At 29.8% G+C, this 144,179-nt stretch overlaps 20 protein-coding genes across 23 annotated transcripts in view; 12 read left to right on the top strand and 8 right to left on the bottom strand.

The window, feature by feature from the left end:
• Positions 1 to 464, top strand: part of LOC101253426 (11S globulin seed storage protein Ana o 2.0101) — a 3,134-nt gene extending 2,670 nt beyond the window's left edge. Inside the window, exon 4 of the mRNA XM_004247687.4 lies at positions 1 to 464. This exon is cut by the window's left edge and continues 112 nt beyond it. Within this exon, the coding sequence (XP_004247735.1) occupies positions 1 to 323 (323 nt within the window). The 3' untranslated portion in view covers positions 324 to 464.
• A 1,586-nt stretch (positions 465 to 2,050) lies between these two features.
• On the top strand, positions 2,051 to 3,429 carry LOC104649396 (uncharacterized). The gene has a single exon (XM_010328459.4). It carries the CDS (start codon positions 2,344 to 2,346, stop codon positions 3,022 to 3,024), a length of 681 nt encoding a protein of 226 aa, XP_010326761.1. The 5' UTR covers positions 2,051 to 2,343; the 3' UTR covers positions 3,025 to 3,429.
• Positions 3,430 to 5,365: 1,936 nt separating this feature from the next.
• LOC101253131 (malate dehydrogenase) lies at positions 5,366 to 8,911 on the top strand. The gene is made up of 7 exons (XM_004247686.5): positions 5,366 to 5,689; positions 6,533 to 6,691; positions 6,772 to 6,947; positions 7,336 to 7,613; positions 7,708 to 7,843; positions 7,961 to 8,072; positions 8,542 to 8,911. The coding sequence occupies exons 1-7, from the start codon at positions 5,647 to 5,649 to the stop codon at positions 8,634 to 8,636; spliced, it is 999 nt and encodes a 332-aa protein (XP_004247734.1). The 5' UTR covers positions 5,366 to 5,646; the 3' UTR covers positions 8,637 to 8,911.
• Positions 8,912 to 14,654: 5,743 nt separating this feature from the next.
• On the bottom strand, positions 14,655 to 17,072 carry LOC101252819 (transcription factor MYB4). Its single transcript, XM_004247685.5, has 3 exons — positions 16,758 to 17,072; positions 16,362 to 16,491; positions 14,655 to 15,649 (listed from the first exon to the last, which is right to left on the bottom strand). The coding sequence occupies exons 1-3, from the start codon at positions 16,888 to 16,890 to the stop codon at positions 15,106 to 15,108; spliced, it is 807 nt and encodes a 268-aa protein (XP_004247733.1). The 5' UTR covers positions 16,891 to 17,072; the 3' UTR covers positions 14,655 to 15,105.
• Positions 17,073 to 33,379: 16,307 nt separating this feature from the next.
• Positions 33,380 to 38,479, bottom strand: LOC101252527 (uncharacterized). Of its 2 annotated transcripts, XM_069289072.1 has the most exons (8): positions 38,354 to 38,479; positions 38,189 to 38,236; positions 38,016 to 38,107; positions 37,355 to 37,455; positions 36,204 to 36,273; positions 34,145 to 34,172; positions 33,888 to 33,948; positions 33,380 to 33,701 (listed from the first exon to the last, which is right to left on the bottom strand). In XM_069289072.1, exons 2-8 carry the CDS (start codon positions 38,199 to 38,201, stop codon positions 33,593 to 33,595), a joined length of 474 nt encoding a protein of 157 aa, XP_069145173.1. In that variant the 5' UTR covers positions 38,202 to 38,236; positions 38,354 to 38,479; the 3' UTR covers positions 33,380 to 33,592. The 2 variants fall into 2 exon arrangements, with proteins under 2 accessions (XP_069145173.1, XP_004247732.1); XM_004247684.5 differs by lacking the exon at positions 38,354 to 38,479 and having other exon boundaries at positions 38,189 to 38,351.
• A 788-nt stretch (positions 38,480 to 39,267) lies between these two features.
• LOC101252224 (actin-depolymerizing factor) lies at positions 39,268 to 42,804 on the top strand. Its single transcript, XM_004247683.5, has 3 exons — positions 39,268 to 39,502; positions 40,486 to 40,751; positions 42,368 to 42,804. Exons 1-3 carry the CDS (start codon positions 39,482 to 39,484, stop codon positions 42,516 to 42,518), a joined length of 438 nt encoding a protein of 145 aa, XP_004247731.1. The 5' UTR covers positions 39,268 to 39,481; the 3' UTR covers positions 42,519 to 42,804.
• Positions 42,805 to 44,157: 1,353 nt separating this feature from the next.
• On the top strand, positions 44,158 to 48,703 carry CRY2 (cryptochrome 2). 2 transcript variants are annotated; one of them, XM_010328435.3, is made up of 5 exons: positions 44,158 to 45,488; positions 46,104 to 46,325; positions 46,441 to 47,147; positions 47,523 to 48,207; positions 48,345 to 48,703. In XM_010328435.3, the coding sequence occupies exons 1-4, from the start codon at positions 45,176 to 45,178 to the stop codon at positions 48,186 to 48,188; spliced, it is 1,908 nt and encodes a 635-aa protein (XP_010326737.1). In that variant the 5' UTR covers positions 44,158 to 45,175; the 3' UTR covers positions 48,189 to 48,207; positions 48,345 to 48,703. The 2 variants fall into 2 exon arrangements, with proteins under 2 accessions (XP_010326737.1, NP_001234245.1); NM_001247316.2 differs by having other exon boundaries at positions 45,044 to 45,488; positions 48,389 to 48,703.
• Positions 48,704 to 49,866: 1,163 nt separating this feature from the next.
• Positions 49,867 to 52,190, top strand: LOC101251924 (phosphoenolpyruvate carboxylase kinase 1). The gene is made up of 3 exons (XM_004247682.5): positions 49,867 to 50,246; positions 50,416 to 50,854; positions 51,774 to 52,190. Exons 1-3 carry the CDS (start codon positions 49,884 to 49,886, stop codon positions 51,827 to 51,829), a joined length of 858 nt encoding a protein of 285 aa, XP_004247730.1. The 5' UTR covers positions 49,867 to 49,883; the 3' UTR covers positions 51,830 to 52,190.
• A 4,114-nt stretch (positions 52,191 to 56,304) lies between these two features.
• PT3 (phosphate transporter 3) lies at positions 56,305 to 58,163 on the bottom strand. Its single transcript, NM_001331160.1, is given in 1 exon segment — positions 56,305 to 58,163. A coding segment is annotated over 1 exon segment (1,605 nt). The 5' UTR covers positions 58,120 to 58,163; the 3' UTR covers positions 56,305 to 56,514.
• A 5,678-nt stretch (positions 58,164 to 63,841) lies between these two features.
• On the bottom strand, positions 63,842 to 67,647 carry PT1 (Phosphate transporter 1). The gene is given in 2 exon segments (NM_001247432.2): positions 63,842 to 65,703; positions 67,508 to 67,647. A coding segment is annotated over 1 exon segment (1,617 nt). The 5' UTR covers positions 65,693 to 65,703; positions 67,508 to 67,647; the 3' UTR covers positions 63,842 to 64,075.
• A 10,522-nt stretch (positions 67,648 to 78,169) lies between these two features.
• Positions 78,170 to 83,482, bottom strand: LOC101251329 (serine/threonine-protein phosphatase PP1). Its single transcript, XM_004247680.5, has 4 exons — positions 83,084 to 83,482; positions 79,877 to 80,436; positions 79,546 to 79,761; positions 78,170 to 78,629 (listed from the first exon to the last, which is right to left on the bottom strand). The coding sequence occupies exons 1-4, from the start codon at positions 83,274 to 83,276 to the stop codon at positions 78,606 to 78,608; spliced, it is 993 nt and encodes a 330-aa protein (XP_004247728.1). The 5' UTR covers positions 83,277 to 83,482; the 3' UTR covers positions 78,170 to 78,605.
• Positions 83,483 to 86,852: 3,370 nt separating this feature from the next.
• On the top strand, positions 86,853 to 91,287 carry LOC101250839 (uncharacterized). Its single transcript, XM_004247678.3, has 6 exons — positions 86,853 to 87,145; positions 89,556 to 89,699; positions 90,309 to 90,376; positions 90,490 to 90,540; positions 90,629 to 90,688; positions 90,802 to 91,287. Exons 1-6 carry the CDS (start codon positions 87,016 to 87,018, stop codon positions 91,090 to 91,092), a joined length of 744 nt encoding a protein of 247 aa, XP_004247726.1. The 5' UTR covers positions 86,853 to 87,015; the 3' UTR covers positions 91,093 to 91,287.
• A 4,974-nt stretch (positions 91,288 to 96,261) lies between these two features.
• LOC109121167 (germin-like protein subfamily 1 member 7) lies at positions 96,262 to 97,864 on the top strand. The gene is made up of 2 exons (XM_019215778.2): positions 96,262 to 96,598; positions 97,253 to 97,864. The coding sequence occupies exons 1-2, from the start codon at positions 96,475 to 96,477 to the stop codon at positions 97,813 to 97,815; spliced, it is 687 nt and encodes a 228-aa protein (XP_019071323.1). The 5' UTR covers positions 96,262 to 96,474; the 3' UTR covers positions 97,816 to 97,864.
• A 150-nt stretch (positions 97,865 to 98,014) lies between these two features.
• LOC138337024 (histone-lysine N-methyltransferase ASHR2) lies at positions 98,015 to 102,893 on the top strand. Its single transcript, XM_069289070.1, has 2 exons — positions 98,015 to 99,890; positions 102,829 to 102,893. The coding sequence occupies exon 1, from the start codon at positions 98,728 to 98,730 to the stop codon at positions 99,865 to 99,867; it is 1,140 nt and encodes a 379-aa protein (XP_069145171.1). The 5' UTR covers positions 98,015 to 98,727; the 3' UTR covers positions 99,868 to 99,890; positions 102,829 to 102,893.
• Positions 101,364 to 103,557, top strand: LOC101250052 (germin-like protein). 2 transcript variants are annotated; one of them, NM_001365573.1, is made up of 2 exons: positions 101,364 to 101,714; positions 102,829 to 103,557. In NM_001365573.1, the coding sequence occupies exons 1-2, from the start codon at positions 101,591 to 101,593 to the stop codon at positions 103,377 to 103,379; spliced, it is 675 nt and encodes a 224-aa protein (NP_001352502.1). In that variant the 5' UTR covers positions 101,364 to 101,590; the 3' UTR covers positions 103,380 to 103,557. The 2 variants fall into 2 exon arrangements, with proteins under 2 accessions (NP_001352502.1, NP_001352503.1); NM_001365574.1 differs by lacking the exon at positions 101,364 to 101,714 and adding an exon at positions 102,295 to 102,557 and having other exon boundaries at positions 102,829 to 103,540.
• A 2,301-nt stretch (positions 103,558 to 105,858) lies between these two features.
• On the top strand, positions 105,859 to 107,648 carry LOC101249764 (germin-like protein subfamily 1 member 19). The gene is made up of 2 exons (XM_004247674.5): positions 105,859 to 106,070; positions 106,841 to 107,648. The coding sequence occupies exons 1-2, from the start codon at positions 105,950 to 105,952 to the stop codon at positions 107,392 to 107,394; spliced, it is 675 nt and encodes a 224-aa protein (XP_004247722.1). The 5' UTR covers positions 105,859 to 105,949; the 3' UTR covers positions 107,395 to 107,648.
• A 4,674-nt stretch (positions 107,649 to 112,322) lies between these two features.
• On the top strand, positions 112,323 to 113,716 carry LOC101249492 (germin-like protein subfamily 1 member 17). The gene is made up of 2 exons (XM_004247673.4): positions 112,323 to 112,512; positions 113,163 to 113,716. The coding sequence occupies exons 1-2, from the start codon at positions 112,389 to 112,391 to the stop codon at positions 113,711 to 113,713; spliced, it is 675 nt and encodes a 224-aa protein (XP_004247721.1). The 5' UTR covers positions 112,323 to 112,388; the 3' UTR covers positions 113,714 to 113,716.
• A 445-nt stretch (positions 113,717 to 114,161) lies between these two features.
• LOC138338282 (repetitive proline-rich cell wall protein 2-like) lies at positions 114,162 to 115,448 on the bottom strand. Its single transcript, XM_069289077.1, has one exon. The coding sequence runs from the start codon at positions 115,401 to 115,403 to the stop codon at positions 114,327 to 114,329; it is 1,077 nt and encodes a 358-aa protein (XP_069145178.1). The 5' UTR covers positions 115,404 to 115,448; the 3' UTR covers positions 114,162 to 114,326.
• Positions 115,449 to 122,117: 6,669 nt separating this feature from the next.
• On the bottom strand, positions 122,118 to 122,753 carry LOC104649420 (lysine-rich arabinogalactan protein 19-like). Its single transcript, XM_010328578.1, has one exon. It carries the CDS (start codon positions 122,751 to 122,753, stop codon positions 122,118 to 122,120), a length of 636 nt encoding a protein of 211 aa, XP_010326880.1.
• Positions 122,754 to 135,188: 12,435 nt separating this feature from the next.
• Positions 135,189 to 137,520, bottom strand: LOC101249209 (uncharacterized). The gene has a single exon (XM_004247672.5). It carries the CDS (start codon positions 137,408 to 137,410, stop codon positions 135,497 to 135,499), a length of 1,914 nt encoding a protein of 637 aa, XP_004247720.1. The 5' UTR covers positions 137,411 to 137,520; the 3' UTR covers positions 135,189 to 135,496.
• Positions 137,521 to 144,179: the final 6,659 nt, after the last annotated feature.

The following is a 144,179-nucleotide window of genomic DNA, read 5'->3' as shown; positions in this document are numbered from 1 at the left end:
ATGAGGTCAGGGAGAGACAAATGATAGTCGTGCCACAAAACTTTGCAATAATGAAGAAGGCAGGTGACCAAGGGCTCGAGTACATCGCGTTCAAAACCAACGATGAAGCCATAACAAGCGCGTTAGCCGGGCGTTTATCGGCTATTCGGGCCATGCCAGAGGAAGTGTTGATGAACTCTTATCAAATTTCCAGGCAAGAGGCTAGGAGCTTGAAGTATAATAGGGAAGAAACTTGTGTTTTTGCTGGAAGAAAGTCAACGGGATATTCAACTAGGGCAATGGAGTATGCGTTAACTGCTGTTGAGGCTTTTTTAAAAGTCTAATTAATTAAGTTTGTGTTTTAAATAATAATAATAAATAATAATAATGGTAGTCAAGAACGTAAAAGTTTATGCGAGTAAATGAGTTTTTGATGAAGTTGTTTTATGAGAATAAATGAGTTGAGTGGTGACTCTTTTTAATGAGCTATTGTTTCTTTCAAGTCTTTTTTAAGAAAAATCTATCAAGTACAGCTGAATTATTATTAGTTTCGTCTCTATTTAAAGTCTTTCTATTTTATTTAGCTAGAACATTTTAACTACTTATTTGTTTGAAATTACTTTTGGTAGCTAATTTCATATATTATAGTGTCTTAAGAACAAAGAAAATTGGGGACCATTTGTATTGATGGCCAAGTTAGGGTAATAACGCAAATTTTTTTCTTAATGGGGAAGTAAGGTATATTATTTATCGTTTGATCTATACATGTATAAAAGACTTCTTATATTATCGATGGGCTTCTTACCAAGGAAAACGAAATGCAGTATAAAAGACTTCTTATATTATCGATGGGCTTAGGAAAACGAAATGCAGTTCATTCGAATAAGATCAATTAACATAGGTCAAACAAGACCAAGTTAACATAGGTCATAGATAGAGAGGATTAATCGTAACTTTTTGTATTGACTCCTATTTTATTGGGATTAGTACCGACTAAAATTATTTGCACACATATAGACTATTCGATTTTTAGTGAAGTCCCTCCTTCTCATCCTCTTATAATATAATGTCCATTTCTTAAAAGAAGATTGAAGCATATATAGAGATATTAGATCACCCCTTTTATATTGGGGTGACAGAAAGGATCGTACCATTCGAGTCGTTTGTTTGGTCTCCTATAATGTAATGTCCATTTCTTAAAAGAAGATTGAAGCATATATAGAAATATTAAATCTGAAGAAAGCATATGATCACATATCTCAAAATCTTCGAAAAAAAAGAACGAAGTGGATAAAGAGAGGTTAGATGAGTTAAGGGCCACACTAGACCAGACTTGCACATTGTACGATTTTCATCTTTACAGATAGGATTCGAACTAATTTGTCACATGCATCTTGTACACAAATTTAATTACTAAGATGCGGACACATAACAAAATATCAATCATCTCTATTTTTTTAATATTCAAGACTCAAACATAAATACGATATCTTTAATTGGTATATATATTCAAGAGGTATTTTGTTGGGGGCAAAAAGTGCCCAACTCATTGGCCCTGCCACCAAAGAAATCCACTATAACCTTCAATTTACACTTTATCTTTCTCTTTTTCTTAATATCTTTTAATTTTTCTAAATAAATTAAAGCATAAACTTAACACTAAAGATTTCTCCAGCCATGAACTTCAAAGACAAAACCGAAAGTTATTAGATAAACCTATACATACTTCTTTTTTTTTTTTAAAAAAAAGGACATCTTTTGCGCTTTCTCTTCGTGGTGTGTTTTGGTACAATAGAAAATATTTTTTATGAAAAAATAATCTCTTGAAAACAAATTAATTTTTTTACTTACTTTCTAGTATATTCGATAAGTAAATAGAAAAAAACTTTAATATATCATAAAATTTTTATATGTGATCTAACAAAATACTATAAGTTCTCCTCAAGGATGGCAATAGTAGGGGTAAGGGGGGCAAAGATACAATAAACATTAATAGAACTTATTTTTCCTACTTCTATTATGACAGACATATTCCTAATTCTTAAGGAACTTATTTTTTCTAGAGAAAATATTTTTCAAAAATTTCGTCGACCAAAAACATACCCAATATATTAGGTTTCTAGTCTATAGTGTGTGATCCTTTTCTTAGAAAAAACACCAAAAAGATGACAAAAGAAATCATGTGAAGAAAAGAATGAGATATGACCAAAAGGTTCAAGGAACCATCCAGCCTAACATTTTATGTCATACATTTACACACACAATCACTCCAAAATAAAATCCAAATCTTCAACTTCTCTTCCTCTCAATCAATCCATCTTCTTCTTCTCAAACCATTTAATTCCACTCAAAATCCTTAATTGAATGTCAAATTTCAACTTAGGAAAAAAGCTTATTCTACCAACTAAAAAAACATGGAAAAGCTTCACGAACAAATTACAATCAAAGTTACACAAACTCAAACTTTCAAAAGCTATCAAAAGTTCCAAAAACCTTTGCATTAGAGCTTACAACTACATTTCTCCTATTATTACTCGAAAATTCTACTCGTTTATCCATCGTTCTTCATCACCACCACCACGTACTCATCGCAAATTTTACAATAATTACTACCAATATCAACAATGTCATAAAAGTACTTCACCTATATATGTGGACCATCTCTTCCCCGAACCTATACTGAAAAAACCAGCATGTCAAAATAAGATATCCGCACCTCAGACTGAAGAATTTGTCGCTTCAAGTAGTGGTGGTGATGTTAAATGTAGAAACAAGTTGGATCAAAAGGAGCAAGAGATTATTATGAAGGGTATTGAGGTAAATAATGCATTGAAAAAAGGTAAGACAATTATTGAGAGTAGTGGAATTAATAATTATAGAACATGTAATAATATTATTGATGAATGGAGAACTCCTTCAATGCCACATATAAATGGAGTGGATAAAAGAGCTGAAGAATTTATATCTAAGGTTCGTGAAGATATGGAGCTTGAAAGACAAAAATCAATTCTTGATTTTCAAGAAATGTTGGCTAGAGGTGTTTAAAAATATGAGTAATTTTTTTGGTCCAAATTATTATTGGAATATTTCAAAAATAGAATTTGATTCTTTGTTCAATTCCTTATTTCCCTATTTTTAAGGGGGAAAAAGAAATTGAATTGATTTTCTCTCTTTTTTTTTTTATGTTACATTTCTGGAGGATCAATAGTGTTCTTACTTACTCTTTAACGTGTCTTGAAGCCTGATGATGAAGGTGTTTAGTCACTTAAGCAAGTCGAACTTGTTAAAGATTTTCTGTTCGATTTGGTGTGATAGAGTAAATAAAGTGTGGATAAGAAATTTAAATTGTGTGTTATTGTTTTTTATGTTATATTTTTAATTTCAAAGAATTGTATTGTAGTAGACATTGATTATTTTTATTGGTTGTTATGAATAAATGACTTGAAACTAGAGTTGGTACTAATTGGTATAATTGCAGGGGAAATATATGATCCCCTTAACCTATAGTTGTACTAATTAGTATAATTAGGATCATGTATAGTTTTAAGAGGGATTTGAATAAAACGCGCTGAGTTTAGGGTAGTCTTTAGGCATTTTGATGCGAGATTGTTGTCTGAATACTTTGTAATATACCGACAATAAATAGAAACGAGAAATATCTAGATAGGAGATTTAAATTATTTCTTGTCAAGCTTCGAGCCAGAACAAGACTGGCTAGATCCTCTAACTCTGCTTTGGATGCCATCATGATTCATGACCTCTAATTCTTCAGGTAGTTGTGATCATTAACTCGGATGAAGAAATTTGTAAATATTTAACTTAGATGTTGACGTCGAGTAAGGAAGCTAAAACAAGACTCCGACTCAACTTGTGAGATAAATTACACTGTTGTTGTTAAATACTTCTTGACTAAGACTACCATCAGGTGCAATAGTTACATTTATCCACTTTAGTGGAACATATATGCAAAAGTATTTAGTTGGGCAAGAGGAACGAATTCATATTCACTAGTTGAATTTAAAATCTTTAATTAAAAATAGACGGACTCGCAATAATCCAACACAAAATTATTGTTATCCTTCACTTTTTTGATTGCTTTATTTATGTTCTGTTCCAAACATTTTAATAGGACCATTTTATTCTTTTATTCAAATAGGACCATCTTATATCTTTTTCATATAGCTACAAAAATAAAAATCAACTTTCGGCTATAGATGTGAGTTTGAGCAATTAACTAGTTTGAGTTTAAAACATGATCTAACAAATTGATGAAATTTATAAATTATATTCTTTCAAACGACTATAGAATCGATATGATATTTATAATGAATTCAATATTTCTGATGATTGGATATCAATTCAAACATTTTTTGCTTGTGTTATTGCTCAGAATTGTTGTTAAAATAAATAAATAATTGATGCACTTAGAGATTCCTTTCTAAATTTATAATATTAAGTTTATTTCTCTAAATATATATATATATATATATATATATATATTTTTTTTTTTTTAAAATATATATTTCTAAAGGTCATCCTCTCTTTCGTTCTTGAAAAGTCACTTAAAAAAACATTTTGACTTGTTTGATAACACGTAGGCCTCAAGGCATGGACCAGCCCTTTCGTTAGATTAGAAAAAAAAAAAAAACAGTTACTTTCTTCCTACACCACAATTTCAAATAATGCCGTATATTGCGCGTCCCACTCTTAACTACAAAAATCTCACAACCCAAGGCTATCTTCATCACAATAATTAGAATTCCAAAAATATCCTTTATATTTGACGGAAAATTCATCGCACGGCGAAAAATCAACGCTTCTATGTAATAATTCGTAAATCATATAGGAGAAGTAACTTTGCCCAATACGACGAGCTCGACCAGAAAATAAATCCCTTGCTTTCGCTTCTATGCAATAACTCGCAAATCACATAACTCTGTCCAGTGCGACAACCACATAGGAGAGGTAACCCTGCCCAGTGCGACGAGCTCGATCCAGAAGACAAATTTCTTATTTTCGTTGGCAGGGTTACAAACTTGAGACCTCCAACATAAAAGTCTCAAGTCGAAATCATTGGATCACCCGAAGGGTTCGAATGAATAATTTCTTATTATAAAAAAAAAAGAGGAAAAGAAACGTTAAAAATGAAACTTTAATCAAATATGAGTAGTATACTCTTGATCTGAATTAATGTGAAATAATTTAATTTGATACAAAGTTTAAGAATATGAAAGATTTTAAATTAATTTTTTAAAAAATACATTTTTCGTTAAATAAGCGAAATTAAACATCAACAAATCTTGATAATATTATCGTATATTATTCAAATAAGCAAATGTATTAATATTTTTCGACGAACTAAAATGAAAAGTTTTGTCAAATATAGCAAAATCTAAATGCTCATTTTTAATGAAATTAATTAATAAACTATTTGTAAGGAAGGAATCATGTAAAATATACCCTAAAGATAAGTGACCATTATTGTCATTTCATCTTCCAGAAACAAACGCTGACGAATCCAACAGTCACAACGGCGTCGTACTGACCACTAGTTTTGAGCCAATAAATATCGCTTCAGTCTTCTCGTTTTCCTATCTCACTCTCATTTTCACTTCTTCCGATCATAGTTTTCATCGCCTCTCGTTAACTTCTAGATCTTCAACAAAAATGGCCAAAGATCCAGTTCGCGTTCTCGTTACTGGTGCTGCAGGTAATCGATCTGTTCTATGAACTTCAAATTACTTATTTTTTGTGATTTTTTTGATATTTTTTTTGACTTTGGATGACTTAGATCTGTTGTTTAGTTCATTTTGACTTGAACTTTGAGTTGCTTATCGCTTTAGCCTTAGATCTAGTTATTAACTGTTAGTTTTATGATTTAGTGGCTGATCCTTGTTAATGAGATTTGTAGAGTTCTGATTTCCTTATAAAATGTTGTTTTGAGTATTTAGATGAATAAAAAGTAGTTTAAGCTACAACTATTAAGAGAGTATTACTTTGTTCGCGGTAGTTGATGTTGCTGATTCATCTGCTTGATGTATTTGTTGTTATTTTACCATTTAGTATTAACTGTATTAGCTTGCAAGGTTGAGATTTGGATCTTTGTTGCTCCGATTTGTAACTTGAAACAATTAAAATGATGACCGTGTTCTTTTCTGTTGTTGTTTGCTTTGATTTATATTTCTAATTTGATTTATTGATTGGAAAGAGAAGATGAACTAATTTAAGATTGAGATTTAGTTGTTATTAGCATGATTGAATTGATGCCTCTTTTTTTTTTTGAGAACGGACGTGTGGTACTTACAACTGTGATGTAATGATTTAGATTTGTGGATTTGTGGTTTGGACTTTGGCTGAACTTCTCATGTGTTAGTTAAGCTAGATAGTTATGAAGATATGCTTGTCAGTGTCTTTGGAATCTGTTTTGAGGTTTTATAATTTCTTTTCGATAGTTGGAAAATGTAATTGTGAGATAATAAATATTTTATTGGTTTCAAAATCATGAATTGGTTGGAATGTTATGTTAACATGGTAATGTTGATTTGTTTTTCAGGACAAATTGGATATGCCTTGGTGCCTATGATTGCCAGGGGAGTGATGTTGGGCGCAGATCAGCCTGTAATTCTCCACATGTTGGATATTCCACCTGCTGCTGAGGCACTGAATGGAGTGAAGATGGAATTAGTAGATGCTGCCTTCCCTCTTCTTAAGGGTTGGTGCAGTTGCTTATTATCTTACACTTTTTGTAAATGAAATTGGTTTAAATGGTGTGTTCTTCTATGTATGTGTTAGGTGTCGTTGCCACAACTGATGCTGTTGAGGCATGCACCGGTGTCAACGTTGCGGTCATGGTTGGAGGTTTCCCCAGGAAAGAAGGCATGGAAAGGAAAGATGTGATGTCAAAGAATGTGTCTATTTACAAGTCCCAGGCATCTGCACTTGAGAAGCATGCAGCTCCCAACTGCAAGGTCAGGCTATGATTATACACCTTTGTTCATTCCTTGCAATTTTTAAGTTTCGCACCTCGTATATTGCACAATGTCCAACACTGCAGGTTATACTTCTAGGTTTTCATTAGATTATTCATTTATTTTGATTGTGGAGGTAATTGATTACTTGACTGTTGAATATATTACCCAAGTCTGTGAGAATAGTTATGAGATGTTTATTGCCAACTCTAATGTCTCGTGTCTTACTTGGATAAGTCTCTGCCACAAATTCTAATGTCTTTGTTATTATGGCCTTCTATTTGTGTTAATGAAAACATCATTGATCTGTATTCTGGATTTTGATGGAACATGTTCTGTGCCTTCATTTTATATTTGGTATTAAAGTTTTGCCTTGTGCCTCGTCCAGGTGTTGGTTGTTGCTAACCCTGCTAATACAAATGCATTGATCTTGAAAGAATTTGCACCATCCATTCCTGAGAAGAATATTACCTGTCTCACAAGGTTGGACCATAACAGGGCCCTCGGCCAAATCTCAGAGAGACTGAGTGTCCAAGTTAGTGATGTTAAAAATGTCATTATTTGGGGAAACCACTCATCATCACAGTATCCTGATGTCAACCATGCAACAGTTTCAACACCAGCTGGTGATAAGCCAGTCCGTGAACTTGTTGCTGATGATGCATGGTATAATGAATTAGAGACGTTGTAAATTGATTGTCTATCTTTTTTTGTCTTTAATTTTGCTGATTGACTGATAAATTATATTCTCTGTATTTAGGTTGAACGGTGAGTTCATTTCTACTGTACAGCAGAGGGGTGCTGCCATTATCAAGGCTAGAAAGCTTTCTAGTGCCCTTTCCGCTGCTAGTTCTGCTTGTGATCACATTCGTGACTGGGTCCTTGGAACTCCAGAGGTAGATCTCTTAACTTGGGGCCTTTTTGTATTAATATATATAAGAAAGTTATTATTTATATCATGTTGCTGTCTACAAAGTAGTTCTTCTCAATTTTTTTCAAACCAAATGTTGCAGGGAACTTTTGTTTCTATGGGTGTTTACTCTGATGGGTCATACAATGTCCCAGCTGGGCTTATTTATTCCTTCCCAGTTACATGCAAAAATGGAGAATGGTCCATTGTTCAAGGTTAGAAAATACATTTTATTAGCATTCAGATACTGTCCTTCAATTTAATCGACTATTATACTGTTCAATGTTAGGCTCGTCTTATGTTATGGGCTTCAGGCTGTTCATCTCTTTAAATACAGTTGGACAAATTAAATTGGTGGTTTGGGATGATGGGTGGAATGGATTAATCTGAGTTGTAAATCATATGCTGTACGGTTATGGGATTCAGATTCCTTGAATTAGCCATCTTTAGCCCCAAAGATTGTCGTAGCATACACATGGAAAAGAGCATTTGACGAAAATATTTATAAATCGGATGTTTATTTACCTGACGGATTTTCATTAGAAAAAAAAAGGCATCCCAACCCTTTACGGAGGTTTTTTAGAGATGTTAACTAATGATTTCTCTGGAAGTTCCCATAAATATTAGTATGAGTTGTTTGTCAACATGGTCATTGAGTATTTTGCCTGTTGTTCGTGTTCCCAGGTCTTCCAATTGACGAGTTCTCAAGAAAGAAGTTGGACTTGACAGCCGAGGAACTATCAGAGGAAAAAGCATTGGCTTACTCCTGCCTTGCTTAAATTGCCCGAATATCCTAAACTGCCTTTTAACCATATGAGGAGTGTATGTGGTAATAGAAGAAGTGGCTTCAGTTTTGAATAAGGCCATTGTTGATTCTTGAGGGAAGTGATGATGGGGGAATACTGCTTTCTCAGTTGTTTACTCTTATTGTACTCTATTTTATGCCAAAATTTCGAGATAGAACAGATGTCTTTTGCGAATAATTAGAGCATCTTTTGTTCGCCCTTGGATGATGATTTTCCTTAATGAGCAAGTTTTTGTTCTTGCCCACCAATATTACTTACTACTTGTTTCATCGAACTTACCTTAAATTGCATAAAACTTCTTGATGTCTGGTGTGCTCTATATTGTGCTTCAAACAAAGCACAAAACTGGTTAGTCGTGGACAACATAGAATTGTGGGACTAAATTTTAACTTGTGTCGTGGTATTTGATGTAATCTCACAAGTAGGCTTTGTGGAGGGATTGTAGGGGGTAAAGTTATATGGCTAATGTGATGGAAAATCAAACTTATTATATGGCTATAATTGCCGCCACGCCCTTCTGTTTTTGGGGTGAGTACTTTATAGTGAATACTTTATGCAAATCAGATAAATTCTCACTGTGTAATAGTCCACAAATCACACAAAAAATATAAACTGCATTAGACAAGCCTTATAGTGACAAAGTCGACTCAAAAACGTTGATATGACACAATACAAAAAATCTAAGGACAAAATTAATCCATTGAATTTTATTATTTACAGTAATTTCTATGATATTTTCTCTGCGAATGACTCCTGATGATTTTTTTTTATCCATTATGTGAAAGAATAAGAAAAATACTAGTATTTCCTTCTTTTCATCCTATCTTTGATATTCTTATTGAAGTCAAATTGCCATTTCTGTTCGTCAAAGTTAAAAATCTTATATCTAATTCACTCACTTTTTTCTTTAAATGAGCCTTATCGTATTTTGCTAATAATGAATTGATTTTTGAATTTTGCTTGATCACTCTAGGCATTAATAATTTCATCAAGGTTTCTCGATTGTCTACTAATGATTTATGAGAGTCCCTTTTGTATCAATTTTAAAAGATGTTAGTTTTACCTTTTTTAAAAAAAAAAAAATTAAACGATAATTTACTAAAAGTTTTCTCGAGACATAGTCCTTTCGCCCTAATTTATATGATGATATCCAACGGTGAGAGTAAGAAATTTACTAACTACATCACTACTACCAAGAAATTCTACCTTATATTATAAAAAATTATGAAAGTTTGTAAATTATATATTGTTGCTTTTTGACTAATGCTAAAAGAAAATTTGAATTACTTTTCCTAGTCTTTTGATTCCATTAAATGTGGAAGTGAGTGAAAAGAGTAGTCGAAATCATCACATTAAAGGGAGAGATGAAGAATTCAAGACAAATTAAATAAAAGTCTAAGAACAAATATTATTCAATATTTTGGCCTTTTAAGTTAGATAAAGATTTTTCGTTTATGAAAATCAGATCGTTATCTGTTAGGTATACATAGAATAAATTTTATGTTAGTATAATAGTCCATAAATCATGCTAGAGAGGTAAATTGTATTAGGCAGTTTTATGCGACCAAGGGCGAGGGTCTTTATCTAAATACACTTGGCAAAAGATAATATTGTATTTATATGTATATAGAAGGTGTTTTTTTTTTTAAAAAAAAAAAAACAATCTAGCAATAATAGTAGTTTAGGGGATTTTAAATTTATTTTGACGTTCCAAGCTTAAATTTCAGACACTATACTTTTATTTTTTCGAACCTTTTCAGACCCTCTTAGAAAAATTCTAAATCTGTTTAAATTTTAGGTCTTCAAAACCTAACGTTATAGGTTCACATTTTTTATCTTTCTTCTTCAATTAAATTAGAATGAAACAGATTCATTAAGTAACTTTCACAACAATCAAACTTGACCATCTTGTGCATGCGAAATAAAGAAAGGGTATTCAACAAGCTCAATTGAAAAATATGCAGAAATTTCAAACCTAAAATATATCTTATTTAAAATATTTCATGGTAAACCAACTCGGACATTTTTTTTTGGGAAAAAGGATAAATATATCTCCGAAATATTATAAATGATATATGTAGATATTCTTTGTTATGTTTTTGGGACATTGATGCTCTTGTCATTCAAAAACTAGAGCATATATACCCTTTAAACTAACGGACGTATACACATGTCATAATCATTATCAAACCGATCCGGCATTTATTAAATATCAGATCGATGGATAAAATTGTGTCACGTGTTCCTATTTAGTCTTCCGTTAGAATGAAGAGTATATATGACCTAGTTTTTAGACGGCAAAGACATCAATGTCTCAAAAATTTGACGAAGAATATCTATATATCATTTACGATAGTTCGAAAGTATATATTTAACCCCTTTTTTAATCCAAGATTCAACATATTACTGATTAATTCCATGTTGACTAGTTAGGAAGACCACCAAAGGTCTATGTGTGAAAGGATATTTTCTGGATAATAACAAAATCATGTCATTTTCCGTAGAAATTTTCACCTGATTTAAGGTATTTAGTTGTGTTTTTCTTCTTTTGTTATGATTAAATTATAATCACAAGTAAATGCTCTTTTTTCCACATCCATAATTTTCTTTGTTCCTACCATATAAGTCCCTCTCATTATTTTTTTCAACGTGTTAAATCATTTTTCGACACTAAATATTAAAAAAAAAAAATGAAAATAGGTGAACGCATGCATGATGTATCATGTTTATATTTGTTGATTAGATGCGAATATCACGTGCGAATAAATATGTACGTTTTATATTAAATCATTAGAAAATTCTGTTATGTACATAACTAGCATGTTATTTTTCATATTAGAGATGAAATAAGGATTTGAGTTTTAAATTTTAAAACAATTTTAAATTTTAGCAGTTAAGTGAATTACGAATTCAACTTTTATACATATTTGATGAAGTTTTAATATAAATACAAAATTAAAATTACGTATCCTACCTCTATTAATACTATTCTCGAATAACTTGGAGCTAAATATTCTATTCAAACTATTATAAATAGTTCAAATCGAATTGAATTATCAACTGTTCCATGAAAATCGACTATTCCCCTTTCCATTTCTTTTAATATATTTGCACATTAGGTATTTTTAGCATGCAATTATAGAAAAGTACTTTAAATTTGACAATTATAACTAAGAAAAATAATATTTGACTATCGAAATAGTGACATTTCATTTGTTATAGACTAGAAAATGGAATTATCAAGCTATTATTGTTAGCATGTGCATTTTAATTAGAGATCAATCTCATAAATATAAGGTTATAATAATTTTTTATAGTTTAATCTTTTTTCCGAATAATGCACATATATAGGAGGAGCTTAGTGCGCCTACACTTTTAAAAATCATAATCTCTAAGTACTAATGTATGGACACATATACGGAGTCAAAATTTTTAATAAGGGGTTCAAAATCTGTAGAAATAGATACATGACGTAGTCGAAGAGGATTCAACGTCTACTATGTAGACATATAAAATTATTTTAACCATACATAAATAATATATTTTTCGATTCAAACCCCTTCGTACAGGATGGCTCCGCCCATGTATGGACATATATATCAATAGAAGTAGATTTAGAACTTATTATTTTATGTGTTTAAATTTAAAATATATTTTTATATAAATTTTCAGTAAAAATTATCTAATTTAAATGAGTTAATATATTAAATCCGCCTTTAAAAGATTATCTTTCACACGTAGGTTAACGTTATGCAATGATTATTATAGATGAATTAGGTCTAAAGTAAATATAATTTTGACGTTGAAATTTGTTAGAAAATAATGTACACCGTGTTTTTGAATAATATTATTATTTAAATATACCTTGTTTTTCTCATGCAATTTTTTTTCACAAAGTATATGTATATGCATTTGACTTGATGTTTGAATAATAGAGGTAACTTTTATAAATCTCAATCAACTCAAATTAAATATTTATTCATTTTTATTAAAGATTAAAATTCGAGTCTTAGGAATTCCATCATTTTCAATCGAAAACATTTTTTAACTTTGGAGTTGAATTTTCAACACGAATCAAAATTAATTAAATGTCAAAATAAATATGAAATATCAGGTGAATTTCTAAATTCTATGATCAATTTTCACACGCATTTTTCCTGTGATTTTTAAATTGTCTAAAAGTTCATTTGGGTGTGTTGGTGCGGAGGAAAATATTTTTTAAGTTTTTCATGTTGATCGATTAAAAATTTTTTAAATAAATTCTCTCGAAAAACAAATTCAGTTTTTTTGGGGAAAAGGCTCAAATATGACATCAAACTTTTAGAAAAGACTCATTTATGCCATTAGTTAAAAATTTAGCTCATTTATGTCATTATCGTTAAAGAAAAGACTCATTCATTCGATTAATTTTTAACGGTAATTTTGTAAAATCATTTTAACACATAATCAATTATAATTCGATCATATCATTTTTTTAAAAAAATAAAATTAAAAATAAATAAATTTACTAAGTGATACTTATTTTCCTATACTAGGAAAATAATTTTCTGAAAAAAGTTTATTTTATGAAATATAATAATTCTTGATACCGAACCCACCAAAACAGTGGTTGATTTATTATAGCGGCCACATTTTTAAAAAAATACATAAAATGCTTTTTAATATTTAAGAAGTGATGTATCGTAATACAATAGTGGAACTATTTCATCATTTAATCATAATATTCAATTTTGAGTTTTAGATACGAAAAAAGTATTGTCAGGAGTGACACTTTCAAATGAACTTTTTCGTGTGTAATTCAAACGCCATCTTTAAATAAATATTACGGTGTGTAATTTGAATTTAATCGAAGCTTCAAAATAATTAATAATATAATAAAAGAAAGGATAGATTTTGCTTTCAATGGATTGACATGCAATCTATTTGAACTTTCATGATAAAAATTAATTTACACGTCAAAATTATTTTGATTTATCATTTGTACCTGCACATCAATGTTTAAAACCAAACAGCAATCAATATTTTCTCCTCTTTTAAAAAATAAAAAAATGTTTCTTTAGCCGACAGAATATTTTAAGCAATTATTGATATAATATATTACTTATTATATATTTGATTGTTATTTTTTAACCTAAAAATTTATTTATTAGATAGTTAGTTCAAATTTCGTCAATTCTTTAATTATATACATTATAATGTAGATAATCAAAGCCAGATAGTTAGAGAATGTAATATAATTTTTTGGTACATTTATCTCCAACCAATTGCTAAAAAATCAAAATGTAGAGGCAACGATGCCATAAAATATACTATTAAAGCCTTTACATATTTTTTAAAATCACTACTAATAATAACAATAATATACGTCTCGATCTATCTCAATATATGTCTCAATTTGATTTCATAAGTGAAATTTAATTTGGAGAAAATATATAACTTTAATACTATATATCGTTTTATTTTGTCAGTGCGCCATTTTTATTTTTTATCATAATATATTTATTAATTTAATGTATGACATTTTTTTTATTTGACCCCACCCCCTACCCCTGCCTGTCCATGTTAAGTGTCAACAATCAATAGATAATTTATTGAAATTAAAAGGAGATAATTTTTTATAATAGCATGGTGAAATATTTCAATTATAGAATAAGAAATATGGTGAAGCTCAAATTAAAAATCTTAAGAGAATATAGTGTCTCGTGTTGATAGAAAAAAAAAACGATGACCTAATAAATCCTAGGTAAATTACGAGCGAATTGAATAAATTTCAAAATGTAACTGAATAAATTAAACTCAGAAAATTCGAGCAAGAAATATATATCCTCTTTCATTAGAATATTTGACGCGATATAAATCTATTATAATATTTAACGCGATAAAAATTTCATTTAGTCGTATTATTAAATATCAAATACCAGATACGATGATAGAAAAAAAGGTGAACTGGTAAATCAAGAGTATATAACAATTCATCCAATGAAAAGAGGATAAGAAGAATAACAAAATCCTTTTATTTATTTATTTTTTTACTTTTTTTGGTAATGTCATGTTACAATGAAATGAAGGATATACTTCACATATAATTAATCTAAATTAAGTTAGAAGGATACAAATAGAGTTTCTTGAATAATTTTTTTTCTTCCCAATATCTCCAATAATTTCCCCTTTTTCACATCACCATCCACTATACTTTTTTTTCCCAATTAAACTAAACTAAAAAGTTTCAAAATAAAAATAGGAAAAAAATTATCCTAGTAAAAAAAAAAAAAAGGATCAACTTGTATTTTTTTTTTTGTTGGTCCTCTCAAGAACTTTAAAGTCAATAAACAAACAAGAATTTTCAAACTTGTCGACTCCCAAAAGATCCCAAAAAAAAAAACACCACTAAATTAGTTGGCATTCCACTACTTCAAGTTTTGAAAACAACCAAATTAACCCCTCAAAATTCTGGTAACTCTAATAAGTCCCCAGACTTTATGAAAACACTGTACCAAAAGTCCATATCATCCTCTAATTTTGCTCCAACATCCTTCTCTACATTTTCTTGTTTCATGTCATGAAATGGAAATTGAACTTGTAATTCTTCACCACCACCACTCGTGGACAAACCGTCCGTCCAGAAACTCTCATCGATCTCTGGAATAAAATTTTCAGATGAGTCTATTTGGTCGTTACTGTTCGAGATGTCCATTGTCACGGCTAGTGAATCGGCCGTGACAGTCGACATCTCGCTAGATGACAATTGTGGCGAGTTCGGGCCGGACCCAAGCCCGGGCCCGTCTTCTTTGATGTTGCTAAAATTGTTTGAACTTTTCAAGGCAATTTGAGAAGTACAAGGAGCTTTGGAATCCTTGTTTTTTGAGTGTCTTTTGGAGCTTTGAGGAGGCTGATAATTTTTAAGCCTTTTTTTCAAGTGAGTGTGCCATACATTTTTTATTTCATTATCTGTTCGTCCCGGTAATCTAGCTGCTATCGCAGACCATCTGAAAGAACAAAAATAAGGAAAATTTAATCAATACAAATCTAAAACATTTTTTTTTTGCAATTTAATTAATAATTAATAGAAGTGGACAAGCATTATTGTAGTGCTTAAAACTTTAATTATTGTGTCACAAGAACCTATGGAGATATGCACCACATGACTTGATTTGTTTAATTTTATAATTAAATGCAACTAGATTTGCAAATGAGATTTAATTAATGTAACTAGAAACATGTCTAAACGAATCTTTTTCATAATCTTTGGATTATTCCTAGATACAAACAAAATAAAAAGATAAATGATTAAAATAACAAAAATAATATATATTTAATGCAATTTCATTGAATGTTTGGTAATATTGGCTTTAGAAAAGGAAAATAAATTTAAATAAAACTATAAAGTTTGATTAATTATTTTTGTGAATAATGATTATCAGCATGCAAGACATTACTGAATGTGATAAAGACAATACTCTTTTTTTTAAAAAAAAAAGTTAAAATAAATCAGCTTTTTTAGAACTATGATCATTATTATTCTTCTTGCCGTTTCACTCTTTTTAAAAGTCCTTTAATTTATTTCTTCTTTTTGTTTTGTTTAAATAAGAAAAAAAAACTATATTATATGAATGTGATAGATCTAAAAGAAAAGAATATTCGAGAAACCCAATTTTACTAAAATTAGTAAATAATAATTTTTGAAAATTATAAACTCACCTATTGCCAAGCATTTCATGTAATTGAATAATACTATCTTCTTCTTCTCTTGTGAAATTTCCTCTTTTAATATCTGGACGTAAATAATTCGTCCATCTAAGTCTGCAACTTTTTCCACATCGCAATAATCCTGATAATTAATAAAAAAAAATATTATTATTCATAAAAAATGCCTACATTAAGTTCTAATAAATAATTTTTTACTATAAAAAAAATTAGAAAAAGCCCATTTGTTGTTAAAAGCCCGAAACTAACTTATCCGGCCGACAAATGAAAACAAAATGATTGTTCAAAGAAGCGAAAAAGCTTCTGACAGAAAGCCCGTTTTTTCCTTCAACGGGCTTTGAAGGCCCGAATTAATCAGAGACAGATTCAAAATTTGAAACGATTAATTACCGGCTAATTTAGGGAGGGCTCTCCAATTGCCATGACCATTTGATTGAATGTAAGAGATGAGAATTTGATCTTCTTCGGGAGTCCATGGCCCTTTCTTTAACCCCATCTTCTCACAACAAGGAGCTCTAACCATTTTTTTAAAAAAACTTTGATGAATTTTTTTATTTTTTTTATGTTTAATGAATTGAATATTGGTGTTCTTTAGAAGTAGTAGTGTTTTTTTTTTTTTGGTTTGTGAGAAATGTTTAAAGGCTCACAATATGAGTGGGGAGCAAATGGTTTGGATGTGTGAGGTATTTATGGGGGGTTTGAGTTATACTCTATAGTTTTTTAAAAAGGAAAAATAATAAAGAAAAAGTCCATTTTTGCGATTTCCTCGAAGTTGGATTAGTTTCTCTCTCTAAGAAAATAATAATAATATAAAAGGAAAAATAATTACACTATGGTTTTAGTGGAATTTTTTTTTTACTACGTGTAGGACAAGTGTGTATGACACTAGTTTTACTAAATCAATTATTTGGCTCATTTTCCAACATGAATGCTATGATATTTAATCGATTTTTGTTCGATAGTAAATTTTAAAGTTGTGATTTTTAGTTTTTTTTAAATTTAAAATGGTATTTCAATATTGGGAAAAAAATAAAAAAATTGTGGTCAAACAAATATTTTAACAAATAAAGTTAAATTTTTATAGTCAAACAATTATTTAAGGATAATTTTTTAAAATATGATTCTTAATTTATGATTAAACGTCAAAATTCATGGTCAAATGAATATTTAAAGATAGTTTTTAATATATATTCATAATTTATGATCACGCGCTAAATTTCATGATCAAACATATATTTTAATGATAATTTTTTAACATATGATTTATAATTTATGGTCAAACACTAATTAATCAAGAAAAAACAATAATGAGTTATTCAGATTTTTTTCATTTACGTGACACATTTTTCTTATAATATGTCTAAGAAAAGAAAACTTTTATTGACTCAATTTATATGACACATTTTTCATTTTTGTCTGCTTAAAAAAGAATAAAATTTTTTTTTAGATAATAAATATTTAATGACATTATCAATATTTTACCAATATTGTATTATACTAATTTGGCAACAGGTCTACTGAAATGTACATTTTTTAAAGATTAAATCTAAGATATTGCAAAATCTTCTCATATTTCTTAAATTTCGTACAGAATTAAACTATCATCTTAAATAGAGGGAGAAATATATTTTCATTAGAAAAACTATTTAACTTTAACATCTTTTCCCTCAATAACATGTCTTATTTGACTCTAGTACTTGAAATAATATTAGTTCATACTTTTTAATTTTTTTTTATTTTCTTAAAAATTAATGACGTGATCAAATTATAATTGGTCACATGTTACAAAAAATTTTGTAAAATTATCCTTAAAAAATAATGGCATGAATAAGCCTTTTCTTTAACGAGCCAAACTTTTAACTGATGACGTAAATGAGCTTTTTATTAAAGTTCAATGATATATTTAAACCTTTTTCCTTTTATATATTGTAGTCTTAATAAATAGAGTTACTTAGTATATTTTATTGGTGAAAAATAATAAATATCTTATAAAAATGATGAAACGTGTCGTAAATCATCAAAAAAATATTTAATTAATACATATAATCATCAATCTTTCAACCCACAAAAGTTTTTTTTAAAAAAAAAAATTAAACATAGCAATAACATACTCAACATCACAAGTAAATTAAAAAAAAATAAGATGTACACAAATTTTATTTCTATTTCATACGAGATAAAAGCTTCGATAGACCGTAACTTTTCCTAAAATAGTTTAGATAAAGATTTGAATAAATCATGTTTAATTATTTTACGTTAAGTGTGTGGACTTTGTTAAAAGTGGTTATTTATCTTTGAAATTAGTATGTAAATTAAATTGACATAAGAATTTGTCATGAAGTGATTTGGTAAAACAACACGAGAGATGACTTATGCAGGGTCCTAATAAATGCATGGGGACAAATTATTATATTGCATGAAAAATTCATGAATTTTTATTCATATTTTTTTTTATTAATCAAAGTTGAAAATTTTGTCATTATATTTTATTTATTGAGACAAAAAATTAAACAAAACTTGTCGTCATCACATGACATTAAGACAAGTTGGATTTAGTTATTACTCCTCCGCTAATTTTTATTTATCCATTGTAATAAAATATAAATAAGCAACCTGAAAATTTTAAAATAGTTATTATTTAATTTTTTTATCAAATATTTTTCTTTTTAAAGATTGAATAATTTATAATAATTAAAAATAATATAGTGAAAATTCTTATTTTATTTATTATTTAGGAAAAAAGTCTGAAATATATTCCAACTTTGATCGAAATTGCTGAAGATATAAAACTTTGGAAAAGACCTTTTAATCCACGTGCTATTTAATACTGTATTTTAAAGGACATAAAATATAATTACATAATTTTAAATAATAATATGTTCACGTTGGCAGATATATACCTTTAACTTATACTATTAAATAGTTATGGAGACAAAAAGTACTCCATAAAGTTTGGTATCGTAACAATAATTTTAATTAAAGTTATAATATTTTTCAAATCTTTTTTTCTTTTATTTATTAAGAAACGTGTCAAGTCGAAACTAATAATAAAGATTAATGCTTTGAAATTAGTACACAAGGGTGTCCTAATTTGTTTTTTTTTTGTTTCCACAGGGACTTAAAAATAATTAATTGTAAAGTTATAGGAAGGTGAGTTGTAGTTTCTCAAGTTTACAAAAAGTGCAAGTTGGTCCCCTAATTTTTTAATTTTATTTTATTTTATACTATATGAGGTTTGAGTGAGCCAAATCTGGTATGCTAGTGTACTTTTATTCCAACTGAATTAGTTATTGGTTTTATTGTATATTTTATTAAAAATCTTTTATGGACAAACCAACATAATTGGTCAGTCTTTTCAAATTGTATACTTTTGATTCATAATATAAATATGATTATTTTTATTAGTATAGTATTCATTTGATTGTAGGGTTATCAACATTGAAATTAGTGTTAAAGTTAGAGGGATGTTAATTTTCAATAGGGAAGATTCATTCATATATGGAAAAAATCTAGATTATTGAGAGCGTTGTATAATTTAATTTTGATAGTTACATTTTATTTTAATATGATAATGTAGGACACTGTAAGTGTTCTGAGATTAGTAACTCATATCAGAAGAGGAATATTTAGATTATATCTCAATATAAATATAACATATCGAACAAGATATGCTACATTATAATTGAAAATCACATTTGAAGTATTTTTTAAAAAAAACTTTCGTATTTTAATTTTCAGAAAAATGTATGTTTTAGAGAGAAATAAAAATAAAATAAATGAATTTTCATAATTAAATTAAATAAGACTAATTCCAAGAAAAGTTATGATTGGATGAGACTTGTCTATTCAAACATTATTACAACTATTTTGCTTTAATTAGCCGCCTTATCTGTATAAGATTAAGACCTTTCTTTTGATTGGCCTCTTAATTAGCTGTAGATATATAGTCTTAACTTTTCACACAAATTAATATTTTTTTATGATAAACTTTATTAAACATTAAAAATTCAATTCAACCATTATATATATGTATATAGTATGTTACTCTCTTTATTTCATATTAAATTAACTTTTAAGATGTTTCACAGCCCTTAAAAATAGATTATGACATAAGTTAAACCTAGTGTTTCATTTTTACTCTTATTAATTATCGTTAAATTTATTATTAAAAAAACTTAATAATAATAAAATTGGAAAAAAATTCTAAAAATAGTTTGGAAATTGAACAATTAAATTAACTTAAAAAATAAAAAAATACCTAAAAAATTAACTTAATATGGAATGGAGGGAGTATCAATTTAGAGTCAATCTGTTTGAATTGATTTATTATTAGTGATTTTAAGTTAAAATAATTTTTGAATATTTTTTCATTTTTGACTAAATATTAAAAGTTTTTTAAAATATTTATTTTAAGCCAAAACAATAAAAATAAATCAAAAATTATAAATTAGAATTAATAATTTATATGCTTGTTGTTTATAAGTCATAAGCTATAAGTCATTTACATGATGTTGTATTTAGTTTCTTACTTTGTAAAAATAAATATATTTGTGACGGCTTGATATTAATTTTGGTCTCCCAATTATTAGAAACTTTCAATCCTCGTGATAACTCGTTAAATATCTTTTATATTGTTTTTAGGTTCAAACTCTGCTCCTTATTTTGGAAAGGTCACATGTCAATGTTTTTAGGATAAAAAGTTCTACTTTTCTTAATTAGAGTTTGAGCTTCGACTAAAAAATATAAATTGATCGATCGAATGAAAAAACACCTTATGCTTTCACTTTCTCTTCACTCTTTTTCCTGTGAACACATTTTTTATATTCGATAACTTGAAAATATTAGTGAACTTAAAAATTATTTATTTATTTATTTTGTGAGTGGGCGAAAGATCTTAATTCCTTGGTAAAATGTTTGCTAATGTGGAGGGACCACAAAAGCAAATTGCAAAACTAATACTGTTTGAAAGTAACAATAGATAGACTTTAGTGGCTACAAGTTGCAAATTACACACTTAAAATAATAGTGCACGTGATGGTCTTATCAGAGTCAATCCACGTGCTTTGCTCACTTCTATCGATAAAAAATTTTTTTGTATTATTTTTATTTTACTATATGCTTTTTTTGAATTGTGTTTGGTTCATATTTTGAATTAAGTAACATGATTTTTGTAGTTGGACTATAGAAAATAAGTTACCGAGGTGATATTTTAAAGTTTATCTATTTTTAAGGTTGAGTCAGGTAGGTTTGAGTCTTTTTTGACATAATGTATATATAGCGGATATTAAATTTCTGTTCAATTTTAGTGTACTTTTATTGTTTATATTTGAATTTTCTTATTAAAAATCTTAAATTCACTATTATCCGTCGCCAACCCTCTCGCCAGTTGTTATCGAATCCCCACTCTCATTTTTATAGTGTTTTGTTAAATCACATATAAAAATTTTTTGAATAATTTTTTATCTGGCAATCGCTAAAAGTAAATAAGAAAGTAACTTATTTGTCAATAAAATATTTACTTATAAAAAGTATTTTCAAGAAAAAATTATTCTTCATAGAGGAAGAAAAAACAAGGGAGGAAATTACAAGATCGAAAAATCGATCCTCACCAACAAAATAAAAGAAACAAGACCACATTTGTATAAAATAGGATAAGTATATACAAATTTTGTATTCATATAATGAATTTTTCATTACTCCATATATATATGTTTTGCTTACAAATATACAAACATGATAATTCCTTGTGATTTTTTCATAAATCGTACACAAATAGCTAGGGTAATTAAGCATATACAAAATTTAAATTTATACAATCAATAATCGAATTATACAAATTCTGAAATATACAAATCAGGCGAATTATATAAATAAAACAAGTTATACAAATTAACGAATAGTAAGAAATAGAATAAATGTAACCGTAAATTATAATTTTTTTCATTATAGTTATAATACCTAATATAAACTATCGTTTGTTATTCTCCATAATTTTCCGTAAAATTAAATAATACTAACTGAGCTGCTAAAATTTCTCGCCTTTAGTTTATCCTCCTTTCTTATTTATGGCTAATCGAGGTTTAATAATATGAATATACATAATAAAAGTTGATTACTAAAATATATTTTTTCAGTCACGCGTATCTATCGCTAGATATATATACCCCACTGTGTTAGGGGTATTAGAGTAATTAAAAAAAAATCTTTAAGCCATATATAATATCACTTCCTCATACAAAATTCAAATAATTATAATCTTTTACCCATAAGTTTGTGCAAGATTAATTACTTATTTACTTGAGAAATGTTACCACTTGAGTTAAAGTAAAGTGGATGGTTGAGCATCGAAATGAATTGTGGTGCATTGGTGGGAGTGTTTTACCTTTAATCAGAGGTCTCGAGTTCTAACATTGAGTATGAAAAAAATCTTATTAGAAGCATCATTCTTAAATGGATCCTGTAAAGCACGATTCAAATTGAGCTCAATGAAAACTCTGAACATCGAAAGAAAAATCAAAAAATTGAATTGTTAAGCACATTTTAAATTTATCATGGTGCGATAAATTATATTATAGTTTAGAGTGAAGAAGCAATTTCACTCTTTATCGTATTAATTGTGATATTTTTATATTCATTTTTTAGTGAAAAAGAAAGTTAAAGATATTTAAAATACATATATAGACTATTTATAAAATAACGTCTCAATTTCTTTTACTGCGATGCACTGCCCTTTGAAAAGACATATTTATTGTTCTCTTCGTCTCAATTTATATTATGTTATTTGATTTGATGTATCTGTGTTTAAGAATTTTTTTTTAAAAATAAAATTATCGTATAAAATAAGTAGTAGATATTGCGTGACAATAAAACATTTCGTTAAGGATAAAACGAATCTTAGAAGAAATGTATCATTTTTTTATACGAATAATTTATTAAAAAATAAATCATATAAATTGTGACAAAACAAAATAACATATTTACATCTGATCCAATCACGTATTGATAAACCATGTTGAGTTTAGTCATCACTCTTAAAAAACATTTAATTCAATATATTATATCATATTTGTTCAGATTAATCGTACTTCAACCTAAATATCAAATATGATTACGTCGAAAAAAAGAAAGAAGTAAGAATCACATTTGTTGTCTAAATTTGGATGTTGCTTTATTTTTTTGTTCAACTTGAGTATATTATAATATATAGAATAAGGTAAAAATAATATGAATTAAATTCAAAGGATACATAAAGATAAAAAGTATAGTAAAAAAGTAGTGCCTATTGAAAAAAACAATAGTCAAATGACAACCAAATTAAGTTTAAAAAGACCAAAATGGGTCTGTATTTTTAGAAAACAAATCAACAGTCAATATTGGAAATTATTATATTTTAAGTAAATTTGAACCAAAAGTGAAATGATTACGAATCAAATTGAAATAGGAATAAATAAATAGACGGAAAAGGTGTCTACATTCTTTTTATCACGTTTTATAGTTCTAATTTTTTAATCTCCGTTCGATATTATTTATCATGATTTTTATTTTTATAATTAAATTATAATTTTTTTAATAAATATGTTAATATGTTTTTTCATCATATTAATATATAAAAATTGTAATTTATCATACTTTTTATATAGAATTTTAGAATATCTAATTTTTTTGTTTAAAATATCGAATAAATGTGATCTAATTTACCTTTGAAAATTAGTCAAATTGACTTTCGATAAGCGCAACATGACAAATAATTTTGAACGGAGGGAGTAGTTTAATATGTGTACATGTATTATGTATACGTTATTTTTGGAAAGAAAAAAGAAGTATATCCAAGTTCATTTCAATTGTGGTACTTATTAAATATAGTCGGTTTAAAATAATTATTATTCAAAAAAATACAATTAGTTAATAGTTTTTGTAAAATTTTTATTAATATGATTAAAAAATATAATATTCGTATAAAGTTTGAATAATAAATTTCTATAATTCAGTTAAATTATTTTTAAAAAAAGTATAACAAGTAAAATAACCAAATAAGAATAGTACAAATGATAGAAAAAGCTTTGTTCACATTGGTTGACATATTGAAATATTTTTTGGATTTAATGGAAAAATTGTCAAATAAAGTTTATATCTGCAGCCAAAAAAAAATTTGTAAAAAACTAAAGTTTGTCCCTCAAAAAAGGAAGAAATTAAATAAATAGATATATTGACATACGTTAATTAAATAAAAAAAAATCCCATTTCTGCCCCCAAAAATGTGATTAACCCATAATGCGCGGATTTAGATTTAGTTAAACACAAGTATAAATATTAGATATTAGGTGAAAAATAAAAAAATTGGCATGATAGATATAAGCCTTACGTCATCATTCTACGATTTTTATATTCGTTTTGTTGAATCATTACTATAATATTATTATTGAATTAAATTATTTTACAAAAAAATATTCTTAACATAATATGATATATTAATGCTTTGAACTAAGTTCGATACGACTTTCCTCGAAAAGTCTCATTCTATTTATAGAAAATTCAACTACTATATTCTATATCTAACTTTTCAATTCTTTTATAACTATCTAATATGAGATTTTATTTTCACACTCAATATAAAATTTTTGAAAGAAATTAAAAACGAAAAGATATATCACGAAAAGGAATTTTGGTCTTTAATGATAAATGTTATATTTTGGTGATTTATTTATAAATCTAGTCTATAAATGCAAAAGTTGAAATATTCAAAATATTTGCAACATTAGGCCTCATTGCTTGACTTAGCTATTATTATTTTTTATTATTTAGTCTTTCTCCAAGTTATATGTAATAATTGACTTCTAATTATTGTGTTACTACTGCCACATAGATGCATGGGGTTATTCCATAAGCTGAATCAATATTTTCAATAAGAGGGTTTAAAATTTCGATATCTATTATATATACATATAAAATTATTTTAAGAATGTATTAATACTATAATTTTTTATCGAAGAAGGTTCGGATGAACTCTATTTATACAAAATGACTCAGCCCCTGGATTTTCTGATACGATATTAGGCAGAAAGTAAGTTATTCACGTACAATAATTAGTATAATAGTTATATATCTTATGATGTTTTAGTTGTTACATATAAATTTTAGTATATTAATTAAACTCGATATTTGATTGTAGTTTATTATTCCACTTAAGTGATATAAGTATAAATTATGAGAAAGTTTATAATATTATTTTATGCATAATAGAAGATAGATAACTGAATTTTGCTTAGTTAATTTCTCTTGATTCTACATTTCTACTCTTCTTTTTTTTTTTTTATCATTTTTATTGATTCACTAATGGCAACTTAGAAAAAGAATCCAATTGGATTCACTAATGGCAACTAATAATCTTGAATGATAATCATGTATCAATCAGAACATTAAATATGGTAATATTGTTGACAAGGAAAATTGACTTTGCATTTGATACATCCATAAATATTAATATGAGATAAGAATTGTCTAAATTATATAAGAAGATAAATTGGCATATCTATTATTTATATAGCCAAGATCAAATAATTTTCTATCCCTTTTCTATTCCTTTTCGATCTACGTGAAACTATTTTGTAGGATTAATGCGTATTGACATTTTTATTCAAGCTAGTGCCACGTAGGTCGAAAAGGGGTAGAAAATTATTTATAAAAAAAGTTCCGAAAGTAATAGGACCTTATTATAGTATAAATGTATCTTTGAAATTTTGGACATAGATTAAGGACGTACTTATGCATTTTTCGAAAATAATATAATAAAAATGACACATCTACCACCAAGGTAGGATACCAACATCTTTTGCAACACTCACAACTAGAGCGTGGACAACATTTATAATATGGTGATACACATTGTATAATTAACAATTGAAATATCGTACTTGATCATTTAGGTACCGTAATAAGAAAATCGATCTTGAAATTAACTCAATCTTAAAAATTAACGTAAGAATCGAGAATTGCCCTCAAAACTATACGAGAGGACAAAATTATCACCAGATTATTGTGGGAGTACTAACCACTCCAGCACAATCACAAACATAAATAACATAATATGATAGTCCACGATTGGTAATTAAACAATCGGAATGAATTCGATCATTTTAATATCGGAATAAGAAAATTATTTAATCTAAAAAATTAACTCATAAGATCTGAATCTACCAAAACGATATAAGGAGAGAAATTTTCGCATTTTCAGTACATGATAAGATATATTACCAACAAAAAGTAGCTATATGCAATGTTATAAGATGTATTTAAGGTTGTGAAATTTTAAGAGCTTAGTCAATGATAATGATACCTCTTAACAGTGTATAAAAGTGGTAAAATAAATCAAATGTTATAAAGTTTGAAAAATAATTGGATGTCCACTATGCTCTTTAATTTATTATTTTGAGTGAAGCACTTGGAATAAAAGAGGACCCAACTTTTTTTTTTAATTGTCTGCTATTCAATTCCATGAAGCCTCCTAAAATTCAATAATTATTGGGTCAAAATCTAATTATATCCACATCAAAATTTAAAATAAATGATCAAAAAAGATCTAATATAACTTTCCAGCTGTATTTGATAGTATTTCTCTTATTTGTCCAATAATTCCCTTTCAATGTTTTTTTTAATAACACCAAAAATAATATTTTAGTCCACTAGTTTTTCTTCATTATCATGTTATACTCATGATCTTTTGATGTTTTGTCTATTGTGTTATACTGTATTATTTTGTTCAATTTTAAGAATATATTATACAGTTTTTTATGTGACATCATATAACTATAATTTTTAAAAATAAATTTACGAGAAAAATAAGTTAAGGAGTGGAGTAAGTTATAAAAAGAAATATGATGAAGTAGAATTAATTAATTGACGATAAACTTGTCAATATATTAGTAATAATAATTATATAATTTTAAAAAGTAATAATATAATCATGACAAATCGAACATTATATAAAATAAGGCTTTTCAATCATTTAATAACGACGAATTTAACAATGCAATATAAACAAAAATTTAACCACCGATCAAACCAAGTGGTAAATCTCATTTCCTAATTCCTATAGTGTATGACGTACCATTATTTACTTCTTTACGTATTTGTTTATTTATTATTATTCTCATTTTTGAAAATTTTGTAATTTTTTCTTTATTTATTTTTTTCTTATGTAGTATTATAATCGGGTACGGAATTAGAAAAGTCGTAGAACGTTCATCCGAATTTTCTTTAACGGAAAATCATAGACTATGAACTTCGTTGCTGACTTCGCTACTATTAGATACACCTATTACATTTTTTTTTATTTTCCCCAACGCAATTTAAATAAATTAAAAATACTAAGAAAAGGTTGACGAATATTCCTAAATTTAGTGTAACAACAAAAATTGTTGCACTTTTTGGTAAGACGTTGAATAAATTAGTCAAAGTCAACATTTTAGGCTATTATTTTTTATATAAAATATATATAGCACACGTGTGGGTAGCATACATACATTTTTTTTGTATTTTATTAATCGACATGCCGTATATGTTCTTATAAAAAATAATAAGCCATATTCACATTGTATACTTTTCTCTTTTAAAAGAAAAAAAAATGAAGTGCATGCATGTGATCCAATTATTTCATTATTGTTTTTTTTCTCAACTATAATTAAATTATTTAAAAAATCGCATTAGTGTTCGTTAGTCACTTAATCTATATCATAATCAGGATTTTACAATATGAAATATGATCCATATATATCCATTGCTTTACATCTTGATTGTGGTGAATTTGCTTTCGATCATTAAATAATGTCACACTTCTGATTAAATAGTGTACATAAATGATGATGAAAGAATATTTGAATTTCGAGTGTGATGAGGTTCTTAATGAATGAAATGGAATCCTTCGTCGAACCAGAACGAGATTACTCTCCTCCTTATAAATCTTAGACAATCATCTTCTCTTAATAAAGTTAAACTTTTAAACGGTGAGTTATAACTTGGGCCCAGGTCTGACATTTGATCTAAAGAGACAATATTTCTATTGGTAGGGAATATACATATTTTCTTTTGCGTCCAATCAACTAAAAAAACTCAGTGTAATTCACAAGTGAAGTCTGAGAAGGATAAAAATGTATATAATCTTACCCCTATCATTATGGGGTAGAAAAGTTATTTTTAATTGAGACAACCTTTTCTTTTTATTCGGATTTGGAATTAACAATGTAAATGATCGATCACACACAAACATATATACATTGCGTGTTTGCGTCCAATCAATAAAAAAAAATTAATTTAATAATACATTTTACATCCGTACAAACTTAGTTTCAAAAAGGAATAGTAAGAATATTTATTAGACTTCTACATAATAATAAAATAAAATAAATGTCAACCTTCTCCATTTTTTCTTTATATGTGACCTAAAAATTTAACTATTCTAACAATGTATCTAACACTATATATCACCATCACATTTTTTCTAGTGGAGGTACGTGTGACCCCAATTAGTCTCAAATTATATCATGTCATCATGATGATTAAGTTACAAATGTTTCAAAACTACTGTGCTAGTGTTTTCTAACTTTTGGGAAAATAAAATGGTACATATCAAAATTTTGTAGGACTCTGCTAGACGAATTCTATTTCAGTTAGGCATCTTGAATATTCTGTAAATTTATGGAATATTAATTCAAATCATTCGAGTTTGATAAATGAATATTAAGAGAGATGAAATAAAGAAAGAAACTATATTGTTTGTCGATAATATTCTTTTATGATTACTTTATTTTTCATACATTTAAAATTTGTTGCAAACAAAAATATCGATAAATAATAGTATGATTTTCTCTATTTCAGCAGAAATATAAGACTTTAGGAACTCCAAATTTGAGACGTAATTAGACAAAAATAGGGTAAGGTTTGTGGTCAAAAATCAGTTAAGATTCAACTTCTAGCTAAGTTCAGCACAAATAAATAGGTGCTTAAAGATTCTCATAATTATTTGATGGGAAATAATTAGAATATAAAATTAGGTCATTTCTCTTTGAATTAATTAATTAATTAAAGTAAAGAAACAATTGTCTTATCAAAAAAGACCCTTTCAAAGAAAATATGTAAGTAGGGTCTTTATTTCTCAGTTCACAAGTGGTTCATGAAATGACATTTAAATTTTATTATAACAGTTTAATTTCTACGGTAATCAGAAGCTAGTCTAAGTGTGATTTATATATTTTTATAACTTACAAGATATTATACATTGAGAAATTTATTTAATACATATAAAATGCTTATCACAGAACGTTTTTGTGATATAAATTTGTAATGGTTACAAATTATCTGGCGTTAAAAAAATATGTATAACTTAAATCTAACCTTATATATGTGTGCCTGCCAACATCATGTTATCCTTTTGCAAAATATATATGAATATATTAACTAACAAGTAATATTGGAAGTTACAAAGCTTCATATATATATATATATATATATATATATATATATATATATAGAGAGAGAGAGAGAGAGAGAGAGAGATGTGATTGATGTTTAATTTAGGTCAAAAAGTTTACTCTATTTAATGGATAAAAAGACAAGAAAAAATTACGTGTAATAGGTCAACTAGCTGAAATGACACAATACATTATTTATTAATGAAATTATGGTTAACGTTGAAAATAATTGCTATATAATCTTTAAAGTAAGACTGGCGTCTACCTTTAAATAATAAATAAACGAGATTGGCATTTCTCATTCTTATTTTATTTTAAATCTTCCGACTTTTGTGTTCTGATATAGTATTACAAGTGATTGGTAGATATAGATCAAAGAAGTATTAAAAAAATGATGATCGAACAAGATCCAAGACATTTGAAGTTTACTGAAGACATGATTCTGTATAAAAAAAAAATATGCATACTTTTTTTCTTTTTATTATTAGTTGTTTTCTTGCTTCGATTATCATATTATTTGTTGATTAGTATTCTCTATCGCGTACTATATGTAATTTCTTTTTCTTCTTATTTGTTATGATGTTCTTGAGACGAGCGCTATCAAAAATAACATATCGATCCATTAGGTGTAAGACTGTGTATACATTACTATTTTCAAACGTCACTTGACCGGGAATTTTACTAGATATATTATTGTTATTGTAGATATATTATTGTTATTTTTTCACAAATAACATTTGGATAAGGTGAGGTATACGTACACAAATTTTACTCCGACCTTTATGAGTTAAGTAAATTATTTCCAATATACCACCACTTATTAAAATATTATTAAATTTTTTTGTAAAAGTGGATAAAATATATTAGAAATCAAAGATAATTACCAATAATAAAAATACTAGGGATAATTATTATTGGTAAAAAGAAGTAATAAAATAAAATGTCGACTATTTACTTTAATTAATTAATATTATCTAATGCATCACGTTGCTAAATTCATCCCCTCTCCAAGTCATATTCCACTATATCATAAATTTTAGAACTCCATTAATCATGATTAATCATTAAAAATACTTTGTAAAATTTTGGTTGAAAAAAGTAGCAGTCGTAAAAAAGTAGCTAAAATTGCACGAATTGTTTTTTTTTTTCTTGTTAATTATTATACTTGAATTTTGCAACTTGTACTATAAAGTAGATGAATTTTCTTTGTTTCAACTAACTCCAATTTTCAATTGTAATGTTCACATTTAATTAATTTATATAAATAGCCAACCAATGAAATACTTCTCTCCTCCGATCAAAATTAGTTGTCATGTTTCGTCTTTTTTGGAGAGAAATTATTTTGACTAATTTTTTTAAAATTTAATGAAATAATTATATTAATTTAATATTTCAAAATTATAATTAAGAGATTTAAAAGCTATACGAAAAATACTGCAAGTTATGTTACAAATCTTTCTGTATTAATATGACGATAAAATATATTTTTAAAATATTGATTAAAATTCACGTAATTCAACTATCGATACACTTGATTCATATAAATTTGCACGAATTAACAAATCGACTATAGGTTATATAATAAGAAGACTTTTTCCAACCAAAATATTTAATATCATGAAGTATGGCTATATTTTATTTAAAAAAAAAAAGAGATGAAAGTGACAAGTAAATGATATTTAGTTTCTATAATTTTTATATGGTGCAAATCATACGGAAAAAAAAAAATATCATATTATACAGAATTCGAATAAAAAATCGTGGTTTATCATCCAAAATATAAATCGAAGACGAAAATAAAAAATTATTATTTTCATATTGTACATTATGATTTTATCAATAAATGTCATAATCATTTTGAAATAGTCTCATTAGGCAAATTTTTTGGCTTATGTATATCTTGTTACTGTTAATTTATATACTTATCAAAGAGATCTTGATAAAATGTCACATTATTTCGTAAATATGTTACCTAATCTCGTTGACAAGGTTAATGAATTTTTCTTTACAATGACTTAATTCCCTTTTAATTTGTTCAAGTATTAGTAAGTGATATAAAAAATTACTTATAATTAACTATTAATTATTAGATAACAATATTATTAATTATTTATGTGGTTATCGTTTTTGTTAATAATATTTCATAGCTTAGTTAGCACGTTTTGACATTCTGATACTACATTTAATCAAACTATACGTTGAACTCATCGTTCAATTATTATCTATATTTTAGGATTTATATAGTCGATTCGAACTTGTTGAGTATGAAGTATACTTAGTTGTGTTATACCTTATGTACGACTTATAAGTGAATTCATAATTCAGATTTTGCATTCTCGAGTTTAGAGTTCTACTTCCACTTAATTATTTGGTGTTCAGATCAAAACTACTGAATTCAGATAAACATAATTGTTACGCTCTAAATTGGATCGGCCCCTACGTACTTAACATGGAGGTGCATTAGATTTTATTTTATTTTACTTTATTTACCTTTTGAAATGGTCAACCAATAGAAAATTAGCTGTATGATATAACCTTCTTTAAATTTATATTAGAAATTTAAATATACATAAATAAAAGGCAGATAATATATGTAGCTTAAAGTTTAAGTTTATCAAGTATAATGCTAATAAAATACTGTCATTAGGTAGAGTGACACTTTTCCTAATTAATTGATATGAATTTTGAATAAATCAACATATAAGGTAAATCCTGCTAGACTTCATAATTAATAAAAATATGCAATAATTAATTTATTATTTTGGTGATTCCAAAAATTTACTAACCCCACAAATTCAACTATTGGTTTTAATGGTTTAATTTAGCGCTGAATAATTCAATGCGTAGACACATTCCAAGTGAATTTTACTACTAATAAATCAAAAAAATTAATGTTTTTGACCCGATATTTAGTATACTCTTTTGAGCCCTGACTAATCCGAAATCACTCCGTGCAAGGTCCATTAAAGGAAGAAATGCTCAACAACATACTGAGTAAAATCTTATAAAGTGAGATTTGCGAAGAATAAAATGTACGAAAACGCTACCTTACCACTAAATTTAATAAATATTTAAAATGTCATTATTGATAACTTAAAAGAGTAAATTTGATTTCACCTGCTATACTCAGTCACCTCATCTATATATGGAAAGTCTTACAGGGCAGGTTACATGACTGATTCCAATGACCTCATTTATCAACTTTGTGTAATGGTGATAATTGTGCTAGCTTGCTCACACGTCGACTAATTCATAGGGCACCTGCTACTTCTCACTAGTAGAAGTACAAAAGTATCAGATAACTCAGTCCACCGAAGCATTTCAAACAACATACTTTCAAGCACAAACTATCACCAAATAAAAAAAATTGAAAAAACTAAAGGAATCAATCCAACTACATTACTCAGTATAAGGAGAGTGGAGTATAGGTAATATGATGTATGCAAAGTCGCGAACCTTACCTCTACATTAGTGGGATAGAGAGGTTGTTTCCGATACACAAATACAACATCTCATAATTATATTGTGAATGGCGAAATCCAAAGAATATGAACACTTGAAACCCTTTGTTCTTTGTCAAATTATGTTACTGTACAACAAAACTCAAAGCATGTACTTTGTCAAGGGAAGTTTTTGGAACCAAATAACTTAGTGAGCTCGAAATTAATCAGCTGCATACATAGTTGTTATATACGATTTTATTGAATCGACTATGGTACAACAGACAACAACACACAGTTCTTGATATAAAGTTAGAGATAGCTATCTCAAGATTGAGTCTGGATCATCTTCATCGTCAAGATCCAAGTCATTTGATATTCGGAACTTCTTTCCATCTCGTGGTCCTGTTCTTCCCTTCTTTGGTTTACCCCTACAGTAGTCATTGCATAAGGCTCACTCAGAAACATCGCAGAAGCAAAAGAACAAATATAAAGAAGTTGCAAGTTTATTTTGAGAATTCCATCCTCAATCCAAGTATCTTAGCAAATAGTAGGCTTAAACATTAAAACAATTTCAAATAAATGCAAGATATCTCTTCATAAAAAGCAGAACATACTGTCCATTATTTGCAAAAGCTCCACCCCTCATTCGACCTTGAGTAGGATCTGGTCTTCCATCTGCGAAGAAAAACAAAAATAAATGATCAAAGGTTTCTCTAATAGCAATTCAATATCTGTTATAACCTATATGGTTTGTCTATGTTTGGTTTGGTGGCTTGATATTCCCCAGAAACAGCTTGAGTTTAGTTCCTCGCCCCAAAAGAAACCTGCAAGAGTTTATGCATTACAAAGTGTGCAGAACAAAAAGACTAACCTTCACGTCCAAGTCCAAGCTCTTCCGCCTAAATATAAATGAATTTAACAGCCGCATCAGGCATCTATTAAGATCAAACGTGCTACATTTTAAGTATATACACTCGGTTAATGTATCAAATCAGTTGAAATTATAGTTAGTGCAAGGTGATTCACATAAAAATAACAAGATAGAATCGATCTACGAATTTGTACATGCATGACACTTGGACTTTCAACATTTGTTCCCTAAATCTATGTGTGCGCAAGAACGTTGAAAGTGAAGGAAGCTTCTGTTTGATAAGTGAAAAAGTAAGGAAGCTCTGAGACATCAGCACAGAAAAATAGGTGTTGGGATAAGCACAGGTAGTTCAAATTTGTTCAAGGTAAGTGGTGTGGAAGTGGTATTGCAATTAAATTAATAACAAAGATTAGACCCTGGAACTGTTAAAAAGTAATTACGACTGAATGCATATGTTAGTATCCATCAATAAACAATCATCAAAATCTGTTGATCCAAGACGAATGCCCCTATATGGAGTTGTCTGAATTCCCACTTAATCATTCATGCAGTAGTATGGAGAAGCTTAAAAACCTGGTGAACGTTTCGGTTTCAAATTAAAGAAATTACAATCCAAATTCAAAATAAATGAACTCTGTTTGGTTTGACCTTTTAGAGTTCATTTCAGAAGCGACTTGAGGCATTAAGTATTGCTTAAGCAAAGAAATGCGAGACTTAAGGAAATTGAATTGACATAAGGATTAACTTTAGGTCTAGTTGAAAAACAATTGCAAGAGCGACTTGCATCTTCTTCCTGCTGCTGCTATTCGAAGTTGCCGTTCTTCTCCTCCAATACTAATGGAGGCTTGCACATCATCTTCTTGTTGCTGCTAGTTCTAGTATTTATTATTTACTTTTTCATTTTAGAATTGAAAGATTTGCTTAATATGTTATTTCCATTGAGTTCTTACAATTTACAACAACAACAAATACCCGGTGTAATCCCACAAGTGGGGTTTGGGGAGGTTGATGTGTACGCAACCTTACCTCTACCTTGTGAAGGTACAAAATGGTTATTTATTGGTGGAAATTAATGTTTTTATTTATTTTCTATTAAATTGAGCTTCAGTTAAAAAAAGTGTGCACTTCACCTCACGCTTCTCGCTTCGGTGAAGCGACCCTCAATGCTATTTTTTTTCTTTCCGCCTCTTTCTATCCAAAACACTACATAATTCTCATAAACACAACTTATTTGAACCCATCACAGGGATTTGGATTGCAAGAACAACTATCATTTCCTAGTCCTTCTATGGGAATCCTATTTTAGCCTTTAAAGCAAAATTTTCTTGCTTCCCCTTTGCATTTTTTTTTTTGACAACAAGGGAAACCCGCAGCCGCTACCCTTTCGGGTGCGCACAGAGTAAAACCCCGCTCCTATGCAATAGCTCGCAAACCACATAGGAGAGATAACCTGCCTGGTGTGACGAGCTCGACCCAGAAGGCAAACCCCTTGCTTTCGCTGACAAGGGGTTTCGAACTTGAGACCTCCAACATGGAAGTCCCAAGCTCAAACCACTGCATATTTTAAAGTATCAATACTTCAAAAATTTATTCATAACATAGCTAATGGGATCGATATTATTATCATCATCCTAGCAGTGCTCAAATTATTGAACCTAGAGCTTATCTTAAAAGGCATGGTTTAGATAACTTGTAAAAAAAATCATAATATCACAATGTGGAAAAAAGTCTCGTTTAGGGGGAGATCATTCTCTCGATAGTTTACTTGTTTTTTTATTAATTTTCTCATATATAGGTCATCTGGCTAAACCATCTTAAATTTATCATGCATATGATTATGAGATTCAGCAGATATTCTTTGAATTTTCTTTTTAGGGGGTAGGGGACAGAATGGTTTGCAGTACCAGTTAATGCTAAACGCTCAAGTATAAGCAGCGCAAAACACGGCTTGAAGACTCATTTTTATCAAATTGAAACAACATAAACATCAATAGTAAAGAAGTTAGCAAATATCAGAAATTCCAAGAACAAGTAAGCTCTAAAGAACCTAAATACATACCGCCGGTGAAGTGACTGAAGACAATGAGAATAACCTATCTTCAAGCTGGAATTTTCTTGACCTTTTGAGGCTGCCAGATGACATAAAAGTGACATTCTTATAAGTAAATCATTGGGAAACGTATTATGACTAGATAATGAAACAATCGCTTCTGGAAAAGGAAACAACCTTCTAATTCATGAAAGCAAAGTCAAATGCTGATCACAAGTACAATTAAATCAGCCCAAATATTTCAGTAATATGAACCAAAATAATGCACCAATATTATTCACAAAATTCAATTATAGTATAGATATGGATCAAAAATATTCACCGAGTTTTCTTAACATATTAATCAGGTCATTGAATATTTATTCATTCAGGACAGTGCTTATGGTGTTCCATGTACGAAAGAAGCTTCAAGGTTATAAGAATCTGAAATCAGCTTCCAAATGCTAGTGCATTGGATGTCATCGATCATATCCCTAACTGGTGGCTCGTTAAGCTTACTGAACAATTATTCAGATCTCCAAAACTTTTGCTTTCTGCTTGCAGGAAATTTCATCAAATTTGCACACTCTTTAACGGACAAACTCAGGGAAGAGTTACTGTAGACAGAAACCTTAAATTTGTCTACAGATATGATTTTCTTCTCTCATATAGTAGCTAGAGATATGGATTGTAACTCAGAGGATAGTAAAGTCTCATGGAACCCGTATATTACTTTAATTCATGTGATTTTTTTTTTTTTGTAAAGTCAGATGCAGTGATTGGCCTTTTTCACCTAGCCAACGATTATTGGCTTTGGTGAGAGTACATCTTCTTCCTGATCTATCTTAACCGAATCCCATACAGTTCAGAACCTCAACACTGATTTCACTATCTTATTACTAGGCGGAAACTAAGTAGTTATTGAGAAACGACAATTAGCACAAAAACACTAGTAATGCTGATTCATAATACGAAGCTTAAATGACCAATTCCATCAACTATCATAACCTTAATGGTTATTGCTAAACCTTAATAACCATCATTGTGCCTAAGCATGCCAAGATCATGTTTTGGTGTAAAAATGAGACGCTCTGCAACAAAAAGTAATCATTTACAATAACTAGCACTTCTATTAACCAACTACAAAAACACAAGCAGATAAATACTGGAAAGGTGTGTACTTCGAATTCTTATTCGATGTTGATAGAAATCCTTCAAAGCCTTTTAACGCATTCCCAAATGTGCCCGATTCTTGCAAATAACTCGTCTCTAGCTCATAAACCTACACCAAACCATTACCCACATTTGAACAACAAAACAGGATAATGCGAATAGCACAACATCTCACATGACATAAGTTGTAAATACTCAAAATTACAGCAAAAACTCATTACCATAACATATCAAACTAATAATACAATATTTTAAAAAATCAGTGAAGCACCACGAAATATACTACTCCTGTTTCAATTTTTGTCTGGTTTTCACACAACACGTAGTTTAGGAAAGTAAAAAAATCACTAAAGCAGCACGAAATATACTACTCCCTCAATTTCAATTTACTATCTGATTTTCACTCGACACGAAATTTTAAGTTGACCAAACTTTTCAATCTTTTGGACTTGTTGTGGTTACACAATATATACCTTATTAATATATGATTTTAAACATGTCACCAAGCTTGCCAAAATCGGAAAAAATCATTCTTTTTTAGAACGAACTTAATAAAAAGAATAAGACAAACAAATTGAATTGGAACCAGTAATATCCAACTAAAGAGCTTCTACAACAAACTTCATAATCAAAATAATAGAATAATTCAACAAAAATAAGTCTTTTTACTTGTTTTTCAACATTTCGTAGTTCTTCTTGAAGCTTTTCTCTTTTGTTCAACAGGGATGCAAGAACAACCTTAGGATTTGAACCTCTGTGCCCTAATGAAAAAAAAATCCAAATTATAAAAAAAATCCCAAATTTTCACAAGAAAAATTGAAATTAGGGTTTGAAGGGGTTACCATGGAGCTCCATTTTCCCGGCAATTTTTTTTTTTTTTGAAGATAAAGCTGTAATTCAAAAAAAAAGATTTCAGCAGCTACAAGGATGAGTTTTATCAGTGAGATTCATGAGTGTTAGCTTTTGGACAAAATAAAATGTATTTTAATCTTTAAACATTAACTTACAAAATCGAGAAATGATTTAAATAAAATGGGCCTTTAGAGAAAATCACTTTTTGAGTAATTGGGCTGATTCAATATTTTATGAACAATAAAAGAAGGCTTTGATGTTCAAGAAGTTTCTATTTGGGTTCAGCGAGTTTAGAAAATATATTTTTCGAAAAATAAGTGATCTTTTTTTTGATGATGATGTGTTTTGGGTTAGCTTTCGTATATTTTAATTAGTTTTGTGAGATATCTGTCATTTTTTTACTAGCAATATGTACTAGAAAAATTGTATAAAATAATGAACTATCAATTTAAAATAGATGTTATAAATTCATAACAAATATTTTAACATTTGCCTCTCTCCCCTCAATCTCGCTTGCCACTCTTCATGAATCACGCTCGCCACTCTCCCTTGAATCTCTCACAAATGTATAAATTGAGTTTGTGCTTGTATAAAATGAGAGAGAACTGAATACACAAATATATATATATATATATTTTCGTCCTATACACTTGTTATTGTACAAATACCAATAATCATCTGCCCAGTTTTCTTTTGTCTTTCTCGCTTTATGCAAACACAAATATATTATGTGTTTGCATAAAGCGAGATAGATTTGATTTACAAATACTACCATTATAACTCGATTCAATTGTATATGAATTCAAATTTTCCGCAGATATATAAACACAAATAACATATAAACATAGATAAAGACACTCAATTTATACAAATTAGATGCTTGCGATTTTATACAATTAGATGCCACCTACGATTTTAAACAAATTTAATGTTCCATAACGAAGTTTGCTATAGAACACAAATAGCAAAACTATAATTATAAAATGTTAATATACTTTTTATATTTGCTAAATCTAAAATTTATTTTTTCTTTACTTCTATTAGTGAAATTATTTTCTTTTAATTTCACAAATCTTTTTTTTTTTTAGAAAAATACTTTTCAAAAGTATTTAACTCAATAGGCTTTAGCTAGCAAATTGAATTTTCATTAGATTGTTGTACGTAGTGCTTTATTTTCTTGTACACTATCGTTTATTTCTCCTTCGGTGGCTGCCTTTGATTCAACTTCAAACAATTCTCTTTCTCTAGAGTCTCTCTCTAGGTCTCTGTTGATCGCTTTAACCATGTCTTTCAGAATCAGAGGGGTAAGTTTTTTTAGTTTTTTTTTTGTATTGTAATTTGATCTGTTTGATAGATCTGATTTTGCTTTGCATGGTTGAATTACTTATCTGTTTGTTTCTGAATTGTTGCTTTGTAGTACAAAATTTGCTTAATTTGATATGGGGAAATCTGAGTTTTATGTTGTTGTGAAGTTATATCGAACTGATTCGTATACTGGCTGTGCTGATCTGTTTTTGAGTCATAATGCTCGGGGATTCGAGTTGAAACAAAATTAGTGGTGGTAATGCTTGAATTTTTGTCTGAGCTCCAAGATTGAGGCTTTATCACAAATAATTTGAAGTTGAGAAAATTACTTGAGCCGACGGTTTATTGGAAACAACAGCTCTACCCACCCTCCCTAGACCATGTTTGTGGAATTATACTCAGTATGTTATTGTTGTAATTTTGAAGTTGAAAAATTATTGAGGATTTCATTTTTGAATAGGTTGAACAAACTTGTTTTATTTGAGGTTTTTGCGTTTTTATCTTGGTGGGTTTGGGAGAGGTGGTGATTAGAGATCTATTTAGTTGCGAGGAGTTGGTGTTGGTGTTGGAAGTCCATAGTTCATAATGGAAACCAGTTGATGACCGTGGTGTCCTGACCATCCAAGGGATACCTTTATACCTACCACCGGCAACAAGTACTAGGTAACTCCGTCCACCAAGGCTAGGATAGATAGGAAGAATCACCTAGTGTTTTTTTTTTGTTTGAACTTGAGATCTGTGGGCTCTCAACCACTTCATTGACCTTTGGGTGCGATTCTTCCGTATTTAGAGACTTCATTCTTTAATTTTCTTCATTTGACTTCTGGAGGGATTTGATGAAACGAAATTCAGTAGAGGGCCAGTGTGTTATATATATGTGTTTCATCTTTCTAACCGTACAAACTACTCAGTACAATTTTTGTTCCATTATGCCTGTGGTTCTCTTTAGAGCAAATTTATTGAACATGTGTTATGCTTCTAGACAAATGCATCCTCTGGCATGGGGGTTGCTGATCAAAGCAAAGCTACTTATATGGAACTGCAAAGGAAGAAGGTGCATCGATATGTGATATTTATGATTGATGAGAAGAAAAATGAGGTTGTGGTTGAGAAAACTGGAGGTCCAGCTGAGAGCTATGATGATTTCACTGCAGCTCTTCCTGAGAATGACTGCCGATATGCAGTATACGATTATGACTTCGTGACATCTGACAACTGCCAAAAGAGCAAAATTTTCTTCTTTGCCTGGTAAGTTATAATTCCATCTTGAACTTGCATAACTGGATTTTTATCAAAGAGATGCGTGCACCTTATATTCTAGATAGTTAAGACTCTTTATGATTTCATATGCTTAAACTGTCCTCTGTGAATGATGCTGCATTATTCAGCAGTCTAGAACAGGGACTCCATTTTCCAAAAGAAAACACGGGAGGAGTATTGGCTAGCTGTTTTATCATAACTTCAGTCTATATGTGCGGGGGGAATTTTTGCTCTCATTTATGAATGTTGGTTCTAAATTATTTACAATGCTGTCAAGTCACCACATTAATGAATTTCATAGAGCAGGCACATTCGGATTTACAAGTATCAAGCTTTAGTGTCAAACCAATTGAGTGAGTGATATGCGAGTAATGTGGAATAGTGGATGGATAGTTTTTCTCCTTTATGGAATATAACTAGCCAATGACGATGTCAATTGCAATTATTATGGTAGCATTCTCAGGGAGTGTCTGTGATGGCTGAAACAATTGAGTTAATCGTAGAGAGAGTAAGAGGTCAGGAGACCATTTGTGTTATTATGTATGTGGCTTAGGTTTGCAAGAAGGACACTTTTGTGAAGTAAAGTCGACAGCTGTTGTGGTCAGATACCTGAGGTACTCGTGAAGTGAACGTCAATGTCTTGAGAAAATGTTATAGTACTGAGAAAGCGAGAATAGCCATATGAGTAGAACTTGCATGCACATATTGTGAAAAGGTGGAAAACTGACCAGCAAAGGAATTGCTGATGCTACGAGTAACCATATCTTTTTAGAGAATACTTTGCAGTCGAGACAAATCGAGGTGAAGAATAGTTGGGTTCAGGGTCTTTAAGAATTCATTTTTCCTATAACTAGAGTGTGTTGTTTTGTGCCTAGCATATCATTGTAAGAAATTTTTTTCTAGAGGTTTGTTAGGTATGCATCACTCTTTCTGCAGTGAACTTTAAGACCCTGCATAATTATATTTAGAAGTTTTAGGAGGATGAAGAAATTCCCCATGTATTGGGTAGACTATACGGCAGTGTTTTGAGTTAATGATAATTTTGTGACAAAAGTTCTTGTGATAAGGTCTGAAGATTTATGGAAATTATCCTTCGCGTTATGGGGATTGCGGAGTGATTATATTTCCGTCAGTAGAAGAGACTAATTCTTTGGCTAATTTTGGATTTTCATTCGAGTCTTGGCATGTGTCTAAGGATTGTTCTATATTGGTTTTGGGTTAGACCAAGTTCCATTTGAAGTTATTTATTTATCTACTTTAGTTCTTTTAATATCCCGTCTGTTGTGTACTCGCAATACATCCTTTCGAGAATATGAAATTTTCTCCCTTCTTAGATCCGTGAAGCAGTGTTGTATCTAAAATAATAAATTCTTATCTTCTTATTGCATATTAAAGTCCTTGGCCCTTCTTCTCCTCGACAAGACAAACTAAAACATAACAAGAAAACACGACGGAAATGAAGGGATGTCTTCAGTAGGAAAATGTTGTTCAAAAGTAGTGCATTTTTGGAGAGTTCGAACAACATTGAATTTTTACTTTGGGAAATCATTTCATCGGATTAGTTTAATTATGAAAGAAGTGATATTCTAATCCATCCTTTTCAGGTCTCCATCTGTTTCCCGAATCCGATCGAAGATGCTGTATGCGACATCTAAGGACAGGTTCAGGAGGGAGCTGCAAGGCATACACTATGAGATTCAAGCTACTGACCCTACTGAAGTAGAACTTGAAGTGCTCAAAGAACGCGCTTACTGATTGATCAAACATCCTACTATGAAACAACCATTCATAATATTTCTGTGTAATCGCGTCTTACAAGACTCGATCTACTTAACTATGACATAAATAACTCGATGCTTGGGTTGCTGATTACCGGACGACTCATGATAGTTAGTATATCATGTTTTCTGGTTATGAGCTCGCTCATTCTCATGATGCTTCCTAGTCGAGAAACGAGTATGGTGTTCTGTATGTGAATGGTTATCAACTTCTCTATGTCTACGCAATGAATATTATGTGTTATTAGTATCTGACTGATAAATTTCTGTTGTTCTTTTCCTGTCTATCTGTTTGGGAGATGGTTAAATAGATCTTTAGTTGAACCTACAGCGCGTTTTTTGGTCGCTTATACAAGCCATGTACTGCGAAGATTCACCATAAATTGACTAGTTTATGCTTTATTTATCAAGATATTAGATTGTCGTTAACATAAATTTTTAAATCGTAGTTTAAAAGGTCTATATGTTATATTGTTGCGAGAGAAATATAAGGAGGGCACTCATACAACAATTATTGTAACAAAATCAACAGGCAAAAATCTGAACTACATAAAGCAAAATAAATTGGTAAGATTATGTACAACATGTCTGGAAATTAATTGTGTAATGATGGCAACAGTATTGTTTTCTCTAAATATAAAAAAACTACTGTTTTGCTATTATTAGAGGGACTTGGTTTTAGTGAAAATATTATAAATTAAGGGGCTAACTTCCAAAAGAAAATTATGTTAGCATTTGACTTTCATTTTCCCATGTGTAAATAGCTCAATCTTATCTACTTAGATTATCATAAAATCATAATTTTCTGTGATATAATTATATGAAAAAGTCGAAGTTGATCCTGATATGATTAGTGATTACTGATTTATCGTATGGTAAGATATCAAAAAATTATTTTAAAACATTGAGTTGATTTGATATTATAATAATATTATATTTTAAAAATTAAAAATAAATTTATTTATCGTATCATATCTATCTCTAGATTCTTCGAAACACATCTGATATGAAATTGGATGGAAAATATTTTCAATCATGCACTTACGTACACATCACAATGTTGTCATTTAGAATACTTATGTCATAAGACAATAATTATATTAAAAAAAAGAATGTCATAGTAGAAAAGCAAAAGAATTGACTTTTAAATGAACTTATTTCTATATGAATTTGAACACAAATTGTATCTAGATATAAATTAAATAAACTTGTAAAACACCAAATTTTGCATAAATTTGATTTTCTACAACTTCAAATTATTCCTTCAAACATAAAAAGATGCAAAGTAGTACTCTCAAATATGTATTCTCATGTAGTATGCAAAAATGCATAGGAGTTTAAGGTATAATTTCTCATGAGCAAAATCATGAGAATATAATAAACAGAACTTTTTTAAGATTCTTTTATTAGGATTTAGAGAATACCATACTTTAAAAGATGTGATATACATAATATATCTTTATAATCAATAGTATATATTTTTATGATTCGAATCAGTAACATTTATGTGACACGAAAATAACTCTACCATTACTTCAAAGACTTCCTAAAAAAAAGTAGGCATAAATCTTGATGGTAGATACTATAATTAGTATGAAATCAAATCTTAAAAGTTTTGTATAAAGTTGAATATTTTACTAAGCTATTAATCATATGATATTTTATTTTATTTTTCATTTTGCTGTTATTGGTCTTGTGGTGGTCCTGCAGATTACATTTTTTAGGATTATTATTCTTCTAAAGAGCTGCTGCCTTTGGACTCTTGTCTTTGAGGCCATTCCACTTGATCACATGAAGTCTAATCTTTTACTACTTACTATCTTTTTCCCTTTTTTGCATCTCACAAGATTTTAATACTCCATGTGGGATGTTCCCTAATGTTGTTCTTGGATTTTGTCTTATCTGATCTATACTATCTTGGTTAAACACAATCTTGATACTAAATTTCAGTAGTAAATCTCTTATTGGTTCTCTTATGACATTTTCTGGTGGAATTATTGGTATGGGTGAGATTGATCTTTGATTTCTTGAGTATTAGTGGTGGTTTTCTTTACTTGGGGTTTTAAAAAAGTATGATTTTTCACTAAGTTTGATGGTTTTCTTGGGAATATGATGAGAAATTGGAGTGAGTTTTGAGTAAAGATTGGATTTTTATGATGTTATGAGATTTGGAGTGAAGATATTTGTTGGGGTTTGAAAATTTTTTGTGAAATTGATCTTGGTTTTTGGCAAAATATGATTTTTAACTAAGTATGCTAGTTTTCTTGGGGATATGATGAAAAGTTGGACTGAATTTTGAGTAAAGATTGGATTTTTATGATGTTTTGAGCTTTGGGGTGAGCTGAAGTGAAGTTGTTTCTTGGGGATTGTTTGGATTTGTCCAACTTTGTGAGAATCTTGGTTTCTTGAGTATTAGTATTGGTTGGTTTTAGTTGGGGTTTGATAAGATAGGATTTTAAACTTAAGTATGCTAGTTTTTTTGGGAATATGATGAGAATTTGGACTAAGTTTTGAGCAAAGATTGAATTTTTATCATATTTTGAGATTTGGAGTGAAGAGTTGAAGTGAAGTATTTGTTGGGGGTTGTTTGGTTTTGTCCATTTTGTGGGATCTGTGGAAACTGACTAGTTGGAAATGGAGAGCAATTACAAGACAATTGTGTGGTTTAGGAGGGATTTGAGGATTGAGGATAATCCAGCTTTAGCTGCTGCTGCTAGAAATGGAAGTGTTTTACCGGTGTTTATTTGGTGTCCGAAGGAAGAAGGGCAATTTTATCCCGGTAGAGTTTCAAGATGGTGGCTGAAGCAATCTCTGATTCACTTGAAACAGTCTTTGAAATCTCTTGGGGCTGAACTTGTGTTGATGAAAGCTCAGAGTACACTTTCTGCTCTCACGGAGTGTGTCGATGCTGTTGGAGCAACAAAAGTTGTGTATAATCATCTATATGGTTTGTAATAACTTTCCTTTGGCCTTCACTGTTTGAGTTACTGTTCTATATCTCTGGAGAAAGTGTCGTGTTATTGCTAATATGTGTTGTCAGCTAATGTTATGGATCTAACTGTCCTAATAAACAAGCTCCAATTAGCTTTATTTCTTGTTCTTGTTAGCGTGGTAGAATATACAACAACACACCTAATGTAATCCCACAAGGGAGGTCTGGTAGCGTGATATAATATGGAAGACTATAAATAGAGGGTCAATACACCGCTTATATGTTCATACAAACATATACGTATGTATGTGTGTGTTTGTGTGAAATTTGAAGTATATATGGCTATAGATATTCGGTATTGATCTGATGTTCTGGTATCAATAGTGATACGTCTTATCTTTGCTATAACACATGCTGCACCGTTTAGTTTTAATAGAATTGTATAGAGTTCACTTGGTATATTTTCAACCAAACAAACATAAGATCATTCGAAGTTTATTGCATAACTCATAGAACCTTTCTAAAATGAATTCCTAGTAGGCCAAATGGTACTTGAATATTTGAGTTCCATGTGCCCGGTATCTGATTTTGAGGAAGTACTTACATGATCAATTTTCGGGTTTGATTTAGATCCTGTTTCACTTGTTCGTGACCACAATATCAAGCAAAAGTTGGGGGATCTTGGCATATCTGTTCAGAGCTACAACGGGGACTTACTGAATGAACCATGGGAAGTTTACGATGATGATGGCAAAGTTTTTACAACTTTTGATGCATACTGGGAGAAGTCATTAAGTATACAGAACGAACCTGTTTCACAACTTCCTCCTTGGAGATTAACTCAAGCTGCAGGTACGTTTGAGACCCCGTAACCTCCTGGTCAAATGACAACAATTTTACTAGTTACGCCAATGATCCCATTCTTGTTTTACATTAACTTGATGATTTTCATTTCTCTCATTGACAGGATCAGTTAAAATGTGTTCAGTTGAGGAGTTGGGACTGGAAAACGAGTCAGAAAAATCTAGTAATGCATTACTAGGGAAAGGATGGGCACCAGGTTGGAGCAATGCAGACAAGGCCTTAACCGAATTTGTAGAGAGCAATCTACTCGCGTACTCAAAGGATAGGTTGAGAGTCGGGGGAAATTCTACATCCCTTTTGTCTCCTTATCTCCACTTTGGAGAAGTAAGTGTGAGGAAAGTTTTCAATAGTGTACGCTTGAAGCAGATACTTTGGACCAAAGAAGGGAACTCTGTTGGAAAAGACAGTGCTACTATTTACCTTAGAGCTATTGGACTGCGAGAGTATTCTCGTTATATCTGTTTTAATTTCCCATTTACTCATGAAAGGTCGTTACTGAACAACCTGAGGTTTTTCCCTTGGAATGCTGATCAAGCCCATTTTAAGGCTTGGCGACAGGGACGGACTGGTTATCCATTAGTCGATGCAGGAATGAGGGAGCTTTGGGCAACGGGATGGGTTCATAATAAAATAAGAGTGATTGTGTCAAGTTTCTTTGTCAAGTTTTTACTTCTGCCATGGCAATGGGGGATGAAATACTTCTGGGACACACTCTTGGACGCGGATTTAGAAAGTGACATAATTGGTTGGCAATACATCTCTGGTAGCTTGCCCGATGGTCATGAACTTGAGCGCCTCGATAACCCAGAGGTATGTTATGTTGCTGATGTAAATGTCATAGTAGATGATGTTTCTTGCCATGGCTTTGTTTTTTCTATTATTTTTATGGCACAACCACAATAGAAGTTACGAGTTCAGCAGAATCCAATAGCTTTGACTAAACTCTATGTTCAATTGTTCATAAACTTTAAATCCTGGATCCGCCTCTATCAAGAGACTGCATAATCATGCCAAACTTAAGAAAACATACTTTTCTACTAGACATTTTCGACTCTATTTATGAAGGACTTTTATCGATATGGAGAAAGAAAACTCTTGCATACCTAGTAAAAAGCATGATGTATTCTCGGGACATTTAGTTGATGAGTCGCGAGCTTATTTAAGTTTCATCAACTCTTCATGCAGGTTCAAGGATTCAATTATGATCCGGAGGGCGAATATGTGAGACATTGGCTACCTGAGCTAGCAAGAATGCCGGCTGAGTGGATCCATCATCCTTGGGATGCACCACTTAATGTGCTCAAAGCTGCAGGGGTGGAACTCGGAATGAATTATCCGAACCCCATAATTGATGTAGATGTTGCGAGGGATCGTTTAATGCAAGCTATAATTATCATGAGAGAAAAAGAAGCAGCTGTGAATACTTCACATGCAAATGGAACTGTTGAAGTTGTGTTTGATAACTCGGAAAATGTTGGAGATTCAGCCAGTATTCCAAAGGACGACGTTGTAAAGGGAAAGGAGCCTTGCCCGAGCAGTTCATCTTATGATCAAAGGGTGCCATCAATGCAAAATGTAGGCACTTATAGAAAGAGACCAAAGCCCGAAGAGGAAACAAAGAAGCTCAATGATAACAAGCTTAGCTACAAGAACGAAAGGATCAAAATGTCAAACGTGGACGGTGACTTGTGCTCTACTGCAGAATCCTCTTCTATGAAAAAACAGATGACCGTCAGCAGAAACTCATTCTCTGTACCTCGAACAATTACCATGTCTCACGACAGAAAATCCTTTGATGACGAAGCATCATCACATGTGAAGCTACAAAAGGAAGAAGAGATTGACACATAAATCAACTCGTGCAAAAATGGTAAGACGCAAACACCCTAAGCTTGAGTTTTCGTTGTCTAATTTATGTTTCCATTCAAAACAGGAGAGCGTAGCTACATAAATATACTTGCATTTTTTCAAAATTCACTTCAATCACTCGTCTCGTCTCTGTTCCAGTTTCAATCATCATGACCGGACCCTGTCTTCTTCTCTATTTGCAGAAGCTACAACGCGATGATTCCCTCACCATCTCCAAACATCTGATAGTTGAATCAACATATGCAGTGGAATGACGATATCCTGTTGAACATTTCTTCGTGTATATATAACTTTTTCTTAATCGTAGCAAGGTTTGTAGTTTGTTTAACATAGTACGCGATAGAACTCATCGTGAAGCAGCTCAGATTCATGGTTTAATCTCTGCTTTGTTTAGTTACATATATAGACCATGCATATGTAATCTTGAATATGATTTGCTTTTTCTTGTATTTTCATAGTAATAAAAGATGAAAATAGGTCATCTAGTTTTGAGAAAATGATAACATATCCTACATTTTGGGTATAAATCGTTGGATTCGGAGCCTAAATGGTACAAAATATTAACAAAAATTCTAAAATGGTATATAAAATTTTATATTAATCAAAACGGTAAAATCGCTGGAACAACAGCGATTTACTCTACCGAAAACCTAACAACTATTTTAGACCCCAAATATAGTTCTTAACATGGACTTGTTTTCTCCAAATATGTTTTGTTTCTTTATTTTGGAAAGAAAGTTGTTTTATGCATTCCATAATTTTTGTTTCTTAATGATTCAAAGAAGAATTTGAAGTAATACTTTTGGTTTGTGATTGTACTTTGTTTATTACTTACAATTACTTCCTTTATCTTATTACAATTACTTGCTTTTATTTTGAAATAATTACATGTATTTTGCTTTTAAAAAGTTTCATTTGATTGTTTTTTATTTCTCAAGAAAATTAAAAATAAAAAACATTGTACTATGTTTATGCTTTTGTTCGAGAATTTGTTATTTTCTCTCCTCACTTTTACTTGTTTTGGACGTTACACACTATTTAAGAAATAATTATATACTCTTCTTAGTTATAGTAAAACTGGTCAAATTTTGACTTAACACATTTATCAAGAAAATAATATTATTGATATAACGAATTTACTATTTTATCTCTATTAATTACTCCCTCCGTCCTATATTGTTTGTCATGATTTTTATTTTTAGAGTCAAACTATAAAAACTTCGACTAACATTTTAAGATGTATTTTTTCATCATATTAATATGCAAAAAATTGTAATTTACAGTAATTTTCATATAGTTTTAGAACATTTAATTTTTTTTGTTTAAAATATCGAATCAATATGATCTAATTTACCTTTGAAAATTAATCAAATTGACTTTTGATAAGCGCAATATGACAAACAATTTCGAACGGAGGAAGTAATGGAATTCTAAATATATCTATTCAATTCATTTTCTTAAAAAGATTAACAACTCAATATTAATAAACTAGGAAAAATTATGAAATATTTGCTATTCATTATGTGTACAAATAATAATGGAAAAAAGTATATAAAAAAAAAAGGCAGATGGCTAATTTTGATTGGTCAGAAAAGATTCCAAAAGAATATTCCACTCTCAGTACTGGGGTACTATATAAGTCCATCAGAAACAGAAATTTGAGTGTTTACGCAAACGATGAAGACAGAAAACGTTATGAGCGAGGAACTGAGGCGAGATTATCGTGTGTGTGAGGAAATAGGGAGAGGACGATTCGGCGTCGTTTTCAAGTGTTACTCGCCGGAAACCGGCCAGAATTTCGCCGTGAAATCTATCAACAAGCTTCTCATCGCCGATGACTCAATCGACCGTCAATGCCTCTACAACGAAGCTAAGATCATGCATTTGGTTTCCCCTAATCCTCACATCGTTAGTATCGCCGATGTCTGTGAAGACGATACGTACCTCGATATCGTTCTCGAGCTCTGCAACTCCTCAGATCTCTTCCAACGACTCTCTACTCAACGACTGTTGTCCGAGTCTGATGCCATTGCAGTCATGGTACTCGTACTCTTTCAGTAGGGGAAAATGATCTGTGAATTTTAGTGCATTTGTGTTTTTGTAGATTCAAATTAAATGATTTTTACTAATATTTCTAAAATGTAGTACTAATTTGTCTAATTGATGATTATAGCAAATTGATAATTTTTGGATCAACTGTTTGTTTTAGGTTCCATTGATGGAGGCAATAGCGCATTGTCACCGGCTTGGCGTAGCGCACCGGGATATCAAGCCGGAGAACATTCTGTTTAACGAATGGAACGATCTGAAATTAGCTGATTTTGGCTCGGCTCAGTGTTTCCGTGAAGGCGAGCTGATGAGCGGAGTGGTAGGGACGCCGTATTACGTGGCGCCGGAGGTTTTAGCTGGAAGAGATTACAATGAGAAGGTAGATATTTGGAGTGCTGGTGTGATTCTGTATATAATGTTGGCCGGAATGCCGCCATTTTACGGTGACTCGACAGAGGAGATATTCGAGGCTGTTCTCAGAGCGAACCTTAGGTTTCCGACGAGGACTTTCCGGTCTGTGTCACCGGCGGCAAAGGATTTGCTACGGAGAATGCTATGTAAAGATGTTTCTAGAAGATTCTCAGCTGAACAAGTCCTTCGTAAGTATCACCGCTCTTATCATTCTTCTAGCCTTTTTCTAGATTACAACATTCTTTTATTGGCCTAATACATAAACATACATAAATATTAACGTTTAATTTAGTTTCAAACGAATAATTATATCGTTCAATTTTAAATGTGCATAATAGACAAACTTGTATAAAATTAAATGACATAATACAGAAGAAAATTTTGTACAAATTTAAATGTTTACTTGTATATCCAAAGTTTAAATAGTTACTCACTGTGATCATGTGTTATGTCTTTATTTATTTGACCAAATTTTTTAATCACAAACCTTAAAATAATTAAATTAGGATCAAATGATTCAAATTGAAGTCTAGCTTGGACTTGAAACTCTTTTTGGTTTTTAGATTCTATCTTTGTGCATTCAACCTGTTTGTGCATTCAACCTGCTTAAACTTAGGCGTATTGGATAAATCATATTTTTATGTATTAATTTTAGCTTTACTATATAAAGCTTTTAAAATGCGTGATCACTATGTATTTATTTATTTGATCAAATCTTTTAATCACAACTTTAAAATAATTAAATTAAGGCATATCTATGTACTTAATAATAATTATTCCCTTAATATAGGATCAAATGATTCAAAATGAAGTCTAGTTTGGACTTGGAACACTTATATAGGATTTAGGATTCTATCTTTGTGCATTTAAAAACGGAATTTGATTTTAAAAGAGGAGGAAGATGAGATTTCTTTGCCTCTACAATTTAAAAAAAGAAAAATGGCATTTTAATCATATGATTCTTAATTCATATAAAACTTTTAAAATGTGTGATCACTATAAAAATTTTTGTTTTTGACTGGTTCAATGCATATAACTTGAAAAACTTCAAATATTAATTTACTTATTTTCTTGGTTAATAAGATGATATATTATAATAATACACAGGGCATCCATGGATCACTAGCAATGATGGGACGAAAGAAGATGGTGTCGTAGCTTGAGAATTTCGACCCCTTATTTGGAACTCTAATCCAACATTATCAATAGATCTGTAGATTACTCATACTTCTTAGTAGTAAAGGAAGTATGATGTTTCTTTTTTTCGATTTTCCACCCAGGGTTTAGTGTTTCAATAAAATTTGAATCGCACACTGTAGGGCCTATTTGGGGTGAAGGATCCAACATGATTTTCTCCATATCCAGAACTCGAATCTGAGACATCTGGTTAAGGGTGGAACAGTATCACTCACTGCACCACATGCCATGTTGGTAAAATTAATGTAATAAAGTACTATTAATCAATTAAGAGACTTGTCTTATATGTGAAATTGTAAATCATCAAACTAGTGTTTCCTTTTGTTATATTTTGATCTAACTTTTCATACAGAGATCGTGAGCACTAAAAAAAAGATTATCATGCATGAATTAATTCTCTTTTACTATCAACCACAATAAGTTGACAGATTCTCAACTGTATTATGAGATAAAGGCACACACATGATTTTCTCCTACTTTAACAAGTTTATTGGTATTACTATACGTTATTGGATGTAATACATACCCTTTTGTTTTGATTGTATTTGAATGAAGTATCTTTGTTGATTGTTAAGTACTAATATGAAAATATATTTTTATAACAAGAATATTAATGACTCGAAAACACAATGAGATGTGATTTTATTGTTTCCGATAGAATAAAGTTTATGGACATTTTCCTAGGTATAGAATTACTCACATTTGTCATATTATTTTATTGATAATAATATACAAATCCCAACAATTAGAAGTCAAAAACATATTTTTAAAATTAGCGTACAAAAACCCTAGAGAAAATTGGGTCTAGTTGGATAGAGCATGACTATAACCATTTTTTATCTTATTCTTAGAATAAGAAAATTATATAAAATAGCAAAATTATTAATTCAAATTGAATGTTATAATCATAGTTTGATTTAATCTTAACTCGTAGTAAACTATTGTCATTCGCCTCTCATTGAAATTCTAGTTCGCCACTTTAGCTTTTTCGCTGGCAATCTCTCCCTCGTCTCTCTCACTTTTTATACAAACACAAATGTATAAAATGTGTCTGTGTTTGTATAAAGTGAGAGAAAACTGTGTACATACATATGTTTTCTTTTGTCTCTCTCCAGAGAATCTCGCTTGCCGCTCTCCTAGATTTCGCACGACGCTCTCATTCGCCTCTCTCACTTTATAGAAACACATGTATAATTTGTGTTTGTATAAAGTGATAGAAAATTGTATATACAAATACAAATAGATATTTCTTCGTCCTATACACTTATAATTATACAAATACAGATCTTTTCCTGCCCAGTTTTCTTTCGTCTTTCTCTCTTTCTCGGTTTATACAAACACAAATTATATGATTGATTCTTTTGTATGTGTATATTGAAACAGATTATACAATTGATCTTTTATATATGTATACCGAAATATACATACTAATAGTCATAGCATACATAAAGTTTGCTATGGAGCATAATTATACAAACTATACGTATAACATACAAATATAATTTTTATGTTTGCCAAACTTAAAATTTACTTTATTTCAATCCATCTCATTTAGTTCCAGCTAATTTTGGGCCAATTTTTACTCCAATTTATTTATTTACTTCTGTCTATCCCCGTCCATTTGACATCCCTACTCATTTATTTTCTCCCCAAAAAAGTTGAACACTAAATGGAATATACGTTAGATCAAAATTTCGTGAAATACATCACGATCATCTTTACAAATACAAGTCCTTAACTCGAATTTTATGTATGTATGTATGTAAGATTCATATTATCTTTCGTTTCGAATGTATTTTTTTATATGTAAAGATTAAATTCTGAGTTGTTCAATTACAACAAATTTAAAAAAAACAAACAAATAACTTGACTCTCCATTGAGAATATTCTAACAATCTATTCATAAAAACACACAAATTATTATAAAAAGGTAACACTACATCTTAAATTTGAAATTGGGAAAATGAAGAGAGAGCTATAATGAAAAAAAAAAGATGGATGCAATTACAATAACTTGAAAAAAACATTTATATTATTTTGGACATTTGGAGGGGCTATTATAGTAGCATACACAAATAGATTTGTTTTGTTCTACGTCATGACACTCTGAATTAAGATAGAATGCTCCATAATCTGAGACACAATTTGTTTGACAAATTGTAAGTTCTTGAGAACAAGGTAGAGAAGCATTTGATTGTGATGAACATACTAATTGAGCATTAGTTGTAGATAGAACTTGAATCATCACAAACATGGCTGCAAAATCAAGTAATAGAATTAGTGTACTTGTTATGAAATAGTATTCTTATAAATAACAACAATGTTTGACTCAACTTATATATATATATAAAGACATCCAAATAGACTCAAGTTTACTTGTTATGAAAAAAGTTTAATGTCTTCAATGTAATGAGGAAGGATTTTAAAATTAGGTTTGGTTCACAAGTTTGAATTGTTGGTATCGTCAATATGAATCACATTTTTCTGAATCGTCTATCTGACACTATAAATCACATTCTTCTGTGATTTAGATTTCAGCTCATTGACCACTAGACGATTTTTTTAAAAAAATGAAGTGATTTGAATATTGATTTTGAGTTGTCTTCTTTTTTTCTTACTTTTTGAAAAATATATGTCTCTCTATATATATTACAAAAATGAAAGCATAAAGATGATATACATACCACAAATGTAAGCAATGAAAAAATTGAAGCTAGGGAAAGATACACCAAAGTTCTCCATTGCAGAAATTAAGTAAATAAAATAATCATTTCACTTATCTTTTATACTAGAACTACAATTTAAGAGATCATAAAAATAAGATATAATGCATCCTAATATAGAAATTTCTTGATGAAGACAAACTTAGAAATGCCATAATAATTTTGATAAATGTACTATTAAAAGGGGGATTTCCTTGCAAAAGTAAATATGGGATACTATTAATTGTACAAAATCAATCTTATACTATGTTATAATGTAAAATTTTAATTTTTCAAAAAGGAGTTAGTAATTATATTTGAATAATACTATATTTGTTTTTCAATAATTGTACAACATTGAATCAGTAGTATCAAATGAATAATTGGTTTTGTGAGCTTTCGATGTGTTAATTTTTGTTGAATCATCTAATTAGTTATAACCAATCTATATACGCTCCACACAAAGTTTAATTAATTTGACTTACCCCTAATTTATAATACTCCTTCGCCTCAATTTATGTAAATTGTAATGTAGTTTGACTTGATACGAAATTTTAAAAAAAAAATATTTTGAAATTTGTGATCTAAAAGATAACCAATAATAGATGTTTGTCGGACTATAAATCATTTTTTAAAAAAGTTTATAAAATATTTTTTTAAGGGTAAAATCATTAATATTGATTAGTATTAGTCAAAATAATCATGAATTATCCGATTTCTTCAAAAAATCTCCTATAATGATGACTTATTTATTTTATTTTCTTACATTTTCTTAAGTTATTGCTATGTATAAAAATGATAAGTTAGAAGAATACTTTATAAGAACAAAAATTTCAGAATTTTTGAAGCAAAGTATGAGAGATTTTATGTTACTTCACAAATTGTCCCTCATTGGATTAAAAATAGAAATGCCAATAGTCTATCATCACTCCAAAAAACAAACTTCATCAAGTATAGTCATTTAATTCATATTTTTATGTTAATACATTAGTTATATATTTTTTATGTTTAGTAAAATTATCATACGAATCATGCTATTAGGCAGGCCAAGCAAGCAACAAGGGGCATGTGGAGAGTTTAGTTGCCTTCTCTTAAAATTCTAATCATGTTGATGTAAAAAGTCTTTGTAGCTTTTATACAAGACAATAAACTTGGTATATTTTTCCAAAGGAATGGCCCATATATATATATATATATAAGTATTGAGTCTAGCTAGTTTTAAAAAAGACAAATTATGGTATTTAAATTGTCAATGATTGAAATAAAAGGCAATTTTTTTTTTTGTTTGTGTAGGGAACTTGATATCGATCTTTTTCAAGTTGGGCTTTGAAGGATGACTTTTTTTTCATATTTACTTAAAGTCAACAAAATATAAAAAAAAATTATAAGATATTGATGATGGTAATTGAGGGACCTGATTAATGGGGTGATTAGTGGTAGTGTTTGACTTATTATAGTTATTGTAGAGAGGTAACAGTTAGTGGTTGTGGTGACTAACAGTAATGATTGATAATTTGACCGAAATGGTTATTATAAATTTGTATTGCATGTGAAATCAATTATGGATATTGCATCATATGATCGATTTGTCTATATTAAATCCTTTTGAGCTACGATGCGTGAACTCAAAATAATTAGATAGAATTACATAGTCTTCAATGATTACCTTGCATTATCATTTCTTATTGTGACATACGCTAAAGAATAAAATCCATAAAATAAAAGGGTTGATTTAACTATACTGAATTTATTTTTATTATAACATAAAGAAAATCAAAAGCTCCTGCATCAAAGATTAGCAGAATTACACAAGAAGGAAGAAAAAAAAAACCACAAACCAAAAAAGAATAGATGATTATTTCATCGTAACATACAAAAACAAAGAACATAAAGCTTTACTAAAGAGCCTCAAAAGCTCTTTGCACGATCTTAAATGACGTATTTATGTATTAAACGGAAACTGGAATAGTTTGTGCATTTTCCCCTTTAGTTATTTCTTCTTCTCCTTCATTTTCCTTTGACATTTCTTCCAATGATCTTCCTTTTGATTCTGGCACTAATAATGTGAACAACATTCCAAGAAAATTCACACAACCTAACACAATAAGTGCATTTTTCACACCAATTCCAGTAGGATAACCCGTATCGACTTTAGATGGATCAGTAGATTGAGCAGCATACAGAAAACCAAATGCACCAACAATAGCACCAGCTTTCCCAGCTGCAGCTGATATCCCGTGGCACGTTGATCTCAACCTAGCTGGAAAAATCTCCGCGGGCACAACAAACGTTGTAGCATTTGGACCAAAATTCGCGAAGAAAAAGGTTAGTGAATACATGATAACAAAACCAATTCTATTTTCCTTTTTAGTCCAATGATTGTATGGTATGGCTAACGCGAACATAAACACTGTCATGAAGAAAAACCCCATCAATTGAATCGCAAATCTACCCATTCTATCGATAAATGCAACTGTAAACCAGTAACCAGGTACTGTACTACAAAGAGCAATAAGAGTCTGTGCCTTTGCAATTTTGAATACCTCATCCAACGCGTTCATCGTCTCTGGATGAGGTATCCATCCAATTTTACTAAATATATCCTTCTGAAATAGATTCTGACTATAAAACGCGATATCTAGTAAAAACCATGTACTAGTTGTTCCAAGCAAATGCAGTCCATGACGATGAAGAAACTCCTTAGTAAACAGCCCGAAACTATTCCCCTGTGTCTCAACAATCTTCTCTTTCTCTGCTTCAATTTCAACATTCAACACTTTACTCATATCGGAAGCAGCTTTTGTAGCATTCTTAGCTACCAAAGCTGTGTAACGTGCTGTCTCAGGCATCTTCATACGCCAATAGTAAGTAAGCAAAGCCGGTATAGCACCAAACATAAGTATAATTCTCCATACGAAATCAGCCTCAGGAGGGGTTGAACCTTCATTATTAACAGAATAAATTGGAGCAGGGTACGCGTTTTTAAACGAGCCACTAACAACAAGTGCAACAATCCCTCCTGTCAAAATCCCAAATCCTTGCATCGCGAATACTGCAGATATAAAAGCTCCACGAGTCTTTTTATTAGCGTATTCAGACATGATCGTTGCTGATAAAGGGTAATCGCCACCAATACCAAAACCAAGCCAAAATCGAAAGAAACATAACGTAGCAATCACACCACTAGAGGTCTTACCAAAAGACAGCCCTGATGCAATCGAACAAATAACCATGATCATGAGAGTCATTCCATATACTCTTTTCCTTCCCATTTTATCACCTAACCACCCGAAGAACAATTGACCCGATAGTGTCCCAACAAACGCGACTCCATTCACTGCAGCTGAGATACCTGGAGGGAGAATCCCTGGCTTATTATCACCCTCATGATGATAGTAAATTCGACCGAGTAATTTAGTCACAAGTGAAATGCAGAAAAGGTCATATGCATCAGTGAAAAATCCCATTCCTGCTATTACAATTGCTGTAAAATGATACAATTGTGTTTTAGCAACATCAAGAGCATTTAGTACTTGTAATTGATCTTTAGCCATAGTTAATAATAGTAATATTTCTCAAACTACTACAGTTTTTAATGCTAAGATATATAATGTAGACAAGGGGTTATTAATACAATGAGTTGATACAACAAGACAAAAAGACCAACATTACAACAAGCTAAGTTCAATTTTGAGAAATCCTTAATATTATCAACAACAACATATCTAGTGTTATGCTACAAATTTAGAGATAGAGACAATTTTCGATAAGGATTCAAAATTTGAAGAAATAGACACACAAAATATGTAGCCGAAGGAGGTTCGACATCTATATATATTATTTTAACCATGATATAATTTTTTGAACGAACCCCCTAAAGATATGATGGCTCCGCCACCGGCTATAATGGGATTTAGGAAGGATAAAATGTATACAAATGGGATAGAGATTAGAGAGGTTGCTTCTGATAGACTCGAAGATAAGATTACAAGAAGTTCGATTTTGGAGTTTTTTTAATATTAAGAAAAATGAAAAAGGTCAAAAATATCCTTGAACTATCAGAAATAGCTCAAATATACCCTTGAGTATATTTCGGCTCAAATATACCCTTACCGTCAAACTATAGGGTCAAAAATACCCTTCTTATTAACAGAATCGGTTAAATGCAACTTAAATGTCATGTGGATGTTACATGGCATGCCACATAAGCCAATAGAGTTCCACTCATGCCACGTAGACAAATAAACTTTCCCCTAATTTCTCCCAATTTTCTCCATTTTCCGTAGAATTTAGAAACGATTTCACTGAAGAACATAGAACCCCTTTTCCTCATTCTCCATTTCGTTAGAACGATTTCACAAAATACATAAGTTCTAAAGGGAAAGGGATTCTATGTTCTTCGGTGAAACCGTTTCTAAATTCTAAGGAAAATAGAGAAAATTGGGGGAAATTAGGGGTAAGTTTATTTTTAACGTGGCACGAGTGAAACTCTATTGACTTATGTGGCATGTCATGTGGTATCCACATGGCATCCAAGTGGCGTTTAACAGATCTTGTTAATGAAAAGGGTATTTTTGACCCTATAATTTGAGGGGAAGGATATATTTGAGCCGAAATATAATTTAAAGATATATATGAGCTATTTCAAATAGTGTAAGAATATATTTGACCCTTTTCCGTAAGAAAAAAAAATATATAGTATGAAAGGTGTGTGGTGTCATAGAAAGGGGTATATTCGGCCGACTTTGCATAAATTAGAACAAGAAGGATAGTTGTTAGATACTTCCAATAGAATGCAACTACGTTTTCTAAGTTTTTTTTTTCTATTTTAAATTTATAAACATCTTAAGGAACAGCCTGTTTCTTCGTGGCATAACACATAAGTATGTTCTTTTAATTTGATTTCAACTTGAAATGATATTTATGTTTGGGTGTATATCTGTAGATACTTAAATTTGTATAAAGTTAAACAGGTAGATATAAACATCCGACATGATAATTCGAGTGAGATACAATCGAACATATTTGTTTTTCTAAAACAACTTTTCTACCTCTACAAGGAATTGATAAGGTCTTCATACACTCTAATACCTTCTCCAAACTCCACTCGTGGGATTTCACTAGATATATTATCGTTTTTGCATATAGGATATACGTGTCTACTTATTTAATTTTATTCAAATTCAAGTAATTATTTTGTACAAACTCAAAGTTAAACAATATAAAATGTTAATTGAGATAAAGTTAAAAAATATTTACATATTATGATTTATTTTTTGCCTAAACTATATGCACATTAAATTATGGTGTTCTTTAGTAAGTATCTTTTTCATTATTATTCATACATGACAAAGTTCAATTCAGATAAAAGATCCTCGTTGCTACCTAAGCACTATTAAAAAGTGTACTCTCTCGGTCTCAAATTATCTGTTATGGTCTTTGAAAATAATTAACTCAAATTATTTGTAAGGTAATTAAAATACTTATAATATTCTTTCTAATTAATAATTCTTAAAAGACGTATAAAAGAGAATCACGATAAATATTTTGAGATAACAGGAATATACCGTTTTGAGTATACTTAAAAGTATAGTTTTAATACTATTTTTAGTTAAGTGTACACAAGCAAATTTCTTGTAACAATGATAAAATTATAGACAAATCATTATTGTAAACACATAACTAATTATTGAATCATACAAAAATTGGGTTATTTAACCCTATAATTAATCAAGTTTAACAATTGTCTAGACTTCACAAGTTAAACACGTAGAGTCCAACTTTTTAACTCTTTAATCTAAGTTTAAAAATAGAATAAAGTTCACTTTATAATAAGACTAAGATTAATCTAACACTAGTATGGTGAAGTTCTTTTTTTTCTTGATAATCAATAGAATCAATCTTTTTCGGTAAAACGTGGCATATTTAAATTATAATTTATTTTTATGCAAGAAATTATATTTATTCATAAGCTTAATTATTTTTCAAAAATCGATTGCGTACGAATACCGCAGGAGTAATATGTTATATAAGTCAACATTTGTGGCCTTTTAATTGACATTTTTGTTCTTAACGATAGTATATGTTCTATGTGAAATAGACATACTAGAAAGGGAAATATTGTCTCAATCAATCAATCACGAGTCTCATAAATTATTTTATTGACTATAGTATAAAGATATTTACAGTGACTGATTCAGGATTTAAAAATTGTGGGTGCTTATTTCCTTTAACATAAACCTTTTAGCAATCACATAGTATAAAATATACTAACTGAAACTCTTAAATAAAAAAAATTAATAAAAAAAACCTTAATTAGGAAAGGAAAAAGTGTAAGAAAAAAAGGGTGCAAAATTCGCTGCAAAAAGAAAAGAAAAAAAGGGGCGGGTGGGATTCAAACTCTGCCAATGTGCTTTGCGTGCCTCTTGTTTCCATGCGTAAACCAGCGCGTCCATAACTGCTTTCATATTATGAGTGCTCATTTAATTTTTAATATATATATATATATATATATATATATATATATATATCGAAGTCAATGGTGCTCGAGCACCCGAACTCACTTACTGGGTCCGCCCCTGGATATTTACCTAATTTTCATAATTTATTGACTATAGTATAAAGATATTTACTTAATTTTCAAGATAGTTACTTCTTCTGTATTCATTTTTATTTGTCATTTTACGTTTTTCAAAAGTCAATTTGATTGATTTTCAAAGTTAAATTGAATTACATTAATTCGATATTATAAACAAAAAATTTAGATATTAAAAAATCATATAAAAAATATGATAGATTCCATTTTGACATATCAATTATGATAAAAAATATATAGTAAAATATTAGACAATTTTTTTTTTAGTTTAAATCATAAAAGAAGATTATAACAATTAAAAGTGAAACGGAGGTAGTAACATCTTGTGTGTAAGAGAATGTATGATTAACTACTTTTTTAATAATAAATAAAATAAATAAAAAGAAGAAAATGAGAAATTTCTTGGTATTTAATTATTGACAGATAAACAGTAAACACGGCAAAAAAAGGTTTTGCCTGATATCACAAAACAGGATATTTATCAGCTAGGTTTCTTTCTTTCTTTTACTTTTCGATATTTATATTAAAATTTTGATTAAATTTAAATTATATTTTGTATGATCTATTTAAAATTACTACTCTCAATAAGATTAAGATTCCTTTTACGTATAAGGCTCGGATATGATATTTCTGATTAAGGATACACAAGAATTTTATGGACTTAGAAATTATTTTATTTTATTTTATTAAAATAAATTTTTAAATTTCCTAATTTATTGTTTTGAACAAAGAACAGACCAACAAATAATAGACCATTCCCCACCTAAAGAAGAATATTCAATTAGGAGGAAAAAACATGGAAATTTCTATGTAGAAATTAATAATAGTCACTACTATATATGCCCAAGGAACAAATTAGTAATGAATTTGAACATTAATATAATAACCAGGGAAAAAAAAATCAAATTTGTCTATATTATCTGAAATTGCATAATTTTATTTTTCCGTTACATTTTTGATTTATTAATATCTTGTTATTTATAAATCGTCTCGTATTTATCTTTGCTATTAACAGAATTAATTCTACGATGAAAACGTTGATTACCACCTAGTCAAATTAGACAATTTTCTCATCTCGCAATAATTAAAATTAAAGAACATATATATAAATTTATAACAGGCGAGATTAGTATCGAAATCAGAATATTTATTAAGGAGTTCAAAGTATAAAAAGGTATATATATACACATAGAAACTAAAGATATTCAATTTCTACTAATTTACTATATATACTTACAAAATAATTTTGACTTTTAATATACAGTATAATTTTTCAATAAACCCTTCATGATATTTTGACTCCGCGCCCTTTGGCAAGAATATTCAACGAAACTACGAGGAGAAACAAATTAATTATATTTCTAGTACATTATGTTCTTCATTTCCTTTGGTTTAACGTAGAGATTAAGGAATTTTTTTTTTTGTTTTTTGTAGATACAACGTAACGTAAGCTGTTCACCCAATATTTTATTTTTAGGCCAAGCTCATATTTAGTTAATATTACTGTCACTATTAAAATTTGATCATTATATGAATTGTCAACATATGTAGACGAATTAGAGTCCACCGTCTTAGTGATTGGATTATGTGGTATTCTTCTATGGTTTTGTACTATTTTTTTTATCGCGATTTAACTTTTGAATTTGATTATATTGATCAAGATTGTTTTTTTAATCGGACGTTGAGGTGATCATAATGTTTGTGAATTACCTTGTTGTAACCCTTATTGATTGATGAAATGATTAATAGCATGAAAGTGGACTTCTTGAATTGCATGAATTGTTGTCTCTTTCATATGTTGTGATATTGCTTGTGTGCATCGTTTGTCAAACATTGTGATGAGACATGATATAGTCTTGATGTCGAGATCATTGTCGAGGAGTGTTATAATGTTGAGGTCTTTGCCAATGAGCGTTATGATGTCGAGGTCTTTATCGGTGAGTGTTATGATGTCGAGGTCTTCACCGGCGATTATTATAATGTCGAGGACTCTCCGATGATTGCTATTATGCCGAGGTCAAATCCGGCTAGTATTATTATATAAGACCAATGAAAAATGATTCCGACTAGTGATTTGATATAAAGTCGATGGAAAATGATTTTGCCTAGTGATATTGTGCCAATGGAAAATGATGGTAAGAAATTGATTATTGTGATTTGATGTATTTCTATGTTAATGTGTGGCTTACTTGCTACTTGTGATTGATGTATTTGTTTCGTGTGATTAATCTTCTTGATATTGAGATGGATTTACTTGATTTGTTTTGTTGTTTCGTGTGATTGAACTATGAACATTGAGCCTTTTGAGCCGTGTATTATAAAACTAGTAGGTTGAGCTTCTGTGTCAGTTGTAGTTTGAGGAGGTTCTGTTGGTATGTGAAGAATTGATGTATACATCCATTGCGAATAAATTTTACCCCTTCTACCACCATCAATGTTGGGATCATATTATAGCTATTGATATGCTTAACATGTCCGGTACCCCCAAGCCTGACTAAATTTAAACTCACACCAAAATAACCTCACATTAGAGGTATAAAGTGTTTCATAACATTGATGATTCTATATCCAGAAACTCGAACTCGAAATCTCTGATTACACGTTGTTTATACATAAAAAGGGAAGATTAAAAAAAAACAAGTTGTTTACACATAAAAAATAGAGTCAAGAAATGTTTTATAAAAAGAGATAGACAACCAAAGAACCTCCTTTGGTTACTTTATATAATCTCAGAATTTCTGAGATTTGCAGAAGTAAGGTAATAATGTTTAATTACCCAAACAAACAAACAAAAAGATAAGAGCTTATTCCATCTTCTTATAACAAACCAACAAACAATCTCTTTCTAATCCCAAATACCACAAATTAACTCAAACTGCATTGTAGTGTATACTAACTGATAACTTGTCTAAAACTCACACAGGAACTGTCCTTCCACTTGTTGCTCTTATTTCAGCTACAGTTTCCTCTTCCCCTTCGTTTTCCCTCGACAAATCTTCCAATGACTTCCCATTGGATTCTGGAACCAAGAATGTGAACAGCATACCGAGGAAGTTAACACAACCAAGGACGATCAACGAGTTCCTCACACCAATGCCAGGAGGGTAACCGGCGTCAGTCTTTGTTGGATCCGTGGGCTGAGCAGCGTATAAGAATCCAAATGCACCAACCATAGCTCCTGCTTTACCTGCTGCTGCTGATATTCCATGGCATGTGGACCTAAGCCTGGCTGGGAAAATCTCAGCAGGGACGACGAATGTTGTGGCGTTTGGACCAAAATTGGCGAAGAAAAAGGTGAATGAGTACATGACCACGAAGCCAATTCTGTGATCCTTGAGAGTCCAGTGATGGTATGGAATGGCTAAGGCAAACATGAAGACTGTCATGAAGAAGAATCCCATCAACTGAATTGCAAATCGACCAATCTTATCGATGAATGCAACTGTGAACCAGTAACCAGGAACAGTACTACAAAGAGCAATAAGTGTTTGTGCCCTTGCAATCTTGTAAACTTCTTCCAACGCGTTCATGGTTTGTGCTGGTGGAATCCATCCAATTGCACTGAAAATGTCCTTCTGGAAAAGGTTTTGACTGTAGAAAGCAATGTCCAACAAGAACCATGTGCTAGCAGTTCCAAGCAAGTGAAGTCCATGGCGACGGAGGAACTCCTTAGTGAACAAACCAAAGTCATTGGCTCCTTTTGCTTCAGAAATAGCTGTAACTTTCTCTGGCTCTGCTTCAATTTCGACTTGCAACACCTTGGACATGTCGTTAGCTGCCTGTTTCAAGTTCTTGGCGACCAAGGCAGTGTAACGGGCAGTTTCAGGCATCTTCATACGCCAGTAATAAGTAAGTCCAGCAGGGATTGCACCAAACATGAGAATTATACGCCACACGAAATCAGCCTGAGGGACTGTTGAACCAATAGCATCAACCTCATATGCTGGTGCAGGGAATGCGCCCTTGAATGCTGCAGAAACAATGATTGCCACCATTCCACCAGCCAGAATTCCGAAACCTTGCATAGCAAACACAGCAGCAATGAACGCTCCACGGGTCTTTTTGTTAGCATACTCAGACATGATGGTGGCAGAAAGGGGATAATCACCACCAATGCCAAATCCTAGCCAGAATCTGAAGAAACAAAGCGTAGTCATAACACCTTTTGGTGTATGGCCAAATGAAAGCCCCGAGGCAATTGAACAAATGACCATAATCATAAGGGTCATTCCATAGACTTTCTTCCTTCCCATTTTATCTCCAAGCCACCCGAAGAACAACTGTCCAGCAAGGGTGCCACAGAAGGCGACTCCATTAACAGCTGCTGAAACATTAGGGGGCAGAGAGCCAGGTTTCAATGCACCGTCATGATGGTAGTAAAGACGACCAAGCAATTTAGTGACCATAGAAATGCAGAAAAGGTCATAAGCATCAGTAAAAAAACCCATGCCAGCAATCACAATCGCTGTGAAGTGATACAGTTGTGTCTTCGCGACATCTAGTGCATTTAGCACTTGCAAATCGTTCGCCATGACTAAACTTCCTGCAAAAAACAGAACAAGAGGGTGTAAATTATAACAATTCAACTTACATCACTAACATAGTAAACATTCTTTACAAGAATATATAATTTAGCCTGTTATAACAAGGAACATACTTAGTGTTCAAGGTTACTACTCCCGCGTTACACTATCAGTATACACAAGTTAAACTCAAATAACAGAACAAACCAAAAAGGTAGTTTAGGATTGCATAAATCAAATCTGATCAAACAAGAGGTTATGTAAATTATAAGGACTTAACTTACATCACTTATAACATTAGTATACTTGGTTCACAAGAACATATATTTTAACCTGTTGTAACAAGTAACATACTTATTGTTCAAGGTTACTAATCCCACTTTTTACTATTGCTTTACATTGTCACTGTCAGTACACACAAGTTAAACTCAAATAACATTACAAAAATAAGAAGATATTTGGGAATTGCATTAATCAAACCTTATCTGAATAATTAATACTAATAAATTTGTAAGTTGTCCTGTAGGGGGGTAGAAAATTGACTTCTTGATAAAGACAAAGCAAGGGGGGCCACAAAAAGTCTTGTTTTCTGTCTATTATTTTATTAGTTTTAATATGACACATGCTAAGCATGTGTGCTACTTTTCAAAGCTGGTAACCTAAAGTTGTGACATAGTATTATAAAACTATAGTGTATATGTGAAATCAATAAACAACCTCAGCTTTAAATAGTCAAAATTGAGAAAAAAAGTGGTTTAAAATCACATCAGCTATACAGTGCTTACTACTAACAACAGTTATTTCCAGATAGAGATACACAGATTCCTTGAGATTCTGGCTGATGATATCATCACAAACCGAACGTAATCTCAAAAGTAAAGTCTAAAAAGATGATAAGGACCTAGTCGTTCAATCATAACTCAATTCCGAAATCATCAACGCAGCCTTGCCTCTACCTTGTAGTAAATAGTAAATAGAGAGACAGTTTCATTCAAAAAATTTGTGGCATGATTGCATCACAAAGATACATAATTTACTTAAAAAGTATAAACAAGTGATATTATTTTTTTAACATATGGAGTGGTTGATATTAGTAAATATTAGGTTTAAAGTTGCTACCAAAGACCAATAATTAAAAGAAAACAAGTAAACTCCTGTTTTACTTATATATAGTCCATACTATGAAGTCATGCAGAGCTATATAAATATTAAAAGATAGTATTTATTTATTTTTTCTTAGAAAAAAAAGTGAAGACTTTTCAAAAAAATATAAAGGAAACAGCCTAACATTTACATGTGATCCATAAATCTAGAAGACAGGTTAGTACTTTTCACAACCAGTGTATACCGAACAGAACTATACATATAGGACCATACAAGTTCCCATTTTCAACACCAGAAGAAACAAACCTTACTCTTTAAGTTGGATCGAAAATTTATATATGAAATTTTTAATTTTTTATATGAAATTTATGTGTATGTTACGTAAAAAGTACTATTAAGCCACAGTAATAAGAACGAAATCTTTTTCATTTGGGGGTGTTTAGAGAGGGGGAAATCAGTTTCTTTGATCCTGAAACAAACCATATAAAATGAAATCTTGAAAAAATCATCAATATGCTAAAAAGTTCATATTTTTATAATAAATCAGTATATGGGTATGAACAAAAACAGATACCCATTGATCAAAACCTCCATTTCCACCATAATAAACAATCAAGAACTCATTTTTATCACTACTTCTCCATAAAAAACACAAATGCATGGAGTAAAAACACAAGAAAATTAACAAAATTTTAAAAAAGATTAGATCTTTACACTAACCTTAAAGAGTAAATCTTCAATTTCCACCAAAAAAAAAACCAAATTTCAAGATTTGGTCTATTTTTTACGTTCAAGAACTCCAACAAAAATACCCAAAATTAAAAATCAAAACTTTGGATTATTTTGCATTTTTATTTTTAATTCACTGAATCTGAAATCTCTTAAAAGAAAGTATTAATGAAGAGAAATATGGAGAATTAGTGCCGTATTTAAAGGGAGTTCGAAAAAGGCATCTTTTTATCGTATATTCTTCTATTAACCTTCTTTATAGGATTTGAACCACTATGATCTTGCCACGTGTCTAATTGGGTCCAAAAGATGATTTTTAGTACACGTGTCATGATCAAGAAGGTTTTGAATATTGTTTTTTTTATTAAGCAAGTCAAAAGACTCCTATAGACACGTATTTCACCGGATCACCCTATTTCCATCTATTTTTAGTGTTGACCATATTATTTTTATTCTTTTTTAATTTTCATATTAATATATTATTTTAATTGTGAAATTATACTGAATATGTTGTAATTGTTGTTTTTGGGTCAAGGTAGAATTAAGGTATGAGTTTATATATTTTAAGGTTTACCAAATTTAGTTATAGAATTATACTGAATATGTTGTAACGGTTGTTGATGCTGTTATTGGTGTTTTGATTGGTTGAGTATTTATTAAGTGAATTACTTAAAAAGTGATATGGTTTGATTTGGATGATTGTAATTAAAGTTATTAATTGTTTTTTGTAAACAAATCTTGGAAAAGCTTGAAATATGAGTACAAGATAAGAGATAGATGAGGTAGCTTTAACTATTATTACTATAAGAGATCATTATAATCCAAAAGTTATAATAGGGTAATTATTTAGAGTTTCCATATTCATATTTCCCTAAAAAATAGTAGGGTTCCAAAATATTAAATGTAAGTTTATTAATAGACAAATTTTATTTTTTCGCAACTTGTACTTATTGATTACATTAATCTTGGTACATGCATATTATTTTAGAATAGTACTATGGTAAAAGAGAGATAATCAACATTATTGTAGTATAAATACACTTAAAAGATCATAATTAAATTATTATTATGTATGTTATAGTGATCTTGATATGTTTCTTTACGATACTTTTACTCTAATTAAAATCAAAAAGACGGAATTTTATAGCATAATATGATATAAATAGTATATCAAAATATATACGTAAACTATATATTTTCTAAAAACAGCAAAATATCAATTCATTCTCAATGTAACGATGGATTTACCTAACAATATCTAATTTAACGTAATCATGTAATAAAAAGTCCAATAAATATTAGTGTAAAAATCCTTATATATATATATATATATATATATATAAACTTAAATCTCAACTAACAGTCCTAATATTTTGTTAGAAAAGTTCCAATTTCCAACTTAGATCATATATTTCGAATCTCTGTTTACATTTTTCTCTTTTTAAAAAATATTTCCTTAGTCACTCATTTTTTATTTTTTATTTTCAAATGGATATGTTAAGTGTGGCTGAAAATAAAAAAATATGTATATTATATGATAGTCTTCGTTTACTTCAATATTTTTATTATTTTACATAAGCCTATATATATTGAGTTTTTGAAGTCAAAATTTGATATGATGAGTAGATAAATTATTTTGATGGAGACAAAAATATATTTTTTAGAGGGAGGGGTTGAGGCTATCATGCTTGCCAATCTTTTGTTAATATCTTAAGTCAAAATATAATGTATTTACAAGTAATATAGTAGTATAGTAGTAGACATGTTGTGATTCTTGACGGTCGAAATTTAATTATTAATCAGAGTCTTGAGTTTGATTTTTGAAAATAGAAAAGAATCTTGTTAAGAGATAATTGACTTCAAAAATATGAGTTATGTAAAGCGCAAAATCTGATATAGTAAAAACCCTAATACAAATATCCGAAACGAAGAATAAAATTTTAGAAAAATTATCATATATAAGTATTTAGAATATTTGAAAGCTAGGTAAAACTATGTGGGCGTTTCAACTTACTTTGTTTGGTGCTTGCGTTTGCAGATTGTTTTTTATTTATGATTTATATATGGTATGAAAAGGTGCTAAAAATAGGAGGAAGAAAAAGAAGAACAAAATTTTCTTATATAATTGAACTTTTGAAAATGAAATATGGCATATTTTGAAATGATACAATGCTGAAGAAATTTGTTTTACTTTATTATTATTATTATTATTATTATTATTATTATTATTATTATTATTAGAGTTAATAATCGAAAATATGATTTAAACCAGCTTAATTTTGAGCGTTTCATATTTAAATGGAAAAATACACTAGTATCCCCTTAACCTATGCCCGAAATCTCAAATACACATTTATACTATACTAAGGTCCTATTATCCCCTGAACTTATTTTATAAATAATTTCCTATGCCCACAAATAGTGTCACGTAGGCTGAAAAAGAGTAGAAAATTATTAATAAAATAAGTTCAACGAGGTAATAGGACCTTAGTATAGTATAAGTGTGTCTCTGAGATTTCGGGCATAGTTTGCTAATAATTTGTTGTTATTATTAGCATTTGATTAATAAGAAATAGATTACCTTTAATTACAAATACATATTTACCTTCATTTTTTAAAAAAAAAATCACCTTTCTTTCTTTATTATTATATTTTTAATATTAGTTCAATGACGTGAGAAATGTATATTCATTTATTAGATTAATTAATCTTTAATCACATACACTTTCACACTCAATCTTTTTAAATTACTGATAACCCCTTAAATTAAGCCCATTGTTAGCCGTTAATCCATTCTCCCGGTTGCATACAATAACTGCAAAAATAATTTTAATTATTTTTCAATTAAAATGAGATAAGATCAATAGATACATTTTTCTATAACTAAACTAGTTGAGAAATAATTAGTCGACTTAGAGTCTGTTTGGCTCAGCTTAAAAGCTGGTCAAACTGACTTAAAAGCTGGTTTTTGACTTATTTAACTGTTTGGCAATACTCAAAATAGCTTATTTTAAGTTAAAAAAAAACTTATTTTAAGCCAAAAGTTAAAAGCCTGAGGTAGGGGTGCTTTTTTTTTTTAGCTTATAAGCTGTTTTAAGTTGATCATATTTTTATGTTTTTTCCCTTAATATTTTTATACAATCTCCAAATTACCCATATAACCCTAACATCTCTTTCTTCTATTTTTCCCTTTTCACGTTTGGCATAACAACTTCAGCACTTTTATCCAAACGCATAACTGTTTATTTCAAAAGTACTTTTTTAAAGCTGTTTTTATTAAGCCCAAAACGGGCCCTTAATATATTTTAAAACAATTTAACATTTTCGTGTCGCCGATTAATGAACATGACAAGTTTAATTATTTGAATTCTATTATAGGGGAAAAAAATATTGTTTTATATTAGAAAGAGCATGAATAATTCATCTTGCATACAAGGGTGATTAATTAATTAATTATGTAATTTAAATAACATTAATTTAAGCTTACTAGTACATTAAGTGGGCCACTTGATGATGATGGGTGGGGACTATTATTGTTGTGAAAATATAGATATTTTTTTTTATTGTCGTAGAAATATTTAAAGAAAATTTTATTAATGTCATTATATTCAGAGCCAATAAAGTGTTAGCATCATTTATACAAAATGTTGGTTATCAATATGCATATTTATTGTCATAGCTAAATATATTATAACAACAAAACATATTATTACTGCTAATTTTATTTATTTATTGGGGTGTATGAACGTTTTAGACTATAATCAAACGTTTTAATTCAAAAAAATTAAAAAATTTATAAATAAACTCATAGATTATCATTTAAAATTTTATGAGAAAATATTAAACTATTATTTAAATTTTGATAACTCTTTACAAACATTAAACGATAAGCTAATATTCTGTTAGTAATGTTATAATAATGAGTATATATTAAACTTAAATCGAACATTATTTGAAAAATCATTTTTTCAAGGACGAATATATTTATATTAAAAATCTAAAAAGTGTTTTATTATTGTGAAATTATAAAGTCTCAAGTCAACGGGCTATGCTAGTTGTTACAAGTATAAAGAATTTTTTATAATTTGTCCTTTTCTAATGTCAGACTTATCATGTTATTTTCAATTATTAAAAGAACTTCTTTTATAAATATTTTATTTGTCATATGACAGTTTTATGTCAACTATATTATAATATAATGATCATAAAAAAGTTTTTCTAAAAATCTTTAAAAGCTTGTTCACATTCTATAACTTAAGCGGCATTTGTTCGTATATTTGTTTCTTATTGATTTGGTTACATATTATCTGAGTCGGAAATTTATTGAAAATAATTTTTATATCGTTATATATTATTTATTTTTATCTGTTCAGTATTAATTTGGCAAGTAAAATGGAATTTTATTTTTTTTAATTATATTTATAGTTAAATATAATAAATTTTATGTTTTGGAAAATGACTATATCTTATGAGAACTAAATAAACAAAAAGTTATCTCTTGATTTTCTTTATTAAACGAGTAAAAATGAACGAAACAAAAAAATAATTATCTTTTTTATTAAATGAGTAAAAATGAATGAAACGAAAAAATAATTATCATCCCATTTGTTGGAGTTTACGATAAAATATTATAATTAGGAAAATAAGAAAGGGGACAATTTTAGAGTATAATTTCTAATTATAGTGAGTGATAATTCCGTGGTGTGTTTCTAATTCCTGTATCGAATTTAATATCCATTTTATATTGTTTGACTTTCTAACTATAATTATTTTTCGAATGTTTTATACACTTATTAATTAATTGATCCCAACAATATGGATTCCACTATCTTTTTTTGTTTTTGTTTAATTAGTATGCCAGTGTTGATATTTGGACGAGTTATTTCAAATTGATAAATAGTTTGTAGAAACTTAGAAGATTGATTAATTTAAATTTATATATTGTAGTTCTGTTTTTCTTATTATATTGGAAAATAATTTTTTTTTTATATTTGGTTACTTTTTTCTTAGAAAAAAAAAGTTTGGAGATCTATAATTCATATTCTCATAATAGAACACAATATAATTTACGACGTAGTCATTAAAGAGTTTTATTTGAACAGATATTTATTCTCTCAGCAATTTTAATATTTTCATTTTATATTAATTTTTATATAATAATATTATGTTTTTAGTATAAATTTTTGTTATCTAATTTTTCACCGTCTTGATTAAAAAAATCGTTGTGATCTGCAATTTTAAACTTCCGCATAAAGCCTCAATCACTATCGAACTCAACATGTACGTGATAGATCGAATTCCAGCTTCTTGTGAATTGTGATAATCGATATCACTAGTAAATTTTGAATATAACATTTAGAGTTAGATTAAAAGATGTTCAATTTATGTGTGCATGTATTCGAAATCATTTATATAAATTTGGAAACACTTAATTAAGAAAACAAATGGAAGTTAGTTTGTAGGGCAAAGGTAATAAATTATGCTAATAGATTAACTAAAACAAATTATCTTCAAAAGTTCAAACTAGTAATAAAATACTTAACTAAAATCTTCTAAAAAATGCTAAACATAAGTTAGAAAAAAGTTATTGCCATTTTAATTTTGAAACAAATTCATGCAATATAGTCATAATTACCCTTCTAATTATGACAAAAAAAAACGTGTAATAATTAAAATTGGTTTGTTTCTTGTTATAATCCTTAGCTAAGTGTTGTAAGTTGTTGCTTGTTATGGACAAATTTCCACTTGATTATATTTGATGTTTTATTATGATATAAACATTATTAAATAGAAAAATTGATTTAACCTACATTATAATATATTATAGCCGAATAATTACGTTTATTGTAAAAAAAAATGGATTTTTATAAGCATAATTCAACCCAGAAAACTAACTCGAAAAATAAGAATTGAGTCTTCAAACCTTACCTTATATCTGGTGCGTATGCAATTTTGTATGAGATCCAACATGGATTTTAAGAATTAGGATGATTCTTGTTTAACCATGTAAGAAAGATGGATTAACTCAAAAAGAAAAATGAGATTTTTGAAATTTGTGATCTAAAATTCTAATTGACTATTTCTATATTGTTTGGTTACATATAATTTTACTAAGGATAAAAATAAAATTTTGATAAATTGTTTCTCATAATAGAAAAATATCATTCTTTTTAATTCGAGATAGATTTTAAAAATATATATATCATATAAATTGAATTAAATAAATAAAGTATTAAAAAGAACAAAATTCCTTAAAAAATCGATCTTCACATGCCAAATTATCCTAAAAACAATTACCGTTAATGTGGAAACCTAACTATAGCTTAGCTTCCAGCCATGATGTCATTATAGGCACAATTAGTATCCATAATTAATTAAATTTTTTGTAATTATTTTGTACCAAAAAAATTCTCCTATTGGGAAAAGTAGTTGCCATTAAATTTATATGGTTTATAATAGCTAGAATATGTTTAAGTTGAATTAGACTTACCATTAAACCGTGTTAAGTATTTGAATATATTTGAGATTTACTGGATCGATTAATTTAACTTACATAAGAAATTTATTATGTAGGGGTTTTAGCATTTCTTATCGGAAAAAAATTCATTATTAATTAGTCTTCGAACCTGATGAAATCTCTTATTAAAGAAGAATAAAATTTGTGTTGTTCTATACCCCACAGTTTAAATGGCTTGGTGAAGTAAGAAATGATTATTGATAAAACCTTTTGTATTGGTGTATATATATAGGTTGACACTAACATAGGGTTTTCTTTTGGTGATGAAAACTTATAGGATTTCTATTAGTGTGCGAACAATATCACATATTGATTGTAAAAATGTTTAAACAAATCTAGATAGCTTGAAGTAAGATATAAAGACGATGTTTTAAAGGCGTGAAGTATGTTGGGAAAAATTGTACAAGTCTGATCTAGAATAGAACAATAGCTCACACCATATTATAATTAAGAATATCTTTAGACTAATTTAGTCCAACAATTGATCATATTAATTAAAGTCAAACTTTAACGAGATGCGTATGAAGATGACAGTATGATGTTGGGATGTCGATTTACCATGCCAAAGATAAGGCAATTTGAGACTTGCAAGGGCGCACAAACATGAAAAAACTGGTTCTTGTGATCGTAAATAATGTTCAACAGTCATTTGAATATGTGACACACTATAAATTTAAAAAAATAGATCTATAAATTGAGGTGATGGATCACATGGAACCTAATTTGAGGGGGAGATATAGTTGAATGTGCAAATAAACTTTCACATTGATACTTAAAAAGACCGAGAAACTACATATAAAAATACTCTTAATAGTGTGACATACCTAATAAGAAAAATCATGCAAGCTCGGGCTTAAACAAATAATATCACACCGTATTAAAAATATCTTTGAAAAGTTTAAAAGGTGGCAAAAGCAGAAAATTAATCAAACTATATGCATATGTATTCAATTTGGTAGTTACATGTTAGGTAAAGATATATAGCAAACGTATATAATGAACTCATATAAAGATTCCTTGTCAATTTTATCGAAACATATAATATAAAACGTAGTAGACTTTTTTTAGAAAAAAATTAAAAAATTGTTGGAATCATGAACATAATCGGAAAAACTACACGCAAGTAATGGGGAATAATTGAAATATGTTAGGTATAGAATATTTTGGTAATTAATTTAAAAAAATAAAATGGAAATTGTAATATGGCTAATTATATATAAAAGCCTACCCAACACAAATCATTGATTCTGGATAGAAAAAACGTTTGTATTGTATGTCGATATATACTGCATATTTAATATCTGTATTGAATTTTAGATAAATTTAAATACGTATATTATAGGGTTTAACTCTAAAGGCGACGGTCTAGATACCTTTTTTCTCTATTTCTCACCGTATTCAATTTTTTAAATTAAAAATAAAATAAAAATCTCAATCATCATATTACGATCGATTTTATGACCTCTCATCCATAAAATAGTGTGGAAAATCAAAAGATTCCTTTGTCATTTGTTTCTTGAAAATGAACCAAAAAAAAAAAACTAAGGTCAAATATATAAGCAGATCTCTAAATTTGTTGGATTTTTTTCCTCAGGTACTTTAACTACATCATTTTTCTATTGAATCATTGAATCCCCATAATTTGTTCTGTTTAAACAAACACCGTCGTCTGATGTGGAACCGAATTTATGAAAGGTATTGATAGAGGATACATATGTTGTTCCACAACTCATTAGTCCAATTGATAGTGAAAATGTTCGAGAATAATTGTTTTACTTAAGTCATTTGAATACATTAGAAAACAAATGAGACTAACACGGTTTGTCTTCATTCCTTCAATTAAAATTATTACTATTCGAACACAGTTGAAGACATTTATAATAGAAAAGCCGATCATAATCAACCAACAATGTTTTAAAGGAACAAATTATGGGTGGTGACATAGTTGAGATATCCGAGGAAAGAAATCCAACAAATTTACAGATTTGTTTATATATTTGGCCGAAAACTAATATTCTTTTTCCATTGTCAACTTATAACCAAAAGCTCAATTTTTCTTGACAAGTTGGATGAAACGGTTCAAAACCCATTATCTCATGAAGTAAAAAAGGGGAAATAATCGACAAGAAAGACTAGCCTATTACACGGGTTACTAACTCTGTCTTAGATATAAATATTTATAATTTATCGAATAATTTTTTTAAGAAAAACACACATATTTTTTCCTTCTAAGAAACTATAATAGATATTGCCGCTAGGGTTAGAGTCGGTTTCGCCAATTGGCTAAAAAAAAAATCCTTAAATTTTTATAAGAACTTTATTAAAATAATTTTTTCGAAAAACAAAATTGCTAGAATTGTGAAGAAATATAAAGTAACATACTAACAATAATGACCATGAAAATTAGTGTTACATCCAAATTGGGATCCAACTGTTAGAGACAATTTATTTACCACATAGGTCGAATATAAAAAACAATATCTTAAATAGTTATATATATAATTACATGCAAGTACAACTAAAGTAGGATAATGCTGGAAATTTGGAAATAAATACATGGAACTTAAGTTGAAAATATTAATGAAATAAATGGAATAGTGCTATAAAAGGCGGATGCGTGAAACGAGATATTTTATGCAGTATGAGATAAGAGCATAAGCTTCGAGACATAGGGTGAGTCTTATGAATTTTCGGAGCGTAGTCTCATCTCATGCATATTCAATTTTATAATTTTTATTACTAAAAAATGTATAAGTAAAACTTTCAATTATTTTACAAATTGATTTCATTAAATAAGCTATAATATATTTTTCAAAAATATTTATTTTTATTTGAAAAAGATATTAATTACTAATAATAAAGAAACATATATTAGAAGTACTATTTGAGAAATATCATTACAACAATAGTAAAAATATGATTTAAAGCAAAAAGGTTCAAAAATAATAACAACAATAAAAACACCCAGACGTATATTTTTACGCCCAGTACTTACATTTTTATGGTTAGAGCTTATGTCCCAAATTCTAAAACTTACGCCTTGTAAATCTACGTCTTACATTTGTACTTCAATTTTTTTTTAATGCATCCTGCTTTAAAACTCGTTCGAAACTCGCCCAAATCTTTTTTTAAAAAACACACAAATGGAGAAAGGGATTAGAAACCAATAGTGTCTAAAAGTCAATAATAGTAGCTACAAAAGACAACTCAAAGTAGATACAAAGGCATAGTACCATTTAAACGGATTTAGAATATAAAATTTATGAGTTTTTAATAATTTCCAAAAAAACTTAATTAGATATGTCAGAGGAAAATTAAACCCTCAACAAAGAGGATAACAAATGTTAAAGTGAAATCTATTTCTATCAAATTATTTTTTAACTTAAAAATCATTTAAAATAATTTTTTTTATTTTTTAAATCCATTCAAATAAGCTCTAAATGTAACATTAATTAATGGTCCCAAAATGTACCAAAATTCCACGGTATTTTGAATTTCCAGTAAAAAACAACAACTTAGAGATAGAGACAAATTAAATGCTAAAGGGAAATTAGAAAACTCCAAGGCTCATATGTAGATTTATATAGACTTTAGTCAACTTGGTCCATACTTTTAATCAGTAATTTCACTTTTAAATTTTTAAAAATAAAAAATATTTCTATAGAGGCGTTATCTTAAAATATTAGATCATGTAATATGCAAAATCAAATTCAGTTGAATTTCAATATAACTATCAAAAAATTACGTAATAAAAAAAAAGGACTTGGAATTACATGACAATAAATAAATATAAATAAATAAATAAATAAATAATCATTTCTTTTCTATATATGTCTAAGATATTTTGTTGAAAGAAGATATTAAATACATTACATGTAAAAGTCAATAGTTATTTAATGTCCATACTTATATCAAGTGGATTTTTGACCCACAAAATTTGATGACTATAAATCATGCGCATAAGTTACGTATTTATAAGTAGTACTCTCATTCTTAATAAAAAAAATCTCGAGTTTAAATTTCCTGAAACCATTATCTCCAATATAAGACTTTCTTATGAAAATCTGAATTTAATCGATCTTTAATATGGATATGGAACACCAGATGGAGATGACAAAAACGGATAAAGTACATACTTTTGAAATGTAAAATATCCATGAACTAACAAACAAACCTGAGTTTTGTTGAGTTCAGCTCAATTACTATTCAAGATGAAACGCGAACACAAGTTCAGCTCAACTCGTTTCATTAAACGAGCTTGAGCTGAATTTTCGTTCACAAACAACCGGACTCATTTACACCCCTAATTTTACACCAATAAAAGAGTTGGAAGGGTTAGTAAATCTTTTTTGCTGGTGAATCATAAGAAGTCATTATGTACACCAGATTTTGGTTTATATTATACAAACAAAACAATCAGAACTGTTACATATTTTCCGGTTCCTATCACGCGTAGGTATCTTCATCTTCAGACTCTTCTTCGATGATTCCAACCCGAGCCAAACATCTGACGAGGATGTATGTCATCGAGCTAACTGAGGTGATCGATAACAATGAAATGTTCGGTTTATATCATCCTATTTTACCCAGAAATGACTGCAACAAGTTTAGATGTTAGTGTTAAACAAGCACTAATATGAGGGGGGCATTGAGAAATGATAAAATGTACATGAATAAGAAGCAGCAACACTGTGCAAATGAATAGAAAGTAGCGACGACAGAATGAAACTAACGCGACTTTGTTATTACCACCTTGACTGGATTAGGAAATGAGATCACAAGACATGCAATGCAGGAAAAAGTTAACTTTAAACGGATCGTAGGATGACTTGTGAAATTCCAGAAGTAGCCTGCATGGCGATGATTCACATCGCGAGAATTGCAAAGTGTTTCCTACTAAGACATATAGTAATGACTGAGGAAAAGATTTCCAAAATGCTTGCATACTCTTCAAGGCTGATTAAATGTGATTTTGGTAAGCAAGAGTATTTTCTTAACCTAGCGCGATTTAAAAAGTTGGAACTGTGGGTTCAGGAAGACCAAGAGAAGACCAAAGAACTTAAGGGGATATCGAAGGTTGTATAGTGATGCAAATAGATCCAGTCATCAGAACTAATAAAATGACGATCATGGATCGAGATCCAAGCAGAGAATTTTCTTGGAACTTGGAACAAACTCCATTGTTCCGAAGGTGTAACCTAGACACTGCAGGGCCTAGTACTTCAAATACAGAAGATTAATGAGTTAATCAAACCCCGACCCAGCATCCCATATCTTGCAGGTCCAAAGTGATCCAATGTTCAACTACTAATTCCTCCCTGAGTTGTGTTTAGGATTAAAATCATTTGAGGTACTTATACTACGACATTATACTTTGACCTCCAAACTTTTTGTGGATGGTGATTTTTCTCTCTCATAATAGTAAAACAATATAAAAAACCAATTGGATCAATAGACAAACGACGCCTTGCTTTTTCTGCATAGCAAAAAGTTTTCAGTAAAAAAAAGTTACCTTTGTTTTGGTCAGAGAAGTTCCATTCTTAATAGTGCTTCCAAATCCAAACTTAGGCTTCTTCTCGGCAGGCTTTAATATCTGGAAAGAGCACATCAGTGTCTCATCCACACTCATCACGGCACCAGCATTGTCAAACTCTCCACAATAATTAGGGGCTGAGAATATAGTCACTAGTTGTCTGTCAGCGAAAAACTCGTAACCATCTTCCACGACCTATATTAAGTACAAATAACCAATAGAATTTTAAAAAAAAAAGAAAAACTCTGAAAAGAAAGGAACAAAGGAAGGAAAAAACGTCTACTTCTGGAAGTCATATTCAGTTTAAAACCTGGTGGGCACGGCAAATGAGGTCAAGATCTAGCTTCTGAAGATACTCTGTCACCTTATCTGGACCAAATGTGTAGGAAACACCCCTATCATTCATTCCCCACCCTCTAATGTCCCTACAAGGATCTGACCATAAAAGATCACAAAGCAGTCCAGTTTCTGGAACATCAGTTGGTCGATGGAGGTTCCGTATCTGATCCAGATGATGAAGGTCGGGGGAGAGTCCACCATGCATGCACAATATCTTTTCATCAACCAGAGCTGCCACAGGCAGGCAGTTAAAACATTCTGTGAATATCTTCCACAATCGAACATTGAACCTTCGTTTGCACTCATCATAAAATCCATATATACGATTAATGGAAGCACATTCATGATTTCCCCTCAAAAGGAAAAAGTTTTCGGGATACTTTATTTTATATGCAAACATAAGACATATTGTTTCCAGACTCTGCTTCCCACGATCCACATAATCGCCTAAGAATAGGTAATTGGATCTTGGAGGTAATCCACCGTATTCGAATAGCCTCAGTAGATCAGAATACTGACCATGAATATCCCCTAGCAAATATGGCACCATGAAAAGAATTAGATAGGAATTCATGTTTTCTTCACCATAAAAAAAGGGGAGAGAGCGAGAAATAGCAAGAACGTTTCAGCATGTATTTTAATCTTAAAGAGTTGTCATACAACCAAATGTTGGTGCCTCAAAAACGAGAATTAGAAGCAAAGATATGATTGCAAGTTGGATATAGTGAGCTTGAATCTTCTGAGAAAGCGCTTTCAGGCAGAAGAAATGTACAGAAATGCATAGTCTCAGCGACTTGGGAATAATGAACCAATGCTTTTACAGACAAATTAAGTTAGATATGGATGATTCAACTTTCAACAGATGTCTTGAAGTTAGACTGCTATGACATTGTTCTTGGTAAGGAAGGATTTACGAGGTTTTCTACTAGGAAGAAGAGAAGAATACACAAATAGTACTCATAGTATCTGTTCATGCCATTGAGAAACCCCCTTTCACCTGGATTAGCAGATTCACCAGACTTTTCAGTATTAGACAGGCCTGCACTTTCTGAGTACTTGATTTTGGTTTTTACACGTGAAAGCTGATAATTCCGCTAGGTATTCATTTTGTAAATTAATAACTACAAAGTAGATACTCTTAACATATACTATGTTCTTAATGACTTCTAATGGCTAAGAATATTTCTCTCTTTTTCATTTTCTAGATCTCTTTGTTGAATGTTCACTTTAAAACAAAATGTAATGTTAGAGGAGAAAAATAGTTCGTAAATACTGGTAAACGAAAAGAAACGGAGCAGAAACTACAAGAACACAACTTTCCTTTTTTAATACTCCTAATTTGGTTTTGTTCTGATTATATAAGACCATTAAAGTTGGTTTGAGGTAGACATTCCACTACCCAAACACCGCCTAGCCTGGGGAGCAACACTATGATTTAGCTTTTTCAAATGGTTTTATGTACTGGCCTGTAACAAACAAACACCACCTAGCCTTGGGGCGTGATTTTATTCTCACCCTCAAAAAGTGACTTCGAAAAATGCCGCAACACTCTGATCAAGTTTTTTCTTACGGTTTAATGCACAAGATTAAGGACATAGAATCACACTGATGTTGTCCAAGAATAGGTCAGTGTATTTTGTCGCCAGTACTTTCACATCCATTTCAGAACAGCAAGACAGCAAAATACCAGTTGAATAAGTAACTTCGAATTTAGTTAATCATTTTTCACACAATTGTTACTTATTTTTAAAAAGAGTGTATGCTACTTATGGAAAGATCTGTTCCCCAAAAAAGAGTTAACAATTATGAAAATTTGCATAAGCACTTGATAAGTTGACAAACTTATGATCAGAAAAACGGTAAATCTCGAGATGAGTGATAACATTTTGAACTTGACAAAAGGTTAACCAAACAATTATTTAAATTGAATTCCATAAATCAGTTGCATGCCCATTTGGAGAGTATTTACATGCATTATAAATAAAGCTCAAATGGTGGATCAAGACTCTCTGCTGTTCATGTACTATAGTCTATAAGTGCCTGCATCCTATCGGGTAATATCGGAAGGAAGGAAAGGTCGTCTGTTTTAAGGAACAGCAGTAGCTCCACACACACTCAAATACAAATGACTGGACTTATTAGCTCACACAATCAAATACAAATGACTGGACTTATTAGCCTTTTGAGCTAACTTGAGAGATGCATACAATCTAGATACAGTTTTTCAGTTCCTTCACACTCTATAGAAACTGCAGGACGTCCCCTTCATCTTTTTGTTATCTATAACAACGTGCATATCAGCACTCACTTAGTGCCAAACTGCCAATTAAGTAATACGTTGCTCCATCGGAAGAAAAGGAAAGGAAAATTCAAAGTAAAAAAGAAATACCGTAGCCAGAAAATAGCATTTAAAGACCGTCAAGAATTAGACTAAAAGTGAAGTGAATCAAGCAGTCTCTTGGTGAACATCTACCTTCCGTTGGACTTAAACTCAAAAAAGAGTCTTTTTACAGTGGCTTGAGTTCAAGATGCTAACTTAGGGAAAGGATCATAAGTAAACATGCCAAAGGCTAATTTCAGAGCTTTTAAAACTGGTATGGTTCATCTGAATGAAACTATTAACCAGATACACTAAAAATTCTGATTTTGAAGCAACAGAATGAACCATAAGTCCCTAACTACTACTAAAGCAGGTCTTAAGCACCAGATCATAACCAAATTCCTGTCAACAACCAAAAAAAAAAAAACTACGCCTCAGTTCCAAACAAGTCGAGATTGGCTATACGAATCCCCAATTCTTTTCTTTTTTTCATTAACATGATGTTCAGGCCAGCTTGCGCACACCTCAACAGGTATCCGAGTTTTGCACTTAGTTATCAGATAACTCTGTCCACCAAGACTAGAACATATAGAAAAAAAACCACCTAATGCTTTTATCATGATGCTCAACCCTCTTCACATGAATCCCCAATTCTCCATTCAAGTTCATTTCATTCATGTCAACAACCAATACTAACTTTCTAAAAAGTCCAAGAACAACTCAAAGACTCAATTTTTACACAAAACCAAACCAACCCCCTTTAAGGAATGCATCAATAAACTCAACCCCACTTCAAAAAAACTCAAAATTCCATAAAAGCAAAACAGTACAAAAACAAAAAGGGTTGCAGTAAAGTACCACAGATCTTTATTGGTGCATCCAGCTCAAGAAGATTAGGCTGCTTCAAGAAAATTTCTTTAGACTCAAGACAAAGATACCTAATTTCAGCTTCAGATAACTGAACTTGTTTCCCTGGTCGATTACGAACTTCAAGTAAACGATTGATTATATCATCTAAAGCAAAAGAATCCATAACCTTCTTCCTAGACATTGATCAAAACCCAACAAAAATTGTATTTTTTCAAGATTTTGATGAACCACAAGAATGTTTATATTTCACTACTATTAGTCCATTTATTTTCAATTCTTGGTAGAAAGATACACTAATACGTGTACTTTGATTAACTTTTTATTTTCACGATAGTATCTGATACTCGCATTGAAATTTGACTATCATGAATTTGCGTCTCGTAATTCTTTATTTAAGATTAAAATTATTTTTTTTATAGTCACAACTCGAAGTTACTATTAGGATTCGTTTGGCTGTTTGTCCATATAATTAGTCATTATTTGATAAATATCTCAAATTTTCAAATACTAATTTCTTTTTAGTATTTGCGTCAAATCTTATGATTTAGAATCCTTTGAAAATTGAAATGTTATCCTAAAATTTTATCTTTTACAAAAATACCAACGTAGTGATGAAATATTCAATGAATATTAAATGATGATATAATTGTTGACGAAAATGATGAACAATCGGCTCAAGGTAACAAAGTCATGTGTTTTGTATACTTCACGATGTATGAAACAATGCTAGTTGCACTCGCTCCAAACTATCACATTGCTCTAGTGATACGAATACTATTTATTATTGTTGCAACGAATATCCAATTGACTTGTAATATAAATTTATAGTTAATTTTGCTAGTTTTTAAAACTTATTGGTATAAATTATATTTTCTAAAAAAGTGAAATATATTTCGTAAATACTATGGCCAAACAGTTGGTGAATTTTATCTAAGTTTTCACTCAAATAATATTTGTCAAAAATATTTAAAAATATAAAGTCAATTACTAACTTAAAATTCTTAATTTCTTTTTTTAAATAATTTTATTGACGCTCCATTTTTTTTCATATAGTATAAACTATTTTTGAGTGTGCAATAAAGTGATTCGAGCATTAAAGGATTAAGAAGAATAAAGTGGAGAAGAATAGTGGATTGGCATCTTATTATAGGAAAAAGAAAGAGGGAATTGAAGTCAAAATTTTCAACTTTTTTTTGTAAAGAATTAATGGTTATGGATGAAAGGGGTTAGTGTTTGAAAAAAATGGATTAATGGTAAAAAAAATAATTATTTATTCAATAATATTATGTCTTAATTATTTATTATATATTTATATTATTTAATTTTATATTGAATTGATCAAATATTTATTCTCAATAATAAGATGTACATATAGATCAACTTAATATCTAGTAATTCAAATAATAAATATTTAAAATATACAACTGATGAAAAAATAATTTTTAGATGTATTTTTAACCGTTAATTTATAAAGAATTTGTTCTTTTTTTATTTGTGAAAATATGCGGCCCTAGGAAGAGTGAATAGATGCCTCACTTGAGAGAATGACCTTTTTTTAATATGTAATATGTTGATGTCCTTTTTAAATAATAATTAAGAAAGAAGACTTCCTAGCCGTCAATGACCCCTTTTTTTAAAAAAAAAATAAAAAAATAATGGTTTTTTGAATATTTAAATAATTTATGGTATTTAATTTGGGGTCAGATTAGTTTTATGAAAAGTTATATTTTGAATAAAATTGCCTTTGGCTAAGCTCTTGTTTCAATAGTTGTCATGTATCGCTTTTATAATGTATTGTATTATATTATTTTTATAAGTATAATATAAGAATAAATTATATTCTTATTCGTTTGTTTCATAATGTGTGAACTTACAATAACTAGAGAATCAATTTATAATATTACAACGAAAACAAAAAGGAAGAATAAATAAAATTATTAAACATTTATGCATAAGCCTAAGTGCAATAGGAGAGAAAATAAGGTACAGATTCGATTAAATTAAATTGGTACATTAAAATGCACTTTTTATTGTTGGATTACAACAAATCTAGTGATATGATATAATTAAATATAAATAATAATTAAAGTACATATTATATTTAAAATAATAAAACGAACGATATATAGAATAGATATAACCATTTAAATATAGCATAAAGATGATTACATTTTCAGTTAAAAATTAAATTCGAGAACTCTAATTTATAATAAAGAATATTTGTTATAAATAGTGTTAATGAAGTGTCATGGAGTCATTTTCAACCTTTGTAAGCACAAAAGAATAATTAAGGAAAAATAATCCTTATTAGAGCCAAGTTGACAGTAGGTTTACTTTAGGATGTTTAGTTGTTTACAAGTCAAATCTTAATTAACAAATATAGACTTAGCAATAAAGTATGATTACTTGATGTTTTTTGGTATATATAAGGTAATAGTTATGACAATATTATAATGCAAGATAATATGATAGTGGCCGTTATGCTATGTACAATAATGGATAACACAAGTTAATTTCTAATTAATATGTGAAAAATATTTATAAGTTAAAAAGAGATATTCTAATATACATCGTACTAGTATTGAGCCTCTTTAACTCTTCTTCGATGGGTGACTTTTGATTATCCAAGTGAGAGTTCCATATTAATTTCAGTCGTTCTCGTTCTTCAAATCAAGAGGCAATGTATCTAAATAGTAAATTTTAGAGGTTGAGAATTATAGTGAAAAATTAATAGATAGTAGAATTGTTGCATATTTTACGAGAGGAGTGAGGGCTAACTTCCTTGTTTTTTCTTATTCTTATTTAAGTAGTACGATATTATTTAGTAGTCAATCTTGTATTCTTCAATTTGTATTACTATATATATATATATTTCGTTTGCTTTGTGTTTTTGCTATTTTGTTGTTATACTTTTCATACATGAAATCCTACTTTGAAAATTTGAATTTTCATTAAAATATACATTTCAATAAAAAATATTAATCTATGTTATTCATATTTTCAAATTAAATCCAAATAACTCTCTTTTTTTCTGCAACAATTATTATTCAACGATCTTTAGTAACTAATTATTTCACACTTCTTACTTGGTGTAGCTTGTTTAATGGATCGTGAGTGGGAGCTTAGCTTCTGTCCGAATAGCAACCTTGCATACAATGTATCAACTTTGTATGGTAGTGTATCAAACGATTACGCACTTTTACATTGTTATATACTTAGTATATAATTATACATACACATATGACATAAAATAAAAATATAACCTTTAACTTGATTTTACCATATATTTATAACCTTAAACGTTAAGTATGCACAAACAGACATTCACTGTTGTCTAAATAGACTTACACGACTTACGTGACATTCTACATAAAAATTTAAATTTTACATGGTGTCGTATGTGTGTTTGTCACGTAAGACTCATTTGTTTATTCATTCAACATTATACAAATTTAATTATCGACTTGTATGTATTCAAAATTAGATAGTGTACATGTACAATGAAGCCACGTTAAACAACATATTCTTATTTTGTACCTATATATATATATTGTTTAAATAACACATTAATATCGTATAAGTATGTATAAACATTAATAATATGCATTTTTACGATATAAATATTATATTTGTATCATAATATCCCATAAATTATACGAGCATAACTTAATTTCTACCAAATAAATTAAAATCCGGATAGATTAAAATAATTTGAATTTATAAATTTATATTAAATAATTAACACTATCAAAATTTAAATAGTATTTATAAGATAGAGGCAAAAGATATATTTGACAGATTCTGTGCATTTAAGATTCTTTGAAAACAATTGTTTCACATGATTTTTGACATAGGGCAAGATCAGCACTCAGTATTACTTATAAAATTGCCTTTGTTTTCTGAAAGAATCAGAAGAAGAGATGGGAAGCAGGAACAGAGGAGATGTAAATTACAGAAATCCATGTCTGACAATGCATCAACCATGGGCTTCTTTGCTTGTTTATGGTATTAAACGCATTGAAGGAAGATCTTGGCCTGCACCCATTACTGGTAATTCTTGATTTTGATTACCCTTTGTCTTTTTGTTGCTGATTAACAAGGGTCTGGGATGTGGGGGTCATAAAGTTGGAAACTTTACTCTATTATCTAGTTGATTGATGATCTTTGATAGCCTAAACTGGGAAAGTTCCCCTTTTTAACCTTAATTTGGTGAAATTAGTACTTTTTTTTGATGAGGTGGCATGGTGAGTACTAGGGTGGGGGGTTACATCTAGTTTTTGAATTAGGTATGTTTTTGTTAATTCTTGAAATCCCCTCCAACTCCATTTGTATAGTATTTTGTGTTTAGATGGTACATGAGGAATGGGGTTGAAGGGTTTTAATGGAATAAGGTTGAGATGGAGTGTCAAAACGAAAAACTGAGGACAAATTTAGAGGGGTTGTTGGCGTTTTCTTTTTCTTGTTTGTTCTGCTGTTCATAATTGTTTGGGGGAGGGTGAGGGGAGGGGGGGGGGGTAAACTTGTAAGCTTTGTCTCATATAGTTGATTTTAGTTATGGTGGTGTGTAGGTTTTTATTTGGTTCATTACTGCTTGATATTAGAAAAAGCTACAGTACATTTTTTTAATTCTAAATTTGGTAAATTGATTCTTGGTGAGTAACTATTTGATTGAATGTCATGTGTAAAAATCCTTTCTTTGCTTGGACAGAAATCTATATCAGTGATCTGCGTATTAACAGATTTCCTTTTTTAGCATAATCATTCTCCTATGTATATTGTGTTTAGTACATAAGACTACTTTCATCTTGACTACTATGTTGATTCAAATGTCTTTCAGTTAGTATTCATAGTATTGCTCCTGTAGCTTCTTGTCATCTGATTTCTATTACTATATGTTGTTTCTAGTACTTCGATTATCATATTATTTGTTGTAGTTACCCTTCAGAATGTTTTGTTATGCCTTTACTTCCATTACTTATTTTTCTGGACTGTTTTTCATTGAGCAGAGGGTCTATCGGATTTCTGAGGTAGGGATTAGGTCTACATTGAGTAAGTTATTGTGGTTGTTGTTTCAGCTTATTAATTCTACAAAAGACTAGTTTGTTCACAAGGCCAGAAGGTCTTTCCATTGCATAATTTTGTGTGATTTGGAAAGAGAAGAACAATAGGTGCTTCTTTTTTTGTTGATAAGGAAAATTGCAGCGCTTTAGGAGCGAGCCATTGAAGTTTTCATGTAATTCTGTATCTTCAATGCACCTATTGAGAAACATTATGTTCTTCCTGCTTTCACTCTCTAAGGCACCATCAACATGACTGCAGTATTTCCAGTCTCGCCATTTTGACGCCATAGTCTCTCAGCCTCCCTTAATACTTTTTGGTAACTTTTGGAAGGAAGGTCTAATTGAAACTATTCGTTGTGAACTATTTCTAAGAATGACTAAACATCCTAGTTCTCCAGTTTGCTTTTGCCCTTCAATGGTTTCAATGTCAGTGCTATGCATGCATCATCTCATCTTTAGGGCAAGCGATGAACTCCCAGCCTGCTTTACTGCAGCTCCTCTGAAACCATACAACAAAAAACTTAGTATTTTTGATTTGTCAAATATCACTAAATCATTTCATCCAGATGATGCCAGAAATATGTCTTATGTGTGAGTATAGGATCCAACACCCAAGATATATCTTTTAGTTATCTGTGTGTCAGCTGAAACAAGAAGTGTCTATTGTTAGAAAGTTTCACCATTCTACCACTTCAAATGCTTTCCTTATCTAGTCTGTCATCGTCCTCCCATTACATGAAGTCCAATGATCGCAGTATAAGTTTTTGGCTATGACGTGGCCATATAGTAGGATTTAGTCAATAGGCAATTTTAGAGACAGTCACCAGTAGAAAGAATATGTTGTCTAGCCATTAGAACGACCTGCACCCAATGGGACAGATGAGGAGCATTCGTGACAAATAAAGGCTCTTGCTTCAGAGGGTTAACAGTGGATCAACTTTTACCTTGCAATGCAAGGACTCAAAGTAGGTGAGATGAAAGCCAAAAAAAAAAAAACAATCTTCTCAATCACCTCTAGAAGCTAGTGGTAGTGCATATGTTGCAAAGCCACGTTTAGCGCTATGTGCTTCACATTGTCATATTCGAACGGATGTACTCCTAATGGAGGGGTATTCTTGGGACACATGACTATTATTCTTCATTTTTATGATTTAAAGTTTCACTAAGGTGTTGGTGCTACACAAAATGTGTAGATTCTGGTTTCCGTAATTTTCTTTACTATTCTCTCTTTGTATGATTGCATATGTGTCCAGTTCAATTTAGTTTCAGACTTCAATAGTACAAGAGTTTATCTCTACTTAACCTTTTCTTACTTGTATGAGTAATCTTACATTTTCCTGATTCTTGTTGGAATTCAATCCCTTATTATCTAATTGTAATGTTTTCTTTCTTTCACGAAGGTCGACTTTGGATTCATGCTGCTAGTAAGATTCCAGAACCAGAAACCATCAAAGCAATGGAGGACTTCTACAGGGAACTCTATGCTGTGAATGGCGTAACAGATCTCAAGTTTCCCGAGCATTATCCAGTTTCAAGACTTCTAGGTGACAAATTCCTTGCAACATAATTTTTCGTATTAATTAATTCCTTTCCTCTGGTTTTGAACTAAAATTACTTTGAGTGGAATAAAAAGTTAGATAAGATTCCTATACTTTTAAGATATCGTATTTACTTGAACAGATCATTGAAGTACTAGATCAATATCCTATTTAGGACTCATGCTCAAGGGGGTATAAACTTAATGACAACTTATTTTATTGCCTGACATGATTGTGTCCAAGATTTATTTTACGCAGCATTGGGATGTCTTTATGTACTCCGTTCTGCTTTAGAATCTTCTCTTTCATGACATCCATTGCTAATTTTCGTCGGAGATAATATGGGATTTTGCTTTTCCGTTTCCAGAGTTAAACGCATTTGCATGGTTTCTTCTTGCTTATGTCATACTAAGTTCGCCAGTGATAGCCGGGATAAATCTGAAATTGGCAGAGTCATGTTCCTGTCTAGGCTTTCGGTTTCATCTAAAAGATATCTAACTTTCTGCATCTGCGTTTTGACTTATGTTGTGATCACTTTTATGTTTTCTTCAACATAGAGATTACTTGTTCTCAATTGTCATCCGAAAAATCTTTTGAAACTTTTGGTTTGTACAGGTTGTGTTGAAGTAGTTGGATGTGTCACATGTGACGAGCTAGTCAACTGGGATCAGATTCCCGAAGGGGTGATCTTCAAATGACTCTTTGTTCCTATCTATTGCCGCAATTTATTTCTCAAGTATCTTAGTTTTGTTGTGTGTCATGTATTCTTATTTTATTCGATACATTATGCTTACAGGTGAGACTAGAGGGACAAACAAAATTTTGCTGGCTCTGTGAGCAACCACAGGTATTTTGGTTTATTTGGAAGTCAATTATCAGTTTCTTTCGTATAATTTCTAGCAAAAGAATCATTATTTTCATTTTAACTCGTGCAGAAACTTATCGTACCATTTGAGATGCGAGGGTTCCAAGGTGTTTACAACTTGGAAAGAAAGGTATTAAAATTTGAGAAACTTAATCATCTTGCCCTATTATACATGATTTAAAGCTCATTTTCCCGTTGGATTGTTAATTTATTGTACTTTTTTCGTTTTAATTCGTGTTCTAGATATATGAAGCTGCAATCCGAGGTATTTCTCCAGTTGTGCCCCCACTTCCAGTGAAATTTCCCCTTCCAAATCCGCGGGATCCTTTCTCATTGAAGCCGAGATCCCTTGTTTCCTCCCCAAGTAGCTCTAGTACATCTGAGGTAAACAACCGATCTGAAAATCTTGTTGCTGCAATAGCTGGTGCACGAGCGGCTGCCACACAGTTTTCTAAGAATGGCAATCCCCTGTCCAATACATTCGAGGTAGGAGATGATTCAAGGACAGGAAAAAGGTATCGGAGGGCTCAATGATGCGCGAGTTGCTGGAAAAGCTTGGTCAAATAACTTCATTGTAAGTTAGTTTATCAACAATTATGCAGTATAGTTATTTAGTTGGGGTTTTGTTGTTATGGTTCTAAGTTTCATTTGAAATTATGATATGTAAATTGCTGGTCAAAATGTTCATGTCATGTGTATCATAAGTTATGAGAAAGGAAAATGCAGGTAGCTTCCAGTTTCTTAAAATGAGTCGTTTTGTTTGGTGTGAGATATAAGGTATAATAATCTCAGAATAATATGTATGACTATTTTATTCTGCTTTTGGTTGGCGGTATTAGGTAGTCCCTCAGATTATTTATGCCTGTGCCTTAGTGATGTGATCACTTATTCCATATACATGGTGAAATAACTTATCTCAGGACAATTTATCGTCATTCTAGATAAGTTATTTCATCACGTATATAGAGTGACTTATTCCATCACTAAAACATAAATACTTGGGATAAATAATCTTAGAACAGCCTAATATCTTTAATCAAACACGGAATTAAATTGTCCTGCATTTTATTTTAAGATTATTATATCTTATGTCTCGCACCTAACTTAACGACTCCCTAAGTAACATGCAATTTCACCAATGCTATTGCATTGGCACTCAGTTTTTTGAACAAATTACTATGTTTTATTTATGTATCGATTACATACAAGAAAAATAGATTTTCTTTTTTGTCTTTATTAAAAAAACATTTTCCTTTCACACACTCTAAATTAGAGTCCAGAATTATTATTTTTTTTAAAAAAGGAAAACTACGCGGTTAAGCAATTTTATACTACTTAATTATTCATCATAGCTATATTTTGTTATAATTATCACTCACGACTAATATTATACATTGATTACGCGGATTGATTTCAAGTTTGTATAATTAGCCATATTTGTATATGATACAGATACATATATATATCGTATAATTATTTAATCGATTCATGTAGAGTTCACCTCTCTCCCACTTTTTTCCTTTCTCGCTCACCTCTCTCCCCCTCTCCTAATCTCCCTTGCTTCTCTTCTCTCTCTCCCTCCCAATCTCGCTTGCCATATATACAAAAGCATATATATAATATACAATTATCTAATCGATATACATATATAATTCATTTCTCTTCCACTCCCGCCTCTCCCAATTTCGCTTGCCATATATACAAATATATATGTATAATATACAATTATCTAATTGATATACAAATACAATTTATCCCTCTCTCATTTTTATCCTACGCTATATGTGAAAGTAAAAAATAAAAAAAATTGCAATGAATAACGAATACGTTCGTTATGGTTTTCATAGCTATAGTTTTTGTCTTTGTTTTGTTCTGTTATATGATAAATAAACATCTCTAGTCAAATATTGAACTATCAAACAAAAAGCAATACTGGCCAAACTTTGAAATTTTAGTAACAACAAAAATTATTGTGGATAACTATGGGTATATATGCATTGATATTTCAAATTTGGCTGCTCAAAGGACACTATCATAAGATTTATATCGAGACAAATAGAAATATTGTTTATCAAATGGAGCAATAAAGAAATTGTAATTCGTTTGAACGAATCTTCTTTCAAGGCAAAAAGTAAAATGTTTGACCGCATATAGCCTTAATAATCCTTTTAGAAAAGTAAGATATTTGATTTTAACAAAGTGATTGATCGATAAATGTTTTAATTTTTTTTAATTTCTACTAATTAATTTCTTTTTTTTTTATAAAAAATAATATGTATACTAATTTGTTAATTTGCGAAACTATTTAAAATTTGCTAGGAAAAAACATGTTTCTTTTGGATAAAAAGTCGCATTCCTTAAGTTACCTTCGTATTTATGAATGATTATAAATTCTTAGAGATTTCGCGTTATTTGAAAGACTGAAAAAATATCAACATGGGTTGTAGTACACTGGTGGGAGTGCTTCACTTCTTAAACAGAGATCTTGGGTTCGGGCCCAGGATATAGAGAAAATCATATTGGGAGCGCCACCCCAAATGGATCCTGCACTGCGCGATCCGAATTTAATCAGAATTTTAATTTAGGTTTTGGACATCGAGTGGAAAACCAAAAAAAAAAAAAAAAACTGAAAAACTTCTACTTCTTAGAGGTATCAAAGTTCAAACTTTTCTTCTCTTCTTCGTTACAAATTCTTTTAGAAGAAAAACAGAAAGTATCGTATGATTTACTTTATTTGTTTAGATTTGCTTGACATTTTACAATTTTGATTGCCGGTGTTTCAAAATAATGTTACATTTTATAATCAGAGACGGAGCTAAGATAAAGAGTCTGAGGATTCTAAATTCCTCTTAGAATCGTTAATTAATTTTATCAAAAATTCACAAAAAAATAACACATATATATTTAATTAATTTTCTAGCAAGTGTGAATGGATTAAATTCTTAGAGGAAATACAATTTTCTATTGGCTAGGAAGGATGTTTTTTTTCATTCATTATACTCCCTCCGTTTGGAATTGTTTGTCATGTTATATTTATCAAAAGTCAATTTGATTAATTTTTAAAGGTAAATTAACTCACATTAATTTGATATTTTAAACAAAAAAAATTAAATATTTTAAAACTATATAAAAAGTATTATAAATTACAATTTTTTGTATATTAATATGATGAAACAATTTATCTTAAAATATTAATTAAATTTTTATAATTTAACTCTAAAATTAAAAATTATAACAAATAATACCGAACGAATGGAATATTTGTTTTTATTTATATCTTGATTGCAAGAATAACATAGTCAGTCTACCTAGAAATGGGGGTTGATTGACCTTAGCCCAATTTGACATATGAATTTTTTATATATTACTAAAATATTAAAATGATTTATTTGTTTGATATGTCAATAAAGACAAAAAAAGTTTTGGTAGTTAAGCAAATTATAAGAAAAAAATATATATTATATAAAAGAATTAAAACTTAGTAAAAGTTGAGCGGAGTTGAGCCTTGAGTTATTAGTCCGTTTGACTCGATTAATCTTTGCCTAATGAGTTTTATTAGTGTCATTATGCAATCTTATTCTTTTCAATGCCTTTGTTTCAAAAATGAAATACCTAACTTGGTCAACAATAAAATTATTTTATTTAGAATAATAATTTATTTATTAATTCAATTCAGATTCGTCTAAATTATATTAAAATTAAAACCATTAATTTGCCATATTTGATGCTATTTTTAGTATAATTTTACTTTCTTTTAGTAAAATCATTATTCAGACATTACTAACATACATTTAATATTTATATCAAGTATGTGAATGTGTGGTATGCGTCTTATATATAAACTTTTATCATTTATCACGATTAAATAATATGTAATCTCATTCTGATTCATGACTCTTATAATTAACTTCGTTGATAATTTTATGTAAACTTTAATTATTGTTAAATAATTTTTATTCTTACGCTTTTTTCTTTCTCACATCCATATAGCGAACTCCTTAATATAAAGGAAACAAAAAATCACACAAAAAATTCATGTTCCTATCAAAGACTAGATACTATAAATTAAAGAAGACCACAATGAACTTTAGTACAACAAAAACTCATTAACATTGCAAACATGTCACCCTCCAAATGTTTGCTAATCTTGTTCCTTGGACTAATGGTCCTAACCACATTCACATTTGGTGATCAACACAACAAAGTTATCAATAATGAGGGCAATTCCGTCACTAAAAAAGATTATATGATCCGTAAACTTGATCTCGATCCTGATTATGTATATGAGTACAAATACGAGAAAGATAGTGGATCAACGACGATAGACTTTGAGTCACCTTAATGATCATGTAATAATAATATCAAATATGTTTGTATTGTTAAATAAAATGCATTTTTTTTTTGCTTCCTAATAAAAGGACCAAATTGTTGTAATGAAAAATACCAACATATGAAAAGTTAAATGTTTTAATATTTTCATCTGATTAATTATTTTTCGTGACTCTTAAAAATATTTAGTTCATGTTGCTATTTTCTTCTTGAAATAATTTTTTAAATATATTGCCCTTGGAACTTGAAATCTTCATTAAAAACATCTCCTTTATAAAATAAAAATATTGTACTACTACTTCTTTTACACTATACTTTATCTTTAATTATTATATATATATTTTTTTAACATTCATGACTAAAAAAATGGTGTCTACATAATTAGGGGACCTAAAGACTTTTGCTTTAGTTGCTTTATATTAAAGCCGGCCCTGCTTCTTCTAACTTCTATTATAAAAAAGCACATCAATTAGTTACTTTGTTATAAATATTGATTATGACATTTCATACATGTTATTTACGAGGCATAATACATATAAGTATTATCTTTTGACTTAATTTCGAATCATATTTATATTTTTTAATTTTAGGTGTATTATAAGTAGACACTTAAATTTATATAAAGTTGAATAAATAGATACACATGTCTTATATGTCATTTTTTGTCCTACGTATATTTTATCATGTAAGACTCATGTGTTTATTTATTTAAAAGTTGAATAATTAAAGTGTCTATTTGTGCATTATGAAAATTGGAGGTCAAAGTTAAAATTTGAAGCTAAATTTAGAATCTAATATACGTATTATGCTTTAAGACAATGATGCCCCACAATCTTCTAATCTCGAGTTTATCTCTAACGTTAGAATCAATTATTTTATAACAAAAACTCTTTTTATTAATTCTTTTCATATATCTAATATCTAAATCAAATTAAACTTAAATTTACGTTAAAAAAATCTCACATATTTCGTATCAAAGACGACTCTGTCTGAAGAAAAAAAAAACAAAGAGAATCTGATAATGACATTGTATGTGTTTTTTTGTCGGCAAAAGATACTTCTATCTATGATATTAAATCATTGTACCCTACTACCCATTTCTTCATTCATTTCAAGCCACAAAGATAAAATATGAAAAAAAAATATCTATATTATTAGAAAAAGACTACGGAGTAAGTTAAAGATTGACTTTACAAAAATAATTTTTAAGTTAAAAATTAAAAAGTTAAATAATTTTTAAATTAAAAAATAACACGTAGGAAAATTTTATTTTAAATTATTTATGACTAAATTTAAATTATTTAAGTTGACCAAATATTTTTAAAAATAAATATTTGACTTAAAAGTAAGTTTGACCAATTTTTAATTTAAATGGATTACATCGTAGGTGATGTTTGACCATCCTTTTTGAAAAATAAAAAAGCATCAAATTCTTGAAACTAAATCTTGACTGCTTTTATTTTTTTTCCTTTTTTTATTAATGGAATACGTTATAACTCTGATCTCTACTATAAATATTTCCAATGATAACTCTTTGAGTAGTTGGTGATTAATTAGTAGCCAAATTATTTATCATTACACTGAAAAATGGCTTTGTTGATTTTAATTAGTGTAGTGTTTAGTGTTAACTTTTGTTCCTTTGTTTCTGCTTATGATCTTGATCCTCTTCAAGATCTATGTGTTGCTGTTCAAGATTCCAATCAATCTGCAGGTAATTAATCACTTATACACCTATTTTTTATTTTATTTTGATGAGTTTTTTCGATCTAAGTTATATATATCAACAATCACAAAAAAAATAATAATACTTTGTTACGAAATTCTATAGATAGCTAATATAATTTTTTTTGATAATTCATTGTTTTAAATATGATTAGCAATAGATTTTTGTTGTTTAGCGATCAGAGTTGTCCGCCGCGGTTTGTTTTTTAGTGGGTAATAAAAAGATCTAGTTTAATAGTAAGTTAAAATATCATTTTTGTAATATTTTTTTTACACTCGACACATTTTCATCTTATACGATACTTAATTCTATATACAAAGGTTTGAAGGTCGAGGAAATATTGGATTAGGACAAATAGGAAGTAGGTAGCCGTGGTGTTGGAGTACTTTTACGAGGAAGAGACAGGGAGCTAGTCTCGTCTTTTTGATGCATAACTGTCAGTTATCTTGCTATTTGATTGTCATTATTTTCTTGTCAATCGTGTTTTTATTATATATTTTTTTGAGTTGGAGGTCTATAGGCAACAACGTGAAGGTGGAGGTAACGTTTGCGTACATGCTACACTCCTCAGACTTCAGTTTGTGAGAATATGTTGTGGTTGATTCTAATTTTGTTCTGTTTTCATTCATGTGTGTTTTGCAGTATTTGTGAATGGAAGATTTTGCAAAGACGCAAAGCTAGCAAATGCAGATGATTTCTATGCATCAGGTTTCAATGTAAGTGGAATGCCAACACCAACAAATCTTGGTTTTTCTGTGAATGCATTGAACGTAAATCGAATGCCAGGACTGAACACTCTAGGCATTTCGATGGCTCGTGCTGATCTTGAACCCTTTGGATTGATCTCACCACACATTCATCCTCGAGCAACGGAGCTAATACTCGTATTGGAAGGTACTATCTACGTTGGATTTGTTGTTCCTGATACACGAAATCCTTTCAAATCGAGGCTATTCGATAAGATCTTACATCCAGGGGATGCTTTTGTCATCCCACAAAGTATGGTTCACATTCAATACAATTTGGGAACCACAAATGCAACACATTTGAGTAGTTTCAATAGCCAAAATCCTGGAGTACACATGATCTCTTATCAACTATTTGGTTCAAATCCACCAATTCTTGATGATGTTCTTGTTAAAGGGTTTCAATTGGATAAGAAAGTAGTTGATCATCTTCGAGCTCAGTTTTCGAGCAAATCGTGAACATGTTTGTCAAAAATTTAATGAGACAAGTTCTTGTTTGTTCATACTTGTTGTTAGTGCAATTTTTTTTTCAGTTACTTGGTGATGTTCTTTTGAAAGTTTTATTTTGTATATGAGATCTTGTCACACACCTAAAAAGTAAGTGGAGTGGATTGAATGTGAGGATTAATTCATATTGAGAAACATACGCTACTTATGTAAGCTTCGAATATGAGAACTCGTTAAGGGTGGAGGGATCTCATCGATCTCACCAAAGTCCTTGGTGACAATAAAATTGAAGAAACTAACAATTAGCCACTTGAAACAAATCACAATTCCAAACTTAAGCTACCTAAATATTGAAAATGAGAACGAGGACGAGAAATTCAGACGTAAAAAGAAAAATTTGAGAAATCAAATCCTTTATTCGACAATGCTACCTCTTTCAATGAAACCGTTCTCATATTCACTACTCGATTATATTTCATATTAACCTGACCCTATTACTTGTTCTCGGCTGAATAACTCTTAATAACTACTTGTATAGCTTGATAACCACATTGGACTAGAACAATCTTTTAAGGTTATCGCATCAACCTTAATATGTATACGAACATACATAAGTTTAGTCATATATGCTAATTTGAGACATACATGTCTTGAGTTTTTTTTTTTTCCAATTTCACAATTGCTACATCCAAAGTGACTAAACTTGCAAATTTCATAAATTTCGATTATAGCCTTTTAGTAGGAATCCCAAGTCAATGTTTAAATTACAAACTTCGTAAAAAATTTGACTACATCTTAAAAGGGCCATTTTTTAAAATTTGTTCCCCCATTGAAAAACCCGAACTGACAGTATCGTCTTCCTAGCTAAAACCCTAAAAACCCTAATTGCGGCAGAGCTTGAGAAAAATTTTACAGTACACAACAATGGAGAACAATCAGTTGTTAAAAGTTTCAGAAATTGAAGGAAGAGGAAGAGGAATTGTTGCTACTCAACCCCTTAAACCTGGACAAATTATCCTCAAAGACTCTCCTCTCCTTCTTTACTCTGCTTCTGTGAAGAACAGCACTTTTTGCTCAAATTGCTTCAGGGTAATCCTCCAATCTCCAATTCCTTGCTCATGGTGCACTTCTTCATTCTTCTGTACCTCTAATTGTCAGTCTGTAGCTTTATCCTCTTCTCATACTCCTTGGGTTTGCCAATCCTTAACTCACTTAAAAAACACCTTTTCTTCTCATAGTTTGAATGTTGATCAACAAATTCAAGCATTTTTTCTTATCTCAGCTTATAATTTAGCAGTGATTTCTCCTTCTTCGTTTCGTGTGCTGTTATCTCTTCAAGGGGATTCGTCATTTGTGTCGGAAAGTGATGTTCTTTTGCTTCATTCTCTCGTTGCTACGTGCCCGTCGTTGAATCTTGGTGAATTTGGGTTCTCTAAAGAGCTTACTGCTGCTCTTTTGGCTAAGGATAAGGTGAATGCATTTGGGTTGATGGAACCTTTTGAGGTTGATAGAGAAAGGGGTGTTAGGGCTTATGGGATTTATCCGATGGCATCGTTTTTCAATCATGATTGTCTTCCGAATGCGTGTAGGTTTGAGTATGTTGATACGGATGTTAATAGCAGGAGTAATACTGACATTGTTGTTAGGGTGATTCATGATGTTCCTGAGGGGAGGGAGATTTGTTTGAGTTATTTCCCTGTGAATTTTAAGTATGCGGAAAGGCAGCAAAGGTTGAAGGAGGATTATGGTTTTACTTGCAATTGTGATCGGTGTGTGGTTGAGGCTAATTGGTCTGATGGTGAGGATGATGCTATGGATAAAGAGGGTGAGGAAAGTGAAGAAGAAGAGGAAGAGGATGAAGATATGGAGGAAGACATGGATGATGAAGTAAATGTAAATGGCGAGGTGGAGGAGAGAGATCAAGATTTTCCTCACGCGTATTTCTTCCTTAGATACATGTGTAATCGAGAGAACTGCGGGGGTACATTGGCTCCGTTGCCTTCTCCATCCTCAGTTATGGAATGCAATGTTTGTGGTAATTTGAGCAAATCTGATGAGCTATAAGGTTTGCGCTGGGGACTATTGAAGTATGTCACATTTCCATTTTAGCTAGTTTGTTTCTTTGCAATTTGCTCTTGCGTGCTTGTCTTGTTTAGATCTTATGAGCTTAGTTTGCTAGAACTTCTTGTCCCTATGTATTTGGTAGCTCACTTTGGTTTTCCTTCTTGTTAGCTTGTGATCAATGGCTAAAGTATTGATTTGTGAAGCCCTCAATTTTCACGTATACAATCTATAAAACAACCTTGTCTCCATTGAGGCTGACTTTGAATACTTTATACCATTTCTGTTTAGCTTGGAAGATAAGCTGCAAGAGGATTTCAACAAGTCCAAGCCCTCAAGTTATGAGTATCAATTATTGAAGTGTTATATTATGATAGAATTTAATATACTAATTGGATATTTGTATCTATGATACGGATGAAAAGTTTTATCATCGTTGAGCCATCACCAATAAACATGTGGTCGATGGATCACATTAAAGGGGGGGATATTATGCTCGAGTATATCTATTGAGTATTGACCATTTTTTCTAGCATTTAACCCCTTAGTTCTTCCATCAGTTTTTTGTTTACTCTGTTTATAGCCCAATATTGATTATCCCTTAGGAAAGAGACTCAAATCCAATTAGCAGTATTAGTATTAGCCTTTATTCTGTTTGTAACCCAATATTGATTATCCCCTCAATATTGAGATGTGCCTTTGCAAGGTATCATGTTGAAGGAAGATGAATTTTGATTCTTAGCGTCTTTGGTAACTCAGGATTAGCAGTAATAGTATTGATATGGTATCTTAGAAATAAGGTTTTGATAGTTTTTGTAATATAATAGAAAAATTTAAGCCTAACTACTTGAGAGTGCAAAGGGCTAAAGACGATTTATGACCTATGTTGTCTCACAATTCAGTCTGTATGGTGGTCAGACTAGTTTTTATGAAGTTCCATATTTGATTCATACTAAGATGAGAACATTCATTTGTAGGAGAAGTAACAATCTATTAAACAAAATTAGGACTACATGCTTAACTTAATAATTCATTTCTCAATTCAAACTCCAAAATTATATGCGAAATGAATCTCTTGAATAACCGCAGTCTACAAGGTTGAAGTTAAAGGGGGTATGATCTCATCCATGACACGGTATACAGCAGATACTCACATCAGATAGTTGTTTTCTGTGGATGTTACATCTGAACGGCCCAGGACAGCTGTGCTTACATTGCTGAAAAGAATGGTTGGTTACTTCTAATTCTGTACAATCAAGAATAAATGAATTGTCAATCATTACTTTTTTAGAATATTTATATATATATGGTACCCTCTCATTAACAAATCAGTCAGATTCTTCTTCTCTTTAGTATTATTTAAGAAGTTAGTCTATGTGTGCCTAGAATTCTATCTCTATGAAATTATTAAATCCATTTATATAAGTAAGCAGATCTAATTAATAAACCATTTCTTTGACTACTGATTATATTAAAGATTACTTCTTTGGATTGAAATCAGCATTTAGAAATGAGAACACCTGGACTATTGTTTTGGATAGACAGAAAACAAGTAGTAAATATAATTTAAAACAGAAACAAAGATATGAAGACCGACTAAATCAGAGCATAAGTATTCACACCTTTCTAGTTGTTTGAAAACAATCATAACAAGCCCAAAACAAACAAACTTGTTTCAACAAAAAGTTTGTTTTTTTTTGCTAAGAAACCAAACTTTGCTATAACAATGAGGATGTGCTGGTTCAAAACAACTTTAACCATTATTGCTTTCTTTCTATCCCCTGCTTATGCTTATGATCTCAATCCTCTGCAAGATCTATGTGTTGCAGTTAACGACTCTAAGGCTTCAGGTAAATCATCCTTCTATAGTTGCTGTATGTTGTATAATTTCTGTTGTCTGTTAGCTCTTAATATCTGAAATACATGCTTAGCTTCATTGCATTTCACTGGTGTAGTTTTAGTGAATGGAAAGTTTTGCAAAGAGCAAGCTTGCAAAAGCGGATGATTTTTTTGCTTATGCACATTAGCAAAGAGTGTTTAAACCCCTAAGCGGCATTAGTTAATTGCCATTAAGTAGTGAATCCACAGCAGATGCTCACATCAGGTAGTTGTAATTGAGGTTGGTACATCTGAACAACCAGGACAGCTCTACCTACATTCCTGAAAGCACAAGATATTTGTGTATTGAGGATGTTAAGTCTGAACAACCATGAAAGCTCCACTTACATTCCTGAAAATTGGTTACTTCTGATTCTGTGTAATCAAGAAATAATTAGACTTTCAATCTCTACTTTTCAAGGCAAGTTCTTCTCTTTATTCAACCCATTTAGGTAATCAACCTGATCTAATTAATGAACCACTTTTTGACTACTGATTGTATTAAAGGTCACTTCTTTGGACTTAAATCTACATTTAGAAATGAGAAAATACCTAGACATTTTTTTTGGATCAGATTATAAATAGTCACATCTCTCTGGCTGTTTGAAGAAAATCATAACAAGTCATAGTAAAACAAACTTGTTTACATAAAAAAGTTTGGTCTTTGGCTAAGAGACCAAACTTTTCTATAACAATGAGGATGTGCTGGTTCATAACTTTAGCCATCATTGCTTTCTTTCTTTCCCCTGCTTATGCTTATGATCTCAACCCTCTACAAGATCTATGTGTTGCAGCTAATGACTCTAAGGCTTCTGGTGAATCATCCTTGTATAGTTTTTGTTTGCAAACAAGGCATAGTTGTTATATGTTGTATTAATATTTGAATAATATGCTTAGCCAGTAATGGATCCACATAACAACTTGTGGGTTCACGGGTTAGCTTTTGTTTAGACCATGTGTATATATATATATATTAAGAAATTTACTGAAGATCTATAAATATTTGATTGTGAATCTGAAGTTATCATAGGAACTCATAAGCTTTAAATTCTGGTGCTTAAGCTTTGTTTTATTTGACTTGTGCAGTCTTAGTGAATGGAAAGATTTGCAAAGACCCGAAGCTTGCAAAAGCGGATGATTTCTTTGCTTCAGGTCTTAACGTTAGTGGAAATGCAGTGCCTCAGTTAGGCTTTGCTGTAAATATTGTGGATGTAAACAAGATGCCTGGACTCAACACTCTTGGTATTTCTATAGTTCGTGCTGATTTGGAACCACAGGGTCTCTCTCCACTTCACACGCACCCTCGAGCTACTGAGCTTATAACTATCCTAGAGGGTACTATCTATGCAGGATTTCTTGCCCCTGATGCTTCAAACATCTTTAAAAGTCGTCTCTTCTCTAAAATCATGAATCCTGGTGATGTGTTTGTGATCCCACCGGGGCTTATTCACTTCCAGTATAACGTTGGACACAAAAATGCTACTCTGCTTGCTTCTTTCAATAGTCAAAATCCTGGAGTCGTCATGATTCCTAGTACAATCTTTGCTTCAGATCCACCTATTCTGGACGATGTTCTTGCTAAAGGCTTCCGTCTTGATAAGAAGGTGATTAATGATCTTCGAAAGAAATTCTCCTAGATTATGACATTATAAATATGATGGTGTGTTTACTGAAAGTTGTTTGGAGCGCGATGCTCATCACTAGCGATTTGTGAAAGCGTTGGAATAATACTACGTTGTTATCTGATTGTATGTAATTTTTTTCAGTTTTTTGTGTACACTTTATTCATTTATGGAAAGCTGAAATTTCCCCTAATTCACGCTGTTAATTTTATGAAAAGCGAAATTAAGTCGATGAACTTAGGCTATATGTTATATTCGTAAGTAGGATAGACATGGTAAGGTAGATATCGAATATACTTTGTCTATACTTATGGAAAGGATCAATGCGAGGGTACTCATCTCGTCTCTAAAATCTTGAATCCTGGCATTGTGCTTGTTGTTTGGGGGGAGGGGGAGGGTTACTTACTTTCGATATACCGCAAGACATGTGACATTATTCCACTATTTCAACATGTCCAGTGAAATTTCACAAAGTAGGGGTCTGGAGAGGGATGGAAAACATAACAATCAGATTTAACTGAATTCAATATTTTTTGTAAGAAATATATAAATATAATGAAAAATTAAAAATATTCTAACTCGAAACTTTTAATTAAAAATAAAAGACATCTACCGCTCGATTAACATTGAGTGGTAAAAGACCCAACTATAAATAGTGTTACACCAATAATTTGATATAAATACACACAAGCCCAAAGAGAAACAAATATCGTTTTGCAATGGAACCATCATATCCATTTACTTTTCTTCCTTTGCTTTTAAAGCTCCTAGATATTAAAATTATTACCCCGTCTTAATTTATGTCGCACTATTGAAATTATAAGAGTCAATAAAGTTTTTTTAATCAAAATTTCTTGATATACCTTTAAACATTTTAAATACTCAATTGTTGTAAATTTATAGTTTTTTCTTTTAGTAATTTTCAAATATATAATTTTTTTTTTTAAAAAAGAAAGCTCTTATGTCGAACTCACAATCAAAGTTTAGAAAATCTAAATCTCAGAATTTTGATTGTGTCACTCACGGAGAGAGTACTAAAAATGACCAGATATATATATACAACAATATTGGGGTTCAAAATCCTAATGCTTCTGGTAAATCATCCCTTTATAATCAACGAATTTTTGAGCTAAAGCGACAATTAAAATAAAACGAGTAATTATTAGCAAATATTAAATTAACACAACATGCTTCGATTAACAATTGATCAAGCGTGGACTATTCTCTCATTTTTCCAAACGCTTTTGTGAAATGTACCAAATTGACTAACCTTTGATTGTTCGTTAAGTATTTAATTTCGACCAGCAATTTATATCAAATCAATAGAATTATTTGATTTATCTTAGCAATTAAAATAAAAATAAAATATATATCACTTAATCATGGCCTGGTGATAAATGTATATCTAACAACTACATATCTTATATTCATTGATGTAAACGTTCGATGCGTAAATTTTTACTTTTAATTTCTATAAAATTTACCATGCACAAGCGTAGAGTTGTGAATATGTTGACCGTAGACTCTTGACTCTAATTAGAGTAAAAATTAAATCACAAGACTCTTGATTAATTATTAAGTACTACTTAAACTTGACCCTGCATTTTAAAATGAGAAACACCTTGACTTTCATTTTAGATGCACAAAAACTGTATTAAAATTAAACTTATCAGATCGAACTATAAGTGGGCGTTTAATCACAAAAATTAAATATTTTTATTAAAGTTTTAATGTGGAATCAGATTTAGATCGTTACATTTAATATTATTTTTTGCAAGGAATATTTAGAAATAGGCTCAGTAACAAAGTACAAAAATATATACACTGACAATTCCCTAACATAGGAAAGAAAGGGTTAAGTGGAGTTTGAAACTATCGTAGATAAGAGTGACAAAACTTCTGTAAGAGACTTTTTTTTGTCCAAACAAAAATGATCTTATTATTTCGGAATTCACAATCACTGTAGATGAATATATATTTGACTTATATAAATTCTCATCGTTTTACATTCAACTTAGAAATATACTCAATAAAAATCTCTCGATTATCATCGTATTTCCTATTTTGCTTCCTCGATAGCTAGCACCTAGTGTGATCAACACCAAAATCCTTGGCCTATGATAAAAAAAAAGATGATACAACTAATCGGTTATATCATACATATCCGAATTAGATATCTAATCAAATGCTAACTTTCAAATAAAGTAAACAAAAAAAGGTAAAAAAATTCTCCCATAATCAAATTAATCCTAACTCCTTAATAGTCAGACCTCAATACAAATATCAAACACAGATTAAAACTTAAAAAAAAGTTCACTAGACATGTGCAGAGAGTAATTGTGAATAAATTGACTATTGACTTTGACCAGAAGGAAAAAAAAATGATGAAATTAATTAATTAATGGTTACCACTTGATTTTAAAAATGAGAAAATTACTAGACTTTGCTTAAAATAAATGGCTAAGACACCTATAAATAGTACTAGATATCTCTTTTGGGAAAAACAAAAAGTATAACAAGCCAAATTAAGCAAAATAAACTTGTTTCCAAATTTAATATAATTAGACTTTTAATTTGTTACAACAATGAGCATGATAATAACATTTTTAGCCATTGCTGCTATTTTTTCATCCCAATTAGCTTATGCCTATGATGTCAACCCTCTACAAGACATATGTGTTGCAGTACAAGACTTCAACACTTCTGGTAAATCATCATTTTATAGTCATCACAACTTTTTAGGACATTTATTTAGTAAATTATGATCATCGTTTTATTTTACTTTGCAACTAATATACCTCTTAGATTATGATTTAAATATTTTTTAAAAACAAATTTGACTTGCTAAATGTTTTTTTATATGTTATTATATAAATATTAGACAACAATCTAAAGTTTTTTATCTATATAACTACAAGATATATGAGAAAACCATTAGATCCGACTCTAATATTGTTTGAAAGAACAATTTTCTAAGAGTAATATTAGCTCAATTTTTAAAAACAAGAATAAATTATAAGTGAGACAATATTCACTTATGACAGATTCGAACCCCAATGTGCACCTAACTCTCACATCACACTCACTTCTCCTTCCGAACTTCCAGCACCGGGCAGGTGTCAGACTTTATACATCGTGTTACCACTTAGCAGAGTTCTGTATTTTTAATAAACAGTCGCTACCCCCTGGTATGTGCCGCTTTCCTAATCAAAAGATAGAAGAGCACCCCTTCTCCCGAAGTTACGAGGTCATTTTGCGATTTCCAAGTTATAGTCTCATTCTTCCCTTGATTCACGATCCTTGCAGCTGAATTAATCCCCTATGTGTCGGTTAAACTCTTATCACTAGACAAAAACCCTTAGGCTTATAACTAATTCTCTTTCTTTTCCTTATTTTATACCATCTATATTGTATAATTAGAATATATGTAACATGTTAATAATATGGTAACTTTATTTTATTTCACTTTTATGCAGTTTTTGTGAATGGGAAGTTTTGCAAAGACCCAAACCTTGCAAAAGTAGATGATTTTTTCACTTCAGGACTTAATGAAAGTGGAAAAGTAGTGAGGCAAAATTATGGTTATTCTGTGCATATTGTTGATGTAAACAATATGCCAGGACTCAACACTTTGGGCATTTCTATAATTCGTGCTGATTTTGAACCAAAGGGTCTTATCCCACTTCACACACACTCTCGAGCTACTGAGCTTATAACTATCTTGGAGGGTACACTTTACGCGGGATTTCTTTTACCTTATGAAAATAACTTCTTTAAGAGTCGTCTTTTCTCTAAAATCTTGAACCCTGGTGATGCGTTTGTGGTTCCACAAGGGCTTGTTCACTTCCAATATAATGTTGGACGTACAAATGCTACTATACTCGCTACATACAACAGTCAAAATCCTGGATTCACCATGATTCCGAATATAATCTTTGCTTCTGATCCACCTATCATCGACGATGCTCTTGCCAAAGGTTTTCAGCTTGATAAGAAAGTGATTAAACAACTTCGAAAGAAATTTGCCTAGGTTATGTTACTAGAAATTATAATTATGTACTAAATAAATTCTCCTAGGTTATATGTCACACTACAAAATGTTGTTGTATGTTGAATAAATTGATTAACTAGGATGATCATTGCTTTAAATATTACTATTTAAATACAAATTATGTTTATAAGATATGTACTACATAAAATAAGAATTTTCTAAAGTTTATAAGGAATCACTATATAGGCTACTGCAATACTGTTTGTTATATATATATATATGATTATTGGAAAGCAATTATGTTGATATTTCTATTTATCTATTTATGTTTTTACTTGAAATCAAACTTAATAAATATTAGAAAGATATTTTTATTTGTGAATTTGATTAACAAGTAGTAAAACGGGAAAAGGATCAAAAATGCCCTTAAGGTATTAGAAATAGCTCAAAATGTCCTTCTTCCATCTATTGAATTAAAAATGCCATCCCATCCACTTATTTGGATAAAAAATGCCCTTAGAGTTAAATTTCAACCTAAAATACCCCTCCCTTTAACAGAAGCTGATGTGGCAAAAATAATTTTTAAAATTTTATGTGTTGGCATTATAATTATTGATCCACATGTAATTAGATCCATTAATAAAATACTATCAAATTTTTTCGGTAAATTCAAATCTTTAAAAAAAGGTTATAAAAAATTCTATATATCATCATTCTCTCGAATTTTTTTTAATTGACCTACTAATTTTGTGGTAGTGAAGATGCAATTTAATTTGTATACCAAAATGTATCAACAAAATGAGTGGATTTGCTGAAATGGGAACAAAAAAATCGGTCCTTCGGAAGAATCAACTACGTCTCCCTTCTTCATTAATTTGGGGGAAAGGGAACCGTCTACCAGTTGGGAAATCATACATTCAATCTCCCATGGAAGCAAGACACTTATCAAATCAAGCCATGTTAATCAAATGTTTTTTTTTAAATGGAGCCTCTAACAGTTGAGGGGGAGTTCAATCTCCAATTAGCTCATGAAAGACTTTAAATTTTTTAGAGAAATGCTTGGAACATCATGTTCTTGTATTGATTGTTTTGATATTATTTTATTAATATTCCAAATATTTTTTTTAGAGGAAAGATGAAGAAAATGGGAGAAATGGGTTTGGATTTGGGTTTGGGTTAATGGGTATGATTATGAATGAAAGTGGGTCTAATATATGTGGACCAATAAAATAATGTCACATATTTAACTAAAAAATATATATTTGTCACAGTAGCTTCTGTTAAAGGTAAGGGTAATTTTAAGCTTAAATTTGACTCTAAGGGCATTTTTTATCCAAATAGGTAGATGAGAGGACATTTTTTATCCAATAGATGGAAGGGCATTTTTGAGTAATTTTCAATACGTTAAAGGGCATTTTTGACCCTTTTCCCGTAGTAAAACTAACACCATGTAATATTGTCTTGTCGATATTTATGATAATATTTTTAAATTATAATTTAATCTAAAAAATTAAAGCCCCTATACTTATGGATTGGGCCGACCATTTTCTGACTCACACAAAAAATGAATAACTCAGCCTGACCCGTGTCAAAGTCTATATGAGTTAGCCCAAATAGGGTGGACCAACTCATATTAACGTACAAGCTACTACATATTATTACCCCCTCCCAAAAAAAAAATTAATTTGAAATTTCTAAAGTTGTATTTGATTATTGAATGAACTTTTCCATAATAAAAAACATAGAAATATAATTTAAATGAAAATTTTCGAATAAATTTTCAAAAAAAAATATAGTGAAAATAAAAAATAGTGGGGAAAAAGTTTTTAAATGTTTTCTGGTAGAATATTTATGATTGGTGCCCATTTTCAATAAAGTAAAAAAAACAATAAATTCTCAAAATTACGTGGACTTCATCCTTAAAAACAGTCACCTCTCAAATTTATGTGGACTTTATCCTTTCAATATAGTGAAAGTAACTAAGAACTATAAATAGCACTAGACAAAGCCCAATTAAGCAAAGAAAAAACAAAACTTTGTTTCAAAATTAATCAAAAGTAGATTTTGTTACTAATTAACAATAAGCATGAGGTGGTTAATAACAATTTTAGTCATTGCTACTTTCTTTTCATCCCAATTAGCTTATGCCTATGATGACAATCCTCTACAAAACATATGTGTTGCAGTTCAAGACTCCAATACTTCTGGTAAATCATTCTTTTATAGTCATCACAATTTTTTTAAGTTACATATTTGATCGATCGACCAAACCTAACCATATATACATAAATTCGATGTCTATTGTACGTATGTTAAATATTATCTTAGGTGATAACTATATAGTATTATTTTCTCCAATTGTTCCTTTTTAGACATCTATTTAGTAAATGATCGTCTTTTTTTTTTATTTTACTTGTAGTTTATAGACTTATTAATTCGTTTTATTTTCACTTGTGTAGTTTTTGTGAATGGGAAGATTTGTAAAGACCCAAAGCTGGCAAATGCAGATGATTTTTTTACTTGGGGTTTTAATATAAGTGGAGAAACAATATATAAGAAATATGGTTATGCTACAAAAATTGTAGACATAAATAATATGCCAGGGCTCAACACTCTAGGCATTTCTATAGTTCGTGCTGATTTGGAACCAAAGGGGTTTATTCAATTTCATATACACCCTCGAGCTACTGAAATTATAAATATCTTGGTGTTGGGTTTTATTTGTCCTAAATTTCTTACCATAAATAGGTTTTCCTTTTAGGAAAAGGTTTTGAATTGACTAATCCTTTTTTTTGGTAGGAAAAGGTTTAGGTTTCTATAAATAGAGGCATGTTCCTTCTAACTTAATCAGCATTCACAATGTAGTCTCAAGGGCTTTGAAAGTTTTGGTTAGAGGGAGAATTTGTGGGTCACAAGCTTGATATGTTATCACTTGTGTGAACCTCCCATGTATTCTGAGTGAATTGGTTGAAGTTGTTTCTCTCTGTATTTTGTACTCTCATATTTATAGTGGATTGCTCATCTCCTTTGTGGACGTAGGTCGATTGACCGAACCACGTTAAATCTTTGTGTCTTTTGATATATTTCTCGTTGTCTTCTTACTCGTGGTCTTTCGAGGTTTGTATTGCTAGCTTCCGCGTTTACACCTGCTTATTTTCGATCCTAACAAGTGGTATCAGAGCCAGATTTAATGACGGAGTCAGGTTCAGTGGTTCGATAATTGATGATTGAACCAGGTTAGAAAGATGTGTTCATCTTGGCGGTGTAGTTCTAGCAGTAACCTTTTTTGACGGTAATGAAGATTTTGTTGGAGAAATTGTTTCAGAGAGATTCTTTGTGTTGAGACATAAATTTTGAAAAGGAGATTATGGAGAGGAGAAGCAAGTTGTTGAAGATTAAGTCAAGAAGGTGGACAAATTTATTTTGTCAGAAATTCAGTCCAAGGGGGAGATTTGTTGGGTTTTATTTGCCCTAAATTTCTTACCATAAATAGGTTTTCCTTTTAGGAAAAGGTTTTGAATTGACTAATCCTTTTTTTTGGTAGGAAAATGTTTAGGTTTCTATAAATAGAGGCATGTTACTTCTAACTTAATCAGCATTCACAATGTAGTCTTAAGGGCTTTGAGAGTTTTGGTTAGAGGGAGAATTTGTGGGTCACAAGCTTGATATGTTATCACTTGTGTGAACCTCCCATGTATTCTGAGTGAATTGGTTGAGGTTGTTTCTCTCTGTATTTTGTACTCTCATATTTATAGTGGATTGCTCATCTCCTTTGTGGACGTAGGTCGATTGACCGAACCACGTTAAATCTTTGTGTCTTTTGATATATTTCTCGTTGTCTTCTTACTCGTGGTCTTTCGAGGTTTGTATTGCTAGCTTCCGCGTTTACACCTGCTTATTTTCGGTCCTAACACTTGGATGGTACAATTTATGCGGGATTTCTTCTACTTTTACCTAACGAAGATAACATCTATAAGAGTCGTCTCTTTGCCAAAGTCTTGAATCGTGGTGATGTGTTTGTGATTCCACGAGGGCTTATTCACTTCATTTATAATGTTGGAAGTACAAACGCTACAGTTTTTGCTAGTTTCAACAGTCAAAGTCCCGGACTCATCTTTGTTCCTGATATAATCTTTGCTTCTGATCCACCTATTATGGACGATGCTCTTTGCTTTAGATGGTTGTTTTCTTTTCGAAAGCATGAGCACATAGTCACGATTTCAGTCCCCGTTAAAGCAATTGTGTCTAGTCTCCATTCATAAATAACATTTTCGCATATTCACAGGACTATGGAGGTTGTTGATCACTAAATTATCAACTCACCTAGAACTTAATTAATTGAGTTATTCCCTAACTACATGATATCAAGTATCAATCAACAAGAATTTGATACTAAATTAAGGTAAAATATCAACTTCTAATTTTTCTTTTATGATAAGTGAGCAAGGTAAAATAGATGAATGAGGTTTATATGTCACAAACAAGTTATTATCAATGTGGCTATTTTCAACAAATTAATAATAAGTCTATCAAATTAATAATAACAAGAAGAAGAAATTGGGACTACTGGAAAAGGAAAAAAAAGAGGTCTTTGTAGTATTTATAGGTAAAAACTATAGAAAATAGAAAAGTACATCTTATGCTATATTATTCTTTTTTTTAATTGATATTTCATACTTTTTTTTACGATCCGATCGCAGGTTCCTAAATAAATCTTTTTATGTCACAATTTCAGTCTAATCTAACAAATACAAATTGATTTTTTATATATATATAAATCAAAAGTCTTCATTTTTGACAAACTTAAATGACTAAAACAAATTGAAAAATATATTTTCGAGATTACTTTGAACCTACTCTAAATATAAGGACTATTTTCGTTACTTCAACATTAAAAAAAATAATCAAAAATTGTGACAACTTTATATTATATATCTATAAATAGGCTCAGATTTTTCAGTATAAATACAATTTACCTTATGATTAACTATTATATTAATCATCCCTAAAAAATTAATAAGAAAAATTTTTCAATGGCTTTTTGCGTCCTAACAATTATTATAGTCACTTTTGGTCTTCTTTTTTCCTTTGGTTCTTCATTTGATCCAAACCCTCTTCAAGATTTTTGTGTTGCAGCTACTGATTCCAATGATGCAGGTAATTTACCCTTCATTTCGTTACGAACAGTTACATGTAGTTATATAGTTCGATAATATATATGATAATTTTAATAGGAATTGTTAGTATCATGATATGAGAAATAATTTCAAAATAAAATATAAAATTATTTTATTTCGTGTTTGATTAATGAAATTTTCAATTTCAAGTTAAATAATTTTGGGATTATTTTTACGTGAAAAATGACAGAAATCCACTATTAGTTTTACAAATTTTCAAAATTTCTCATTTTCATGCATTAAATTAATGTATCTCGCGCATCAGCTTATATTATTGTATCAGATTGGTAGATTTCTGTAATAATAAACTTATAAGAGACAAATGATGATTTTACCTTAAAAGTATGTAATTTTTGTCCCTTTTTTTTTTAATTTTAATATTGGTAGTACCATATTCAACTTACAAGCAAATAACAAGTATGCCCTTCTTCAAAAGATCTTTTATCAAGGTCTTTTAAGAAAGCTAAGGCTAAAATTGGAAATAGAATTTTATTCAAACTGTCTAGTTTCAAATCAAACACATGATTTTTTAATTCAATAAATGTTACAATCCCACTTTATAAATGTTCCTTCGATTTATAGAAGTTAAACTCTTTTTCTGTTTCTGAGTGTTATAATTTATTTTTGCAGTGTTCGTGAATGGAAAATTTTGCAAAGATCCAAAATTGGCCACAGCAGATGATTTCTTTCTAACAGGACTTAACGTTAGTGGAAATCCTTTACCAGGACTTGGATCGTTTGTAAATTTAGTCGATATAAATCGTCTTGCTGGACTCAACACTCTTGGAATTTCACTAATTCGTATCGATTTTGCACCATATGGTTTAATTCCACCTCACACGCACCCTCGTGGCACGGAAATTATTGTTGTCTTAGAGGGTACGTTGTACGTTGGATTTTTGGCTCCGGACTCTTCAAATCCATTAAAAACTAAATCTTTTACAAAAATAATGAATAAAGGGGATGTATTTGTGTTTCCACAAGGATTAATTCATTTTCAATATAATATTGGAGATACAAATGCAATTGTTTTTGGTGCTTTGAATAGCCAAAATGCTGGGCTAATTGTGGTTGGAAGTGAATTATTTGGAACAAATCCACCACTTGTAGATGATGTTCTTTCAAAAGCATTCCAATTGGATAAGAAAATGGTGATAAAACTTCAAGGATTGTTCTCTTAATACGTAGCTTGATTTGTTGGCTATCTGAACTTTTATCTTATTTCTGAAGGTTCGATTCCACTTCTTGTAATCTCCCTGGACCCCGTTTCTCATCCCGATTTAAATTATATATATATATATATATATATATATATATATATATATATATATATATATAAAGTATACCAAGTGGGAACTATTGGTTGTTTTCATGTAATATATGTATTTGTTATCAATTAATTTTGTAATGTTTGAGAGATAACTAAGAACGTTTGAATAGTTGTGTTGATGTTCTTGACAAAAATTCATGATGAATCGTTATACTTTGTTATTAAAACAAATCTTATTTGTTATTTTTAGAGGAAGAAGATTAAGAAGTCAAAAGGAAAATATTAATTAAATCCATAGACAATATAGTAATATCAGTAACATTCATATATAATAATTTAATTAGTAAGAAAAGGGCAAATTAAAACGAATTGAAGAAGATTTAGATTAGCCATGTAACTGATAATACATGTTCACGGAAAACAACATATCAAATTCATTAAACAACTCTAGTTTTCAAATTTGTTTTGTTGTACTCTTAGATTTATATTGCTTTACTAAGCAATGTATGCATAAGGGTGACTAATCAATTGATATTGTCTGAGGACTGATCAGGATCTTGAGTTGAAACTTCTGAAGAAGGAGGTGGATGGTGATGGTGGTGGTGGTGGTGGTGGTGGTGGTGGTGGTGGTGATGGTGATGATGATGGTGGTGATGGTGGTGGTGGTGATGATGGTGATGGTGCGGAGGAGTTGGCGGTGGAGGTGGTGGAATAGTTGGGGGTTCTGCGGGAGGTGGTGGACTAGTTGGGGGTTCTACGGGAGGTGGTGGAATAGTTGGAGGTTCTGCAGGAGGTGGTGGACTAGTTGGGGGTTCTACGGGAGGTGGTGGAATAGTTGGAGGTTCTGCAGGAGGTGGTGGACTAGTTGGGGGTTCTTCCGGAGGTGGTGGACTAGTTGGGGGTTCTACGGGAGGTGGTGGAATAGTTGGAGGTTCTTCCGGAGGTGGTGGACTAGTTGGGGGTTCTTCCGGAGGTGGTGGACTAGTTGGGGGTTCTACGGGAGGAGGTGGACTGGTTGGGGGTTCTACGGGAGGAGGTGGACTCGCTGGGGGTTCTTCTGGAGGTGGTGGACTCGTTGGGGGTTCTACCGGAGGTGGTGGACTCGTTGGGGGTTCTACCGGAGGTGGTGGACTCGTTGGGGGTTCAACTGGAGGTGGTGGGCTAGTTGGGGGTTCAACTGGAGGTGGTGGGCTAGTTGGGGGTTCTACGGGAGGTGGTGGACTAGTTGGGGGTTCTACAGGAGGTGGTGGACTAGTTGGGGGTTCTTCTGGAGGTGGTGGACTAGTTGGGGGTTCTACCGGAGGTTGTAGAGTAACGGGGGTTTCTTCCATAGGTGGTGGACTACCTGAGGTTTCTTCTGGAGATGGTGAAACAACCGGACTTGCCACATCTGGAGATTCATCCGGAGGAGGGGTATTCAAAAGATCATCAAAAGCAGACAAAAGATTCATTGGGAATCTTTTATCATGAAAGATATCTAGATGATCATCATCAACATTTGGTTCATTTCTAAGGAAGTAGTCTCTTCTTAGGGAAAGAGTTGGAGTAAAAAGCAAGACAAGGCCAAGGAGAAGACCAAGAAATGAATATGAAATAGACATTTTGTTTTTGTGAATCACTAATGAGTTTTGCTAATGATGAAAAACTATGAAGAAAACATTGGCTTTTATAGTTGAAGAGTGCTCAATGGAATTAAATTATGCATTATCTCCTCTTTGTATTTGTGTTTACTTGCATTTACTCCACATTGACTCAAAGACCATTGGTAGCATTAAAGTATAAGTACATAAGTCCAATTTACTTGTCATTGTTTTTCATTTTTATTCTTAAGAAAACATTAATTAAGTAGATACAATTGTTTGACTGATTAATCAGTTTTTTTTCTTTAGTCTCAATTTAATATTACTTTATTTCCCATTTTATTATTTTTCTTCATACTTATTGAGTAAGGAAAGAGCTGCAAATTAATAATCTAATTTTCTAAAATGAAAACTATTTTAGATCAATTATTCTAAATATGCACAACAACTAGAATGAATTAAAGAATGTATTTTCTAATGTTTTTAGTTATATTGAAGAAATTTTAAAATTTACTTCTTAAAATATAGTCTGAACTCATGGTAGAAATCTTGGTTGAAATATTAATGATGGTAGTGTGAAAAGGAGTAGGGTCAAACTTCAAAGTTAAGGGAAAAAAAAGGGGAAATAATATGATTTTAAGCATAATTAGTCAAATAGAAATTTGAAAAGAGTAATTAAACTTTAAATGCCAACAGTCAAACAAGATTGCATATAATAGATGTCATTAGTATCTTTTATTACTTCTATTTTAATTTATGTGATATTTTTTAGGAAAACTTGCATAAATCTTATTAATTGTGGACATTATTACTTAGATACTATAAATCTTACAAGATTTTAATGTATCCAAGTACATTCAGATACATGTATCTCAAGATACATGAAGTCAATATTATGTGTAATTTGTTTTAAGTACATTGTATCCAAGTGTGTTCGTATATAAATACATTTTCTTCAGCCAATCTCTCTCGCTTTATAATTATAAATATTTGTACTTGAATAAAGCGAGATAGAGATTAGACATACAAATACAAATGTTTTAACTCGATTCAGTTGTATGTGAATTCAAATTATACGCACATACATAAATACTATAATTGAAACATACATAGTAGTTACATACATACAATTATCTAACTAATATACATATACAATTTACCTCTCTTCACTTTCTGCCTTCTCTAGCTCGTCTCTCCCCCCTCCCAATCTCGCTCGCCACTCTCCTTGCTATAACATGTAGCTATGAATCGTAATTAATAAACTATAGATATGAAACATAATTAAACTATTTTTGAAAGACTAAATGCGAAAATTTCACTATTATTATTGTTCTCAAACTAATTATTGTGTGTCAAATTGAATCATAATTAGAAAACTATAACTACGAAACATAATTAAGATTTATGTCTAATTTTCTAATTGAGTTTTCGAAGCGACCTTCTAACAAAGAAATTCCTGTTAATACTCCCTTGTCTCCTCTTTTTAACTATCGCTATAATTTTTTTTAAATGATTATTATATTAGAACATTTGTTACGAGGAATTAAACTAAACGCTTGAGTCATCTTCGGCCACCTAAAGTTGTTCGCATAATTCACTTAGACATTTTAACTTATTTTTGTGTCAATTGAGCACCTTATTTGTTAAAAAATCATTCCTATTGAACACAAAATGCATGCTGACATGAAAAAATACTTGTGATTCACTTTCTTTGAGCACGTTAAGTCATCAAAAAATAATTTTTTTTTCTTTTTTTTTTCTCTCAGCTTATGCACCTCAATTAATAAAAAAGAAAAAAATGAATAATTTTTTTTTTTTAAAAAAAGGAGCAGTCCTCTTCTTCCCCATCCCTGCAACAACCCCCACCCCCTCCACCTCACTTTCTCTCACCCTCTGTCATTCTTCTTCTTATTTCCCTTTTTACTTACGTTAATTTACGTCTCAAATATCTCGATGAAGTTCAATTTATTACATGAAAAGACATAAATTGATTTTTTTGGGGTCAAAGTTTGTTTTTAGTTTTTTTTTCAAATTCTAATAAATAGTTACGGATGGATAGAAGATGAAGACAATGGTAGAAGATTATCATACTATCACAATGAAGAAAAATGAGTTTTTAGCTTGAGTGGATAGCAATGGTGTAAGGGAAAAGGGGGTGGCGGGGGTTGTTAATTAAAAAAAAGGTTTTTAAATTTTTTAAATACTTTTTTGATTATTTAAATAAGGTTTTAAAAAAATTAAATATAATATCACGTGTCAATATTTCATTGGTAAATCGATTTTGTTTTAGTGTTTGAGATACACACATTTTTATTTTTCAATTGTTTGTCAGTTTATGTCAAATAAGTAAAAAAAATTGTAGGTTAGAGTGTTCAATAGGTACAAGTTAAACTTAATGTGTCTAAATGAAACATGTGAACAACTTTAAAGGGATGCATATGAGTTAAGCCTAAAATAAATATCAAATAAAAAATAGCTACCTTATATAATGCTTTTCTCTATTTTTTTTGTATTTTAAAATGAAAGATAAAATTAGCCCCAAAGTATTCACTATAGTGACATGAATATAAATTATCTCCGTCAAGTAAAATCACAATTTATACTTATATTAATAGTCAGGGGAAAGGGTCTGATATATCTCTCAACTTTCCCTCATTATGAAGTGATTTATATATTACACTACTTATATATAAATGACTCACATATACCCTTTTCCTCTAACGAAAATGAAAAATAATAATTTGTTTAATTTTTTTTTGTTTTAAAAAAACTAACATATATATATATATATATATATATATATATATATATATATATGACTTATTTTTTGTTTCAATGACTAACTAAGGTTTATTATTTGATGGTCAATTTATTTATGTTTCACTAATATTCTTGTAAAACTTATTATAGAGATCAAATTACTTTCTTCAAATTCAAAAATTAAATTACAATATAGACAAAAAAAATAATTTTAAATTATAATATAGCAAAAAAAGTTATGTTCTTTACACTAAGGAATAAAAGAAAAAAATGAAATAAGAATAGGAAATTCAAATAATTATAATAAAAGAAGTTAGAAAATAATTTATGTATGAAAAAAATAGAATATACCTTGAACTTTGGTAGAAGAATCATACATACCCCAAAATAATTTTTTAGAAAATTAAAAGTCACAAATATAAATTTAAAACTAATTTTTTCACTTTTGTTAAATGGAGAGTATATGTGAGCTCATTTTGTAACGGTAGGTGTATATGTGAGTCGTTTGTATAATGATAAGGACATATAGAAGTCACTTTTTATAACGAAGGATATATCAGCTCCAAATAGTAAAATTAGGGATATATCAGACTCTTTTCCCTAACAATTATAATAATAATACAAAATTTATTTTGTTTGGAAGTTAAAAAAAAAACTAATTTTGGTACGAGTTTGACCACGGAGTCTAAATAATATAAGTTTTGTGCTTCAACTTTGAATTACTTCTTTGGCCAACTTTTTTTTAAAACTGAAATCTCACTAGTTTAGAAGCTAATTACTTAGATACAATCTGCTTTGCATTATTACGAATGTTACCAGTTTTTGGTGTCTCCAGATAAATTTACATACATGTATCTCAATATGTACGAGGCCAAAATTAGGTGTAATTTATTCAAGATACAATATATCCAAGTAGATTAATATGTATATAAAATTCATAGACAGACTTTTTTCGTCTCACTCATGTCCCTCTATCTTGCTCGCCACTCTCAATGTATCTAGTATCACAGATACATTTGAGTCGCACCAGATACATATAAAAACATGTATGTAGTGTATATCTAATATAATTTACATATATTAATATGATATATGACTATCTCGCTCGCTTGTCTCCCTCTTTTAGTGTATTTGATATAAAAAAAATATAAGAATCTATGTGTATTTTCATCAACATATGATTTAAAAACAAACTCTAAATTAGTAATAAAATATGTAATTATTTAAAAACATAGATAGAATTAATATATATCATATGCCTACTAAGATAGGTTTCCCTTCTAATGAAGATCAATGTGATGCTCGTTCTATGACTTAATTAATTACTACAACAATAGAAATTTTCTAAAACTATATTCAAGGGGGAAAAATGCAAAAAAAATGAAAATTGTCATATAAAATACTATATGGCAATAATGAGGCCTTGTTTAAGAAATTCAAGAATGATTTTAATATTCCAATAGCAATGGGTTGCCATTATCCAAGAAAATTGGAATCAATAACAAATCATTCTTCCTAGCATTTGATCAAATAAAATCATAATAATATAATCTTAGACCTATTTTTATAACCCTAGCATATAATAAATCATTACAACATTAAGAAAGAGAAACTATCATCTATATATTGAAAAGCATCACTTGAAACTTCAGGAGAAGGAGTTGGTGTTGATTGATCCTCTCCGGTAGATGGTGGGCTAACTGGTGCATCTACCGGTAAATCTTGAGGAGAGGGTGAAATAATAATTTCTCCAGTAGATGGTGGGATAACTGGTTCATCTATCGGTGAATCCTGAGGAGATGGTAAAATAATAATATCTCCGGAACCTAATGGGCTAATTGAGGTTGTTGTATCATCACTAGGAGAAGGTGCAATTGGTGTATCATCCAAAAAAATAATATTCCTAGAGAGAGTTGGAGCTGAGAGAAACAAAAGACCAAAGAGAATAGAGGGGAGTAAGTGTAAAGAAGTGGCCATTTTTGCTACTCACTAGATCAATTGTATTGTAATTGCAATGGTGAGAAAAAGTGTAAAGAAAATAGTGGCTTATATAGGGGAGATATGGTCTTTGACATTAAATTATAATCTATTTTCTTTGATTTCCTTTAGATTTAACTTTCTAAGAATTAAGATTCTCTCAATTTTACTGTAGCCTTAGTTACATATTAAAATATTAGTCAAAGTTAATGTATTTTAAAAAATATTAATTGAAATTCAGATAATTTGACTGACAAAATACATATGACAAGTAAAATGTGAAGAAGGGAGTATCTTTTTAAAAGTCAAAGTAAAGAATATATTTCGAATATACGTTATTTGAAACAAATATTTTTAATTATGTTTACATTACTAGATTATTCAAGACTGAATTTCTCATATGATATTCAACTTGTAAGAATAACGGATACATACATAGTAATTATATATGTATAATTATCAAACTGATATACACATACAATTAAGAATTCTTTACTTTCTGCCCTCCCCCCCCCCCCCCAAAAAAAAAAGATCTTGCTCGCCTTCTCCTTATAACATGGAGTTAGCTATGAATCGTAATTAGCAAACTATAGTTATGAAATATAATTAAGCTATTTTCGAATGACTATATGTGAAAATTTCTTTGTTCTCAAACTAATCATGGCGTGTCCAATTGAATAGTAATTAACAAACTATAATTATCAAACATTAATAAGACTTTTGTTAATTTTCTAATTGAGTTTTCGAAGTGACTTTCTAACAAAGAAAATCCCGTTAATACTCCCTTGTCACCTCATTTTTAACTATCATTATAATTTTTTTAAATGATTATTATATTAGAACAATTATTACGACGAACTAAAATTAATGTCAAAGAACAAATAACTAACCATATATAATGCTTTTCTCTATTTTTTAATTTTTTAATTTTAAAATGAAAGATACAATTAGCCCCAAAAGTATTCACTATAGTCTCATGAATCTAAATTATCTCCGTCAAGTAAAACACAATTTATAATAATAATAATAATAATAATAATAATAATAATAATAATAATAATAATAATAATAATAAAGCATAGAACAAAGTATAAGTTTTTTGCTTCAACTTTTAATTACTCCTTGGGCCAACTTTTTTTTTTTTTTTTTACTGAAATCTCAGCAGTTTAGAAATTGATTACTTAAATACATTCTAGTTTGTAATATTATGAATGTTATCAGATTTTGTGTGTCTAGATACATGTATCTCAATATGCACGAGGTTAAGATTAGTTGTAATTTATCCAGATATACGATATCCAAGTAGATTCACATGTATATAGGATTTATAGACAAATCTTGTTCGCCTCCCCCATCTCCCTTCTATCTTGCTCGCCACTCCCAATATATCTAGTATCACAGATAAATTTGAATCACAACAGAGTACATATAAAAACATGTATGTAGTGTGTATCTAGTGTGACCCACATGTATTAATTGGGATACATGACTATCTCGTTCGCCTGTCTCCCTCTTTTAGTATATCTGGTATCAAAAATATGTGTATATATGTGTATCTTCCTCAATATATGAATTTTTTATTAAAAAAAACTCCAAATAGCAATAAAATGTATAATTATTTAAAGATAGAGATAAATTAATATATACAATATAAATGTATGCCTACTAAGATACTTTTTCCTTTTAATAAAGGTCAATGTGATACTCCTATGACTTAATTAATTACTACAACAATATAAAATTTCTAAAAAACTATATTCAAGGAAAAAATTGCAAAAAATGAAAATTGTCATATAAAGTACTATATCTAGTTTTCCATATATGGGAATAATAAGGCCTTGTTTAAGAAATTCAAAAATGATTTTGATATTCCAATAGGCAATAGGTTGCCATGATCCAAGAAAATTGGAATCAATAACAAATCATTCTTTCTAGCATTTGATCAAATATAATCTTAGACCTATTTTTATAACCCTAGCATAAGCATATAATAAATCATTACAACATTAAGAAAGAGAAACGACTATCATCTAAATATTCAAAAGCATCACTTGAAACTTCAGGAGAAGGAGTTGGTGTTGATTGATCTTCAAGAGAAGGAGATGGTGTTGGTACATCTTCATGTCCATGATGGTGACTTTCATGACCATGGTGATGATGATGGTGGTGATGATGTTTATGTTCCTGAGGAGAAGGTGAAATAGTAATTTCTCCAGTAGATGGTGGGCTAACTGGGGCATCTATCGGTGAATCTTGAGGAGAGGGTGAAATAGTAATTTCTCCGGTAGATGGTGGGCTAACTGGCGCATCTACAGGTGAATCTTGAGGAGAGGGTGAAATAGGAATTTCTCTGATAGATGGTGGGCTAACTGGCGCATCTACCGGTGAATCTTGAGAAGAGGGTGAAATAATAGATGGTGAATTAACTTGCACATCTACCGGTGAATCATGAGGAGACGGTGAAATAGTAATATCTCCGGAACCTAATGGGCTAATTGAGGTTGATGTATCATCACTAGGAGAAGGTGCAATTGGTGTATCATCCAAAAAAATAATATTCCTAGAGAGAGTTGGAGTTGAGAAAAACAAAAGAGCAAAGAGAATAGAGGGGAGTAAGTGTAAAGAAGTGGCCATTTTTGCTACTCGCTAAATTAATTGTATTGTAATTGCAATGGTGAGAAAAGTATAAAGAAAATAGTGGCTTATATAGGGGAGATTGGTCTTTTGACATTAAATTATAATCTATTTTCTTTGATTTCACTTAGATTTACTTTCTAAGAATTAAGATTCTCTATTATACTATTGACTAGTCACATCTTAGAATATTGGTCAAAGTTAATTTATTTTTAAAAATATTAATTAAAATTTATATAGTTTAACCGTTAAAAAATGAATATGATAAGTATAATGGGAAAAGAGGGGAGGGGTTGGGGTGGGGGGTTTATTTTTTAAAAATTCAAAGTAAAGAATAAAATAAGAATACTCACTATATGAAACAAATATTTTTCAATTATGTTCACATTTAACTATTTAATAAAAGTCAAAACTAAATTTCTTAAATAGTCATTCAACTATTTTAATTTTAATTTTTTGTCAATATAGCCATCAAATTATGCTCATATTTCCAACAAAATAAAAACTAGTAACATTTTTTAACAAAAGTTTACATGTCAAACCTATAAGATATTATTTTTAGACACAATACCCCTTTAACTCATTATATAAAACTCATTTGACCCATTTTTAATTACTTTTTTTAGCTGATGAAATAAATATTCTAGCCCATTCATTAGTACTAAATTGCTAATTAAATTTCTCACTTGTAATTAAGGTATTTTTATATCTAGTAAAAGATTGATTGTAGTACCAAATATGCATTAGATTAGTTGTCTAATACACACATAGTATATTCTCTAAAATTGTTTTTTTTTATATAGTACCAACTATAATTCTCACTTGTAATTAAGGTATCAATGTAGTAAAAAGTTAAATGTATTACTAATTATGCATAAGATTTAATTGATATATATATATATATATATATATGTGGTTATCTAATAAATATGTAACCATATAAATGTATCTACGTAAATTGATTTGATATATAAGGTTAGTAAGTTTGTAGTCTTGTTTAAACAGCTTACCAAGATAATTAAGGAATATTAACATTGATGAATCGAATTGAGTCAATTCCTTAAATGGTCACCCAAGTTAAGAGAATTGTCTTGAAATATCATTTATTTTTCATTTAGGAACAAAATATCACTCAATTATCACTATTTTCCTCCAAATATAGTTGGCACTTTAAAATCACCACTCTCTCCTAGTTGGCATGACATGCCATTTAAGTTTTTTTTGGGCCAAATATATAAACAAATTCCTAAAATTGTTGGGTTTTTTTCCTTAGCTACCTCAACAACATTATTTTTCTATTGATCATTGAACCAAACATAATTTGTTCCTTTAAAACACTGTTGGTTGATTTTGATCGGCTTTTCTATTGTAAATGTCTTCAATTGTGTTCGAATTGTAATAAATTTGATTAAATCAATGAAGACAAACCGTGTTAGTCTCATTTGTTTTTTTAATGTGTTCAAATGACTTAAGTAAAACACAATTATTCTCAAACATTTTCACTATCAATTGGATTAATGAGTTGTGGAACAACATATGTATCCTCTATTAATACCCCTCACGAATCTAGTTCCACATCAGACAACAGTGTTTGTTTAAACGGAACAAATTATGAGGGTTTAATGATTCAATAGGAAAATGACGTAGTTGAGGTACCTGAGGGAAAAAAACCTAACAAATTTAGGGGTCTGTTTATGTATTTGACCTTTTTTTAAAATAATAGACTAATTTAATTCATTGAACCTATTTAACTAAAATAATGATCATATTATTTTTACTTTATTTTTAATCTATTAGAATAAATTTTCATACTTAAAATCTTTTATCCAAATTAAACTTTTTGTTTTTTATGTTATGAAGAATACATTTTTGAAATGTACTATAATTTTATTAATTTTCAATACTTATAAACACATATATTCAAAAAAATATTTATATATAAATCACTCATTAACGCTAATTTAAATCAATTAATCATAAGTTGTATAATAAATCAATAATATCAAAGGTCAATTAGCTATTACAATAATATTAATTGTATATTTTGCAATTCATGCTTCCGCTATTATTATTATTTGTAAAAAGAAGAAGAAGAAGAAGAAGAAAATGAATAATATTATATTTTTTATCCATTAGAATACTAAATACCTCAAAAGTTTTCTAAAATTCTAGTTGATATGCTCTGTCATTAAATAATCATTTTAAAAAATAAAGACCTATTTAATTCTCAAACTTATGTCTCTATAAAATAAATATATCAATTATATGAGAATTTATATACAAAATAAATATATAAATTACATGAGAATTTATGAAGATTATAAGAAAAGTAATTTAAAAAGTCTAGTAACTTTATATATTGTCACCAAATAAAATTCAATGAAAAAAAATCTCAGTGTGCAATTATTACCTGATAATTTTAAAATTTCTAAATAAATTATTTGAAAATTTTAAACACTTTTTTTAATAAAAGTATTTAGATAAATTTTTAAGGTTGGCAAAAAAATTGGTAAGAAAAAGAAAACTATTATTTAAATTTTTTTAATTTTATTTTTATTTTTATTCTTTTATTCTATATTATATTATATTATAACATTTCATACAATTAAACATCAATAAATAAACTAATAGTTAATTGAATTCACTAATTTAATTCGATAGTATAGTTATTATATGAGATTAATATACTGATAAATAAAGATCAAAATTTATTTTCTATAAATGTTATTCACTTACTATTTTCTTTTAAAAAAAGATACTATAAGTATATATGGATTTCAAAGCATCCAAATAATTATTTATTAATAATTAATCAATCTTTAATATTATTGATTTGTTATACAATTTATGATTAATTGAAATAAAATACCGTTTATGAGTGATTTGTATATCAATATTTTTTGAATGTATGTGTTTATCAGTATCTAAAATTGATGAGATTATAGTACGTTATAAATACGCATTATGCATAACATAAAAAAATAAAAAGTTTAATTATGATAAAAGATTTTAAGTATGAATTTATTGTTAATAAATTAATTTAAAAAATTAATAACAATATGATCATTATTTTTGCTAAATGAGTTTAATGAATTAAATTAGTCTATTATTAAAAAAACTTTGATGACATGTCATGTCAACTAGGAGAGAGTGATGCTTTTGAATCGTCAAGTATATTTGGAGGAAAATAGTGATAATTGGGTGATATTTTGTTCCTAAATGAAACATAAATGATATTTTAGGACAATTCTCTTAACTTGATGACCATTTAGGAAATTGACACAATTGAATTACATGAAAACTATTAATATCCACAAATTGGAGAATTATTACCCTTTCTCTACCAATTATTACAAAATTATGTTAAAAGTGTGATAAATTAGAATAATTAAATAAAATATTTAAAAGATATATAAAGAAATTTTGATTAAAAAATTATGATTAACTTTTGAAATTTTAATTATGTCGTATAAAATGAGACGTTAACCGTATGAATCATTTGTATCAACTTCGAATTCATTTGGTTTGTTTCATTTTCCTACTTATGTAAATTTATTATCTAAAGGGATCCTAATTAAAGATGTCATGTAAACTTCCAATAAATATGAGCACAGTTTGATAACCATCTTATTTTTTAAAAATCAAAAGTTATTTATCATTTCTACAAATTATTAGGGAATTGTCTTATTATGATAATGCCAAGAATCTATTTTGTTAAAAAATAATTTGTCTTTGAATTCATTTATTAATTATCATTATTTATTTTAAATATAATCAAGATATTTTTTAGTATATCACAACTATTTTTTTAAATTTTTTTTGGGTAACTTAAAAAAATCTCACTAATTTAGGAGTTAATTACTTAGGTTAACGCTAGTTTACAATATTATACATGTATCTCAGATACATAGGGTCAAAATAGGTGTAATTTCTTTGAGATACATTGTGATGAAGTGGATTCACATGTATCTTACTCGATCACGCTCACCTCTCTCCATGTATTTGGTCTAATACATGTATCTAATGTGACTCACATCTATATAGGAGGTTCGCTCGCCTCACTCTTATCTCGCTCGACTTTCTCTTTCTATTTTAGTGTATGTAATAGCAAAAATACATATACCTAGATGTATCTGACTTAAAATCTAATATAAAATTATTTAATAATAAGACAACATATATTATTTCAAACAAATGGTAGAATTGCTTATTTAATTAGATAGTTTTTTCTCAATTTTTTGCAAAAAAAAAAAATACTTCATTCTAATTTTTTTTAGTTGTATTTCTTAGAAATGGCTAAATGTAGAATAGATCATAGTATTATGTTTGGAATATATATAGTTTACCTAACGTTTGGTTGAAATATAATTTATATTCTCTTTTTCATATTAACTAAATTTGTAGAATTAGAGTTGTTAATATGGGTTAGTCCACCTGTTCAGACTAACTCATACATGCTTCGGTATTTTACGGGTCAGATCGGGCTAACTCATTTTTGCTGTGGATCAGAAAATGGTCGACTCAACCCACTTTATTTAAAAATTATATTATATTTAGAATTATTAAATTAAATTATAAATTAAATTTAAAAATATTATTATAAATGTCGACAAAACAATATTACATGATGTTAATGTTACTACTTTTTAATCAAATCCGCAAATAAAATTATCTTTGTAATATTTGTTAAGTTTTTTTTCAAGTAAAAGTATAAATATCTAAATATAAATATTAACCTAATTGTTTTGAGTTTGTACTCTCTTTAATTTTAAATTTTAATATTATATTATATTTTTTAATTAAATTTTATTGACCCACGAGTCGGCCCTATCGATGTTTCTCAAGCCCCACAAATCAACATACTAATTTAGGCCAGGCTAAACAACCCTTTTCACAAATGCGCTCCAAAAATCGTAGCTCAACCCTATTAAATCCCATGCTAGGTCAGGTCGGCCCAACAGGCCTAACCCATATTGATGGCTCTATGTAGGATAGATCATAGTATGTATATTATTTTTACTTGAACTCAAATTTAATAAATATTTAAAAATAGTTTTATTTGTGAATGTGATTGACAAATAACAACACTAACACCATATAATATTGTCTTGTTGATATTTATAATATTATTTTTGAATTAAATTTTTTTTAAAAGTGAGTTAGCCCGCACCCCACGTACTTGTGGATTGGGCAGGTCGTTTCTAGCCCCCCCCCCCCTCCCATCCAAAAAAAATGGGTTAGCCCGTATTCAACATTTATAATGTATTTTAATTTAAAATAGGATAAATTTCAGAAATACACACATTTTGTTTCACTTATTTTCATTAACCCCTATTACTTTTAAAAAAATTTAAAACCTTTTATTTCTTTAATGTATTCGAGCGGCATATTAATGTATATAAGCCAGTATTTAATGTATATATTATGTATCCAAGCTACATATTAATGTATCTAAGCTACATATTAATGTATCCAAGACAATATTTCATATATCCAAACTACATATTAATGATCCGATCCTCAATTATTATATTCAACGTTTTTAATTTTTAAGAAATCAATATAATCAAAAATTTATTAGAGATAGATTATAATTTCGTATTATAACCATCCAATTTATGTAATTTACTTTTTAAAATATGCTCAGATTAGAAAGGTGGGTAGATCTAGACCCAAAAACATCTGGCTATATTTTTCAAACCTCAAATATATAGTCTTTAATTTTTATCTTTTGGCATTTTCAATAACAATTAGTGATAAAATATATTTCTCAGTAAGAAATAATATTCTCCTATCATAATATCTCATAAGTTATTACTTTGACGCCGAAATAACTAACAACTTCTGTTTTTCAAGTTTGTATATCTTTTCTTTTGCTCTTTGATTACAAAATACATTTAAAGATCTTGTAATCCTTATAACAATTTTATCAGTTTGCTAATCAAAATTATGACAAGCTAATAAGCTGCAAAAATCTCCAAATCAGCAATGATAAGAATTTTACCAAGTGATAAAAGTTGCATAATGTTTGATTCTCGACACACGTCTTAAGAAACAATAAATAATTTAAATTTAATATTTTAAAAAAGATATTAAATGATAAATTGTATATAACATCAAGGGAAAAATAGACAAAATAGGATGAATTATCTCTTGATTTTTCAAATTGGATAAATATTATTAGATAACTATTTCTAATACAGTGCACAAGTAAAGATGGACGAAGGGAGGGTATACATTCTTCTTCTATTAAAAAAAAGTCTAATTGTTATGATAGTATTATGTTATTTAGAAATATATAAATAACATTTGGAATAATTTCCTACTACTATTTTACTACTTGTACATTTTATAAAGACAAAATATATAACATCATTTTTTGCTTTTTCTCTTCTTTTTTTTTGATAACTCTGATCTTTAATTATCACCTGAATTAATTTAAAGTTTTTTTCCACTTTTAAAAATTGTGAAAATATGTCCACTACTAAACTCTCTGCTCAGGTACAATTTCAACATTTTTAAATTCTATGAGGTTCAATTATTAAGTTTAACAATAATAATTTCCTACTTCTTTTTATGAATGTTTACATATAAATAATATATTTAAAATTAAAAAGCAATAGATTCATATCAATTCAGCATATAAATAATTTTGTAACCCTTGTATATTATATAAAATAAAAGGTATCACAAAGTTACGAAATAAAAAATATTAATTGATTATGAAAGTTCAAAAGAGCGAGCTAATGCGTCAACTGTTGGTCCTTGTGTGGGTGGTGGTGCAGGAACGGGTGTCCAAATTATTGGGGTAGTTGGAGGGTCGTGACACTTGGGAGTAGGAGCGGGAGGATGAGGATGAGGATGACGATGATGGTGAAATAGTATTTTCTTCGATGGTGAAATAGTATTTTCTTCGATATTTTTGAAATGCATTTTTCTTGAGAGAGTTGGAGTTGAGAGAAAGAGAAGGCCAATAAAAAGAGCAAGGAGTAAATGTGCAAAGGAAGCCATTTTTTTTGTGAATTGGTGAGAAATTGTGAAGAAAATAGTTTGCTTATATAGTGGAAATATGGTTTTATTGAATTAAATGGTGGTTTAACTCCTCTTTGAATTTTTTTCCCCTGCATTTACTAGTCAAGATTGCATTAATTTTAATTTTTGTCCATTAAAAGTTTGTTATTCATTTTTTAAAATTCAAACCTACGGAGTTATTACACGGAGAAAAGACGTAAAGTGACATTTGAAGTTGTCCCTAATCATCTTGAAATCTAATGGGTTTATCACATTGTTCGAAATGTATTAAAATATCTAGATGTAATTTTAAAATTGAAGAAAATTAAACTAATAGTAGAATAAAAGAGAGAATGGAGTTATGGTATAAAGTGACATTGAAAGCGATAAGTTAAAGAAGATAACAATGAATTTTTAAAGAAGAAGGAAGAAAGAAAAAGAAAAAAAATAATAAGAAGAAAAAGTTAAAATAATCAGAAAAATAAAAAAATATATTTTATAATAAAATTATTGTAAAAATAAAATAATATTCATTTTTTTTTAATTTGTTCACGCTCTTTAAGAGAGTGCATACTCTCTCCATGCCAGGTGAACAAAAAATGATGTAATAATATCAGTTCAGGATTATTTAGGGGTAGTAATACACTTGCATAATTTAGATGTCTTTTTAAAATTTCGAGACAACTTCAGATATCACTTTATGTATTTTCTATTATTACATGCAATACATAGTTATTATCTAACTCCTAGCGAGGGCACCTTCCGCCCTTTCTCTTTGCTAGGCAGTTCGCCCTTCCCTTTATGGAATCTATCTCGATGTTATATCCCCATGAACGAAACACAAAACCAATTTCAGCATTCGCAGTGCGTAGGTTAATTTATTGGATAGGTCAGTTTCTGTCTTCAGGGTCGGTGGCATCGTTAGCTGGCGTTTTTTTATCAGATTTCATCGTATTGCTAGTCGTTGTTATTCCCCGCTAACGAGTTTATCTGCAGTTCACAATCAGGTAAATAGTTCTGCTAAGATTACATCAAAATGAGACGAGTCATTCACACAAATATTCTTATTTCAGGACGATCCTTAATTTTTAATTTTAGTATCACGAATAAGTGATTGAATAATTTTTGAATTCAAAATAACTTTTCGTAGGATAGTAATTTATATTCTCGTATCATAATAATCTGCAATTTATGTCGTAAAAGCATAATAAATTATTCCCTTGATGCCGAAATAACAAACAACTTTTTTGTATTTCAAGTTTGTATAGTAGTATCATAGAACAACCAATTTCTATCTTCCTTTAGCTTTTTGATTACTAAAGTTGAATAATTTGCTTATAAACTCCTTTTATTCATCAATAAAAGCTTAGTTTATGGCCTATTCATTGCAACCCCCTTTAGTGAGGAGACACTCCTCCGAAAGTTACAAAGACTATTTGGTTGAGTTCCTTAGAAAGAGTTTGTCTCGTGTATCAAAATTTATCAATACAAACCTTGTAAATTCCTTTAATTCATTAATACTTAATTAGATTCACACTTGTTTATAATATTATAAATTTTATCAGATTTTGGACTTCGAATTCATGTATATGAAATATCTAGATACATGTATCTGTGTGATTTACATGTATTTGAGAATCTCGCTCGCCTCCCTCTTATCTCACTTGCATAAAATCTTTTTTAGCGTACCTCATAACAAAAATACACATATTTAGATGTATCTTACTTGAAATCTAATATGCAATTATTCATTTAATCACACAATTTCAAACCATATTGAGAATTAGTAAATGTGATAGAAGTGTTTATCAATTTTACCAAAATGCTTCATTCTAATTTCTTTATTATATTTCTTAGAAATGGTTATATATTCTTAAAAAGTTCAATTGTTAGGAAAATTGTATATACTAGCAAATTATTAATTTAAATTAAATGTTATAAACATAGTTTGGTTTAATTGTGCCCCATAGCAAACTATTATTATTTCGCTTCTCTCCTTGTGAATCTCACTCGCTACTCTCGTTCTCTCCCTCGCCTCTCTCGCTTTTATACAAATGTAAATGTATAAAATGCGTTTGTGTTGTATAAATCCGAGAGAAAATTGTATATACATATATATATTTTTGTTCCCCTCTCCCAGATCTCGCTCGTCATTCTCTCCCTCGCTTCTCTTGTTTATACAAACAGAAATGTGTAAATTGCATTTCTGTTTGTATAAAATGAGAGAAAATTGTATATACACATGCAAATACATATCTTCGTCCTATACACTTATAATTATATAATACAAATATTCCCCTATCCAATTCACTTTTGTCTTTCTCTCTTTCTCGCTTTATACAAACACAAATTACAATTGATCTTTTGTATATGTATACCGAAACAAAAATAAATTATAAAACTTTTTTTTTCTTTTGTATATATATATAACGAAATATAGATATTTGTGTTTGCTATGGAGCGTAATTATGCATACTATAGCTATAACATACAAATATAATTTTTGTGTTTGCTATATGTGAGTTTATTATGTTGGAAATTCGTTAACCTAATGTGTGGTTAGAAATATATTATATATATTTTATAAAAATGATTTAAAAACTTGAAAAAAAATTCAAACAATCCAACAAAAAATTGAAGTAGTAAAAATTGACTTAATTAATTTGATTTGATTCCCAATGTTTTATTAATCTATTTGATTGGTTCAATTTTTTTAATTAAATGAGAAAATGATCTAAGCCCCTCCCCCATGCCTGAAATTTTAACTATACACTCTAATTTTACAGATGTTCAATTATCTCCTGAACATTTTATTTCTCTATTTAGTGTACACCTGAGTGTCGCCCTGTCATAGAATGTGAGAACACCTCCTCAAAGCGCGTTAGAAGAGGAAACAAATGGGTACACTTTAAAAGAGTCACCTTCTCCAAATTAAATAAACCTTTGTTCCTTCTTTTCCGTCATTAATCCTTGTTCCTTCTTCAATATTTTGACGATTTTCTTGCAAAAATGGCTAGGTTTTAGTTGTTTACGTTCATTAATACTTTAAATCTTGAAGTTATGGTTTATAATCTGCTTTAATTTCTTATTTAAGTTTTGTAACTTGAATTGTCTCTGGATTCATTAAAAATGGAAGATGAAGAACTTGAGTAAGCTTTGTATAGATGAATCAAATTCAATGCTCAACGTTGTAGTGAGATGCAAACACAATTTTTTGCTGAATTTGTAAATTTCTTGGTCGAAATTCTTGCTCATGATATGGTGTGTGTTTCTCCCCTTGTATTCTTGTTTCTCTTTATTAGGGACAAAGATCATCGATGAAAAATCGATTTTACGCTAAAACTATTCCTAACCTACATCAATTTTTGAGAAATTCATCCATCAATTAATTTATTGTGTATATTATAGTCACATATTAACATTTTAAAACCATTTCGATCATCTGATTTTTTCTTAGATTCGATTTCAATTCATTTAGGTTGATATTTTGTACCTTTACATGAAATTTAACATAGAGTTAAGTTGTAATTCACATGTTTAGAAAGAATAGATTAAATGAACATTACTTTCTATTTTGTGACTCAAGTAATTAGTGTGAGATTTTTTTTTTGTTTCACAAAAAAATGAATTCAAAATTTATAAGCCGATAGTGTAGTTTCTGGATGCCACTTTTTTTTTTCTTTTTTTGCTGAAATAAAAAAAACCTTACACAACTGAAGTCAATTGTGTCATGCGTGAGATACATAATAAAGCTTTTCGCGATAAAAAATTATACTTTTTTAGTAAGTGTTTACACATAAATTTATGTTTTAAATTGAAAGCATTAGATTCAGATTAATTCAGTACTCAACATTGTTATATAATTTTTTAAAATTCAAAACTTTTGGAATTATTACATGTGATACATAGTTATTATTGATGAGAAATTGAACTATGAGTTCACTTGGGCCGATAACAGCCTTATAATGGGCCAAACAGGTAAGTAGTAGGTCTGTTAAGATTACACCAAAATGAGACGGGTCATTCACACAAATATTTATATTTTTTTGGGACGATTTTTAATTTGGGAAAATTATATGTAATGACAGACTATTAATTCAAATTAAATGTTATAATCACACCTTGATTTAATTGAGGCATGTAGCAAATTTTTTGTCAGTCGCTTCTCTCCCTCAAATTCTCTCTCGCCACTCTCCCTCTCTCACTCGCTCCTCTGTCGCTCGCCTCTCTCGCTTTATACAACCAGAAATGTATAAATTGTGTTTTTTTTTGTATAAAGCAAGAAAAAAATTATATATACACATGCAAATACATATATCTTCAACCTGTACACTTATAATTATACAATACAAATATTTCCCTGCCCAGTTCTTTTTTGCCTCTCTCGCTTTATAGAGAGAGAGAGAGGGAGGGAGAGAGAGAGAGCAATATTTGATATGCAAACGTTTAATTTCGATTCAATTGTATACAAATTCAAATTTTATACAGATATACAAACACATGAATTGCATTAAGAAGCTGTCAACGATTTATACAAACGAGAAACTTTCAACAATTTATATAGATGACCAGCCAACAAAATTATACAAATCTGAAGAGGAGCCAGCGAATTATGCAATTGATTTTTTTTGTATTATACGCATAGCGAAATAGCCTAGCTTCTTTTGTATGTATGTATATTGAAATAGTCATAGTATGTTTACTATAAAGCGCAATTATGCAAACTATATATATATTATACAAATATGAATTTTTGTGTTTGCTATATATGAAAGTTTTTAATATTTCAATAATAACAAATAAGTTTTCGAATATATCTATGAATATATAACTTTTATGAGGCAAGAGTTTATATTCATGTATTATATCCTAAAAGCATAACAAATTAATTATGTTCTTGATGCCGAAATAACGAACACTTTTTTTGTTTTTAAAGTTTGTATATTAGTATCATATAACATCTTATTTCATCCTTCTTTTGCTTTTTGATAATTAATGTTGATGAACAATTTGCTCCTAAATTACCATCAATAACATGATGGCTAAACTCTATCAAACTATGGAATGATAAGTTGTTATCTTCCTCATTTTTTGTTTTCCTAGTTACTAAGTTAACAACGGTTAAAAAGAACCAAAAAAAAGTTAATTATGATATTTCTTCTTTTTTTACTTGGGTTCGATGCACTTGAGTCAAGGATCGATACTTTAAATCCGCACCTGATTCGTACCGTCCACATGAGATGTTTCAACATCAACAAACATCCCACACACCCCTGGTACTTTGCATGAAAGATGTTTTCAGCAATATGATATGAACAAATGCTAAATACATTTGAGATTCTTGTCACATATATTTCTAATTCTGATAACAGCTCGCTAATCAAACTTATGACATGCTAACAAGTTGCAAAATGGTCCAATACATCTCCAAAATACAGAACTGTATAAAACTTGGATCAGTGAAGATTCAACAGATTAAGAGCCTGAAAGTTCATCCTCATTGAAGGGGATATTCAAAATATCAGATGACTACTTCAACGACACTCAACCGAGAACAAAACTAGGTAAAGAAGTCATGTTCAACCAGAAGATGTAACAGTTATAAGAAGCACGAAACACATGATCACCATAACACAAAGCTTAATGTCAGCAGTTGACGGTAAGTAAACACACAATTCTTTCATCTAAGAAACTGTAACAGAGTTGGATAATAATGTGCCGAGACTCATACATTAGTCTAAAACAACTAGCTTCTGGTACTCTTCACCGGAAATAGCAAGCTCCATAACATCCACAGGATTAACAACTCCACCACCCTCTAAGAACATGGTCAACAGATTCTTAGAAAACCCACTCACAAGTGCTACACCATTCTGATTTTCCAAAACTGGAGTGGACCTTGAGTCTCGAAGGTTCCAGAACACGATCTCGGGCACATTGTTGTATCCCTTCTCTGAAAATTTTCGTTGAATTGCCTGATAGTCGGTCTCCCATGCATTTTCTGATGCCTGATCGAATTCCATATCACTGAACACAAACACCCTCTTTAGCATTTGATTCTCACTTAGATTTCCTTGTACCGCCACTTCCAAGATAGTATCAAACACTTTCTGGAAATTTGTGTTCATACCCCAGTTCATATTTCTGACAAACTCGGTCTTCTCTTTTAGAGTATCACCTTCAACTTTCTGCATTTCAGGTGACTCACTGAATGTGATCAATTTTCCCTTCCATGGTTCCTCACTCAATTCTGAAACCAAGACACCAAGTGCCACACAGACCTCCATCGGTATCCCACTCATACTCCCAGAAACATCACATACCGCAATACAATCACTTAATTTTCCTTTCTTACAAAGATCACCGACCATTCTTTTCCACTGAAGTTCAGCTACTTCTCCATCATCTTCGTCTTCCAATGCCCCAATAATCTCATGAGGCAGCAAAGCTCCAGCTGCAATTTTTGCCTTCCCCGACTTCACATCCTCAAGATATGCCTTAAACCTTTCTTGGTCATGCTTAAAGAAGTGTCCTTTATAGTTCTTCATAGCTACTGACGCCACCCTATTGTACGGCAACGAACTCCATTTATTAGCACTCATATACACCTCGGGCAATTCCAATGCCTTGTGTAAAGGCACAAGCACATCTTTTCTCAATCTATTTCTCACCCTATAAGCATAATGACCCTCTTCAACCCCATCGTATTCACTATAACTTTCTCTCGGAAACACCTTTTTCGCAATGCTCTCACACATCAAAGTAGCCTTATCATACGAAGAATCAACAGTCGGACACCATTTTGCAGCTAAACTGATCTCATTACTCTTCCCTGAATTCAACTTCTCTAGATCCTCCCTCAAATGCTCAGCAAAGAAATCCGATATCTTATCATGTAAACGCCTATAATTCTCATCGGAATAGTACTTCTCAAACGCCTTCTCCGCCTTAGCTACCTCTTTCTCCTTCCTCAAAACTCTTGCTTTCACTTGCTCTGCCTTAATTTCTTCCTTCAATTCCTCTAAATTTTTCTTAACTTTCATCTTCTTCTCCTTACCATCCTCACTAGGCCTACTCACCCTCTTAAACCTACCACGACCACCACCTCCTCTACCCCTCGCTTTCTCCCTCTCCTCTTTCTCCATTTTCCTAACAAACGGCCCTTCAAGAATTCTATACAAAATTTCTAACAGATCCTTAAAATACCCAAAATCAGCAAAAGCATGAACATTACAAGCAAGGGTTTTAGGATGCATATAATGTAACCAAAACGCAGCAGCATAAAACCCTTCTTTATCAGACTTACCTGTACCTCTAACACCTCTGAGATTGCAAATCAGTTTAAGAGCCGTCAACGGGTTGTGAGCCCAAGCTAATTCCAGCCGTCCGATCAAATCATCCGGCGATGTATCCGGTACAACATGAAAGAAGAAATCCAAACAAGGATTACCAGATGATATGAATGTAGCCGAATTGTTCTCCGTCAAACCCCTTAACGGAAGCTTTGAAAGATCGAGATTTTTTATTTCATCAGATGGACCGGTGATGGGGATATCGACTGTGTCGGGATCGTTAAGTGTAAGGGCGGATAACGGTGGTTCACGGCGGAGCGCCGGCGGACCAACAAGCAGAGATTTTGCTGTCATGATGAACGGAAGCTTAAAAAATAACTTCTTTGAGTGAGAGATACTGTTATAAATAAACACGTTTTGGACACGTTCAATGTGGAATTGAAAATGGACGACTTATATTTAATTTTTTTCACAAGATATCCCTGATTTTAATTACTTAACACTTAAGATAGTATAAAAAAAAATAAAAAAATATTATGGTGTTAAATTGAAATATATCAAAATAATTTTTTAAATTTTATGATAACATTCTATAATATGTATTCAAATTGAGTTGGATTTCAACACGTATTGTTCAATTTCTAGTAGGATTATTTACTTGTGTATTATTGTTGTTGTTGAAAAATATTATGCGGAAAGTTAGAATTAAGAAATTGTCAAAAAGAACCTAAATGATATGATTGATTGTAGTCGTTTGTCTTGTTTGCGCAATTAATTATTCAGATTGAGCACGATCAAAACGAAATATTTGAATTTTGGAGTGCTAATTTAGTATTGTGTTGGATACAACAGATGTGGAAGTAAGACTTGCCACACTGACTATCCTCATGAGAGAGTTTTAAGTATTTTGGGTTCGTAATATGGGATTGTTGGGACATTTACGATGATGCATGGCATACATTCAATTGGGTGAAATGGATGAAATAGAGGCTTGCCTCAAGAGTCTTATGTGATATGAATGTGTCAATATATAGTCTTGTGAGATAAGAAGGTACCACCTAAACTTGAAAGTAAGTTCTACAGAGTATTGTTAGACCGTCCTTGCGTATGGGGTGGAGGGATGACCAAACAAGAACTCACACATTCTAAAAATGCATATTGGGAGATGAGGATGTTGAGAAAGGTATTGGGCATACTAAGAATTAATGTGGTTATCCAAGAAAAGGTGAGAGTGGCCTCTATGGTGTACAAGGTGAGGGAAGCGAGACTGAAAAGGTTTGGACCTGTAATGAATTATACAAGGTGCATCGACGCCATAGTCAGAAGGTGCGAGAGGTTGGTTATCAATTTTACGTGAAAGGGTGGAGGTAAGCCAAAAAATTATTGAAAAGAGGTGATTAGATAAAATATGACACAACTTCATATTATCGAGGACATAACTCTAGATCAAAAAGAAGTTTGGGTCGTGTATAAGAGGTAAAGTATTGTCTTGTCTTATGTAGGTCTAGTCTAGTTCGAACAACGGCATAGTACTAGTCCAATAATTGTATCCTTGTGTTGCTCGTCATATGTTATTTAATGTGTTTTGATTATCACATGATTTTGTTGTTGTTATACTTTCTTTACTATTATTTATTATTCTTTCACTTTGCTTTGATGCACATGCTTAAAAGTCTTTCAAAAACAATTTTTTTATATCTACGAATTATAGTGATAATTGTCTGAATGCATTGTACTCTCTCCAAACTCCGTTTAGTGAAATTTCATTAAATATATTATTGTTATTATCGTTGTTGGGGTGATTCAATATATTTTTTAAATAAATTAATCCAATTGAGTAATTTTTTGTTTGTTTTTAAAAGTTTAAAATTATACTTTAAACCCCTCTTACCTCGATCGATTCCAAATCTCTCACTTTATAAAGTTATCATTTAAATATCTAAAACTTATTTAAAACTATTTTTGAAATTCTTTTCTAAATTTATTCAAAACTATTCTTTAAAATTTAAAGCACTCTTTCTCCTTTACTAAAGTTGTCAATATTCTTTGAAGATTAACATGATTTGTCTAATCCTATTAATGGGAATAATCCTGCCGTTTGGATGCATAAAGTAAATTTTCAACCAATAAATAAATGTTAACAAAAGAGTGGGACAAAAATAATAGGAAAATTTACAATTAAGATTTCCTTAAAATATTAAACACTGAATTTATGCCAAAAGTTATGTTTGCCATAAAATGATTACATTTTCCTATATTAAGACTAATTTCACTATATTTTTTATTACCCAAAAAAAAAAAGAGACTAAATTCACTATTGCCTTTGCCACGTCCACACCATTAATTTTATATAATTCAATTTTAACTAACATACATACATTTCGATTAATTTTATATGATTATATTCACTTTATATTAGCAGCAAATATTATTCAATAACTTTTTCCATTAAATGGATAAAGATTTGATCAAGTATAATTAGGTCAAATAATATTCAATGATTTTATAGATTCATGTCATGTGTACTATATAATAATTTATGTTGAAATATATTTAAATTATATACTCATTAATTATAATAACAAAAACAACATAGCTATCAACTTTTTTATTTTTTAAAACTATCAAATAAAGCAATTAAGTATACCCAAGATAATATTTTCAAGAAAAAAATTTAAGATTGACAGAAATATGCAAACTTTATGACATTTTACCTGACAAACTTGTTCATGAGTAATTTCACACATGTTATCTCCAAATTCTGAAGTAATCTCCAGAAATAGATCAAACTTAAAAACATAATTGAGTTCTAAATAATAATTCAACCAAAGAACATGATAATACATTTTTTTTTAAAAAAATACTTAATTGGTGGCTTTCAAATAACTATAAATATATATTTATTCAGTTTTTTCAAAAATGTCGAATTCTTTAAAATTAGTATAATATATAAAATTCAATACCAATATGAGGTTTGACATGTAAAAAAGTCGGGAAGTCCACATATTTTCGTCAGTCTTATTTTTTCTTGAAAATGTTAGTTAGGGTACACTTAATTGTTTTATTTGATAGTCTTATAAATAAAAATAATTGATGCTTTTGTGGTTTTTATTATTAAGATGAATGTGTAATTTAAATCGGAAAAATTACATAAATTAATACATTTTATAAAATAATTACTGATTTTTGTGATACGTTTTGTTTATTACCATTTATAGCAATGCTTTGTTAAATCTGTAATATGTATTAAAAGTGAATTATGTATGCAATATATATGAATTATAATTATTTTTTTAAATATATCATGTTTGTTTGATAAAAAATTGTCACATTGTATTATAAGTGTACTAAAATGTGTGATAAATGTATTATTCATCATTAAAATTTGTATTATAGATGAATAATAGATTGTTTTTTGTAATATGTATTAAACTTGTATTATAAATGAAATAAAAGTGATCAAGTGAAAAAAAATAATATTGCTATAAATGATAAAAAAAAATTTTATAGTATAATTATGTAAGTTTCCATTTAAATCAATCTCAACCATAAATTATTATATAGCACACATGACATGATTGTATAAGATCATTGATCATTACTTGATCTAATTACACTTGATCGGATCTTTATTCCTATTAAAGCCAGAAAAGATAAAAAGAAATCAACCACTATTACTTTGGATTTATTTTTCTTTCAAAGGAAAATATTCTGCTCTTTCTATTAAACCTTTTTTTTTCTTTTTCTTGATGATAAACAAACTCTTCATAGGAAAACTATCAAAACTCTTATGTAAAGACACCGGTCCATTCTCCGATCAATCTAACATCTCTTTTCACGTCCACAATTAAAGCGTGGATTAAAAATCCAAACGGATGTAGACTGACTTTATAACCATGTAAATATACTAATCCATTTCTCAATCAATATAGATTTTTACCCATTCTAACATTTTTAATCAAAGAGAAAGTAAAATCATCAATATTACGATCAAAACTTAAAATATGATAATTAAGTCCATAGATACTTACACCTCACATCTACTTCATGCACTAGGTAAAAAATAAACTACATGAATATGAACACAAATATAGAGGAACTCATATTTCACATTATTATATATTATTAATAGATGGAAATAAAGCACATCGCAATTTCAAACAAACTCATTTTTTTTTTTCCACAAATTCAATCAAACACAACAAGGCACAACACAATTTCAGGTACATTTTCCTTAAACTTCCTTTGTATCACAGGTATAATATGTATCCTACGGTACATGCAATGATGTATATTTTTTATCAAAATTAAAGAGCTAGATATACTTTTTTCTAGGGCATGCAAAAACACTCATCTATAAAATTCACCAAGTTTTTGTTATAAAAAGGAAATAGGAAATAATCGATAACTTATTTCAAGCAATAAAATGGTACACCATATATTAAGCCCAAATAAGGCCTAATATCGGCCCAAATAATGGACCTATAAAGGGATTATTTGCATGGCATGACCTTTTTTAAGATTACAACGATAACAATAATAACATAGTTGGTGTAACTCTATAAATCAAGTTCGAGAAGGATAGAATATATGTAGATGTTATTCCTATTTACATAGAGTAAGAAGATTTCGATAGACCCTCGATTCAAAGCAAAGATTAAAGAATATGTGTATATATATACACACACTATCAAGAAGAAGAGACTAGTCCTCTGTCACGCCCACACAATTAGTGTTACAACACTCGACTACTGACTAGACTTCTATTCTAATCCTCGGCATCTATATTCTCGACCTCCGTTCCGACAATAAAAGTGAACTAAATTTCTTTCAAAGAAGTAAATTGAATGAATTACTTTGCAAATTTAAACAGTGACATCAAAAGTTCATTTGTGCAAATTCCCAACATCCCTAGCTTCAAATTATAGCATACAGTATTGTAAGTTCTAAAAATTAAGAAGTTTAAGCCTCTTCAAAATACTTAACCAAAAAAACTCAAAATCACTAACAAATTAGTCATAAACTTCAATTACTTGACAAACTCGAATGATTATCGTATTTGGAGTCAAATCATAGTTAGAGTACAAATTTTACAAGATTTACATGGTGAAAATCACATTAGAAATTATAAACAAGTTTGAAGAAGTAAATTAAAATTTTCGTATTTAATTATTGTGATAAATTTGGAGTAAGCGCAGCTTAGATTTATTGAAAACAATTCAAGGATGTTATTAATAAAATTGAAAGTCGTTTTCATGAAGATTTGAACTAATTATTTAAATAAAAAATACAATTGAAAATCACAACAATAACAAAAAAACATTGTTAAATCAGTATCTCACAAATAAAAAATATATAATTGTACCAAGTAATACATATTAATAAAGTGTGTTAAAAATTTAGCTAATATTAGTTAATTTTCATTTGATTTAATATCGCTCTAGGCTATTGTAACATTTACAAATAATATTAATTATCGCTAAAATTAAATCTCTACAATAATTAAACTATTATTATTAAAAATCATTTTTAATGATTTTCTGCTCTTCACCACCAAGATGTAAAATATTTTATATTTTAAATATCATGCTGTCACACATATTGTATAGTTATAATACAACGCATGCTTCAAATGACAAAGTGAGAAATATTAATTAGTCAACAACATCTATACTTAGTATAACTAAAATAAAGTCCTTATTAGTGTGTTAGTATAAAGTTCTTTGGTGTCACAAAAAATATGGCTAAGTTCAGTTAACCCCTTTTTGGAATCGATTGTATTTTTAATAAATGTTAACATCCATAAAGAAATAGTACTATATCTGAATTGCCCATTTTCTATGTTATTTATAGTTCATCTATCTTACGATACTCGGCGTAATTATTTAAAATATTAGTCATTTAAAAATTTAATAGCAATTGTCTTTGATACAAATATTCCAATTATGACTCATAAATAGTGCAATTAAAGATAATTACACTTACAATTTTATATTATTTTTGTTTTATAATTTTTTACAAGGAAATTTCATTTTTTAAAATTTTAAAAAGATTATTTCTTCTATTTGTTTTTTAATTAACTAAGAAATTTAATTTCTCGTAAATATTTAATGAAGAAAAATTGTATCTTAATATATAATATCAAAATATTTTTTTTAATTAATATTTTTTAAAAAGTGTAAAAATAAATACGATAAATATTTTAAAACGTAGGAAGTATTAAATAATTAACGCTAAGGATGGTGACAGGATGAGAACTTTGAATTTGAATTGAATTTGAGCATAAGAATATGATTTTTTTTTCTCTTTTTTTAATCCCTTTTTGTTCTTTGAACTTTATTAGGGCACTATTTATAATCACGTGATAAAATTAATTAAGTCTTTTTGATGATACTATCAACTTTGCAAGTTGCAAATTCCATCCCTACGTGGAGTACTATTCTTCCAAGATTTTTCTAGAAGGAACTCTATATATCTATTCAAAGAAATATTTTTTATTTAGAAAATAGTGTTAAATAAATTATTGATTATATTCTTTTTAATTATTTCAGAACGCAACGCGAAAAATTGTATGACCGATAAGAAAGGAGAATTTTTCATATTTTTTGAGATACAATCTATAATGAAGTAAAAAAAAAAGTCAAAACAAGTGATTGTAGCCTTATAGAAAGAAAATTGATTCTTGAATCTTTTTTGCGCTCATGTCATGTTAAGACATAACCAAAAAAAAGTAGCAAAATTTGATTCAATTTATCATGATTGATTAGTCGTTCATTAATTTGTCAGATCTCTATTATTGTGTGTTAATATTTTACAATATAACTTCGTCTGCCAAAGTTAGATCGATTTAAAAAAAATCACTTTGATATATTTTGTTTAATCTTTTCTTCATTTTAGTTGAATTCGTATTCAATATAATTCTATTACAATCTAATTATTCATACACATGATACTAGCATTTGAATTTTACTTTTTGTTTTTTGGTGTGTCAGGACTATACTTCAAGAGTCTTGGAACTTTCTCAACTAGACATGAACTTTTTACATTGCTAATTCAAAGAATTTCGATTGAATCAAGGGTACGAAGGAGAATTAGTCATTTGATTTTATAAATTAATCGAGAT

Source organism: Solanum lycopersicum, chromosome 9 (assembly GCF_036512215.1).
Source record: "Solanum lycopersicum chromosome 9, SLM_r2.1".
NCBI lineage: Eukaryota > Viridiplantae > Streptophyta > Magnoliopsida > Solanales > Solanaceae > Solanum > Solanum lycopersicum.
Note: the sequence above shows the minus strand (reverse complement) of the source record. Positions and strands in the feature narration are given on the sequence as shown.

Coding starts and splice junctions, on each gene's coding strand:
- LOC104649396 (XM_010328459.4), top strand. CDS start 2,344: ATGTCAAATTTCAACTTAGGAAAAAAGCTTATTCTACCAACTAAAAAA.
- LOC101253131 (XM_004247686.5), top strand. CDS start 5,647: ATGGCCAAAGATCCAGTTCGCGTTCTCGTTACTGGTGCTGCAG. Junction 7,844..7,960: donor GGGTCCTTGGAACTCCAGAG/GTAGATCTCTTA, acceptor CAAATGTTGCAG/GGAACTTTTGTTTCTATGGG. Junction 8,073..8,541: donor AGAATGGTCCATTGTTCAAG/GTTAGAAAATAC, acceptor TCGTGTTCCCAG/GTCTTCCAATTGACGAGTTC.
- LOC101252819 (XM_004247685.5), bottom strand. CDS start 16,890: ATGGTTAGAGCTCCTTGTTGTGAGAAGATGGGGTTAAAGAAAGGGCCA. Junction 16,492..16,757: donor AGCCCTCCCTAAATTAGCCG/GTAATTAATCGT, acceptor ATTAATTATCAG/GATTATTGCGATGTGGAAAA. Junction 15,650..16,361: donor CATGAAATGCTTGGCAATAG/GTGAGTTTATAA, acceptor TTGTTCTTTCAG/ATGGTCTGCGATAGCAGCTA.
- LOC101252527 (XM_069289072.1), bottom strand. Junction 37,456..38,015: donor TACGAAATGTTGAAAAACAA/GTAAAAAGACTT, acceptor GGTTTGGTGTAG/GTTTATGAGCTAGAGACGAG. Junction 33,702..33,887: donor GCTTTTGCAAATAATGGACA/GTATGTTCTGCT, acceptor TGACTACTGTAG/GGGTAAACCAAAGAAGGGAA.
- LOC101252224 (XM_004247683.5), top strand. CDS start 39,482: ATGTCTTTCAGAATCAGAGGG. Junction 39,503..40,485: donor TGTCTTTCAGAATCAGAGGG/GTAAGTTTTTTT, acceptor TTATGCTTCTAG/ACAAATGCATCCTCTGGCAT. Junction 40,752..42,367: donor AAAATTTTCTTCTTTGCCTG/GTAAGTTATAAT, acceptor CATCCTTTTCAG/GTCTCCATCTGTTTCCCGAA.
- CRY2 (XM_010328435.3), top strand. CDS start 45,176: ATGGAGAGCAATTACAAGACAATTGTGTGGTTTAGGAGGGATTTGAGG. Junction 46,326..46,440: donor GAGATTAACTCAAGCTGCAG/GTACGTTTGAGA, acceptor TCTCATTGACAG/GATCAGTTAAAATGTGTTCA. Junction 47,148..47,522: donor AGCGCCTCGATAACCCAGAG/GTATGTTATGTT, acceptor CTCTTCATGCAG/GTTCAAGGATTCAATTATGA.
- LOC101251924 (XM_004247682.5), top strand. CDS start 49,884: ATGAAGACAGAAAACGTTATGAGCGAGGAACTGAGGCGAGATTATCGT. Junction 50,247..50,415: donor CTGATGCCATTGCAGTCATG/GTACTCGTACTC, acceptor TGTTTGTTTTAG/GTTCCATTGATGGAGGCAAT. Junction 50,855..51,773: donor CTCAGCTGAACAAGTCCTTC/GTAAGTATCACC, acceptor AATAATACACAG/GGCATCCATGGATCACTAGC.
- LOC101251329 (XM_004247680.5), bottom strand. CDS start 83,276: ATGTCTAGGAAGAAGGTTATGGATTCTTTTGCTTTAGATGATATAATC. Junction 80,437..83,083: donor TGCACCAATAAAGATCTGTG/GTACTTTACTGC, acceptor CATATTTGCTAG/GGGATATTCATGGTCAGTAT. Junction 78,630..79,545: donor CTTCTCTGACCAAAACAAAG/GTAACTTTTTTT, acceptor AACTTGTTGCAG/TCATTTCTGGGTAAAATAGG.
- LOC101250839 (XM_004247678.3), top strand. CDS start 87,016: ATGGGAAGCAGGAACAGAGGAGATGTAAATTACAGAAATCCATGTCTG. Junction 90,377..90,489: donor GGGATCAGATTCCCGAAGGG/GTGATCTTCAAA, acceptor TTATGCTTACAG/GTGAGACTAGAGGGACAAAC. Junction 90,689..90,801: donor TTTACAACTTGGAAAGAAAG/GTATTAAAATTT, acceptor TTCGTGTTCTAG/ATATATGAAGCTGCAATCCG.
- LOC109121167 (XM_019215778.2), top strand. CDS start 96,475: ATGGCTTTGTTGATTTTAATTAGTGTAGTGTTTAGTGTTAACTTTTGT. Junction 96,599..97,252: donor AGATTCCAATCAATCTGCAG/GTAATTAATCAC, acceptor TGTGTTTTGCAG/TATTTGTGAATGGAAGATTT.
- LOC138337024 (XM_069289070.1), top strand. CDS start 98,728: ATGGAGAACAATCAGTTGTTAAAAGTTTCAGAAATTGAAGGAAGAGGA.
- LOC101250052 (NM_001365573.1), top strand. CDS start 101,591: ATGAGGATGTGCTGGTTCAAAACAACTTTAACCATTATTGCTTTCTTT. Junction 101,715..102,828: donor TAACGACTCTAAGGCTTCAG/GTAAATCATCCT, acceptor TGACTTGTGCAG/TCTTAGTGAATGGAAAGATT.
- LOC101249764 (XM_004247674.5), top strand. CDS start 105,950: ATGAGCATGATAATAACATTTTTAGCCATTGCTGCTATTTTTTCATCC. Junction 106,071..106,840: donor ACAAGACTTCAACACTTCTG/GTAAATCATCAT, acceptor ACTTTTATGCAG/TTTTTGTGAATGGGAAGTTT.
- LOC101249492 (XM_004247673.4), top strand. CDS start 112,389: ATGGCTTTTTGCGTCCTAACAATTATTATAGTCACTTTTGGTCTTCTT. Junction 112,513..113,162: donor TACTGATTCCAATGATGCAG/GTAATTTACCCT, acceptor TTATTTTTGCAG/TGTTCGTGAATGGAAAATTT.
- LOC138338282 (XM_069289077.1), bottom strand. CDS start 115,403: ATGTCTATTTCATATTCATTTCTTGGTCTTCTCCTTGGCCTTGTCTTG.
- LOC104649420 (XM_010328578.1), bottom strand. CDS start 122,753: ATGGCCACTTCTTTACACTTACTCCCCTCTATTCTCTTTGCTCTTTTG.
- LOC101249209 (XM_004247672.5), bottom strand. CDS start 137,410: ATGACAGCAAAATCTCTGCTTGTTGGTCCGCCGGCGCTCCGCCGTGAA.